This window comes from Furipterus horrens, unplaced genomic scaffold, assembly GCF_987537825.1.
Source record: "Furipterus horrens unplaced genomic scaffold, mFurHor1.1.pri manual_scaffold_3, whole genome shotgun sequence".
Taxonomy (NCBI): domain Eukaryota; kingdom Metazoa; phylum Chordata; class Mammalia; order Chiroptera; family Furipteridae; genus Furipterus; species Furipterus horrens.
Window position 1 is genome coordinate 109,384,658 of NW_028327173.1, and position 144,179 is coordinate 109,528,836.

A 144,179-nucleotide genomic window follows, 5' to 3' on the forward strand; every position below is an offset into this window, starting at 1 on the left:
CTATCTGCACCGCCGAGAATGGCTGTGCAGTCCGACTCGGGAGTGACACGGTATCTGTCTCCTCCCTTGTTGAATCGACATCTTGCGATGACGCTGGAGTGTCCTCTCCAGTGAAGCTGAAGCTACAGAGCCTGGGCAGGGCGATATGGAGGGTCTGCTGTTGCCCATGCAGCAGACCCCCCCTCTCTTCGCAGCTGAGGGATCCAAGGGAAAGACGGAGTCAATACAGCTTGGCTTCAGGTGCGCCGCAGGAGTTGCCGGTGTTGACTACAACGTCAAACCGCCTTAGGGACTCCGGCTCCGGATTTTCTGTCGGGGTTTACTCTCTTAGCCTTTCCCCTGAAGAGGTATGCCGCAAGGCAGTGGAGGTTTTTTGGAGTCAGAGTTTTCCTTCTCTGATGTGCCCTGACTGGAAGATCGAACCAGCGACACTTAGCTCGCAGGCCGACGCTCAATCCACTGAGCCAAACCAGCCAGGGCTTTCAATAAATAAAATATACTTCATAAAAACTATACTTTAAAAAAAAGTGTAGAATATGTTTAAGAACATAAGTAGTGTTTATAAAAGTTTGGAAAAGGTTAACAAGGGAGAGGGAAAGGTTAATAAGGGACTGGGAATGGTTTATAAGTGTGTGGGAAGGGTTTATAAAGCCTTAAAATATATATAAATACTAAAATAGATGTAAGGTTCCTACGCGGATTTTCACCTATCGCGGGGTGTGGGGGATGGGGTCTAGAACGTAATACTCACGAAGTGAGGGAATACTGTATATGAAATGATAAATGGTCTCTTTCAAGAAGAAGAAAAAAAGATAAAAAATATGAACAATAAAATGGTAATAAGTACATATCTATTAACAGTTTAATCTAGAAAACAAAATAAAAAAGCAAAACAGAAACAAACTCATAGAGAATATTTTGACAGTTGTCAGATGGGAGGGGGTTTGGGGAGATGGGTGAAAAAGGTGAAGGGGTTAAGAAGTACAAACTTGTAGTTACAGAATAGTCATAGGAATGTAAAGTACAGCATAGGGAACGTAGCCAATAATATTCAAATAACTATGTATGGCATGAGATGGGTATGAGATTTGTCAGGATGATCACTTAGCAAGTTATATAAATGTCTAATCATGGGGTTGTACACCTGAAATGAATATAATATTATATGTCAACTGTAATAGAAAAATAAAAAATAATTTTTAAAAAATGTGTCATACGGTATGGCCCAAATCACAAGAAGCCATGGGCTTATAAAAAGCTGTGCAGTGGGAGGACCTCTAAAGAATGCTTACCAAGAGGTGTAAGTAGTATGTGGCTCGGGGTGACAGAGTGCACTGGGAGGACACTGTGCAAAATGTTACAGCAGAGAAGGCAATTAAACCTGCATGATCCTTTGTCAACATTCTATTAGTATTACTTCTTTGTCCTGGGTTTGAGAAATTGTTTTGCCTATTTCCAAAATTACAGGAGATGTCATGAATTCACAAGGATTTTCGGAGATTCATTGCAATTCAATCTCTTCGGTAGTGGAGTTACCCCCGATTTCAGGGAAGCCATGGCTCACACATGGGGAGAGACAGCCTTGCTACCGGCAGCACAGGTGTGGCAAAAAGCGCATGGCTTAAAAATGTAGGTTAAGTGAAAGAAATGCTTAGTAGATATCAGGTCCACATACATGCCAAATGCCCTCTCCCTTTCCCTTCTCTTTATGATTTACTTGGTCTTCAAAATTAAGAAACAGACTAGTCAATGGGAGAGTGTGTTCTTCATTGGAAATGAATTCATTTCATTTTAAAAGGATTACAATGGATATTCAGGAACAGGGATGATGTCTAATCACAGGCACTGTTATTTCTTTTTGATTTATGATCCTCACAACTCCATGAGGTAGATGATATAACTTTTCTTTTATCTTCCACGGTGCCTGGTCTGTTACAAGACAAGCAATGATGCTCACTTAAGACTTCCCAGCTGACTGATTAGTAACGGCTTTAGAAAAATTACTGCTTTATAAAAACTAATAATTCCTGAAGTCTGTCAGTGTAAGGACAAGCTAGAAAGCAATCCAGGCATTCAGAGGAATTATTAAAATCACAAATTAAGTAATTTCTATGGACTCTATGGCAGGAAATATATTTTAATGAGGATATTGAAGCTACTATATGACAGCTATCCTGTTACCCAGTAATGGAGTATTAAGGCAGATTAAATTATTAATAAAATAGATGGCAACTTGGAAAGTTAACCTTTACACACTCTATTCCTTTCTCTTTTATATGCAGTCTCTAAGCTAATATTTAAAAAAAAAACACATTTGATCATATTAAGAAGTTTCCATTTATAATTTCCTTTGCTGCTCATTAGCTATGGAATCTTCTGCAAGTAACTCACATCTTTCTCATGATCCAGTATCTAAAGTGTGTGCGCATGGAAGAGCAGGGAGCCTCCGGAAAACTTACTGGATGACATCTATGTTAGTCCAACGCCCCAACCTCCCACTTACCTGACACCACCACTGGCTGCCCTAAATGAGCCAAACTGCACTTGACCCACAGACCCATGAACAGAGAATATTGTTCCCATGAGGCCACTGAGAATTTGGAAGTTATTAGATATGCAGCAATAGGTGGTCAATAAGTGATTCAAGAAGTTATTCACAAGTTACTAAACACATAATCTTATTTTTTTTAAGTAGATGAGGAGAATAAATGGAAAGAAATGACAGAGAAGGAAGATTTAAGAACTGCATAGCACAGCCTAGCACGAAGGGGAACAAGGTCGTGAAAAAAGGAGGACTTGGTGTGGTACCACCTTCAGTCTCTGCACCTTCTGCAGGGCTTCCGACAGCACTACGCTGGGACAGAGCATCTGGAGGCTCCCAGTCTCTGTGGTCCATAGGAGCCACTATTAGGAAGGCCCAGAAAAGAATTTTCCATTTTCAGTGGAAAACAAGTGGTGGTTACTAGTTATGATGACCACGTATTTTGGATTGGGATTTGCCACACCTGTCCTTCTAGTAAGACACCAATTGCTTAAGAAATAAGGATGTTTTAGTTAATCCATGAAACAAGTAATTAATGAATGGACTTCTCATCTTTCCATAGCAATGTTTTCCCTTTTATTCCTTTTTTCCTCCTTTCTGTACCCCTCCATCCAAAAAAATTACAAAATACAAAAACATGGCCTAGAAAAACCACGTCTTGCTGTCTTGTCCTCCACCTGTTCCCTGCCATCCGACAGGAAGTAAGAGCGGCCCCCGTGCAGGCCCAGATGGGCAGGTACTCACATTGGTGTTGCACAGCTTATACTGGCGATAGGCCCCAATGCAGGAAATGGCTGTGGACCGGGCTGGCTGGGAAAAGCTCTGGGCTACCCTGGGGGCCCCAATGCCATGGCTGCTACTCATCTCTGGGCTGTGGAAGAGACTTGAAGCTGCAGGGAAGCCTTGGTCATAGGTCAAAGGGAGCTGGTAGATGGAGGCCTCTGAGGCTTGCAGTCCAGAACGAGGTCCACTGTCACTCTGGTACAGAGGTCCATGGTGGGGGGCCTGGTGGGCTGGCGAGCTATAGCCATGGCTAGGACCAGATGCCCCCTGGGACCTGGACTGCCGGGACGAGGGCTTCTGCCTCCGAAGCCTCTGCGGCGAGTGTGCGGAGTCTGTCTGTAGAGGTAAGATGTACGGAGCCTTCCCATAGCCATACTTGCCAGGGCCGATGGGACCTCGGGTCCTGCTGCTGCAGAGAGATGCACAAGAGAGGAAATGAACAGTCATGGGCGTTGTCATGTTCACCCAGAAGTTCTGGTCCATGCTAGAGGGACTGGGCAGAAACAGAAACTTGGGAGAGAGCCTGTGGTGGGACAGGGAGGTACAGGGTGCATTCCCAGAGCAGGGACTGTCATGGGGGCTGAAACAAGGCTCTGCAGAGGCTGGAAGGTAGAATGAAGGAGGGAATCAGCTGCGGGCGATGTAAGCGGTGGTCAGTACGTGACTTATGCCAGGGAGTTTGGGTATTTTCTTAGGTTGTAAGGAGCCATTGAAGGTTTTATGAGAGGTATAAAGATATAATTATAATTTCAGTCATAGTAACTTCCTGTTGTTGTTTTTCTGATAACAGTTTGTGGGTTTTTTTCTCACTCAGATATGCCTGATATTTCAGACCCTGTTTCCATTACCATTCATGGCCAAATAGCCTTTTCAGGTAAGTAGAACTGAGCTAAGCAACCAAATTCTAATGCAGTCTTGGGTGTGACTTGTTCTGGGTCAAACTTAATCCCAGAAGAAATTAGAGGAGGGTCAGCAACTGGCTAAGCCATCACTCTCAAGACAACCCATGCTGGGCAGCGGGCCAGTGGTCATCTTCATGTCAGCATGGATTTTGTCAAGACTTGTTGCCTTGTGAGACTTTATGAAAATTGTATAAACAGTGGTGTTTTTGCAAGTGTTTGACAACCGGCATTCCAGGGGGGTAAAGTCGTAGCATTTTTTCATTTCCATAGTGTAAATACTCCCAAAATGGCCAATTTCAGGTTGTCATTGTGAAGACACAATCAGCTCGAGTGAGGAGAGAAAATCAGCTCCAGCACACAATGCATGTAAATTTTCCACACAACTGTTTGCATAACATAGGAATGGGAAAGAAATACAAAATGAGTCAAATGTGGTTCCCAAGACCTCAGCCTTACAACTGAAAGCAACTAGAAGGTCACCCAGGGCAGGATAAAGGCTCGGAGGCCCTGCAGAAATGGTGCTTTGGGAGTTCTGAGGCAAGTGGAAGCACTTCTGCCTGGAGGGATCTGAGAAGGTTTTGCCACCACTGGTCTGAGACTTGGGAAGCACAGGTTCTAATCTTCTGTGGAAGGACTTAAGTCATATAACTCTTATTTGCAAAATGACTAAACTGGATTAAATGACTGCGAAGGTCGTTCCAGCTCTAAAATTATATGCCTCCATGATAATTAATTCTACTTTTACGTAAAACTGGAAAGGTGCCCAAGGGTTTCTACAAGATGGCCCCATTAAAATAAGCACATTAAAATAGCAATCAAGGTGAAACATTAATTTCTGCCCTCATGAGGAAATTCTTTCTTCACTGTACATAACCACTGAATATAAAATTTAACAGACCACAACTAATTGTTAACATCTTTATCACTAATTGCACCTTCATTCTTAGCTGATATGGTTTTGAATTAAACTATGTTTCAGTGTTTATTTTGCCTTTAGGCACTTCTCAATTAATCTTGGCAACACTTGGGACTCTGTTAATGATGGGGAATACAGCGTGCTGCTTTAAGAGATGCATTTAAGAAGTTAGTCTTAAAAATATGTATAACTTGAATGTAACTTGCATTTTTCTTTCTTGTGCAGGCTGGGTAAAATGAATGACATCATGCAAAGGCGAAGGAAAGAATTTCTCTGTGTGTGTGTGTGTGTGTGTGTGTGTTTAAGATCTGAAAGCCTACCCAAAATTCTAGCCTCAAAATAAATACTAGGTGGAGACCCCCAGCTGAAGGTAACAGAAATGGTAATGAGGAGCAGAGCTTCTCAGCTTGAATGTGCCCAGGAATCACCGAGGGATCCTGTTAAGAGACAGGTTCTGACTCAGGAGGTCTGGGGTGGGGCCTGAGGTTCTGCATTTCCAACAAGCTCCCAGGTGATGCTGGGTGCACAGATCCACAGCTTTGAGAAACAAAGTCACAGGATAAAACTGAAATTCCAAACAAAAAAGGTGGAAATTCAACAGCCAAATTTATCATGTTTAATGAATATAGGTATAAATTAAAAACAAACAAAAACCTCTGAGTTTGTGACATCTATAAAAACTCTGTTGTCCTAGGCCATATGGCATGCTGTAGCTCACCCCATGAGGGCCACTGGACGGGGCCTGACTGGACCTCAACCCTGGGGGCAGAGGAAGTGAAGTACCTGCTGGTGGCTGAGGACTTGTATAAGCATCTTTTCAAAGGCTGCCCATCATTCCTGAGGAAGTAACTCGTACATGTGCAAATGTATATTTTTGTATTCACACTGCCTTCTGGCAGGCTCTGCCTAAGAGGGAGAATCATTCAAAACCCACAAACATCAACACCATTAGAAAGATGATCATTTGTAAACAACCAGCTAATTCTGAGAATCAGACTAAAGAGAATGAGCAGTCAATTAGGGTGTGATTATGAGAGATGTGATTTCTGAATATTTGACTTGGGTCACTTGGACAAGCAGCAGGTTTGTTCCCACTTAGCCAGGAAGACATGTGTTTTTCTTATAGCTGGTCAGAGCTAATCATCCTGACAGCTCAGAAGGCCTCTTCCCCATCAGGCCACTTGCAGAGTGGCCTACATGAATAAGGCAGATTCATGCAGAGTTGGGATAATAAGCACAGATGTGGCCGAGGGGAACTGTGTAGCTAGTTAACCCTCCTAGGGGTCCACGGGGTAGGTGCCTGGGGGGTCTGTTAAGCTGATTAGTTCTGCTTGGTCTCCCCATAACCCATCTCTAGAATTTTACTATGGCTTCCCTTCCTGTCAAAGCTCTAATTCCAGAAAGTGAAGCCTTAAGAAAGAAGCAGAAAAAACCCGGTTTGGAGATCAAAGATATGCATGCCAGTGTGGCATAGTGGTTAGTGACTTGGACTCTGAGGCCAGGGTTCCTGGGTTTATTTCCTGTCTCTGCTACTTACTAATAATTACTGAACCCTTGGAAAAGTTACTCAGTCTTCTGATGCCTTGGTTTCTTCAAACAGTGCCAAGACTAGGATGAGGCCAGTGGAGCATGTAGCATCAGCTTAGTTCTGGCTGAACCTGAGAGTGATGTCTTCTTAAGCATTTCCCCTAAGGGTCTCACGTTAGGCCCAGTCCTCAGTTTATAAATAAGTATGATAATAGCATCTTTCTTAGAGGCTGTTGTAAAGAGTAAACAACTTAGTAAGAGCAACAGATTAAAATAATGACTAGCATAGAACATGATGATACAAGTATTTGCTTTAAAAAAAGAAAAAGTTCTGGCTTGGCCATTTAATAGCTCTACAAACTTTGGAAAATAATGTACCTGCCGTTTTCTTACCTATAAAATGAGAGCATATCCACTAGGATGGCTATAATAAAAAGGACAGTATAAGAAAAGTGTTGAGAAGGATGTAGAGAAACTGGAACCCTCATGCATTCCTGGTGGGGATGTAAAATGGTGCAGTCGCTTTGGAAAACTATCTGAAATTTCCTCAAAAAATGAAATGTAGGGTCGGTCACCATAGGCCCCAGCAATTCCAATCCTGGGTCTATAGCGATAGAAATGAAAACATAAGTTCACACAAAATCTTAACCCAAGTGCCTATCAAGTGAGAATGGATAAACAAAATAATAGTATATTACTCAGCCACAAGAGGGATGAAGTATTGATATATACTATAACATAGGTGAGCCTTGAACACATCCTAAGTGAAAGGAGCCAGACACAAAAGGCATGTATTGTGTAATTCCATTTTATGAATTGTCCAGAGCAGGCAAATCCACAGAGACAGAAAGTAGACCAGTGGTTGCCAGGGGCGGTGGGGAGGGGAGAGTAAGGAGCGATGCTAAAGGGCACAGGACTTCTTTCTGGAGTGATGAAAATGTTCTGTAATTAGACAGTGACGATGGTTGTACAACCTTGAGAATATACTAAAAACCACTCAATTATACACTTCAAATGGTGGATTTTATGGTATGTTAATTTATCTCCATAAAGATGTTGTTTTTTAAATTAGAGCATGAATAATATCCATTTTATCTACTTACTACAATGTTGTAAAGAGCAAATTGAGGTTACTAACAGGAATGCATTTTTTTAAATCTAAAAGCAGTTTTTATCATGTTTTCCATCATTTGTTTCAGCAACCTTTAACAAACAAACCTTTATGGAGCAACTTCTATGAACATCTATTGAGCATTGCGCGTGATGCTTTTTCTGCGTGTTCGCACTTCCAGCCCTGACAACGTGAGGAAGCGCCGGGCCCCGGGCCCCACAATGTGGCTCACTGACAGAACGCCACAGTGAGGCTCGGACACCAGGCTCAGGTCTGGTTCTTCCAATGACCTATCACGGGTGTTGGGGAAATTGTTGTTTGTTGAGTGAATGGCTGCAAATATGCTATTTTGAGAAAGTTAACAAACACATAAAATATTTTCCTCACAACACACTGGCTGCCATCCAGGAGCTCATTATGTGTGATGTTGTGCAGCTTTGTGATGTTAAAGCTAATCAGTGTGATGATTGCACATCCAGTCTCCTAACTGCGCAGGAACCCGGGAGATGTGTCATCTACAACCATCACCCGTAACTACAGCACCCATATTTCTACTCCCTGTCCAAACCCCTCTCCTGCAAATCAACCACATAGACCCAATTAACCTCTAGACTAGAGTCTGCTTTTCACCTGTGATGTGCATGAAAATCACCTGGGGACCTTGTCAAAATACAGCTTTCGAATTCAGGAGGCCTAGTGAGCCTGAGTCCACATTTGTAACAAGCTCCCAGGTGATGCTGGTGCTGTGGTCCTGGGTCCACACCTTGACAGCATCACATAGATGTCCCCACAGACATCTTAAAGGCAACACATTCAAGCCCACATTTATCCTCTTTCCCCACCCAAACTGTTCTCCTTCTAATTCTTCCTATATTCTCCATCTCAGTCATTCTAACACTTAAGCAAGAATCGGAGTTACCTGGAGATCTTGTTTAAATTGTTCAAATGGTTGTTGAACACCACACGCAAAGTTTCATTCAGATCTAGAGTGGGGACTGAAAATGTGCATTTCTACTAAGTTCTCAGGGAGGAATTAAGGGGAAGAATGAAGAGGTCCGTGGTGCCCCGTGCATGCCTGTCAGAGCTAGAAAGCCACCAGACAAGGCTGTCGGTCAGCTGCCTGCAGCTAGGAGATGGCATTACACCTCTTTCCTTAGTTTCCAATACAGAGTAGGGGCGGCAGAGTGAGACCCTCTCTGGAAACCAGACTGTTTGTATTTCTTATTCTCTCCATGTTTATCCCTGCTTTGTTTTCCTGTAGAGCTCAGTCAGGTCTCCGTGAGAGGCCCAGCCTTCCTCAGCTGTGCTAACATGAACCACACATGGGCCACAGCAGCCCCTGAGCAGCAGCCCTGGAGCCGGGAAGCCGGCTGTGAGGAAGCCCAGCCACCTGAGCCTGTGGCCCGGGCGGGGCCCTGCATCAGCTGCCCCTGCTCACGCCGCTTTGGCTTGAGCTTCTGGGTTTTGCAGCATTACAAAGGTGGCATTCCCTGCACCCAGGTACCTGAGCTGAGTTGTTAGGTAAACAGATATCAGTTCTTCCACAGGGAAGATGGGAAGAAGGCTTGTGGGATGGAAAATTAGTTATTACTGGAGACAGCTGACAGAACCCAAGTGGATGGCACCCTTGCACTAGAGGCCGTTGAGAAAATTGAAGAACCTGCTGATTCTCACTACATCGAATGAATAATCTCCACCTGACTTGAAGGGATCCTTTATGCCACATTTGTACTTTGCACTGACATTATATATCAAAACTAAACTCTTACTCAGGCAATGCACAGAAGATAGGCCTGAAGGAATAAGAAGGTAAACATCATAGACTCCTAGTCAGAAATGCAGATACTGCCTCCAAAATGCCACATTCTCCCTCCCTCTCCCCTCTCATTGAGGAAACAAGGCATTTTCACTTGGCATTTTAAGTTTGGAGAGAGGGGAGGGAGATAACTCACCATTATCAAGTGAAATGCTTTTTCCAAAATCCATTAGTATGACCAAATACATTTTTAAAGAGGTTTTCATAGACATGTTAAAAGACGCTGAGCCGTAGGAGTCATAAGTAGGAATTAACGTCTCAAGTGCTTACAGAGGTACACAGAAACGTGGGCTCAAGGGTCCTCAGTGCAGCCCTGTTGAACAGGCGGGATGCCCAAAACGACCCTAGTAGGACAAAGTGTTCAGTAATCTCTCCTCCCCCACCCACACCCACCCTACAGTGCTTCTAGAATACCCTTGATTACAGCCAGAGAAGAGAAAATCAGAGATCAGCACAAGAAAAAGAAGAGGTCTCTTTTGAATTCGAAAAACTAATCTTTATTGGTCACGAGCCAAAGTTTGGGGCACAGAGATCAGAGGTACAGTTTGTAGTAGAGAGAATGAAGAAGGTGCTATGGCCTAGGAAGTATTTTCTCAAACTGAAGGAAATGAAGCATTCGCCAAGCAGGCGGATGAGGAAGGACTGAGGCAGTGAGCAGAGATCAGGCCAGAATGCTCTGGCCCGAGGTGGGAAGCAATGGACACTCCACATTTGTTTAGGAGCCTGAGACAGAAGGGGACCCACAAGCTTTGTGGGGAAGCCCACATCCCACCTGGCACCTGAGCAGAGCATGGGAGGGAAGTGTGAAGGTGGAGGGCCTCCTTAGTGGCAGGGGTGACCCAAAAGGGTCTTTGTGGAGAATGTGGCAGCAGGGGAGGGTAGCAGCAGTGAGGCAGAGCAGACACCTGATCCCTTCACCAACACAGCACAGAAACCCCTCACCGGGGGGATTCAGGTCATCCCAGGGAGAGGAAGGGGAGAATCCTGACTGAGCCAACTATAAACCTGAGTTGATGATGTTTAACATGATGTGTCTGAGCACTGAAATTTCCTGGAATTGGCAATTTTCCTGCAGCAGCAGAGAGGCTCAGGAACCACGCCTATTTGTAGAAAAATCAATTGCACTTTGCATATATATATGCACTGTGATTATAAATTATAAATCTGAAACAGCCTAAGCATTATTAAATAGGAGAATAATAAGTGAGCTAAATTATGGTAACTGCCAGAGTCACAGTAGAGTACTATGCATCTGTTTAAGAGAATGAGGCAGATTTGTATACTGATACAGAACGGTCTCCAAAATACAGTTAAGTGAAAAAGAATAAGACACTGAAGACTACATAGGAAAAAAGATATACAGTATATGAAAAGGCAAGTGTGTGTGTGTGTGTGTGTGTGTGTGTGCAGGATATACTCCTGAACTGATACAAATGAAATAGGCAATGATTCCCTCTGGGAAACAGACTCCAGGGGTTGAGCACAGGTAGATTCATTTGTCATTTTTTATCCTTTTGTGTCACCATAAATATATATATATATTACCTTCTCACAGGATTTCATTATACGGAAGTGATATAAAAAACCACTAACCTGTTTTCCACTGAATTTTTAAAAATGTAACTGTGGATGTGAAAGGATCATAAGAAGCAAATTCAGGAGTCTGCCATCAGAACTCTCTGAGGTTGAGTCTGCTGTCCACGCAACACCACTAAGAGAAACCAGATCAGTGCACTTAAACATACAGACATTGTGACTGGACATAAAAGACCTACTCAGAAACAGGCTATAAGCCCCAAAGCCTGAGGGGACAGAAATAGTTTGGGGACCAAATATTCTTCTGAAATATCACTGTCAATAACTGAAAAGTCATAACTCCCAGAAAGATTTTAGATCAACAAAGGCCATCAGCAGCCTCCTGCCCAGACAGTACCGTTGTTGGGTAAAAGGCCTGGCTCCTTCACAGTCTTCCAGTCCTTTGGGGCAAGGATTGCCAGTTCCTTATTCCTGTGTGCATAATCCTTGATTCTAGCAGTGGGTCTGACCCAGAGGCACTCTGTGCAGGTTTGTTGAAGTAACAAATATGAGAGACCATTGCTTAATTGTTCGGCATTTCTAACCAATGGGTCAGTGAAGGCTATCTCTCTGGATCTATTAGTAGAAATGAAAAGGCTCTGAGTTCCAATAAGCAAGAAGTCAGGACAGCCCCACATATCTGGGTAGGCAGCAACAGGAGCTGGTGAAATTAAAGGTCTGTAGCCATTGGCCACCTAGAGAGATCAAAGAACCTGAATTCCATGGGTGGAAGATGGCGGTGGGGGTGGGGCAGCAGCTGAAGGGTAGAAACCTATGTTCATGTAGGAGCCACAGGATCCCAGGTAAACTGGACCAAAAGTAATCTGCAGCCTGAAACTTGAAAGAGAGCCCCATGTTCCTCAAACCCTCCCTGTTCCATTATGATCACCTGCCAAGGGGAGAAAGGAGAGCATGTGCTAAGTTCAAAGAGGCTGTGAGCAAACAGTTTAGGTTGAGTGCATCTGTCTCCTGGGAAGTTCAGAATACTGAAACTGTTGCCAAGGCTCTTCCAGAAGATCAATCTTCTGGTGTCTACAGAAGATAAGAGGAAAACTCTGACCACTTAAGGAAACAAAAATTAAGATGACGGAAACAAAAGCCTTCCTGGTTGCCTACTGTGTGGTATACTGTCACATACATTAGCCATTTTGCCCAGATCTGCTGCTGATCCCCAGAAGGATTTAACGTCCGTATCTAAAGCCCCGTGTGAGAATAAGCTGACAGGTTTGCTCTGAGCCTTCAGGGAAGAAGGATGCCAAAGGCTTTTAAGTGGGGGAGGGAAGAGGAAGAGGGTGGGATACAGTCGGAAGTGATGAGTTTGTATTAAAAAGAGAAAGGAAAGAGGTCTTTTCATCAATGGATCCAGGAGCACTACCTGGAGTTAAGAGGCAGGTGACCTAGCACAAGAAGCAGAAAGGTGGTGTTGGAGCAACTCTGAATTTCAAAGACCCTTTTTGCACCAGGAAGCCAAGCCTCAAGAATACCTACGCTCAGTGACCTACCCACTGGCCTCCCAGGAGGTGAAGTCCAAAGGGCAGCACCCCCACATCCCTAAAATAAAACCGAGAAGCAGCCTTTAGAATAAACCCAGTCTGTCTGGAACAAGGACCTGGGAGATAGACTCTGACTCCAGCTATTGGTTCAGGCTGCATTTCCTTTGTGCTGGGCAGGGCATCCTGGAAGGTAAGGAGGGTAAGAGGTCACCTGGGACAGAGGGGGTAACATGGGATGGCAGAGAGAGTCTAGGCACTTCAGCCAACAGGCGGGATCGGCCACATGCTACCTGTGTAATCATGGGTAAGTCACTCCCCATCCCTCACTCATCCCCAGACAGTGAGAAGGGGGTAACAATGCCTACTTCGTCTGGCTGTCACGTGAATTAAATGAAATAATGCAGGTAAGGTGCCTCGCACAGGGCACTCCATAAATGGTTGTTACCATGAGGGTGGCACTGTCCCAAAGCTGAGAGACACAAAGCCTCCAACCTTGACACACGAAGGTCACTGCAGAGGCAGTCAGCCAAACGTGGGCTGAGTGGTAGCGAGCCAGCTTTTCATGAAAGAACAGTAAATGCTTTCATTTCTCCAACGTAACTGAGAGCAGCCCTCTTGGGAGTCCAACCTGTTGCTGGTATGAGTTGTAATCTGAACCTGAGCAGCCCTCCAGGGCTACAGGGGTTTAGGGAAACCAAATGAGATTACCCTCCGGGCACAGTGCCTGGCTGGGGCAGGTGCTAAGCAAATGTGAGCTCCTAACCTCTCTCTCCCACTGGGGATTCTCAAACAGTGTCCCCTGCCCCAGGGGCTGACCCTCAACAGGTTGAAGCAAGCTGAAGGACTACTTTCTGTAAGTTCTGCTGAATTCATTAATGCAACAGTAATAATAATTATAATGCAACTTACATTTCTTTTATGTGAAAGGCCCCTGGAGGAAGCAGTAGTATTTCTCTTATATTCTGGATGTCTCCCAACTCTGAATTTTACACCACCTTTTCTGTGCCCACTTACCATATATCACTTCATTTTTTTCCTTTGTCATAAATATGAAATATTTTAAGTATAATAATCATGTGTGAAAATGAGGCATACTCTTCTCCCTTGCATTAGAGGAAGTTATTTAGGTATAAGTCTGTCACCCTCAGTTAATTGAAGGAAAGAGGGATTTGTTCTAGAGTTTTACCCCATCCCTCAAAGTATTTAGCATCACGTTCTTAAATAAATTCAGTGTTCATATAGAAACAACTTACTGAACACCTGCCAAATATTTCAGCTATGTTATCCCATTTAACCATCACTGCAAAAAGCAAAGAGGGTCATTACTCCTATTTTATGCATAAGGAAACTGAGTCTAAAAGACATCAAACAACCTGTCTAAGCTAGCAAGCCTGTGTGGACGAGTATTATTGCAATATTAACAAATGTTACTGAATGAATGAACAGTAAGCTCTTAAGGAGCTTAAACAGCTGCAATACAGTCCAGTTTATAAATACCAAATGCCATTCATAAAGCATTACAGGGAAGGGCTGTTTGGAATGAGAATTTACTGGAAAACAAGGGGGGAAATTATTGTTTCCCTCCAACTCCAGAAAGCAATGCTTTTAGCACTAGTCTACAATGAACTGTGTTCCAATCACTGAGGAAAAGGGAACCTAAGTTAACTGCTGCTGACCCACATGGCCGCAGGGGACCAAGTGTTTCCGTATGGAAAAGATTCATGAGAGAATAAAGAAAATAATGTATACCTAGAAGTCACACCATAAAGTGGAAAAGGAAAGTTCTAGGGGCGAGACCCAATCTTGACCTCGGCCTGACCTATGGGACATTGGGGTGAGAATAAAGTTGGGGGCAGGAAGGGAAAATAACAGGGGTTAAAAGAAGAAACTTGAAGCCAGACTCTAGTTCAGATCCTAAACCTACCTCCTCTGGGGCCTGAGACTCATCACTTTCTCTCTCTAAGAGCAAAGCTCCTCTCATCACCTATGTTCACATCACCTTCTCCGTTGAGTCTGTGTATTAGCTCTTCCTCTGCTTGTCTCTTATAAGGATACTCATGATTCCATTTAGAGTGCACCTCTACAACTTAGAATAATCTCCATATCTCAAGATCCTAAATCATATCTGCATAGTCCCTTTTCAAAATGAATTGGTGTTTTTAGGCTCCAGGGATTAGACGCTGATATATCGGGGGTTAGGGCACATTATTCAACTACCTACATGGTGAACCCTCAGTAAACATCGGTTGTGATTGATCTTGTTACTGTTAATAGAGATTAACTAAAAGAACTGTATACACCCAGGAAAGGGTCTATGGATGGATAAGAAAGGAAGACTGTTAGTACTTTACATGGTCGCCAAACCCTCTCACGTACAGGTAAATCACCTGGGTCCACATTACAAGCTCAGAGTGGCAGTGGGAAGAGTGGGGATGCTGGGGTCAGGCAGGCCTGCGTTCAGGCCCCACCCTGCTCCTTATATATTCTACATATAGGAGCAGGATGCTGGGGACTTCCCTACTTCAGCTCAGTGTCAACTATAAAATGAAGCTGCTTGAGGCTCAAATAGTACAGATTTAAATAATGCGGCACAGGGTAGGTAATATAAAAATAATTGTTAGTAATACAAATGAGTCCGCAATGTGTGTGGGGGGGAGGATGAGTAAAGGAAATGACAGTCACTCGCACATACAGGAAACATCCCTGCTCCTACCCTTACTCAAAGGCACGTCAGCCTGCCACCAGGCATGCATCCAGGGAGAAGTCCTAGGGGTCGCAGATGCAAAGCTGAGATCCCCCTTCTGGGACACACATATTGTAGTCAGGCTTTTTCCATAGCCCGTCGTATCTTTCTTCTGGAACCCAGAGTTATGAATGACTTGGAGGGGGTTCAACATAGCATTCTTATGGCAAATGTGATCTTTGTTCTGATAACTAATGAAATACTTCTGACACTTAATGAAATGCCACAAGAAATGAACAAGGGCTCTTTGGAGCCTTGTCTGAGATCAGAGTAACTCAAGCTTAAAATCTGGCTCCAATCTTTCCTAACCTACAGGCAGAAATGTACATACCAGTGGGCCCACCTCCGCTACAAACTCTCCCACTGAACACGGCTAGGATTTCCGATTTAGAAACCAAAGCATATTAAAACCTCGTTTATCTGGTTAGCATCAACAGGTAACTTCTTGTCAAACAATTCAGGGACTAAGTGGAAATCCTGCTTCAAAAGGTAAAGAAATGAAACTTCCCTTGCAGGAAGAAAACAAAAAATACCAGAAACGTGAAGTATACATTTCAAACAAACGTACCTGTTTTCTCTGCTAACTGCCCAGGATCGCCAGGGAGGTTTACCAAGGAGAAACACAGACAAAGCCAAAGATTTCCCTTCTCTTTGCAATGCGGTTTCTGCTGCCACCCCTACTTCCCCACCCCCAACCCCGCCATGTAACAAGACTCCCTAGGTATCGACTGAGGGTCAGGAAACCGGCATGTGGCTTTGTGAAGTTTAATTAACAACAAGTTTTCCTATCCTGCATCATGGAACCCACTCAGCTCCAGGGGCCCCCAGGACAGAAATAATATATTGCTCCGGAGTTATTAATGATGAAATGCAAAGAGCCTCAAGAAAGTGGGCAGGAAAGGAGGAGCTAAAACAACAAATGATTTCTACCAGCAGCCGGGGACAGTTCCCCAGAGAGGCAGGAAAGGGTGACTAAAGCCTATGATCTAAGCTTGATCTGTCTGTCCTGTTTCAAAACTAACAGCCCTTTCAAACAAACACACACACACACGCACGCGCACACACACACACACACACATGCATGTGGACACGTGCACGCAGTGCAACACACTACCTACACATTCACACATATGCATGCACATGCACACATGCTACACACGTGCACATACTTTTTTGCATGCACACACACTCATACAAAAAGTTACAGAAAAAAACACAAGTCCCCAAAATCCAAAGATAATATAGTCGATGACAAAATAATCAGCTGTGTTGTTTTTGAACAATCTCTTATATTTTTTGAAATACTTTTACAGCTATTACCTCATTTGACCCTCTCAATGGGTCTCTGTGCTAGACAGAGGACTATGATTATGCACATTTTATAGGCTAGATTAAGTGATTTCCACAGGCCATCCAGTAGGCAAATGGTAGTGCTGAGGCAGGAAGTGGGGTCTAATGACTCCAAGCCCAGGGCTTTCTTTGAAGTAAGAAACATGAATGCTTCCAATAGAAAAGGGCCAAGGGCCAGGATGAGACCAAAAAGAGAAGGTCAGACATGTTGATGACACTTTTAAGAAAAACTCATGTTATGAGACAGAAGTCTGAGCAGAGGGATTTGAAGAGTAGTGCTGTCGATGCAACTGGAGAAGAGGATACCCGTCACATCCCAGAGCGTGTTTGGAAGCGCGTCTGAGGGCTGCATCTCCCAGCCACCTTCTTCCCTTTCCAATCCTCGGGATGGCACAATGGTGGGGGGAACATTTAAAACAGCAATTGGGCCTCAATAATGCATTGATAACTAGCAAGAGACCTAAAAAATATGTAATCTAAGGCCCAGAGAAATTAGGTGACCTGCCCAAGATGAAAACATTGGGGAAAGTTGGAAAATAGACCCTGGATTCTGGATTTGGGATACAGGGCTCTTAATCCCATGCAGCTGCCTCAGGTATCAATTATCTTTAAGCTCATTGCTGGCACTGGGCTTGGTTAATACCGATGGCCAACGATCACTGAAAGGCAGGGCCAGATGCACGGCTTTCTTCTTCGTTGGTGGGTAGTACTGCTCAATTTCCCACCGACAACTAGATATGATGCGGCAAAGTGGCCAGTGGTCGATCCTGCTAGCACAAAAATTGTGCTATTCCTTTAGTATTCTTTTTTTTTTTTATTATTGATTTGAGAAAGAGAGAGAGAGAGAGAGAGAGAGGGAGGGAGAGAAACACTGATTTGTTGTTCCACTTATTCATGCAGTCATTGGTTGCTTCTTGTATGTGCCCTGACTGGGGACTGAACCTGCAAACTTGGTGTATCAGGATGATGCTCTAACTAACTGTGCTACCGAGCCAGGGCAGTATTCTTAAGACTCCAAAATGCCAGGATTATGACAGTCATCTGGATAATGCTCCTGCCACCCAAGATGTCCACATCCTAATCCCTAGAACATGTGAATGTCACCTCATATAGTGAAGGTACTTTGCGACTGTGATTGAGTTGAGGACTTTGAGCTGGAAAGAGGATCCTGGGTTACCTGAGTGGGTGCAATGGGACCACAAGGGTCCTCATAAGAATGAAGTCAGCAGATGAAAGTTATCCAAGGAGGAAATGACAGAAGCAAGAGGGTGGGGTGATGGGAGGAAAGACCCAGGAGCTAAGGAACCTAGGCAGCCTCTGAAAGCTGACAAAGGGAAGGATACAAATTTTCCCCTGAAGCCCCCAGGAGGAAAGTAGCCCTGACGACATCTTGATTTTAGAGTTCTGGTTTCCAGACTGCAAGAGAATAAATTTGTGCTGTTTTAAGCCACTAAATTTATTCTGAGCTACACCATCAATGGGAAACTAACACACCTACTGCAAAACTAGAGGGCCCTTCTTCACTGCCTGGGCAGTGAAGGCTCGCTTCGTGAGATGTGGTACAGCCAAACATTCTGAAAATCACAAGGCACTAGGAGACATTTAGACTGACTACATACTGCATACACTGTCTAGTTTCAAAACGGCGAAGGGCTGGTTTCCCAGGTTTATGGGCACTTCCACCCAGAGAAATTCTAGTTTCCTCCCCTAAGGCTGCTCTGTAGTCCCACCCTGGACCCAGCCTCCCCCGGTCCAGCCCGGACACCCTGACAGACAGTCTGTGCCCAGCCCCACCACACCGCCTCTGACATCTGGACCATGAGTCTCACTCATGCCCCCAGGATGCTGCTCCTGCAGTTTGCTTTTGGGGAATGCTGTCCCCACTCCTGGGCTCTGCTAAAATCCTTCCTCCCCAAAGCTCAGCTCAGACATCACTTCCTCTGTGAAGCCTTCCTTGGCATCCCCTGTCCTCTCTCTCTCTCCCCTCCCCACTCCCAGAGCATCTGTCATAAGAGAGCCATGGTCAGTTGGTCTTGTATATGTCTGTTTGCTTGTCTTCTGCCCCCAGCCCACCAGCATGGGTCCCTTGAGGACAGGAGACCTTGCTTTTTGTGTCACCAAAGCACTGCCTTCCCCATTCATTACAAGTACTTCCCAACTCTTTCTAACCTGAGAAATGCAGACTCCTCTTTAAATGAAGTATGCTCCACCACAAAGAATTCTTGATTCCCCAAGAATTAGCTCCACCTCCATGCTCCCAGTGTCCCAGCACATGGAAAGCAGTCTGCCACGTTCACTGAATTGCTTAGGAGTCACCCCACTGTGCTGAGCACGTTGCAGGAATTATCCAATTCACAGCAGCCCAGCGAAGCAGATGTATTACTATCCCTGTTAGGGGAAGGTTGAGCAATGCCAGCAGAACACAGGACGAGAAAGTGGCTGAGCTGGGCAGAAAACCCAGACCTATCAACTCCAGGGCTGAACTCTTCACTATCATGCAACTTAGAGCCTCTCAGGATGTGTTCACTTCTGTCCCCATACTCCACCTCATCATCTGAGGGTCTGGCTAATAGACTGGACAAAAATAAAACCAAGATTTCAAAGAAAAACAGTAATTGAAAACTGAGCACAAACTGCTCTTGGGATGCGGGTCTGCATAGCCTCTATAAGAACATCCCTGTTGCAGGCAAATTTCCCTCCTAACTTGAAACCAGCTCTGCATCTCCAGGAGGTCCTGGGAAGCCCTCCCCCTGCAACCTTCCTGACGCCTGAGATTTATGACACACTCCACTTAATGGAAACAGTGACCGTGACTTTCACAGTTGTGATTTTTCACCTCCCAGGCTCCTACAGCTATCTCCAGGAGATGGACAGAAGTTCTAGATTTGGCAATGCTCATTGGTAGAGAGGAGGAATGCTCAGTAGCTTGAAGAGCTCTGAATGAAAGCCATCAAGCCTCCCACTCCCCAGGTTCCAGCCAGTTCATGTATGTGACGATCAGGAAAACTGACCATTGTAGGTGAGGGTAAGGAAGAAAGCCCAGTGGCAGGAATGCCTACCTGGTAGCGGCTCCCAGCAACCAGAGTGGTGAGAAAGTTCCCTGCAGGGCTCCTCCGTAGGAGTGGGCACTGCCCTCATAGCCTGACTTGTGGAACCTGAGTTAAACTAACCAGTAGACATTTACAACATCATTTTGTAAGGTTATGTACTTAGACTCTGGGTAGCAGGGACTCTCTCTGGATGCCGTTTTCGCCAGACACTTTGGAAACAGAAAGAAATCTGTTTGGCTTTGGTGTTATAAAAGAGAACGTTCTACATTAACAGCATTAACAGCAACTCCTTCCAGCTCCCTCCAGTTTGCAGGTGTCCATTCCAGAAGCAGAGGGAAAGGCTCTCCTACTTTGGACTATCTTCAGTGTCACAGAAGTGTGTGGCTGCATGACTGTACATGCTACCAGACTCACCTGACACCCCCTCCTCACCTGCCCTGCTGCCTTCAGCCATCACAGGGCATGGAGAGGGCAGAGAGTGCCCTTCTAGAGTCTGCTGGTCAAGTACTGGAAGCTGAACACTCCCGCTCCAGAGCCTCCCCAGGCAGCCAGAGCTCTGAATATATCCCAGGGAAAGGCCACCCCTTTCAGAGCAAGCCACACCCATAAAGGGCAAAGGGCAGGGTGCCCAGGCCCTGGGATGCAGCGTCTCCCTCCTGGACTACGCTTCAGTTCCTGGCTTGCCATCTTCCTGTGTGGCCCCACTCCTTCACTTGATCCTTCCTGCAGAACCAGAGTTCTAACTCTCTAACATACCAACGCCCAGGCTTTAAGTCCATAATGGGAGTTAGAGCTATAACTGATTGTTCTGTATCTACTATGGAACAGGTATTATTATTATTACTCTCATTTGAAAGATAAAGCCCCTGGGGCTCAGAGAAGTTTAGTAACTTTCCTAAGCTCAGGATCCTTGAGAGAGAGTTCCAATAAATACTCACATGATTTCAACGGCTTTTTAGAGTGCGATTTGTAGTGTGTGTGTTTTAATGAGATGAAAGTCTAATATGGAAGCAAATGGTCCCCAGAAGTTTCCAGATATATTCCAGCTAAATAAATTCTATGTATTCATCAAGGTTGGGTTCAAATTCTACCTGCTTTATACAGTCTTCCTAGATGGCTCCATCCCACCAGGAATTCCCATCCTCCTGAACTCTGGTCACACCTTTACTGTTTGCCGTCATGGGCTGTGTTTTATAGGGTTTTCCACTCATCCACCGCCACAGTATCAGGCCTCCAAGTACAGGGTCCGAGCCTTCCAATGTTTTTGAACCCTCTTGGTGCCTAGGACTAGATACAAAGATTTCCCTGATTCAGAGAGCTGCACACTGCAGGGAAAGATGCAGTTCTCATTAGGCCTTCACTGCCAAATCCCATCCCCTTCTCAAATTGTGCCCCAAACTGTCCAACCTCCAAGCAGCTTTTCTGACCACACCTGTTTGGGTGAGCAACCTCCCAGCCAAAATAACCATTTCAAGGAACCCATTTCAGTGGGGAAAAAAAGTTAGTGCCTGATTCTGGCAGACCTACTTAGAATTCTGGTTCTGTAGCTTCAGAATGGTGATCCTGAGCAATTAACTTCATTCCTCTGAGCCTCAGGTTTCTTGCCTGTAAAATGTGAATCTACGGATCCTTGTGTCACAGTATGAACCTATGAATCCACCGCAGGGGCCGAGGGACCCACATCATAGTGTAAACCTATGGGTCCGCCTCACAGGGCTGAAGGACCCGAGTCGCACTGTGAACCTATGGATCCGCCTCAGGGGCCGAGGGACCCGCATCACAGAGTGAACCTATGGATCTGCCTCACGGGACTAAGGGGCCCATGTGACAGTGCGAATCTATGTGTCCGCCTCCCAGACCTGAGGGACCTCCATCACAGTGTGAACCTATGTATCTGCCCCACGGGCCTAAGGGACCTGTGTTATAATGCATTTGATGTAGTGCCTGCAGAGAAAACATGCTCCCAAATGGTAGCCATATTTATTACAGTCACTATTTCATCTAAGTGCCCCATAAGGAAGGCATTTACATACATGCCTTGTCTGACCTTCCAGAGCAGTGGTTCTCAAACTGAAGTATGTCAAAATAATTACAGTTAAATTACCTAGGGCATACCATAGACCCACAACAGAGTCCCCATTAGGCAGGGGAGATTGTGAGGCCTAGACAGCTCTACTTTTAACAAGAATCCTCACCACTGCAAGTGACACTGACATATGCTCACTAAACCTGGAAAATGCTGCTAGACAATATTTGATTCCCAGATTCTTTTCCATGGAAATTTGAGGTTCCAAAGATACTTCCAGACCCATGGTTTCCAACCTTGTTTGGAATATACCCATGTCTGAGCACAATCTTTAGAGATTCAGATGTTGGTTTGGTATGTGACCAGGTGTCAAGATTTCTAAAAAATGGGCAAAGAATTCTAATGGTCAGCCAGGGTTAAAAACCACTGCCCCCTTTGGATCTAGATCCCAAGTTTTTAGAGTATGCCTCTGAGGCTTCAACCAGAGCAGCTCAGCTTTTTGCCTGTGTGACAAACTGAGCCTCCATCTAAGGCTGATATTGCACAAAGGATTCTTATGCTTTAAAAAAAAAGTTTGCAAACAGCTGTTCTAGCCTGTCAGTAAGAGCCTTTAGCCCCCCACCCCAACTTGATTTTTATACCTTTATGTCTGTCCCAGAGCATTACAACAGTGTAGATGCTTAATAAATATTTGTTGGAAGGTTGCATAGTTTTGTTTTATTTGTTATCTGGCTCCAATTAAGTTTTCTGTTGCCTAGCATAACAATTTAACAGTTTCTTAAACATCTAAGCTCTAACAGCCTTCGCTTCAAACCTCAAACCTGAAACAGAGAGTAAGGCAGACAGCCATCCAGAGAACATGCTGACATTTTTCTGGGGTCACATATACTATGCAAGCTCCTAATCACTAATAAATATAAGCAAATGTGATTTTCGTCAGCCAGGATGAGCGTGACATTCATCAGCAGCACAGGCCTCCCAGGCTAATATTTGGATTATTTCATCTGAAACTGTCAAATTACAAGAGTATGATAAAAACTTGTAGGAACTTCATAGTAAACAGTAACTGGCCCCTTGTCAATACGTTAGAAGAGAAAATTTTCCTGCTGCCAAAACACGTGGGCCAGAAAGCCTGCAGCCCAGGCCGGCAGCCAACTAGCGCCTGTTCTCTGGGCAGCTTTTCTAGGTTCACAACCACGGAGGCTGGAAGAGAAGTCCCTGAGTGCACTAGGAATCTGGGCATCAGTAGCACCTTCCAATCGCAGCTTTTTTGTGGCTTTATTTAGGATCGTAAGTAGTCATTTAACATCTAAAGGCCACGGATTCCTCATGTGTAACATCTACTTCATCAGATCGTGAGTCATGACTGTCTGGGTTCGAATCCTAAATCTTAACGTACTAGCTATGTAGCTTTGGGCAAGTTACCCTACTTCTCTGGGCTTCCATTTCCTCACCTCTAAAATAAGAATATTAGCATCTATCTGATAGGTTTGTCAGTGTAAAGTGATAGAAACAGCACCTGACATAGAATAGGCATTCAACAAACCTTAGCTATTATAAACCTGCAACTGTGAAACTGAGTTTTGAAAGCCAAGTTTTTGTCTTTCATTTTCTTTTAATAAAGTTTTTGTCAGTTTGGTGTCAAAACTCGCGGGGCAGCCAACCTGCCCTTAACAAACATAAGGCTATTTATGGTCTCTTTTATTCTTTGTGATATGAAAATTCATGTTTCACAGCATAAATAATAATATGTTTGATTATGGGATGCCGCCCCACCCCAGAAAAGGAATGATATTAATGTGTGAAATACGCCCTGAATTACTTTTCTAAAATCTGAACCATTCTGAATTCTCAAATGCACTGGCAGAAGCATTTCCTACAAGGGACTGGTAAGCTATGTTACCATGCGGCGTGGTCAGAATGAAAGGAGATAAACATATGTTAAGCCCTCCGCTTCAGTAGTGTGGACCCTCAGTCCCGACTGACGTTGCAGGGTACTCGGGTTTTTATGCAGGAAGAGAGAGAAGGAAGTACCCTCTCCCAGCTGATCTTCTCTTTACTCTCCCACTGACAGGCCATGCCAAGCCATGAAACTCTCAGCTCTTCTCTCGTCTATCAGCCCAAATATGGTTTATCCCTCAGAATTCAGCTAAAGCATTTTCTTTGTGAAATGGTTCCTTCTCCACACTCTTGCTGACCAGGTCAAGAGAAGTTGGCACGGAGTCTGGGTGGACGGCATCCCCTTTCCACCTCCAAGCACTGGGAGGAACAGCCTACAGAACTAGGCTGTGAAGGACTCTCACACAGCATCTAGCCACAGTGCTAAAGGGTGGCCATCCATGCTGATGTCTAAACTGCAATTGACAAGATGGGTTAGGTCACCCACCTGACAGTCTCATGCCCTGCCTGGGATGTGCATTAACTTGGCTTGACCACTAACTTATAAATTTCTTAAGCACGGAGACCATATCTTATACTTTTTGTTCTTTGTTGTTAATGCTTTTGTATAAATATTCTCTCAGGTTCTATCATGGGCCTAAGGGCATGTAATCTGTAAATACTGTTTGATTAATTCACTGACAAGCTCTTCTCAGCATCTGTATTCCTACCTTTTCCATGGGCCCTGCCTACTTTGGCATATTTACGTTGACCTAGCCAGGGATGCTTCTTAGGGCTATATATCTATTTTAATGCCTCTGTGCCATTTCTAGATTATATATATATATAAACTCTAAACAACATCTAGCTCCTTCATTAGACATAGCCTCAAAGCTGTGTGTTCACTCAAAATACTTTGTAGAAACTTTCTATAAAAGCTCACAGAATCCTGAAACCCACACAACCTGAGAGCAGGTAACACTTGAGATATTCAACCTGTCCAAGGATTTGAAACTCATATGAGGTTAAAAAGGCCCCTTAGATTAAAAGGCGCCTTGTCCTCAGCTCAAATCCACACAGGCTGGGGCCAGGGTTCCCCTGCCCCCCGCCCCCGCCCCCCCCCCACCAGGCAAGCAGCACTGGGAGGGAGGTCTCCCCACTCTTGGTCCCCCTCCTTCTTTCACCCTCCACAGGGCCTCCCCAAGGTTGATGCCTAAGGGCTTCTTAGAATTAGCTTCACTTTGAAGACTATTCAGAACCACAGAGTGGGGTGGGAGTGGCCTCAACGCTTTAGAAGGCTGCAAATAAATCAAAAGATGAAAGGAGATCCATGAAGCCAAGAATTCCTCCCCACCCAGCAGAAGCAATGCATTAACCAAGCAATCTGTGGTGCAGAGCAGCGTGCGCGCACGGGGCAGGGACAGAGACGGGGCAGGGACCGTGGCGGGCGGAGGGCGGGCAGGGTCCGGGGACGGCGTGTACCTTCTGTCTGCCGAGGGCTCTCGGACCCGCGCCTGCGGGTGCCGGCTGCCCCTCAGCACCGGGCCCTGGCGGCTGGCGTTGAGGCCGGCGGGCCCGCGCGACTCCTCGCGGCTCCGGTGCAGCGGCACCGACGTGCGCACGGCAGACACCACGTGCCCCGCGAAGGCGCGCGCCGGGGCTCCGGGCCGCGGGCCGCCGCGCGCGCGGTAGGATCCGGGCAGGCAGGGTCGCGTCTGCTCCATCACGCCCCCGCTGCAGCTGCGCGAACAGGCGGACCAGGGGCCCCAGGCGCCCCAGACGCCCGGGACCCCGCCGCCGCCGTCCTCCGGGCCTCCGTCGGCCGCTGCCATCCTCTGCGGGACCTGCGGAGACAGAGGCCGGTTAGGGGACCAGGAAACCCCTCCTGCTTCGCTCTCGAAGTCTGTGGATAACCTGAAAAGCTTGTCCATTAGGCACGAGTAGGCACAGAGCCTGTTTTAAAATTTGAAGAGTAAAATGAATATAATCCCGCCTGGATTATATTCGTCTTTATACCAGCGCACTCGTAAAGTATAATTTTAAATATCGTTTATGGAGGAAGGGACACATTGAGGCACAAGTGCTTAGGGCTCAGGAAAGTCATAATGCATGGTGCCACGGCCTTGGAGCGCTCGGCGTGGTGCCCTCACCTCTTAGTGAGGGTCTCCCCTCTCGCGGGAGACCCCCTTAGCCTCCGTCAGGCGGGAAAGGGATTTGGGGCAGGTCAAACCTGTGCATAGCAGAGAGCCCGGCACTACATACTTGTAGTCAGCATTATGACAATCTTTTATGCTTCCACGGTGAATCAGCGGAGGTGGAAATATAAGAAAGCTTTAGATTTCCATCCAGAGGGTGAGTCTACATTCTCGCTAGTTTACTTAACTTGCCAATTCACAGAGACCTACCACACCAGACCTGGCATGGTGCTAACGGTGAGTGCATAGTGTGCCTTCATTATGCAGACATGCTTGAGCACCAGCTTTATACCAGCACTGAGCTAGGCCCTGAAGACAAAGAGAAAAGCACCTCAGGTCCACACATACAGCCCGGACCCAGCAGCAGAGGAGCTCTAAGCAGTCAGTCCAAGATTGGAGGAGGCTCCTGAGGGACTAGCTGCCCTGGCAGGGTGACAGGGTACAGGTGGGGCATTGAGAAGACATCAGCTGTGGGGTCTCGGTAATTGTCATTATGCAGGTGCCCACTGAGTGCCAGGGAGACATGTAATCTCCAGTCCTCACAGCAGCCCTGGTTACAACCACTCTCACCTTTCAGAGGTGAGGTTCCCCAGCTGAGGGTGAGGTGTGTGACCTGCCCCAGTCATGTCACTTCAGCAAGGTTGGGACTTAAGTCTACCCAGCTCCCTGCTCTCTCTCCCGCAGATGGCTTCTGGGTCCTTCCTTTCCATGGAACAAGCAACACTGTGACTTTCCCTAGAAGGTCAGTTTTTCAGTGATCCTCAGGCTTCTACTGAAAATGCAAAAATACATCCAGATTACCTTAGCCTTTTTTTTCTTTTTTTTAGGTGTTGGTTTTGGCAGCATTGTTTGGCCCAAGAGCTCAAAGACCTTTCACATTTGTACTCTTCCTTTGTCCTCACACTCCCTACCCCTGAGCAATGAGAAAGTCCAGGGATTGTTTTCCCTTCTGTGTGGAACAAACCGAAAAGCTGAGTTCCTTCACACCACATGGGAATGAGAGATGGAGCTAACGTTACCAGAAGGTGGCTGTGAGGAAGCATGAGGAAACCCCAGTACTCGGGAAGTGCCACCACTGCCGAGGTCTTGCCCCCAGGCACTCAGTCAGCCTGAAGCCATGGGGCTTGCTCAGTTGGGGCCACTTCCCATCAATTACATTCCAGTACACAGAGTAGTTTTGGGGTTCCTAAAGGTTCAGGAAATAACCAAGGCAGGATGAGTGAGAGGGAACCCAGGGAGCAAGCAAGAGTCTAAGCGGAGAGTGAAGTCCAGTGCTGCGTGTCAGACAGCCAGGCCACAGGAGCCCCGCTCAGACATGGGGTCAGAGCACGGGCACCACAGGCAGTTCCGTGACAGGAGAGCCGCAGCTCCTCACCACGCACGTGCGAGCAATGTGAGCAGCAGATGGAGATGAGCACAGGAAAAATGAATACACTCAACTCATCGTTACTAAACTGGGGGCCCCAGAGAGAAGGCTTTTCGCCTGCTTATAAATACAAAGCAAACAAAAAACAAGCTTTTGTTCTTTCTTCTCTTCCCCTACATGTCCTGATTTATTAATAGCAAACTAATGGGGGATTCAGTGAGGTAGCTACAAAAACGCCTAATCAGGCCACAGTCTTGATATATAAAGGAATCCCTAAAGTGCGGGTAGTGGGTTGAATGGTGACCGTTCCCAAAAGATATATCCACACCCTAACCCAGAACTTGTGAATGCGACCTTATTTGGAAAAAGGTCATTATAGATATAATTAAGTTAAGGATCTTGAGATGAGATTATCCTTGATATTCCCCAGTGAGGCCTACATCCAGAGATAAGTATCCTTATAAGACACAGACACAGAGGAGGAGGCCGTGTGACCACCAACACAGAGACTGCAGTGAAGCAGCCTCAAGCAGGAAGGCCTGAGCCACCAGGAGCTGGAAGAAATGGGAGGGAACCACCCCCAGTAGGGAGCGCTTGCAGCCGTGGCGGCACCTGGATTTTGAACTTCTGGCCTCCAGAAGTGTGAGGGGATAAATTTTTGCCGTCTTGAGCCATCAAGTTTGTAGTAATTTGTTATGACAGCCCTAGGAGACCAATACAGTGTGTTAGTACTTCTAGGACAGGAGAGGAAAGTGGACAGACATTTGCAGAGCACCTTTTCCGTGTCCAGTACTGTGCAAACAGCTCATGTGCGCAGGGTTGGCCTCTGGCACAGACCCCTCAGCCCCTCTGGGACGTTGATGTGATTTTGTCTCTTTTACAGGGAACAACTGAGGTCCCACGAGCAGTAGGACTTGCCCAGGGTCTCAGGCTAATGAGGGGCACGGACAGGACTAAAATTGAGGTCTCCTAATTCCCCTAGTGTTGTTTTTCCCCTGCTGCATAGCTCCTCCCTGCCAACGCTGGTGGAGAACAGAAGGGTAAAATGAGTAGAAATAAATCCATTTTGATCTAGTATTGTAGATGAATAATTGGGATAAACCAATGAAGGCAGAGTATGTTTCTGACATATGTGGGGCTTTCAGTTAGCACCACATTAACATAGATAACTAAGGCATTATCTATACTATTTGGGTTAGATGTGCAGCTATACTAAAAATCCACTTCCAAGAACTAATCCCACCATTAGTTTATTTTCCTAAAGCCAGATTGGGCAGGGTTCCTATAGGGAGGGGGGTGACCACATTTCATCCTATTCTATTCATAAGAATTTTCTAATATATGGTTGAATTGTGGTGAGTGACTTGAAATTCTATCACAGTCTCCATAGTGTGAATCTAACCACATTCTCCAAAATTGTTTTTATAGTATGCAGCCAGAAACAAAGGGAAAGGGGGGGCAGAAAAACAGAAAGGAAGGAAGGAAGGAAGGGAGGTGGGGAAAAATGCAGAGGAAGGAAGAAAAATCCAAAAAAAATAAATAAATAAAGGGAGGAGGGCCTTGAATGTCAGCCTCTGAGTTGCACCAATCCCCCATCCTCCCTCCATTCCTCCCCGCCCTCTGAATGACCCTCCTCTCTCCCTCTTTCTGATAATCAAGGAGTTCTCTGTGAGTCAAGATGGGAAAACTTCCAAGTGTTCTGTGACATAATATTCCTAAAATTAGGACAAACTAACAGGACCTCTTTTAGCAAGTGACAAACAACAAAACCAACGAATAAATCATGGTAAGAGACAAAAAAAAAAAAACAATTGAAAATCAAAGCCTGTAACCTGCCAGCATGGTGCCCCTTCCCCAACACACACAGGCTTGTAAATACTGGAGCAGATACTGAGGCACTTCTAAAAAGCACTCAAAATGCTGATGTTTCTCATTTATAACGAAGTCAGCCAGCCAGTAAGAAAAAGACAAACAACTCAATGCAAATAGGGACCAAGGGTATGAACAGGTAATTTACAGTTGTTATGGACTGAATGTTTGTGTCCCCCCCAAAATTCATATATTTGAAGTCCCAATCCCCAATATAATGGTATTTGCAGATGGGGCCTTTGGAAAGTAATTAAGTTTAGATAATGTCATGTGGGTGGGACCTTCATGATGGATTAGTGTCCTTAGGAGAAGAAGGAAGGCTACAGCTCACTCTTTCTCTACCATGTGAGGACATAGTTAGAAGCCAGCCATCTGCAAGCCAGGAAAAGAGCCCTCACAAGGGAAACAAACCTCCCAGCACCTTAATCTCAGACTTCTTAACTTACAGAATGGTGAAGATAAATCACACAGTCTAGGGTATTTTGTTAGAGCAGTCCAAGCTGACTAATATAACAGGAAAACACATACAATATATGAAAACAGTTGAACACCATATATAATCAAATAAATGCAAAATAAAACAACAGAATTCCATTTTATAACCATTAGGTTAGTAAGGGTTATAAAGTCCACAATACTGCTATGGCAAGAACATTCACTGCTAATGGGTGTCTAAATTAGGACTACTTCTCTGGAGGGAACTTTGCAATATCTATCAAAATTTTAAGTGCACAGAACCTTTAGCCTGGCAGCTCTATTTCCAGTAGTTCACCCTAGAGAGATACTCAAAACTTGTGCATAAAGCTTTGTCAGTTGTATTTATAGACTCTTATAGTATCCTCTTTTGTAAGAACAAAACCCAAAAATCTGGAAACAAAATAGAAACTTGGGCAGTGAAATCTAATCTGTCCAAACAATGGGATACAATTTATGTGTTAGAGTAAGGTAGACATGCCTGTTAAAGTGGACAACTGTTTATAATATATTAATTAGTGACAAGAAAACAAGAAGTGGAGCAAGAAGTATATTGAGAATAAACCTATTTGCATATATCTCTCTTTATGCATTAGGTTGAAATATAAATAAACAATTGCTAATATTTGACCATTCTTATCTACAAAAATGCAATTTCATAATTCACTGCTTCAAAAGATTCACATGATTCAATCTAACATGAGCAGCTTCCAGCAATGAAAAGAGCCCAATTAGAAAATCTTTCACCATGAAACTGGGCAGCATGAATGAAAAACTAAAATGTTGCATGGCCTACACACCTACCTACTATACCACCTGCATATAACTGGCTGGTTGTCCCTGGGAGTCACAGAGTTAGTAAAATTCATCATAGCTCATAAGTACACAGGACTTATCCTTTGAGGATTTCCAGCACTATTTGGATTGACCTTTGGGTTGGTTAAGATTCTATACTGTTCACATGTGAACAGATGGTCACTAAAATCTGAGTGATTATTTTTGAAGGGAGTCATAAGCAGACTGCTGGGCCCCCAAAAATTTAGGGTAAAATTATCTAAATGATTAAAAAACAAAATAAACAAAAGAGATCTTGTGTTATGGAAGGCAATATGCTGCTCTACGGAAAGGAGTGGGCGATGGAGCAGCACAGCATGGCTTCAGCCTTCTATGACAGAGGTGAGAACTCCCACTGAAACAAGGGGAGGGACACGCTGGAGGGTTACAGAAAGGAACAGTGACCAGGACTAACAGAAACATTCTTTGTCTGCCTGAACGGCTTTCACACAAGCCTGACATCTGGCACAAGATTCACTTCCAGGCTTTTTCTTTCCACTTTGCAGGTGTGGTCACAGAGGTAGAGAGTGTCCTAGTGGATAAAGCATGGCCTTTGAAAACACATATAAGAGACAAAATAATGCACATCTGGCAGTGTTGTTGGGTAGATGAAATGAATTAACGAAATAAAGCATCACACACACTACTGGGCACGTAGCAGGAACACAGTAGACTTCCATTTCATCCCTTCACTGGGAGAACTTACATCACCAGTTGGAAGTTTTAAGTGTCTAAGCAGCAGGTCCAAGCCTCAAACCGAAATGGTACTCTCTCCGTTCCACTGGAGGTTTTAAGGAACAGGGGTACATGGATGCAGGGGTAAGGTAACAGAACAAAAAGAGAAGCTTTTTAATAGAATTAAAGTACACATACCATATCATGCCCCTTCCCCAGAGATTATGATAGGGCCTTCCTGGAGTGAGGCTAGGGTGGAGTTGAGGAACACAGGTATATTTTGTTTAAAATCCCCCAAACCTTCTATTATCCCCTTACTCATACAAAACAATGGCGTGATATATGGTGCCTCTCTAAATGGTACTATGGGCATAAGCCAGGGAGAAGGAGAAAAGAAGGCCTGCAGAGATGTAGGAGAATCAGGGCAGTCACATCCTTATTTAACTCAGCTTGGGCCATGCGAAAGAAAAGGCTGTGCCAGAACTAGAGGGGAAGTGAAATTCCCCAAAGGTCTGGAGTTGGATGCTGTAACTAATGACACTTTGGGATTGGTTGTGTGGAAGTTAATATTAGGTAGGGATGTTTGCGTAAATGTATATCGCTGGGAAGATGTGTGTGTGTAGGGCAGCCTGGCAATAATTCTCCTTTCCCTGAGTCCTTCAGGAATCACCCCTCCACACTGGATACAGTGCGGTGGGAATGTATTCAGGGGCCCTGCCAGCTAAAGACAAGGGAGGCAACGTGGGCCAGTGAGACACTCCCTCTCTGGAATGTGAATCTCCAGTAAAGTGACCAAGAGACCAGAAACACAGGTGGGTCCTCTGCCCTAGCAGCAGCTCCTCTGACCCAGCTGTTTACACTTTGGAAGCATCCCTCTTGCGCTCTGGTGTTGCCTCAATGCCCACCTGCCTCCTAGGCTTATTCCACTAAATTCCCCACTGCTTACATTAGTGTCTGTTGCTTGCAGTAAAGAACCCTAAATCATACCTAAATGATTGCAAATATCATAATAGATAAAGTGCAGTAACCAAGACAATGTGAAATAAGCCAGGTCTACTTTGGCTCAGGACTTGCAGGAGAAAAGGTAGTGATAGGGATGACCAAAGGCAGTCTAGCCTTGCTGGAAGCCTCAGGACTAAGGGAGTCCAGGGCTGGAGTATTCCTGTGTAGACAGTAATTGACCCTAGTCAGCATAACCAAAGAACCAAGGTCTCCCTGAAACATGATGGTCTGAGTGAATGAGAGGCTCACAGGGACAGACAGCAAGTGGTCTTAGAGAACAACAGAAGAAGCAACAAGCAGAGTGGCTGTGGCTATTCTTTTGCATCATAATCTTTTAAAGGGGGATAAACATAGTTGACCATAATAGAAGTACTGTCAAATAAATTAGGGCTTAATAACACAATGAAATATCATAATCATGAACAATGCAGAGTGATATGAGAATAGCCTTGAAATACAATATTAAGTGAAAGTCCCAGATACAAACTTGTAACTGTATCATGATTATAATAATGTAAAGATTCTGTAGGCTCATGAACAAAGCCTGGAAGGAGACGTGGAAAAATGAAAACACACGATCTGTTACTGAAGCTAGACAGAGGGTAAGTTTTCTTGTAATTTGAAGTTCAGTCATGGTTACAATATTGCTCGCTCAATAAATAAAAATAAATAGACTAAATGGAGAAAGATTTGGAACAGATTGTAGAGGGTGCGAAGCAGGGCGTACACCAAGAGTTGGTGGTTGTCCTTGTCACAGAAAGCCCGGGAATTTCTCATCGTCACCAATACAGCCATAACTAGGAACAGCTCTAAATGTTTTCAATGTATTTGGTTTCAGTCTTAATGTAAAATCATGTAAGATTTCACTGGTTTCTAATTTTCTTTGTACAAAATTAAACCCACCATCTGTTCTTCATAGAAAACGAGTCACATGCAAAGTCTGAAATTCTAAAGTCTCATTCTAGAAGAGACTGGAAAAGTAGGTTTGGGTTTAGCCACATAACCAAATCAACACCCTAAAGCAAACATTACAAAAATACACCTTGGAGTTCGAGCCCAGAGAGCCAAGTTTTGGACAGCTGAGAGCAAATGAAAGCAGGAGCACACTGCTGGCAGCTCACGAGGCCAGCTGTTACTGGGACCCTGTGCAAAAGCACGGGGAGGCGGTGCACCTTGATAGAGAAGCTCCAACATCAAAGCAAACCTAAATCTAGGACCACCATCATGGTTTTCTCCAAGACACAAATCCTACCTTACACCTCAAGCAACTCTCTTGATTCTGACATAACGCACTGGAAAGGTCCCAAATCTTACATCTCAGCAATGCCAGCAGCTGCAAAATCAATGTAAGACCCTCACAGATAAGGGAGACCAGAGCAAAACACTCTCAGCCTTGACCATTGCATCAGAATCCCCCATATAGTAACGTATGTATAAAGGAGTTCTATAAATGCATTTCAGGAACAGCTGAAAGGCTGCATTTGCACAAAACCATAACAAAGGAGGAGAGAGTGGAGGCCAAGGGAAAGAGAGATAAATATGAAAATCAAGTCATAGCTAAAGCAGGAACCACACAGAAGAAAAACCACTGACTTGCAGCCATCCAAAAGCTCAGCAGGTGGGAATTCGGTTGCCCTGCAAATTCCAGTTCTTTGTGCGCGGCCCTAAGGCTGTTTCTTAATTCCTGTGTCCTCCCAGTTGGTGAATCCTTATAGGAAATGATCTCAGATATATCAGACTGTACTGTATTCATTCGTATGTACGGTATTGAGTATAAACCCTGACCCAAACACTGGAGAAAAACATGACATACCCCCATCCTTCTATTCCTAGTCCTGCTGCTTCTCCACATGTGACCCACAGGGTACCTGCAACAAAATCAACCTCACATCTACTTCAGACGTGCAGATTATAGCTCCTACATCATACCTAGTGAATCAGAGACTCTGGGGTGGAGCCCAGAAATAAGCATTTTAAACAAGCTTCCCCAGTGATTTCAAAGCATCCTGTGATTTAAGAATCCCCAGCCACTGAATACCTCTAGGTGAGGCTCAAGGAGGAAAGCACTCAACTGATCTTACCCTCCAGGCTTTAGAGCTCCACCATACACTGCTACTTCCTTAACCCCAACATGCTCACACCACGTTATCTCAGCACCCTCAGATTCTCTGCTTTCTGACCTACTTTTACTTCTGCCATTCAAGTTGAGGCCAAATTGGAGTTTATCATATGAGAAGGGAAAACATTCACGGAATGATACCTGCCCAACGTGGGATCCATGCTAAGCAGACTCCATTTGTAATGTAGTTTGATAGCAGCAATGGGAACTGTGGAAAGTTAAAAGAAGAGGGAAGGGGAAACTCATGGGAAACCCTGGACTGGACCCTGTGTTTTGGTCCCAAGGCTGCTGTTCTTCACTCCATAACTTGGGGCAAGTCGGTCTGTGGCTCTAGACTTCAGTTTCCATATCAGTAACATGAGCAGGTTGGGCTTGATGAGGGCTGAGGTCCCTTCCAGTGCTAACAGGCTCTGATTTTTCCTGGAAAAGCACTTACATTCCTTGCCCCATATTGATTCTCTTCTAGAACCACAACAGAGAGAGGTAGGTAATCCCACAGGTTGTGCCTAGGGTTGCCCACTGCCAGCAGAGCAAGCTTTAAGCACAGAAGATCTTCCCTTAATGCCCAAATGTGTGGCCATGATATTAAGAGGCAGGGCCCAGCCAAAGTGATGGAATGAGGTAAATATTTGGATGTGATCTGCATAATCGGAAACACTCCCACTTCTGAAACTGACCTGACTCTTTCATCACCAGCCACATGGAAACTGTCCTCGACTATAACTAGAAAATAACACGGAGCATGTGCCTGGGTACCAAGTCTGCCAGTGTTGCTGCACAGTTACTCAGGAAACAGAAGCAGATGTCTCTGTGCGAGGCCTGGGTGTGTTCTTTTGTGCAGTGGCTAGCCCATTTGGCCTCGTGCTCTCAACAGCAATTGCCTATCTGCAACCCAGGCCAATGAGGACAGTCAGAATAATGAGTGATTCACGTAACAGAGACTGCCAGCTTCTGGATCCAGAGGTTAACTTGGGGAACAGCAACCTTCCAACAGAGAATCCTGCCTGGTCACCTGGCCATCTGCATCTAGTAGTCTTCAGGAAGCAGTTGAAACCAGCAGGCTCCTGAATAACAGGCAATTCAAGAACCTGTCTCCGGAACACGTTAGCATCCATCGTGGAGCAGAGCACACAGTAGGTGTTCTACAAATGCTTTGCTGAGTGAATGAGGCTGCACATGGAATGAGATGAGACGCTGCCTAGATTCCTTGCCTCAGTCTTTTCCTTGCCCTCTCAGAACTCCTTGTGCTATTTTCTTGAAATCTACTTCTACAGTGTTACTCTCTTGCTTACCAATGTCTCTTGAGTTCTCAATCTCCAACAGATAAGACCCAACCATTCTTTTCCATGGCATTCTAAGCCTTTTAAACTATGGCCTCACCCTTCCTTTCCAGCTCTACCTCTACCTCTACCACTTCTCCCCCCACCACCCCAAGGCTCACACGGCGCATGATAATGTAGACCATGCCCGTTCTCCTCTCCTACCTTCACCATGCTGCACTCTCAGCTCTAGTGCTCTCTCCCTGCTCCCCTTCTTCTCTGCCTATGAACTTATACTCCGCTCCAGAGACCTTTCCCATTCCAGTCAGATGCTCTCTCCTGAGCTGCAGCACCACTGCGCACATCCCTCTCTGCAGCACCTATCACCTGGCAGTATAGTCATGGATGTCCACAACGATGTCCACAACCAGCTCCCCAACAACACTGAGCTCTCCAAGGCAGGGATTATGTCTTATTTTTCTTCGTGTTCCATCTAATCTCACTAACAGCACTTCATACGAGTCTGTCATCTGGCAGGCCCTCAGGAAGTATTTGAAGGATCGGAATGAGCATGCAGATGAATGAATGATGAATGTACCAACTGCTTGGTTTCCTCCCCATTCATTTCCTGAAATGCCCAAAGCCTCCTCTCTCTATAGGAGCACACGTCATGGCTACTCAGCCACTGAGCTGGTGATCTCTGATGCCGCTACTGTTTTCCCTGCCCTAAGTGCCTGAAGGACAAGAGACTGACAATCCAAACGACACTTCTCTTGCCTCTTCAAAGTAAGCTACTTGGTATTTCATGCCCTATCTCCTGCTTGTTGCAGCTTTCTCTCTCTTTGACTCCCGGATGCCATACTGTCCTGGTTTCCTCCTAAACTTCTAGCTGTTTTCTCCTCTTCTGTCTATTTAGTTCTTCCACCTGATGGTTGCTCTTTTATCTGCTCCTCAGATATTAGGACCCCATTCTGGGCCTTCCAATCTTACCCAAACCCTTTTGATAGGGTAATACAGTAGCATCAGCAATGGCCTTCATGTTGGTGTCTCCCTTATTCACAGGTAGCCCCAACTCTCTCCCAAGCACCAGATTTACATTCCTGATAGCCAGCTAGACATATCTGCCAGGATGACCTGTGGTTAGGATATAGCACCTAACCAGGACCCGAATAACTACCTGTTCCATCTTCTGGACTCTCTTTTTTCTGGTTCACCCAGAAGTGGTTCCAACTGCCCTGCCCTCAACTCTCCAACTTGACACAAAATTAGGCCAGTTTTACCTCAGAAATAGCTCTGCACTCTGTCCCTTTTTCTCCATCCTCACGGCCCATGGTTAGATCAAGGCCTTACTCCCATTTGCTCTTACCTGGTCTCTATCCATCCAAACCCCCTTTCTCCACTTCCAGAATTACATTGTTAAAAATCCAAGCCCTATGTTTATTGAGCTCCCCTTTGCCTCCAGGGCTAAATCCAGTCCCCTAGCCTAGCTCACTAGGCCCTTCACTCTGTGGCCTCTACCTACCCCTCCAGCCTCCCCTGTCAGCACTTCCCTGTTCTTAACTTCTCACTCAACCACGTGAAGCCTTACACCACTCTGTGCCTTGGACAACCCATCACTGACCTTGAAATATCTCCCTTACCCCAACTTACTTTGCCTGGTAAATTCCTGCTCATCCTTCAGGATCTACTGTGTAGACAACCCAACTCCCCAGGCAAGGATAGTTGCTGTGTCCTTTAGGCAGCACACTTCACTATATTCCACTGCAATTTCTGTTCTTATTTGTCCCATAGCCCAAAATGTGAGACAACTAGGTATAAATTTCTTATGCTAATTTAAGAATGGAATACGTACAAAACTGAAAACAAAAAATTCAAGTTAATAATTTAATTTCATGTGATGAATGGTTAATGGAATGAAATAGACATGTTGGCTGTGACTGTAGGAGGTAAGTAAGTCTCTGAAGTTCCACTTATTGAATATATTCTTTTGCACTTGAGCACAATGGACCATCATTTTATTTTATCTTTTTTTATTTTAAAAATAATTTATTAATTTATTTATGTTTGTTTATTTATTTATTTTTAGAAAGAGGGGAAAGGAGAAAGAGAGGGAGAGAAACATCACTGTGTGGTTGCCTCTCACTTGTGCCCCTAACTGGGGACCTGACATGCAACCTAGGCATGTGCCCTAACTGGGAATCGAACCAGCGACACTTGGCTCGCAGGCTGATGCTCAATCCACTGGGCCACAGCAGCCAGAAATGGACCATCATTTTAGTTACTATTTTTCTTTTTCAAAAATGAACTTGTTTCAAACCACCAATCCATTATGCTGGAGGGCCAGTCTATAAAGCTGAAAAGTTTTAAATGCTGCTTAATGAAAAAAAATTTACTACTATTTACCACTGTACTTCCTGATGATGAACTAGTATGAGCTGGGCCCCAGAAGATAGGAGCTGGCAGTGCAGCTGAGAGTGGATGTGGTCTTCCCTCCACAGCACAGGGTCTTGGGAGCCACTTCCCTGCACAGCGCTTCCATATTTCCAACCATACATGTATTCAAAAAATTTTAAATTTTTTCTCTCTAGAATAGAGATATTTAGTTAATAAACTAACTCAGATTATCAAAAATAGACTTATGTTAATATTTTCAGGTTATTGAAATGAAAATTCTAAACTAAAAAAACCTAATTTAAGTTGCAGACCACCAAGAATATACCCAAGATTCCAGGGACCTATAGGTCCTCAGCTTACAAAGCATAACTTAAAAAAAAAAAAAAATTAAAGATGAGGCTCAGAGCCAGAATTTGTCCCCAGGCTGGGCTGATTCCAAAGCTCAGACTCTTTTTTTCTAACCCGATCGTTCTTACTTCTCATGACTACTGAATACCAAAGGGCTTCATAGATAGAGTCCTATACAATTGTCAGTTTAGGGGTTGGTTTTTATTATTAATATATGTAAAAGAAAATACTTTAGAAAAAGGAACTGGCATTTTTTTAAGGAAATGCCCTGTTTGCATAATACAATGTCTCTTTAAGGAGATAATAATTATATCAGTTCTTCCCAAATACGTAAAGGTTACAATTCAAACCTGATATTATTTGATTGAGGAGGTGAAGATATTACAGAGTAGGGCAAAACTGAGTTCACAATTGTGAGTACATGAAACACAGAGTTTATTCTTGCATTATTATTTATTTATTCATTATTGTAGTATCTATTATTATTAACGTACTTCTGCCCACCCCTGTATTTACATGCTCTGTGGAAGTAGGTCATGGAAATAGGTAAGTAGAAAAACCTAAGCCCTGGCCGGATAGCTCAGTTGGTTAGAGCATCGGCCTGATATGCCAAGGTCGTGGGCTCCATCTCTAGTCAGGACACATGCAAGAAGCAACCAAAGAATGCATGAATAAGTGGGACAACAAATCGATATTTCTCTGTCTCTGTCTCTCTCTCTCTAAAAATCAATTAATAAATAAATAAATAAATAAAAAAGAAAACCTCGGCGTCTCCAACAGAGGAAAATGTGTTGAGGAGCCCAGGTACCAGTGCATTTAGAAAAGTCCTCTGCTCACTCAGAAGTACCTTTAAGCAGCTGTCCCTGGGTTATGTGCAATAATCTGGGCTGCAAACACATTCTTCATTTCCAAAGTTCACTTAAATTCCCTCGTTGCCATTTTGAGATACCTCCAATCATATCTGACAACTTATAAAATCTATCTCCCCATGTTTAAATAGCATTTATTTGATTCTTGAAGGAGGAGAGACAATTAATGTGTACTAAGCCCCTACCATGTGCCAGGCATTTTACTAACATACCTAATTTAAGATTCACAGTTGGCTCTCCCTTACTGATCAGACCTTTATTTAAATGTCACCTCCTCAAAGAGTGTTCCCTGACCACACCATCTGCAGCAGAGGATGCACATGGGCACATGTGTACACACGCACATACACGCATACACACTGTCACTGTCACTTTGCCCTGCTTGTTCCATTTTCCTCATAGCAGTTATTACCATCTGAAATGTTTATGTGAGAGGATCCTGTGCTTCTTATTCATCTCTAGTCCCAGATCCTATAACAGAGCCTGGCACGTAGTAGGTGCTTTATGGTTGTCAAGTGAACAAACCCTACCAGATAGGAAATGTCTTGCTGCTATAACTGAGAAGTTGATATAAACTTCCAAAGGTTAGGCTGCTAGGAATTCCCAATTCAAACTCATATGTCCCTGCTCCAGGAGCAAAAATGCCTACCACCCAGGCTTCTCTTACTGAAGTTATTGGAAGCATACCAAGAGACACTAGACACCCCAGAGAAAGTATGTGGCATCTTCCCAAACTATCAAGTTCCTCAAGGGTTAAAAAAAAAAGTATGTGTGTATGAATTTTGTCCTAAAGTTAAGTAAGTTAAAATATTGTTTAAAAAGTAAAACAATCAGTTATGTTTTGGGACAAAATGTCACATTTCCATGAATGTTTAAAAAAAATAGTAGACCTCAATTAAATGCTGAGTGAGTCTTCAGTAGGTCACTTAGGCTACTCCAAAGGCTGGATGTGTACTCGAGTGTGAGCACGTGTGTGCATGTGTGCACGTGTTCACACTCTTCTGCTGGTAGGGTGTTTGGGAAGTCCTGAACTGCACTAACCACCACCCAGAAGTGCTGGGGTTGAAATGATTTAGAGAGCAAATTATCTGAGGATGACCACCGAAACAATGATCTTTAAGGTCACAAAGGGTGTTTCCACAGAGGGAAAAGTCAACAGACCTCAGCTAAAGGGGTTTGGGTGAGAGACAAAAGCATAGACACCATTACAAATCAAGTCTGTTTCTAAGGGTGGTTGCAAACTCTCCTTCCCAGAGTAGTTCAAAACAGAATAGATTTATCATTCTGGGGTGGCATAGGTGTGGTCTTGCCTAAAAGAGAAAATCTCTGGAAATTATTTCCATCTCAAGATCTCTACAGTCTAGACCACCAGAGGCAGCCAATTTGGGAGCTCCCCCCACTGTTTCTGGAATGATGTTTTTAAAAAGGCCCCTCTTAACAGTCTCTGGCTTAATCTGAAACTTCTGCCCCAGACATTCTTGGAAAAGATTGCCCAGCCCAGAGTCTTGCTAGGTCAGGGAACAGAGCACTCCGCAGTGCCCATCTCATGGAGATGAGCTCTTTCCGCCTGTCAGGTGAACAGGAACACCCACCTGTCTGTGTGAACACGGGTCCCGTGTATGGCCGAGAAAGGGCCCCTTTCTGCAGCACTCCTAGGCTTCCCCAAACGTTTAACGTCTCCCTGGCTCTGAACCAAGAATCCCTCTCAGAGCCAACAGCTTACAGCCCATTAAAAACCCTGTGCAAATGCAAACACTCTTTCCATTAGACAAGGAAGAAACAAGAACCATGTCTTGGGACCAAGCTAGCAGTTGTTGAAACTAGACTAGGGGCTGAAGTCCCTGAAGAGGAAATATCACTGTATTAAAAACCACAACTATTTCCAGTGCTCACAGTCAATTACATGGGAGACCAGAGGTGCCGCTGGAAGTGCAGGGAGGGAAAGCAGACTCTGCCACATTCAGGCTGGACTGCTTTGGGGAAACTAGAGGCACCTCCGGATTTTCAAGCTGCTTGAGGCCTGAGACCTGGTGTGTTTAATAGTGAGAAGACTACATTAGGACATGCATAAAGTCATTAATCCACATGCCAAGTCTGTGAGATCAGCATCATCCTCATTTTATCCATAGGAGAGTCACTCATTGGTTAGACTCCAGATGCTGACTGGATCACACTTATTGGTGAGCAAAGGTACCATTTTGAAAGCCTCTATCTTTCTTGCCAGTGTTTCTTCTCCATAGAGCCCTCTGTCTCTTTCTTACAACCACTTGAGAGTGTTGGCCACTGCCCTGAGCTTAAAGAAGTCAGAGGCTCCATTTAGACCTCAAATCCAAGCTATATAATACACTTGAGCTTCATCAGAACTCTGCATTGAGAGTCATTAGGCATTGGGCCAGATGAAGTGTTTTCTGGCACTTTATTCACAACGTAAATCTTTATACTGTGAACCGGATATAACGGAAATGATTTAAAATGAGCACAACCACCATCACCTGGATATTAGCCATATGCGATTCCCATGAGAAGGCGGCCAGGGGCATGAGAAAGCCACCACACCCACAGCACGGCAATGCACCAACGTGGCCTGTCATTCTTCCGTTGCTGGTAACTGAGAACCGAGCTGTGATGAGGTTTGATTTTGGGTTCCCTGCCCCCGATAGCTTATATCAATTTTCTGCTTTATTGATTATAACAATGGATTATGATGATGATGACCTATACATTTCAGCAAAACATACTTTGTAGCCATTAAAACACTTTATTAATTAAATTCTTAAAGCAAAAATTGTTTTGTTATTAAAGGTATGAAACTATTGAACACACCTTTTCCTTCCTACCACCAATGACTTTCATCACTTGACGTTTAGCACAGAGCTCTCGGGATTATATGTAGGCATTATATCGAGACCGACTACGCTTCGTCTCCCATCTGTTACTGTCTTGGGGTCTCTCTCCCTTGGGACTCTCAATGGCAGAATTCAAGCATTCAGGGTCTCTGGCCATAATGCTGTTCACTGACATGACAAGCTCGCAGGACACAGTGCTGACATCATGTGTGAGGTGCTCTAAGTCACACAGTCAGTGAGAGGCAGAGTTGGGACCTCTGCCTAGGATTTCTCATGCTTTCTCCACAACTCCTACCATCCCCTATCCACCCCCCACCCCATACCAGTCAACTTGGAGTTCAAGGTCAGAGAGGCTGCAGAGTAGTCTGTCTGGGACAACAGGAACTCAGCAAGCAACAGACAGAAGTGAGGAGTGATGGGGTTTCTGGCTGGAAGAACAACCTCAGGAATGAAGAAGAAGCATGCTGGACCCAGAAACAGGGAGGGAGTGCTGGGAAATGCCCGCAGGCATCCCCAACAGGAGTTGCCTCTGAAACTCCTATTGAAGAAGAAGGTTTCAGAGGCCTCCAAAATACTTCCTACTGCTGCTGCTGCTTCTTCTAGAATAATGGCTCAACCAGTGGCAGTTTTGCCCACCAGGGGACATTTGATAATGCCAGCAGACATTTTTGCTCATCACAGCTGAGGGGATGGGGGATGCTACCGGTACCTAGTGGGCAGAGGGCCAGGTATACTGCTAACACATGCAATGCATGAGACACCCTTTCCCCACACACAGTAATCTGGCCCCAAATGTCAACAGTGCTGAGGATGAAAAACCCTGCTCTAGAGTAAGCGAGGGATACTCTCGACACTTCTCAGCCTTTTCTCTGCACAGCCTCATTTCTGGCATGTGCAGAGCAAAGGAATCCAGTCTCTAGTCCCCAGAGGAAGAAATGGGGGACAAAATTAGAGGGAGCAAAAGTCCAAAAATGGTCCAAAGGGACGGGGAATGTGGGAGTGTATATGTAGAGACCCCAAGCTGTACCCTGGCCCTGCTTCTAATGCGTGACGGCACCCAAGAAAAGAGGCCGAGTAGGCCAGTTTGGCTTTTGGCATATGGCTGGTGGATGTAATATGAGCTATTTTTAAACAAGGTTATTAATAATATGACACATCAGGGGATTTCCAATTGATTAAACCTGATACTACTGAGGCTAAACTGGGAAGATATCTAGACTGGAATTGGTCAATTGGGATGGAAAGGAAAGTTGCTCAGATTCATTAAGTGGCTGAGGTAGGGCCCTTGCAATCCTTGGTAGATCAAAGGCATCTGGGTCACTCATATCAGTGGATGGTTGGGTGCCCCCACATGCGTGACTGAAAGAGTTAACTACAGCTGACACAACTCAGTTGCTCTCCTTGGGTGTCGGGGACAGCTGGCTGGGGAGAGGAAGTAGACCATGCAAGGTCAACAAGCTTCTTATCCTGAATTCGAGCATCCTTCTGGGCTCTGCTGCACCTGTGACACAGAGACACCAGTGACTTATATTCTTCCAAACAAGGGAGCAAAGTGAAGCAAGTGTCTAGCTGAGGGGAAGACAGAGTGAGAGAAGAGATGGGTGAGCCCCAAATGCCCTCCCAGCCTAACATGCAAAAATCTCAGTGTCCAGCTCTGGCCAAGTGGCCCAGTTGGTTATTGCATCATCCTGTGCACAAAAGGTTGTAGGTTCAAACCCCAGTCAGGACACATGCCTAGGTTACAGTTCTGATCCCCAGTTGGGATGCATATGGGAAGCAACCAATTGATGTTTCTCTCTCTCTAAAAATCAATAAACATGTCCTTAGATGATGATTAAAAAAGAAAAAAGACTCTCAGTGTCCTGGATAGAAGTCAGGGGAGACTGATCTCAGAGAAATGGGACAGAGCTGCCCACTGGGAGGAGCCAGGTGAAGGAGGTGGCATTTGGGCAGCACAGCCTCCCCTGCCAGCCTTGGGCCACACCTTGTTGGCCTTTCCTGTTCCTGCTTTGATCTCTTTCCCCCATCACATCCTCTAGCTTCTAAGTCACACAAGGTTTCCTACAAAAGACCATATCTTTGTGGCATCAACCCCCCATTTCTGTACCAGTCTCCCAAGAGTGCCAAACACACATAGGGCCATACCTCCAACCACCTCCCCACCCCCAGTAAAGCTGTGTAGGGGCCAGATAGGCAGCAGATATGTAACAAGACACACACACGCACACACACACATCCGTAGAAATACACAGAGTCCTGCAGCCATTGGCCCACCTGGGGACAAGGGGCCAGTCCACGCAGTGCACGGTGCATCGCTGTGCTGTCTTAACCTTTAGAGCTGTCTGGGGACCCTTTCATCTGCCATGGAGCACACTGCATGCTTTCCCATGGTGTGGCCGGTGAGAACACCACCAACCAGCAGAAGGGGGCTCTGGTCTCTGTCTTAACTTGGGGAAGAAAAATGAAAGAGAGCTCTGTTAGAACATCTGGGCCAAAAAACACATTAAAGGATGGAAATTCTAGGAATAGGAGATTCTTTAGGACTGAAGAGCCACATGGGTCAGCAGCAGTTAGGCGTGATAGACTGGACAGCCCAAACCCCTGAGAAAGGATGCCATTCCCAAGGAAAGGCAGGCTTCCCCGAGCCTGGCAGAAGACACCCCCACCCTGAAACTGTCCTTCATTCTTTTATTTGTCTTTATGAATTCTAAGCATCATTGAATGCACCACCGAGCTCCAAGTACTGTGTGCATGTTGTTTATGCATAACTTCTGATTCCTGAAATAGCGCAGAGAACACAGCCTGCCTGGGAGCAGGCATGAGTATGCCCATTCTATGGACAAGGAAACAGAAGCTCGGAGAATAATGATCTTGAGCTAAGTGGACAAACCACATTTCAATTCAGGTTCATATCTCTATAAGGCTTCCTCAGCCTTTCAAGAGCAGAGACTGTCTTTCTCTATCCCCTGCACCAAGTGCAAGGGCAGGCAAATGGGAGCTACCTAGCGAATATGTGGTGAGTTGAACGGAGCCCCCCTGAGTTCATGCCGGAGCACTGATCTAGCCTTTTCCATTGTGCACGCAGTCAGAGAACTCCCTCGGAACCAAGTCCCCCGTTGGTTTCTGCCCTGAGCACCATGTTCCTTCTTCTCTGACAGCTACTTCTGCTGCCATCCCTCAGCCTGCTTCCTCCAGGATCTCCTCCTGGCATAGGTGCCTTCTCGTGGCTGTGCTCCTGCTCTTCCACACTCACAGTTTGTCCAGCATGTGCATCAGAGGACATGACTGACGACGGCTACCTGGCATTTCTGAAACTCATCTCAATGCCTTCTCACCTCACCCCCTGAAGATCACCTCCTCCTTGTGGCACTTTGGGTCTGGTGGTCAGACCGCCTCTCTCCCAATATCCAAGGCTACAAAACAGAGTAGGATTTTTCCCTCTGAGTCACCTTAGCTCTTCAAACAGGGTCAGTTTTCAAGTGTTCTTGATTCTTCCAATCATCTCTCCCATCTGATCCTTCCTTTCAATTTGATTATAATGCCCCTAAATTGAATCCCAAATTCATAATAAAAGTCCCCACCTGCTCCAGCCTGGGCTTTAAAAAAAGGCAGGGCTGAGCTCAAATGCTAGTTCTGCCATTCCCAAGCTCTGTGACTCTGGGTGGACTGTTCAAAACAGATAAGCCTTAGTTCCCTCGTGGGTTAGTGTATTCACTTTGTAGGCTTGTTGAGGAAGATAGAAATCTTATATGTGCAATATCTAGCACCTGGAGGATGCTCAATAATTGAGAGATATTATTAATTATTATTACCACCAGCTGGTCTCCTTGCCACCACACCCTCCCCACCCCATCCACCCTGCACCCACTCCAGTTGGCAAGATAAATGTCCTCCCTACATACCTCCACCTATCGGACAGTTCCCAAACCACTCAGGATCCCAGCAGAGAGGTTGTCCTTCACTGAACTCAATGCTCAGCTATATTTTGGTGTAGAAAACTCTATGTGTTTGTAAAGACCTAGAGATTTTAACATTTCTTAGCATCTCCCATGGACTGAGTGCTGCTAGGTAGCACATTCACAAATCCTGCCTTTCCACCTTTTACAATAGGTGAACACAACACTATGTACATAAAAGCAGTCAATAGATATTTGCTGATGGAAGAAAACAGTCCTCAATGGGAACGTGGAGGGCACATCCCACATCACGGAGGACACAGCCCCAGCCCTGTCCTGGGTCCCTGTGTGCCAGGCTCTGTCAGTCTCCTCCCTGCTCCTCTGGTAGCCCCCGTCTCTCCCCACAGGATTCCAGATGTAGCAGCCACAAAGGGATAACTATCTGTGGTTCTCATGACTCTACAGTGAAGGCACAGATGTGGGTCCTCTAATCACAGAGTGCAAGTGTGAGTGCCTGAAGTAGATGCCACTGAAGACCAGGAACTGCTGGTGTCCAGAAGGAAGAGGTGTGCATGTATGTTGAAGCACTTAAAGGACACCAAAAAGCAGGTGCAGCCCTGGACTGTTAGGATCCAAATGTCCTATGAGGGCCTTCCCAAACAGCACCTACATTCAGGGTCAAGCCTTGGTTTCAGTGAGAAAATGAGGGACAACCAGGGACCAGGCCCAGTAGGGCAACAGGCCACCAGGATGGGGTGACAGGGAAACTACCCTTATACTCCCACAGGTGCCAGAATTTAGCCCACAGGGGCTAAATTCATCTCCCAGGCCCAGGACGTGGAAGCGGAAGACTAATTTTAGACCTTTTCACATTGCCCTTAGCACTGAGGCCTGTGTGGGCTGTGTTCTCGGTGGCAAGTTGCTGCAAATGCTGGTGGCCGGTTGGGGCTAAGCCAGAGGAGGTGACTTCTACTCAGTGACGACAGAGGCAAGCTGAGCTTGTGGGAAAGGAATGTGGGTATCGCTTTTTTTTAATCCTCAGCCAAGGATATGTACACTGATTTTAGAGACAGAGGAAGGCGAGGGGAGGAGAGAGAGAAAGGCTGGCTGCCTCCCATATATGCCCTGGCCAGGGATCAAACCCGCAACCTAGGTATGTGCCCTGACCGGGGATTGAACCTGCAAACTTTTGGTGTAGAGGACAACAAACTGGTCACCTGGCCAGAACTGGGTATCATTTTTTATCATCTATGAAAGGGAGGAAAGAAACAGGACATAGACTTCATGTTTCCTTCATCTGTCCTTCATGTGTACCTTCAGAGTACATCAGCATTCTTAACAAGCCCAGCAGTCCTTCCTTTAGGTAACTGTGATTTGTGGCAATTGCCTAGAACCAGCATTTAGGAGGTGGAAGGATCTAGAAATCCTAGCACTTATGGATCATGGAATTGTACCTAGATGTTTGTTTCACTATATTGTATCTCCATGTTATATGTTATGATAATATGGTTGATCTCTGTTCAAGTGCTTGTTCCTATGAGTCACATAGTCTGTATGAAGCATGACAGAGGCTACTAATCCCATCCCCAACTTGTGCCAGTTGGTGACAGGGTCCTGTCTGACTGAGGACACCAAGTCTACCTCAGAAGATACGGAGCAGGGAGCCATAGGAGGGTTGTGCTAATACTCAGATCCCAGCACGGGCCCAGCTCCTGATCAAAAACAGGAACAGCAGTGTGTCCCCCAGGAGTCCCGCCCATCCCACTAGAAGTCATTTGTATTCCTGTGCAGTCAGCGGTTTGCCGTCAGTGGTCTGCAGCCAGGTTTAGCTGGGGAGGTCCCACTGCTCATTTCTCTACTAAACTTCCCTGGTGTACAGCCAAATCTCAATTTTATTCAAACTTTAGAAACAGAAATGTATGAAGAAAAATGATTCCCATGAAGGATGGAAAACCAATCAAACAAGCAACTCCGGCTGTGCAGAGCACTGGTGGGGGATGGGGCACCTGGGCAGAATGGCTCCTGAATGGTGAGAGGGCATCTCATGGTGTTACCCACATCATCCTGCACATGGATGCCTATGATGGACAACAGTACGAAATCAAAATAATCGGCAATCATCTGAGGGGCTACTGCACACAAGGCAGCATGCTGAGAACTGTAGGAAACTGAACCAAGCCTATGACATAGTTCCTATCCTCGAGGGTTCATAACACATCCAAGAGAACAACACTGAAACACCTGAAAAGCGGGTTCAAGGACATTATAAAATAAAGGCTTTGGGGATCCAGAAGGTGTGGAGAGGTTAAGAAACTAAGCTTGAGGAGTGACATTGCCTTGGGGTACTTGATGTCACCAAAGATATGAGCAAAAATGTAGAAGTGGGAAAGAGGGACACGAGCGGGGGACCCAGCAGTAAATCAGCTCATTCTAACTCTTACACTGAAGAACAGAACAAGGTACAACTGCACAGGTGGGCTAGGGAGATCTAGAAAAAGCTTGCATGCCGATCCAAGGAGATTGGTGTTTATTCTAGGTGCTCCAGGCTGGCACAGAGGGGCAGCAACTGAATGTAGTGGTTATAAGTGAGGGCTCAGAGGCCCAAAGTGAGCTTGAATTCATCCCACCACTTGTCAGAGGTTTGGAGCCTTGAACTCCAAATGTCTCTTTATGGGTAAAAGAGGGACAATAATAGTGTCTACAATTCATAAGGTTTTGTCAGGTTGAAATGGGATACTAGACATACCATGTACCCGGCACAGAGCAAGCACTCAGTAGACATCTGCCGCCAGCCCCAGGAGCGTGAGCAATCAGAAGCAGGCTGAGAGCGCACGCACATGGGAGGAGAGTGAGCCTGGAAAGTGAGTGGCTCCTGGAAGATTATCAAAATAGCCGACCAATAAAGCAGCAGAGGCGAAGGCAAGAATGGCCATAGCGAGAGGCAGTAGGAGGGAGACTGGGACCAGATATGGGTATTGACTAGATAAGGGAGCTTAATGCCACTGAGATACACACTGCTCCCCCCGCCACCCCCCCCCCCCAGGAAATTAGAAGAGATGGTGGGGCTTGGAATAAAAGTAGGGAGTCTGGAGACAGGGCCAAGAGGAAACTCTGTTTACAAATGCTGCTGGGAGACCTGGCATCGGAACCCAGGTCAGGCTAGCACGCGATCTGGGGAAGGAACCCAACGGGAAGACAGAGTGCAGAGAAGAGTGAGGGGACAAGGATGACAGCTCCCGTTTCAGGAGCGAGTGAAGGCAAAGGGGGCAGTAAAGGAAAAAGAGAAGGAAATGAGAGGAGGCAGGAATATTAGAATACCAGGAAAGGAGAGGGTAGCTGACAGACAGACGATTCAGGGAGAGCAGAAAGAATGAGCAGCACCCTTTAGGAGGGCACTGGTGACGTCAGGAAGGGCACCTGGACTGGAGCAGTAGGGCAACCATCAAGGAGGGAAGGAGTCGCCCACAGTGATGAGGGTAGAGCCTGGATTTGGGGAGCCTGTGGTGCCAAGAGCAGGGGAGTCTCTCACGACAATGCTTCTTCTCTGTAGGACCCTATGCATCCCCAGATTCACAAAAGGTCAAATGGCACAGCTCCGGGAACACAGCTTCCTCCTGGCTATTCTGGGACAGTGGCTGTCACCTGCTTCAGCCTCTTTCAGGGAGCCTCAGAACAACCATGTGTGTCAGTGGGCTAGGCAGCAAGCAAAAGCATGGCATGGGACCAGGTGCAGGGAGAGGAGGGCACTCTGCAAGGGGGAGCCTGCAGACGACATCAGGGGTTCGCAAGGCATCTGGGTAACTGGGCACCTGCACAGCACTGATGCCTCTGGCTATGGCTCCCAGCCTGACTGCCCCTGGGAATCACTGTGATGCTCACAAAGCTACCAGCATCAGGACCCGCGCCTAGACACACTGATGCAATGGCTCTGGGAGGGGCCGTAGCAGCGATAGGCTTATTTGCTTGTTTGTTTGTTTCTTTGTTTTTATGAACTTCCTAGGTGATTCCAACATGCAGCCAAAGTCAAGAACCACTCCCAAGGGATTCCCTCTAATAGGCTCAAGTTCCACAAACAAACAGACTTTTTGAATTATTGATTTGGGAAGTGCCAGTTAGACTGTCTAGCTCAGCAAACAAAAATAGACTCAGCTTGTGAGCCAATCCCATCAGACTGAGATTGACAGTTGCAGAGAGATGAGAGGGGTACTGAGCTCATGTCCAGACTCGGTCCAGAAGACCACAGTGATCCTCTTAGGGGGGGAGGAAGGGGAATGTTTCGTTATGTTGGCATCCTGGTTCTGGCTTCTCTAATCCTATTACAGCCTGCACAAAGAGACTCACACATTTTAAGTGCCAGTCAGAGGCCGTGATCCCCAAGTGCAGCCGTCTCTGGCCTGCATGACCATGTGCAACAGCTAAGGCAGCAGTTCCCAGGTATGCTGCCCACACCAGCACAGTCAGCACCACCTGAAATGCAAATCCTCAGGCCCCACCCAATATCTGAATCAGAAACTTTGGGGGTGGGGCCTGGCATCTGTGTTTTAACATGCCTTCCAATAGATGCTAACGCACCCTATTCTCTCTCTCTCTCTCTCACCAGGGTCCACTAAAATAGAATCTCTGGGGGTGAGCCCAGGAACCTGTATTTTTTTAGGCTCCTCAAATGGTGCTGCTGATACACATTGGGGCTAGGGTACAACTAACTGCATACTGCTTTCTGCCTGATGTTTAATTTCCTCACCAGCATCCCTGGAAAATCATCAGACTAGTCACAGAGACCTGCGTCTCCTGGCAACGCGTCCAACAACACACAGCTGGTCACCCTGAGCAGCTCTCACCCGTCCTGAAGCGCTTTTTCTTCATCTGTAAAACAGACATGCTCTGATCTCATAGGACTGCTTACTCTTGTGACAGTGAAATGAGCATCTAGCTCAGGGTTTGGCCATATTTGGGCACTCAAAAAGTGATATTAGTTGGGGAAAAAAAGGACCAAAGAAAAGAGAAAGCAGACACAAGACAAAAAGAATAGCTTGGCAGCTCATGTGGAGCCTTAGTTCTGACTACAGTCAAGTCAAGCAAAGTTACTAATGAGATGATTACCCACCCAGAACACATATAAATGCCCCATGCCGAACCGTCCACTGATGCCCCCTCCCCGCTGCCCCCATCCTCATGCACAGCCTGCTCCTGTAAATGCATGCTTTTGGTTATTTTCTGTCAAAAATCATGCTAAAGTAATTTTAACTGATGTTAAAACAGCAAGCTCATGTCAGCTCTTGGCTGGAGGCTTCTGCTTAAAGGAAACCAAAGACACCAGAATATCCATTTGCCTCACCCTGTCATGTTTGGAAGTTTTAATTTCCCTAGTTTATGGAGTGGGCTGTGGGAGACAGGCAGGAAGGATGGTGTGATGATGCAGAGCACAGTCCAGGGGCAGCCAGAGCAGTTCAAATCCCATATCTACAACTTGTCTTTGGGTGACCAGTCCTAAACCAGGACCAGTTCCATCTTCCTGCTCACCTTGTATTTGCACACCAGGACCCAAAGCTTCCTCCAGCCTCCAGGGTAAAGCGTGAGTTCCCTACCTCCCCTTCAAGCCCTCCAGACCTGCCTCTTCGAAGCATCTCTCCAGTCATTTTCCCCTCTCCTCAGGAGAAACCTCCATCTGTGTGGCCTCTTGAGACCCTGAACACATATTTCCTCATGTTGCCCCACTCCCCCACATCCATCCAGGCCTCCTACACACTTTATAAGTAGTTCTCGCCCTTTGAGACCCAGGCCCCATAGTCTTCTTGTCAACCTCAGCCCAGGGCTCCCTCCCTTCCTCCTGTGACCATCTGCACCCCTCAGCCCCCCGGCTCCACCTTTTTCTGAAGTTACTTCCATTCATGTTTCCCACTCCAGCTAACTTATGAGCTCTTGACAGGCACAAGCAGAATGGCCATGTAATTCATCATTAACAATTCTGAGAGTGAAAGGATGTGCTATTGATAATTACATCATGATAACAGGCATAATAAATAAGGATGGCCCCAAGTGAAGCCGGATGTCTGGTGAACTTAAAATTAGTCTCATCTTATGTCTCTTTATATCCTTCTCAGCACCTGGGCCTTATAAACATGAGTTGATAAAGTGAAATGTTAGGAACTAAACTGGCTCTTGATGGAGGCTTGCAAGATTAATCTGGCCATGCTGTGTCCAGGAGACGCAAGCTAGAATAATAATAGCTCACAGTTATGAATAGAAATGAGTAAGTGACATGCGGCTTTTATTTCATTCTGTATAGAAATGCAAATGCAGCCCAAGGGCTGATGTAAGGTTGAAACAAGACTTGCATGAGAAATGCAGTTTGCATAGTTTAATACAATTTAATATCTGCTCATGGCCAGCTAAGCATCTGTCTCTAATTCCACAGCCTTGGTCCTTTCAAAGTCACTGCCTCTGGAAGTAAGTTTTTCAGAGAGAAGGAGCCTGTGTCCAATGCCTGGAAAGCAACGGCATTTGGCCACTAAGTTCCTCTCTATCACCACCAAGCAGCCTTTCCTATTTTGTTTTTAGCTCCAGGGGAAGGACAATGGACAAGTCAATCAGTGTAGATTACCCTGTACAGCAGGGAAGAAACCTGACAGCCAAGCCCTTCACCAAGTCCACAGGAATGACGGTGCAGGGTGATCGGTGCATGGAGAAGATTGCCTCATTGCTTTTGCTGTTTTCCAGAAAGTCTTCAGAGGAGGAGAGAGGGTGTGCAGGAAGGCAGGGCCTTCCCTTTAGCAGATATTTTAATGCGATCGTCACCCTTCCCCAACTCAATGTCAGGGATCAGCCCTTGCAAAGGAGACGCCATCAGACAAGGCACTATTCGGGGCTCCAGGCTTTTCTGTCCTGCTGCACACTCAGCCTGCCTTCCCCCGATGAAAAGACTGCTTTCCACTAGGGATGGCCCATGTATGGAAAAAATTCCACCTCTGGTTTGCTCTCATCTATACCCAACCGCTGCGAACTAAAATTGCATGGAGAAGAGGCTAAGATGGTTTCCCTAGTAATCTGCCAATGCTACATATAAGGGCTTAGATCAATGGTGACTAGTTAAAGCTTGAGATGTGGGATTATTTCTTTATTCCTTATCTTTCACTGAGCAGTGTAAAGGCTTTCATTTTCATTATAATTAACCATGCAAAATGCCTTGCACTAACTGGTATCCCCAGTGTACAGAGTATGATGCACAGGGCTCTGCAGTAGGTTCTGGGAATATGGACTTGAGCATCCTAGGACAAAATGTCACTGAGGTTAAGTGATTTGCCCAAGGTGACTTGATGTCCAGCTTGGAAGACTAACAACCTGCCAGCCCTGGGACTTTCCCAGGGAGGCACAACTATTATTTGCCTTAAGCCTAATCTCAAAGTCTAGCTTAGCAAACACCACTTCAAGGTTGAGTATTTCACCCAATCACCTAAGAGTATTTCATAATTAAGGGCCTATCACTTGTGGGTGGAAGAGAGCTAGAGTGGGTTGTCAAGAAGCACAGGCTGTGAGTCATGTAGTTGAACTCATTTAATAACGAGCAGAACCTATGTAGCCCCAGCTCCCAATGCCCCCATGATACACAGAAGGCATTTCATCCACTTGCATCTGTGTCTTTGCACTTGCTGTTTCCTCATTCCAGAATCTGCTCCTGAATTATTCTTTCTTGGCTTTTAAGACTCAGCTTGGGAAACTGTTCTTCGAATCTCAACTGCCTCATCTGTAAAATGGGGATGATCATAACTTTTACCTCACACGGTTGTTGTGAGGATTTAAAAATAGATAATGTATAGAAAGAACAGTGCCAAACATGCAGAAAGTGCTCAATAAATGTCAGTTGTCACTACTGGCATTTCTCTGACTGCAATGCAATTGTTCATCCACCATTGGGCTCCAAGCACCTCCAGGGAGGGGTTAGTATGTCCCCATTACATCCCCACTGCCCATATGGTGCCTGCACACAGCAAGTACTCAATAAACCTCCTGCATTGTTTGAATCGGTGGTTAATTCCAGAGTGAACTCTAAGCCCTCCTCCTATGGGTCTGGGCATCTATGTGCCACGCCTTCCCTGTGAAAGGCAGAGGAGAAAAATAAAAAAAGAGAATAGGATATTCTCCATGCTACTCAAGAACCTTCTCATGATTAATTTGCACTTTGACATTTTATGACCTTAATTTTCTCTCAGTGTGTTCTATAAACTGTGAGGGGGGGACTTCCGGTCCAGATGGAGGTGTAGGTAAACACACTTCACCTCCTCACACAACTACAGAAAAAATTACAATGAAACCTCAAAACAAATGTCACCCAGAAATATCAGAAAACCCAGCTGTATGGAAATCTGACAACCAAGGATTTAAAGAAGTCACATTCATTTAGACAGGTAGGAGGGATGGAGATGCAGAGAGGGGCAAAGAGGCAGGTAGACATGATATGGTATGGAAAGGGAGCAGAACAGGCGGTCCCACATTCACATGTGGTGAATAAAAATCGAGAGGGACACCTTGGGAGGGAGGGATTCCAGCCCCAGGCCAGACTGAACAGCCTAGGGTTCCAGCTCCAGGAGGATAAATCCCCATAACTTCTAGCTGTAAAAACCAGAGGGGGCTGGGGCAGCAGAAGAAACTACCAGATTTTCAGGAGACTCTTCTTAAAGGGCCTGCATGGACTTAGGACTTATGCAGAACCACCCTCTCTGGGACTCAGCATCAAGACAACAGCTGGAAGGGCTTTAGTTGCATACAGGGAGAAAGTGAAGTGACTGGAAAGAGGGTGAGTGCCAACCAAACCTCCAGAAGCCACGCATCAGCACTGTCTCCTCTCTGAGCCCTGTGGGGCAGAGCCTTAGGTAATCACTAGGGTGGGGCAACACAGAGCCACAAAGTGGTGAAATGGGTTGTCCCACCCTGGTGGTTACCTAAGGCTCTGCCCTACACAACTTACAGGTGCCTTTTCTACAATAGGCCACGCTACTAGGGAGTCAAAGCAGCTCTACCTAATATACAGAAACAAACACAGGGAGGCTGCGAAAACAAAGAGACAAAGAAATATGGCCCAAATGAAAGAACAGAACAAAGTTCCAGAAAAAGAACTAAACAAAACAAAGCCCTGGCTGCTGTGGCTCAGTGGATTGAGCGTCGGCCTGCGAGCCAAGTGTCGCTGGTTCGATTTCTAGTCAGGGCACATCACTAGGTTGCATGTCAGGTCCCCAGATGGGGGCATGAGTGAGAGGCAACCACACAGTGATGTTTCTCTCCCTCTCTTTCTCATTTCCCCTCTAAAAATAAAATAAATAAACAAACAAACAAACAACAACAAAGAACTAAACAAAACAGAGATAACCAACCTATCATATGCAGAGTTCAAAAAACTGGTTATCACAATGCTCAAAAAACTAACTGAGTACAGCAATGGCACAAAGAAGACCCAGGCAGAAATGAAGGTTACATTAAATGAAATAAAGAAAAATCTACAGAGAACCAACAGTGGAGGGGATGAAGCCAAGATTCAGATCAACGATTTGGAACGTAAGGAAGAAAAACGCATTCAACCAGAACAGCAAGAAGAAAAAGAATTTTTAAAAAACGAGGATAAGCTAAGGAACCTCTCAGACATCTCCAAATATATCAATATTAGAAAAATAGGGATGCCAGAAGAAGAGGAAGAGCAAGAAATTGAAAACTTAGTTGAAAAAATAATAAAAGAAAATTTCCCTAATTTGGTGAAGGAAATAGACATACAAGTCCAGGAAGTACAGAGAATCCCAAACAAGAGGGATCCAAAGAGGATCACACCAAGAAACACCATAATTAAAATGCCAAAGACCAAAGATAAAGAGAGAATCTTAAAAGTAGCAAGAGAAAAGAAGAGAGTTATCTACAAAGGAGTTCCCATAAGACTATCAATTGATTTCTCAAAAGAACTTTCCAGGCAAGAAGGGACTGGCAAGACGTATTCAGAATGATGAAAAGCAAGGACCTACAACCAAGATTACTCTATCCAGCCAAGCTATCATTTAGAATAGAAGGGCAGATAAGGTGCCTCCCAGACAAGGTAAAGCTAGAGGAGTTCACCATCACCAAGCCATTATTACATGAAATGTTAAAGGAACTTACTTAAGAAGAAGAAGATCAAAACTAGGAACATTAAAATGGCAACAAATTCACAACTATCAACAACTGAATCTAAAATACAAAAACAAACTAAACAAACAACTAGAACAGGAACAGAATAATAGGTGTGGGGATCATTTGGAGGATTATCATCTGGGAGGGGGAAAGTAGAGAATTAGGGAAAAGGTACAGATATTAAGAAGCATAATTGGTAGGTACAAAATAGACAAGGGGATGTTAAAAATAGTATAGGAAATGGAGTAGCCAAAGAACTTATATACACAATCCATGGACATGAACTAAGGGGGGGTGGGGTAATTGCTGGAGAGAAGGGGGGTATTGGTTGGAGGGGGGCAAAAGGGGGAAAATTGGGACAACTGTAATAACCATCAATAAGATATATTTAAATAAACAAATAAATAAAAACTGTAAGAAAAATGACCTCCAAGCTAAGGGTTTTAATACAAAGTGGAAAACTGAAGCAGATCCATGTAGACTTGGCAAAAGGAAAATGAGGGAGGCCAAAGAGAAATCAGGTAACATGGATTTACGGTCCAAATCATAACCTGTTGACATAAAGTATTAATGGAACAGAGGAGAAAAGACACCATAGCTTCCAATGGCCAACATACTTTGAAAAATATTCGACACAATAAAATTGTAGGAAAGGCCCTTTAAGTGAGTATAACTCTTGTTCCACACTTAGTGCTTTATATTTGGCTCATACTGAGTCCTGTGTCTGGGACGGAACTGAAGGCATAAGAGTGATCACTTTTTGCTGATAGGATTAATAGTTTTAAAGAGGTTATTTTAGGGAAATTAGGACACCTGGTGCCAGCAATGTAAATTCTGTGGCCTAAGGGCTTAGCTCCAAATTCTTAATCCAATTGACAAGGTTAGTTCACACCACAGTGAGCCTTGTCAGTAGCAGCAGCTCTCAGGCACCGCTGGTAGTCAGGGAAGAAAACAGTACGGCTCTCAGCACTGGGAGAACAAAGAAACAGAGGTGGGGGGCAGGGCGGGTCTCAGCTGTGACATTATTACCATGAAAACAAAACAAAACAAAACCATTCCTATCGTGTTTCAGGTCAGCCTGAGGCTCCTGAGTATGTGACCAGGATGAGATCCAGGAGCCTAAATCTAGTTAGGGCTCAGAGAGGAGACATTCTAAGGAGTGGGTTGTTGCTTTCGAGAGAGCAGAGGGAGACGCTGCTTGCACTAACATGGGCAAGCACCACGGGGATTAAGAACCTTGGGATCCGTTGCCCAGGGTGAATCCACGCTTCTGCCATTTGATAGCTGTGGTCTTAATGTCTCTAAGCTAAAGGTTCCTCATCTAGGAAAGTGAAATAACAATATCTGCCTTCAAGGGTAAATGTGAACAATTACAGGCCAGTCCCAATCGAGTGCTTAGAGCCTGGTATAGGGTAGCATTCTCTCCATGTTAACCATCAGTGCTCACTCAGTAAGGGAAGAGGGGAAAACGTGGATCAAGAGCCCAGCCATACGATGCCCCACTGTGTGATCCTGCGAACCCTGCTTATTCTCCATAGTGATAAGCAGTAAATGCCTTAAACTATAAAGGGGTGGGGACTTGTGTCCAAGGGCAGCCCTGAAGAGAAGTTCTAAAAAGACTATCTTCCTCTCTAAGAGGAGCCCTCCCTACTGAGAAGGCCTCAGTACTAACAGCAGAAATGTCCCTATGTTTCCAAACATGTGGTTAAGAGGCACATGTAACACCTAACCTGGATCTTCAAAAACAAGTTCCGGGAGAAGATAGCGTGGAACCAGAGCCCTCCCTAGTAAGCAGGGAGTCACAGCGCTGCCTCTGCAGGAGGACGGCTTACCAGTTTAACTAGATGGGTCTCAGTAGGGGCACTTTTATCCCCCCAGGAGACATTTGGCAATGTCTGGAGACAGTTTTGGTTGTTACAACTGGAGGAGCATCTTACTCGCATCTAGTGGGTGAGAGACCAGGGATGCTGCTAAACTTCCAGAAGTTCACGAGACAATCCCACAACAAGTAATTTTCTGGCCCCAAATACTAGTAATGCCGAGGCTGAGAAACTCTGCTCTGAATAAATCAGGCCTGAGTAGAGATTGTGCCGAAGAGGTTAGGCGGGAAGCACCTTGAGAAGAAGCATGTTTGAGCACGCAGCATATAAGCACAAGGCTGGCATTTGTCATAACAATAACAGCAAACAATGAGAACAACACTTACACGGTATTTACCATGGGGCAGACAACATCCTAAACTCTTTACCTATAACTCATGTCATCCTTCAAACAACCCATGTGATAAGTACTATTATTATTTCCATTTTATAGATGACAAAACTGAGAGGCACAGGATCTTGCCCAAGGTCCAGAATTAGTAAGCAGCAGAATCAGGATATCAACTAGGCAATCTGGCTTCAGAATCCAAATTCATATAGTCGGCACTTGACGAATGTTAATGAATTAATGGAAAAAATGAACTTGGTCATAAGTAAAAACATGCATCAAATGTGCAAGAAGCAACAGAAAGAGAATAAAATTAGTAACCAAAGGACAGTGACCTCTCCTCTAGTTCTCTAAACTAACCAAGGAGAGGGCACCTGTGGTGGGGAAGGAAGCCAACTGGTATGTGAAGATTCCACTTGCCACATTCCTCCATCACTGGGAACCAGGTACCATCACCACGTGGAGGGCAGGGTGGGCCACTGACACACACATAAGCACAGTGGCCTCAAGACTGTGCCCTGTGATTCATTTTCTTTTCCAAAGGCCAAGATTTGTGGTGTAAGTGATAAGTTATTCTGTCTGTCACAACTTTGTTTTAACTGTAATCTGGCCTGGAAACATAGTGGGGAATTTAGAAGTTATTTAAGAAGCACCTTTTTATGGTTTGGGTTTTGTGTGTATAAGTGTGGGAGGGAATGGAAAGTTCAAGGAAAAATTAAAGTACAAAAATACTCATTTTTCTTATAACCTATTATAATCCCAAAGTCACTTTATTAGGGTCAAAACACATACACAAAAAATCCATTCTGTATAACTTGGCTTGTTTGTAGTAAGATCACATTTGAGATAGAGTAGAGTAGGGGTAGAGTAGTGTTTGTTTAGACAATAATAACAAATTTATAATGTATTTATTTTAAAATACTGGAACTACAAACTTCCAAAGGAAGATATTTATAAACTTGGATTGGATGTGTTTCTGTGAAGCAGGAAAAACACTTAAAACAAAAGAAATATTCACAATATAAAAGAAATTTTTTTTTTTTTTTTTTTTTTTTTTGCCCCTGAACTTAGTAGCAATTAAATACCAAAAAGAGTTCTTTAAAGAGATCAGGGCAGAAGGTGTCATAGGGAAGGAACAATGAAAACTCAAAGGCTATCATTTTTGCCATTAACAATGTGGGGTGGGTGCCTCAGTTCCCCAGATGACATTCTCCCCAGTGTCTGCTTCCTCTGATGGTCCCTCAGCATCTTCATAAACTTCTAAAAATAGAATAAGGGACCCAAGTTTTTCTGGGTCTTTCATATTTCTCTTCTTGATTTGGAGCTTTCTACAAGGTAACAGCTCCTTTCACAATTTAGGCGTGGAGGGATCTGACACAGGCAAAGGTTAACAAAAAAGTTGGTGGCATAGCCACCATGCAGGGGAGGGGACAGTTATGACTTCCTCCCAGTCTTCCTGGAATTAGGCATAGCTGTTGACACCAGGATGGATGAGACCAAGGCTCCTTCTCCACAGGAGAGACCTGGTAGATAGTACAAGGCTGGAGGGGGAGGGGGAGGGTGAAATGAGCCAAGGCTGGAAAGGCAGAAGTCCCTGAAGACTGGGCAGGCAGACCCTGTTTGTGGCTGAAGTCTGTAAGCATTGGCCAGCGTGAAAACTGGGTTCCAGGCAGAGTTGTTGATTCTACGTTCCACTCTGTGCCACCTGCACGCAGGTAACAAGCATACTCAGAAAAAATAAGGGATCTAAGGGAAACGCTGGCCCTAGTCCAACAGGAGGCTGAGTGGCCAGGACTGCTGCAGTGAGCCCAAACTAAAAAGCCTGAAGATGTGCTCTTTCTGCTACATTGCAACAGGCTTTCCAAACACAAAATCCTAAGCTTGTTGCTCCGTTTGTAACAGAAGCAGATTTGATTTTTCTGCCATTGAATCTGAATCCAAGAGATTTGGCACACCATGAATTAATGAACATTGACATTCTTCCCAGTCCTTAATAAAGCCTTTTTACTTTAATTTCTTCATTTCTCATGCGTAAAAATACTCTTAATTTTTCAGAAGCATGCCATTAGAAACAGAAGGCCTGACAAATACCAGCTGGAAAAGACACAGTGCCTGCTTCAAAGTTAGCTTCCAATTCTGAAAGGGTTCTGCGGCTGGACACGGGCTACCGAGAGTCCACTGTGTGCCATTCTCTGAAGAGCATCTTTGTTCCCTGGTAACCCCCAAAGGACAACCCCACATCTCAGTGCTGCATCTGTGCACTGTACTGGCTCCTTCCTCCTCCTCCTCTCTTTACTGAGGTACAGCACACATAATGTGAATCAAGGACACTTGCTGTAAATGTGTAACTTCTTATACCTTAAAGACCTAATAAATAACCCCTAGGTCAAGATGAAGAACGTGCCCAACATCCTAAAAGGTCTCCTCATGCCCCTTGGTAGCCAGTACCTACCCCCCCACCCCACACACAGAGGTATCCATTATTCTGATTTCATTTTCACCACAAATCAGCTTTGCCTGTTTTTGAACTAAATATAAAGAGAATCATACTTCATATTGTAGGTACTTCTGGGTCTGGCTTCCTATGGTCAATAAGAAAAAATTCATTCAATGAATGAATTAACATGAAATTCATTCAGTGTTGCTTATATTAGTAGTATATTTTTAATAGCTGTATTTGGCTCAGTGGATTGAGCGTCGGCCTGCGAGCTAAGTGTCGCTGGTTCGATCTTCCAGTCAGGGCACATCAGAGAAGGAAAACTCTGACTCCAAAAAACCTCCGCTGCTTTGCGGCATACCTCTTCAGGGGAAAGGCTAAGGGAGTAAACCCCGACAGAAAATCCGGAGCCGGAGTCCCTAAGGCGGTTTGACGTTGTAGTCAACACCGCCAACTCCTGCGGCGCACCTGAAGCCAAGCTGTATTGACTCCGTCTTTCCCTTGGGCCCTTCAGCTGCGAAGAGAGGGGGGGTCTGCTGCATGGGCAACAGCAGACCCTCCATATCACCCTGCCCAGGCTCTGTAGCTTCAGCTTCACTGGAGAGGACACTCCAGCGTCATCGCAAGATGTCAGTTTGACACGGGAGGAGACAGATACAGTGTCACTCCCGAGTCGGACTGCACAGCCATTCTCGGCGGTGCAGATAGACTCTTAAGAAGCTACACCATCGTCTCTCGAGACGGATGGCTGCCGATACGATTGAGATATAACTGACATACAATAAATTGTACATAGTTGAACAGTAAGATTTTTATTCACCCATGAAAATATCATCATCATCAAGATAATATAGATATCCGTCACCCCATAAGTTTCTTTGTCCCCCTTGGTAATTCCCCTTCCTCCCTTCCCCCTTATTCTCCACAAACACTGATATTCATTTTGTCATAGGTTAATTTCTATTTCCTATTAGTTTACAGAAACGGAATTATATAGTATGTCCACTTTTTGTACTTATTCTTTCACTCGGCATAATTATTTTGAGATTCACCCATGTTATAGCATGTATCAACAGTTCCCTTTTTAAATTTCTTATTACTGAGTAGTATTTCTTTGTGCAGATAAACCATGGTTTATCCCTTTACCTGCTGATGAACATTTGGGTTGTTTCTGGTTTATGGAAAAAGCTGCTATGAACATTCATGTACAAGTCTATGTATGGATATATATTTCCTTTTCTCTTGTGTAAATACAGGATTACATGATAAGTATATGGGTAACTTTTAAAAAAACTTCCAAACTGTTTTCCAAAGTAGTTTACCATTTTTATATTCCCACCAGCAGGGAATGAGGTAACCAATTTCTCCACAAGCTCATCAGCCCTCACTCAGTATGACCAGTATTTTTAACTTTAGCCAGTCTAGTAGATATGTAGTCATATCTCATTGTGCTTTTAATTTGTATTTCCCTAATGACTAATGATGTTGAGTAACTTTTCATAAGCATACTTGCCAACCATGTATCTTTCTTGGTAAAGTGTAATTTCAGATATTTTGTTTAGTTTGCATTGGGCTGTTTTTTCCTTATTATTGAATTTTGAGAATTGCTTATAGTATATTCTGGATACACATCCTTTATCAAATATATGCTTTGCAAATGTTTTCTCTCAGTCTGACTTGTCTTTTCATTCTCTTTAAAGTATTCTAGAACAGTAGGTGTTATTAGTTTTGATAAAGTTCAATGGGTGAACTTTTTCTTTTACAGATTGTGACTTGGTGCTATATCTAAGAAAGACTTTGACTTTTGCAAAGCCCCAAATATTTTCTCCTTTGTTTTCTTCTAGAAGGTTTAAAGATATAAGTTTTACATATGATCAATTTTAGTTAATTTTTGTATGTTCTACAAGGTATGGATTGAAGTTCATGCTTTTGCATGTGGATATCCAATTGTTCCAGCTTTACTTGTTGAAAAGCTTATGCTTTCTCCATTGAATTGCCTGTGCACCTTTGTCAAAAATTAGCTGTTCATATATTTGCAGCTCTATTTTTGTACTCTACTCTGGTCCACTATTTATGCATCTACCTTTATACCAATAGCATGCTACCTTGATTACTGTAGCTTTATGATAATATAAATATTAAATGGTCGAACTCTTGCAATTTTGTTCTTCTTTTTGAATGTTGTTTTGGCTATTCTAGGTCCTCTGCATTTTCATAAGGGTTTTTTAATCACTTTGTCAATTTTTGCAAAACAGTCTGCTGAAACCTTTATTGGAATTGTCTTAATCTACAGATCAGTTTGGGGAGAATGGTATCTTAACAATATTGAGTTTCTTGATTCATAAACATGGTATATTACTCAATTTATTTATTTTAAGCCTTTAATTAACAATGTTTTGTGTTATACATATGTATACCTTTCACCTCTTTTGTTAGATTTATTTCCTATGTATTTCATATTTTTCATGCATATTATGAATTATATTCTTCATAATATTTTTATTTTCCATTGACATTATATAGAAATATAATTGATTATTTGCATATTGATCTTATGTCCAATAACTCAGCTAAACTCACTTATTCAAGTAGCCTTTTCTAGATTTCATCAGATTATCCACAATTTTGCTGTCTGCAAGTAAAGACAGTTTTACTTCTTCCTTTCCAATGTGGAATTTGTTTTCATTCCCTGATTGTGCTTTTTAGAACTCCCAGTACAATGCAGAATAATAAGTGGTAAGTGAAGATAGCTTTGTCTTTTTCCTGGTCTTAGAAGGTAAACATTGAGTCTTTCACCATAAAGTATGATGAGCTATAGGTTTTGGGTATATGTCCTTTATCAGAGTAAAGCAAGTTTCTTTTTATTCCTACTTCACTGAGATGTTATATCAGGAATGAATGTCAGATTTTGTCCAAACTTTTCTGTATTTAATGAGATAATCATATGGTTTTTCTCTTTTACTTTGTTAATATTTATAATGAAATACACTAATTCTATTTTTGCATATACTTTAATTTTTTTAATGTTTTATTGATTATGCTGTTACAGTTGTCCCAATTTCTTTTCCCTCTGCTCCCCTCCACCCAGTGAACCCCCTCCCTACAGTTGTCCCCCCTTTTTAGTCCACATCCATTGGTTGTGCATGTAGTTCTCCTCAACATCTTCCTGTCTACTCCATTCCCTCCTACTATGCTTCTTAATTCCTGCATCATCTCCCTCCCTTTTCCTCCTCTCCACTGACCTCCCCCCAATATGTTGCCCATACCCATAATTCTTTTCCCACTCTCGTTGCCTACTTAGTTTGCCTTTGTTTCAATTCCCTAGCTTCTGTTGTTGGTTGTTGTGATAGTTTTCATTTTAATGTTCATAGTTTTGATCCTCCTTCTTCTAAACAAGTCCCTTTAACATTTCATATAACAGTGGTTTGGATCTAATGAACTCCTTCAGTTTTACTTTGTCCTGGAAACACTTTCTCTGCCCTTCAATTCTGAATGACAGCTTCACTGGATAGAGTATTCGTGGTTGTAGGTTTTTGATTTTCATTACTTTGGATATTTCTTGCCATTCCCTTCTTGCCTGCAGAGTCTCCTTTGAGAAATCAGCTGATAGTCTAATTAAGACCCCTTTGTACATAATCCTTTTCTTCTCTCTTGCTGCTTTTAAGATTCTCTCTTTATCTTTAATTTTTGACATTTTGATTATAATGTGTCTTGGAGTGGTTCTCCCTGGGTCCAGTTTTTCTGGAACTCTCTGTGCTTCCTAGACCTCTAAGTCTATTTCCTTCCCCAAGTTTGGGAAGTTCTGCTTCATTATTTTTTCACATAATTTTTCAATTCCTAGTTCTTCTTCACCTTCTGGCAACCCTATAATTCTAATGTTTGTTCGCTTATGGCTGTCCCAGAGGTTTCTGAGCCTCTCCTCACTTTTTGTTTCCTCTTTCTGCACTGGTTGACTGTTTGTTCCTTCCCTATGCTCCAATTTGTTGATTTGATCTCTGGTTTTCGTTTCCTCACCACTTGGTCTCATATGCGTTTTTGTTCATTTCAGCATGACTAGCCTTCATTCCTTCCCCATCTTGTTCAATATCTTTTGTTAATTCTGTAAGCTGCCTTATGACTATAGCTCTGAACTGAGCCTCAGAAAGATTTTCTATTTGTTCATCAGTTAATTCCCATATTTGCTTTTTGGTTAGCTGCATGATTGGTATTTCTATCATTATTCCTGCCATCCTGACCGTTTCCGTTTATCTTTCCTTCTTAGACGGGGCAGTCACACCTCCTACGCTATCGGGTGCAGAGCCCTGAGCACTTGTCACAACCCAGCGACCCTTCTCACCACACTGTGGCGCTTTGTGTGGGGGCAGGGGTCCAGGATGGATTCCTGCTGTTCACTCTCCGCTGAGAGACCGGGAGCCTCCTCCTCCATCCCCACGCCCTCTGGGCCTCACAGTCCGAGGCAATGGGGGTCTGCCTTCCCCAGCGTTAGAATCACGAGCTGACGGGTCTCGACTGCAGCCGGAACAGCTCCCCTGGTGTTTCTTGCAGTCCCGCCGCTGTTGCCGCTGCTGTGGCTGCCGCAGCTGACAGCACAGCTTGATATCTCTGCCCCGGTTTTGCCCCTCCTACCCATCCGGATGAGCACCACTTGTCTATAACTTCATACATTGGACTTCCATGTAGTTTTATTTCCTGGAACTTCTGGTTATTTCTGGTTTTGCGGTAGTTGTAGTCCTTCTTAGTTGTGGAGTGAAACAGAGCATGTCAGTCTAAGCATCCATCTTGGCCGAAAGTCTCTACACTGATTCTTTTTAAATGTTAAACCAAACTTGTATTCCTGGAATAAAGCCCTCTTATTCATGGTGTATTATAACTTCCTATAATATTAAATTTAATTTGCTAAAATTTTATGTAGGACTTTGGTATCTATGTTTATGATGGGTGATTGCCTGTAGTTTTCTTACCTTGTGATATCTCTATTTGTCTTCGTCATGTAATGCTGGCCTCACAGAATGAACTGGGAAGTTTGTTACCTCTTCAATTGTTTGAAAGAGTGTGTTAAATTAGTATTATTTCTTCCTCAAATGTTTGTAAGAATTCACCAGGGAAGTCATCAGGATCTATAGTTTTCTTTGCAGGAAGGCTTTTAACTACAAATAAATTTTATTTCTTTAATAAATATAGAAATATTCAGGTTATTTCTTCTTGAGTGAGCTCTGATAGCTTGCATCTTTCAAATAATTTGTCTTTTCATCTAAGTGGTTGAATTTATAGGAAGAAAGATATTCCTAATACTTCCTTATTATCCTGTTAATATCTGCAGAATTTGGAGTGCTGTCACCACTCCTTCTCATGCTAATGGTAATTTGGGTCTTAATTTTTTTTTTTTTTTTATATCCTGATCACTCTGGTTCAAGATTTATCCATTTTATTAATCTTCTCAAAAAACCAGCTTCTAGTTTAAATGGTTTTCTCTATAGTTTTTGTTTCTATTTTTATAGATATTTGTTTTGATCTTTCTTATATCCTTTCTTCCTTTTTAAATAAAAATGTTTATTTATTTTTAGAGAGAGGAGAAGGGAGGAAGAAAGAGAGGGAGAGAAACATCAATGTGAGGGAGCAACACTGATCAGTTGCCTCTCTCTCTCGTATGTGCCCAGACTAGACACCAAACCCACAACCCTGGCATGTGCCCTGACCAAGAATCAAACCAGTGACCTTTCACTTTGTGGGACAATGCCCAACCAACTAAGCCATGCTGATCAAGGCCTTATTTCCTTTCTACTTACTTTGGGTCTAATTGCTCTTCTTTTTCTAGTTGCTTATGGTGGAAGCTGACATTGCTGATTTGATAACACTTTTTTTTTCTTTATAGGTATTTAGCTATATAAATTTCCCACTAAGTGGAGTTTTAGCAACATCTTACAATTTCTAATATTTTGTGTTTTCATTTTCAGTCAGGTCAAAATACTTCCTAATTTCCCTTTCATTTCTTCTTTAACCCATGGGTTATTTAGAGGTGTGTTATTTTATTTCCAAATATTTAGAAATTTTCCAGTTATATTTCTGTTATTGATTTCTAATTTAATCCCATGCAACCAGAGACCAAATTATCTATGACTTGAATCTTGTTCTACTGATACTTGTTTTATGATCCAAAATATGATCTGTCTTGGTGTTCTTCATGAACCTGAAAAAATGCATACCTGATTTTGTTTGAGCGAATGTTCTACATACCATGTCAATTCTTGCTGATTTTTCTGTCTATATTCACTGTCATTATTAGAAAAGGGGTATTGAAATCTGACTATAATTGTGCATTTGTCTGTTTTTCTTTGCAGTTATAAGTTTTGCTTCAGTCATTTGAAACAAATGTTTAGGATTATGTCCTCTCGATAAATTGACTCCTTTATCGTTATGAAATAACCTTCTTTATCCTTGATAATATTCTTTGTTTTGAAATATACTTTAACTGATAGTAATAGTCTCTCTAGCTTTTTTTTTTGTGACTAGCATTACTATGCTAAAGCTAATATGCCATCATTTAACTTTAAACATATCTGCGTCTTTAAGTGTATTTCTTATAGATGGCATAGAGTTGTATGTCTTGTTATTTTTGTTTTTTGTTTTTTGTTTTAAATTCTCACCTGAAGATATGTTTACTGATCTAAGAGGGAGGAAGTGAGGAAGGGAGAGAGAAGAAAGGAGAGAGAGAGAGAGAGAGAGAGAGAGAGAGAGAGAGAGAGAGAGAGAGAGAGAGAGAGAGAAATATCAATGTGAGAGAGAAGCATCCATTGGCTGCCTCCCATACATGCCCAACTGGGGATCAAATCCACAACCTATTGGTGTATGGGGTGACACTCCAACCAACTAAACGACCCAGCCCGGGCTGTATGTCTTGTTTTTCATCCACTCTGTGAAACTCTGCCTTTTAGTTTAGGTCGGCAGCCGTCCGTCTCGAGAGACGATGGTGTAGCTTCTTAAGAGTCTATCTGCACCGCCGAGAATGGCTGTGCAGTCCAACTCGGGAGTGACACGGTATCTGTCTCCTCCCGTGTTGAATCAACATCTTGCGATGACGCTGGAGTGTCCTCTCCAGTGAAGCTGAAGCTACAGAGCCTGGGCAGGGTGATATGGAGGATCTGCTGTTGCCCATGCAGCAGACCCCCCCTCTCTTCGCAGCTGAAGGGCCCAAGGGAAAGACGGAGTCAATACAGCTTGGTTTCAGGTGCGCCGCAGGAGTTGCCGGTGTTGACTACAACGTCAAACCGCCTTAGGGACTCCGGCTCCGGATTTTCTGTCGGGGTTTACTCCCTTAGCCTTTCCCCTGAAGAGGTATGCCGCAAGGCAGCGGAGGTTTTTTGGAGTCAGAGTTTTCCTTCTCTGATGTGCCCTGACTGGAAGATCGAACCAGCGACACTTAGCTCGCAGGCCGACGCTCAATCCACTGAGCCAAACCAGCCAGGGTCATTTAGTTTAGGTATTTTGTTATTAATATAATTATATTTAAGTCTACCATTTTGCTATTCGTTTTCTAGTTGTACTATCTGTTATTAAATCTCTTTTCCTAAATTTCTGTCTTCTTTTAAATTATTTAAATATTGTTTTGATTTTACTTTCTCCTGTTTTAGCTTGTTAGCTAAAATTGTGGGGAGCAGGCATTAGGGGGTGGGGGATTGAGTAAAAAGGAAAAAGGACTCATGGGCATGGACAACAGTGTGGCGATTGCTGGGGGGAGGGAGGATTAAGAAAGATAAATGGTAATAGAAAAAATACAATAAATATTTTTTAAATTATTTTGTGTTACTTTAATGGTTGTTTTAGGGTTTAGAGTATACATCTCATTATAGTCTTACTTAACTAATATGCCATTTTACATATATTATAAAAACCACAAAAGAGTACCATTTATCTTCTTCTGGCATTTATACTATTGTTGTCATACAGTTTACTTATATACATATGTTATAAACCCCACAACACATTAGTATTACATTTATTTAAAGAGTAAATATTTAAAAGAGATTCAAATAATTTTTTAAACCTTACACATTTACTCATGTAGTTATTATTTCTGGTGTATTTCATTCCTTTGTATAGATCCATGTTTTCATCTGTTATCATTTCCTTCTCCCTAAGGAACTTCCTTTAACTGTTCTTTTTTAAAAATTAATTAATTTATTTTTAAGTATATTTTATTATGTTGTTACAGTAGTCCCAATTTCTTTTCCCTTTGCTTCCCTTTGCCCAGTACTCCACTTCCCTCTAGCAATACCACCCACTTTAGTTTATGTCCACGGGTTGTACATATAAGTTCTTTGGCTTTACCCTTTCCTATATTATTCTTAACATCCCCCTGTCTATTTTTTACCTACCAATTATGCTTCTTAGTCCCTGCACCATTTCCCCATTTATGCCCCTTACCCCTCCCAGTTGATAACCCTCCAAATGACCCCTGTATCTATGATTCTGTTCTTATTCTGGTTTGCTTAGTTAGATTTTGTTATTTTTTAGATTTAGTTGTTGACAGTTGTGAGTTTGTTGTCATTTTAATGTCCATAATTTTGATCTTCTTTTTCTTAAATAAGTCCCTTTGATATTTCATGTAATAATGGCTTGGTGACAATGAACTCCTTTAGCTTTACCTTGTCTGGGAAGCAATTTACTGCCCTTCCATTCTAAATGATAGCTTTGCTGGATAGAGTAATCTTGGTTGTAGGTCCTTGCTTTTCATCACTTGAAAACGTCTTGCCAGCCCTTTATTGCCTGCAAAGTTTCTTTTGAGAAATCAGCTGATAGTCTTATAGGCACCCCTTTGTAGGTAACTGCTTTTTTCTTGCTGCTTTTAAGATTCTCTCTTTATCTTGAACCTTTGGCATTTTAATTATGATGTGTCTTGGTGTGGTCCTCCTTGTGCCTAGCTTGTTTGGAACTCTCTGTGTTTTCTGGACTTGTATGTCTATTTCCTTTGTCAAATTTGGGACATTTCCCTTCATTATTTTTTCACATAATTTTTCTGTTTTTTGCTCTTTCTCTTCTCCTTCTGGCATCCCTATGATTCGGATGTTGGCACATGTAAAATTGTCCCAGAAGTTCCTAAGCCTCTCCTCAATTTTTTCAATTCTTGTTTTCTCACTCTGTACTGGTTGACTGTTTTTTCTTCCTTATGTTCCAAATCATTGATTTGAACCCGTTTCCTTCCCTTCACCATTGGTTTCGGGTGGATTTTCCTTCATTTCATTTAGCACAGCTTTCACTTCTTCCTTTCTGTGTTCTATGACTTGAATCCTGTTCTACTGATACTCATTTTATGGCCCCAAATATAATCTATTTTGATAAGTGTTCCTCATGCACCTGAAAAAATGCATATCTGATTTTGTTTGAGGCCATACTTCTGTCTCCTTTGTTTGCCTCTGTATCTTAGGTAGAGCTGTCACACCTGTTACATTGTAAGGGGTGGAGCCTTAGGTATTCGTCAGTACAGGGCAACCTGTTTCACCACGTTGTGGTGCTGTATGTCAGGGAGGGGTCTGAGAGGGAAAAATGCCATTTGCTCATACTCGCCTCTTTTCCAGGCACTTCTCCCACTTCCCATATGGGACAGGCATCCCTCTAGCTGTTGTTCTGGCTGTCGTTCCCAGAGTGGGTGAGTCTGTGGATGTTTTAGGACTGTGGGGGCCCTTTAAACAAGTGGACTCTGCTGAGAGACCAGCAGTTTCTTCCTCTGTCCTAACCCTCACTGGTTTGCACAGTCAGAAGCAATGAGGCTTTATTTTCCCCAGCACTAGAACCGTGAGCTGCAAGGTCTGGTCTGGTGGTGGGAGCGCTCCCCAGGTGTTCCTCCTGACTTTTTTAAACGTGTGACTATGCTTTCCACTGGTCTGCTGCTGCCACTGCTGCTGCCACCACCACACTGTGTCCTCTCCACCCTGGCTCCACCTCTCCTACCTGTCTGGATGAGTATTTCTTCTTTATATCTTTGTTTGTTGGACTTCCATTCAGTCAATTATCTGGAACTTCTGGTTGTCTCTAGTTTTGAGATAGTTATATTCTTTCTTAGTTGTGGAGAGAGATGCAGCATGTCTGTCTAGGCCTCCATCTTGGCCAGAAGTCGGCAGTGAATCTCTTACGGTACACATATAGTACAGCATTTGAAAATCTAAAAATGCCCTTATTTTATCTTTATTTTTAAAAGGTATTTTTCTGGGCATAAAATTCTAGGTTGAAAATTTCATTCTTTTATACTTTAAATATATTACGTCACTTGCATGAGTAATAGGAGGCAAGAAATATGCCCTAATCCTTATCTTTGTTTCTGTGTATGCAATAGGCCTTTGTTTTCCCTAGGTTTTTAATTTTTTTTCTTCTTGGCATTATTTTTGAGCAATTTGATTATGATATGACTTGGTGCCATTTTCTAGTGCTTGGAGTTCATTGATATTCTCAGGTTCATAGTTTTCATCAAATTTGTAACAGTTTCTAGCAATATTTTAAAAATACTTTTTATGTGACCCCCCCGCCCCACTTCTTTGCCTTTGGTGTGCAATTACACATATATAACGCACCTGAAGTTGCCCCAGAGATCAATGATGCTCCTTTTCATCCTTAAAAACATTTGTTTTCATTCTGTGTCCCATTTTAGGAAGTTTCTAATGTTAAATCTTTAAGTCCACTTACCTTTTCTTCTGCACTGTCTAATCTGCTATTAATTAGACCCAGTGTATTTTTCATTTCAAACCTCATCATTTTCATCTTGAGAAGTTTGAGGAGGGTGTTTTTTATATCTTCCATGCCTCTCCTTAACTTTTTGAATATATGGAATACAGTTTTAATAACTTTTAATATCCTTATTTTCAAATTCTAAATCTGTGTCAGTTCTGAGTTGGTTTTGACTGATTATTATCCCCATTATGAGGAATGATGCTAATATTTTTCTGCTTCTGTGCATGCCTGGTAATTTTTAACTAAATAGCAGACATCCTGAATTTTACCTTTTTGGGTGTGTAATATTTTTATATTCCTGTATTCATGAGCTTTATGCTTGGATAGTTAAGTTATTTGGTAGCAGTTTGGTCCTTTACATTAGTACCTTTATGATTTGTTAGTTATGTTCAAAGCAATACACAGTTTAGGGTCAATTTTTCCCGCAGTAGTAAGGCAAGAGTTTCCTGAGTATTCTCTCCAATGACCGTGGATTATCAGTTTCTTTTTTTTTTTGGATTATCAGTTTCAAACCCTGGCTGCTGGAAAGAGTCACTGTTCCTGGTGTTGCATGAGCAGCAGGCGCTGTTCTCTTTAGTGCTTTTGTAGGATTCTTTCCTGGCCTCACATTGTTTCCTCACGTGTGTGCTGATCAGTAATGAACTATATACCTGCAGATCTATATATCACCTCTCTGTGTAGTACTTTTCCCTTTAGTATTCTATTCTGCAGACTCACCACCTTGGTCTTACTGAACTTTCCAGTACATCTCCAGGATTCCAATGGATTCTGACTGGATTCCCATTTCCTCCTTCCAGTCCAAGCATAGAAAAGTCTCTAAAGGCAGTTAGCTGGAGAAATTTTAGGGTTCAACTCATTTGTTTCCCATCTCTGAGGGATCATGGTATTTTATTGACTGATAACAAGGTTTTGGAAAACATTTTTCATACATGTTGTCTGGTTTTGTTTTAATTTGGTTATTTCAGGTGAATTGGTAAGGGGAAAACGGTAAAGGGAAATCTGGTCCCTGTTGCTTTATATTGCCCAGTTTGCTCTTTTTTTAGTTTGGAAGAGAAACTAAACACCTGTTGTTCCAGCTTGATTAGAAACAAAAGTCTATTTCTTTTTCCATTGTTGTTTAGTGTTATCTTGCTTGGATACACTACATTTATCCATTCTCTTGTTGATAGACTTTGGATTATTTCCAGTTTGAGTTATTGTAAATGAAACTGCTATGAATGTTCTTATGCATGTGTTTTGATGAATAGATGCACCTATTTCTCTTGGGTAAATACCTAGGAGAAGAGAAAGGTCATCAAATAGGCATATATTTAGCTTTAAGATATGCTGCTGGTTTTTCATATGAGTTCATTGTTTTAACCCCTCACTATCAATATATGAAAGTTCTAGTTGCTCCACATCCTCATAAGCACTTGATATTGTCAGTGTTTTTCATTTCAAGCCATTGTGGTGATGTCTCATTTTAATTTTTGTTTCCCTAAGGCCTAACAATTTTGATTGGACACCTTCCATATGGTTACTGGCCATCAGAATATCATCTTACATGAAGTGTCTGTTCTAGTCTTCTGCCCATTTTAAAATTGGATTGCTTTATTTTTTCTTAATGATTAGCAGGGGCATTTTTATATATTCTGAACATAAATCTTTTGTCAAATATTCTACTGTGAATATCTTCACCTTGTCCATGGAGTATCTTTTCACTCTTAAGGTATATTTTGATAAACAAAAGCCCTCAATTTTAATGTAGTCCAGTTCTTCTATGGTTAGTTCTCTTGGTGTGCTGTCTAAGAAATCCTTGCCTACCCTAAATCCTAAGGACATTTTCATGTTTTCTTCTAAAAGCATTACTGTTTTCCTTCTTCTTCTTGAATACAGCAGTGATAATATGAGAAATTTTCTGTAGCCTCAAACTTTTTTTGCTCTTCAACTGTATGACATTGTCAAGAGGTGATCTGGAGCCATTGGCTGTGCATCCTACCACAGTAATAATAGGCTCTAAGCCCGTTGCGAGGTCCCTGATGTTCACATTGTGACTTGCTAATCAGTTAGCAAAACTAATATTTTGCTTCACCCTTACTTCATTTTGTAGTGTCTCTGTTCTTTTTGTTTGAAAGTTTCTATAATAACAGGTTAAAGAGCACCTCTCTTTGTCTGGTGGCCCTAGGGGTAAGTTTTTATTTCCTTCTTCTAGTTTTTCATTGCTCTCTAAATTCCCTATAATAATCATGTATATTTTTAATAGCAAAAAAGTAAACTTAAGAAAACACACTGGGAAGTTGTGATGAAATAAAATATAATGTTTCACAATTCTTTACCATATGGGTGATGTTGACCATACACATTATGAATTGTAAAGCAACGTGCTCAGTGATGTCTGTTGGGCAGACACTAGGACAGTCTCATTACTTAAAAGCTTTCTGCCATCGACATATTTTCCCTTGTTAATAACTTATGGTTTTTAGTAAAGTCTTGCTCAGGTTTTTTTTACTGTTCTTGGTCTTATCTTATCTGCAAATGAAGCCACATGAGTTTTAAAAATATAATCACTTGCCAAGTGCTGTTAAGAAATTACTAAGAGCAGAAGGTAAGCAATCCTCAGTGATACTGTGCATGTTTCAGGAGCAAGAGGAAGACTTCCACACTCTCCACCATGGTCATCTTCTCCTGCATTATTATGGGGCAGTTTTTACAGACATATCTCCAGTTACCCAAGTGGCATTTAGAAATGCAAAGTTTACTTGACAGCACTTACAAGTTGTCTTTTCCTCAGAATAATTTACAGTGTAGAAATGCTTCTGTATCCTAAGGTTGGACATGCTATTATGAGGAAAAAAACAAGATGGCTTTTAGTGGCTAGTTTTCCATATACATACTAAATTACAGTTTGCACAAATTAGTAATGCTGTCCCTTAAGAATTTAATAAACGGTTTCCTAATTCTTTTTGCTGCTTTCTGTTTTGCCACAAGACAATGGGTCAGCAGGAATTCAATTATGACTTACCCAAATAATAAAAACAATTTGATAACAATCATAATTCTTATGCTTTAACAAAAAATACACTGTTTTTCTCAAATCTTTTGTGTTCCTTAATGTGCCAGGAGGAGATAATTTTCAACTTCAAATTCCAAAGCATGTACACTTGCAATTAACTCCTCTCTAACATGACTTTAAAACAGTGGTTGTCAAACTGTGGGCCATGGGCCAAATCTGGCTCACCACCTATTTTTGCAAATAAAGTTTTATTGGAACACACTCAAGCACATTCATTTATGTATTATCTATTGGCTGCCTTTTTGCTACAAAAGCAGAGTTAAGTAGTTGTGACAGAGACTTCATAGTTCAGAGAGCCAACAATCTTCACAACCAACCTCCAGATTTTTAAAGAAAAAATATCTGACCCCTGTTTTCATAAGTATCTCCTTATTTCTTTTGTTGCAGAAATAAATGGAGCCAGTACTCCTTCTTCTGCGCTACGAGGAAGTTTTTTTTCTTCTTCTAGTTTTTCATCATTTACTAAATTCCCTGTAATAAACATGCATAATTTTTGCAACAATTTGGAGGATATAACCAAGCAAGTTGATAGCCACAACTCCATAAACTTCTGGTAAAAGATCAAGAAGAAACCCACCACCAAGAAGGTACTGAATCCTTTATTCTCTGAGGTGAAGAACAATAATGATCCTGGCAGCCAAAATGCATATATTTAATTATATTTGAGAACTGTCCTAAAATGTATATTCTCCAAGAAAAAGAATCTGTGAATAATTTTGAAAAAAAAATTAAATCTTAAGTTCTTACTAATATTTTGATAAGGAGGTATCATATTCCAAGATACAATACTTTTTGCTCAATTTTAAATTCAACATCCTAAAGTAATGTATAAACCATTTTTCTTTATTTCTCAGAAGAAATACTTTAAGCTTGATGAAAGCAATATATATATATATATATACATATATATATATATATACACACATACACATACATAAAATTAAGGCTAACTTGAAAAATTAAGAGAAATAGCAAAGTAAATTGATCACTTATAAAATATTTTCAGCTATGATAATCTACTTGAGCAACAACAGCAAAAAAAGAACACTGGTGGATTGATTCAACTATGAAGATTAATAATGGTGATAATTCCAAATAGTAATAAATAATACAACTTAATAATGAAAACAGAAGAGAGTCCAGCTGCTGTAACAAAACTACCATAGACTGGGTGACTTATGAACCCTGTAAATTTATTTTCACCATTCTGGAGGCTGGGATGTTTGAGATTAAGGGACCTGTGGAGTTGGTGTCTGGTAAATCAGATGTGGATAAAACTCAAGTCTGATTCATCCTGAGGCAAACTGCTCTCCAGCTGCAAACTGTGGACCAAATATGTTATGTGCTTCCTAACTGCAGTGGTGGTCAGGCACAGGACTGACATTCCCCATTCAATGAGAGAAAGAGGAAAGAAGAAAGGAAAAACAGATGCTGAGAAAATCTAAAACCCAATGGGGCAAGTTCCATTAGACTTTAATACTCAAGAATAATCCTCCTGGGCCTGATGCTCTGCCGTCCAGGCCCACGGCGACAGTGGTCCTGCTGCCAGCTTTGCTGGACAGGGGTTGGGGCCCAAAGGCTCCAGGCTGCCCTGCCCACATCTTTGGGAAGCCCTAACCCCACTGTGGCTCTCTGGGGTTGGGGTCCTAGGACCACAGCTATGCTGGGAGGCCTTGTTTTTTGAAATCCAGGTGGAGGCGGCCATGCTCCCAGGGCTCCGCTGGGCACACTCTCTCCTCATCCAGCCGCTGAGCAGCACCTGGGATACTGAGTTGCTCAGCGCCAGGGCTCAGGGAGAGGAGACCACCAAGTGGGTGGTGCAGAGGTGAGGCAGGTCAGGAAGACACCAGCCGCCCCTCCTTTGCACTCTTCGCTGTCTTGGACAATAGCTCCCGGCTTCTGTCAAGGTGGCTGACTAATCTTATCAAATGGTCTCTTGGCAACACCATCCTCTTTCCTGAACCGGCTTTCTCATTCTTTTCAATGTGACTAACCTGAGAATTTTACAAATCATTAAGTTCTGTGTTCTGCTTACTTTCCAATTAACAATTCCATCCTGAAGTCATTTCTCTCTTCTCACATTTTACTACATGCAGTCAAGAGAAACCAGGCCACTGCTTAGGCATTGCTTCAGCAAATCTCTAATTTCATCACTTGCAAGTTCTACCTTCCACACAACATGAGAACATGAACACAGTTCAGCCGAGCTCTTTGCCACTTTATGACAAGGCTGGCCTTTCCTCAAGTTTCCAATAACATGTTGCTCACTTCCATCTGAGACCTCATCAGAATGACACCTACCATTCATATTTCTACCCACACTCTGTTCAGGGTTACTCTGGTCTTCTCTGAGAAGACTGAGGCTTTCTCTACAGTGCTTTTCTGTTCTTTCTCAGCTCTCATCAGAATTGCATTTGAAAGAACATCCACAGCATGCCACCTCAAAACTCTTCCAGCCTCTCTCATTACCCAGTTCTGTAAAAAGTATCATAGACAGGGTGCTTTATAAATAACACAACGTATTCCTCACAGTTCCTGAGGCCAGAAGCCTCCTGGGCTGCAGACTTCTCATCCTGTCCCTCAGGGCAGAGCAGCAAGTTTGCTCAGGATTCCGATAAGGGCACTCATTCCACTCACTCCATGACATAATCTCCGCCCAAAGGCCATGGGGTGGGGGTGAGGAGTGTGAATCTCCAACATGATGTTGAGACCTTGGCCAGGTTTTCCACTCATTCAGTCACTCAACAAGTATCTTACTGAGCACCTGCGATATTCCAGGAGCTAGAAATATGACAGTAAACGAAACAGGCCAGATCCCACTTTCATGGAGCAGACATCTGAGCGGGGCACACAATCGATTCAATACAATACAACACAGGTTTATATCTGGCCTAGATAAATAAATCCAGAACATAGTCCACAGATCCAAAAGAAATTGGACTGATCAGACAGGAACATCAAGAACTTCTTCCGAGAAAGTCTAGCCAGACCTGTGCACACATTCTCTCTTCCTCAGCTCCCTTCTCTCCTGGACTTCCCCTTGAAAACTTTTTCTCAGGAAGGGTCCACATAGCGTAGTCACACTGAGATACACACAGCTGACCTGTTATTCCTCCTGGAAGTGCCTGCATTTGTTCCATGTAGACACGATGCATCCCTAGGTAGCACAACAGGGCTTTAGGGACCTTCTCGGTGGTGGTATGCATCTGCTTCTAAGGAAGCATTCATCATGCACCTGCTCCACTGCAGGTCAGCACTAGGCTTGTTGAGGCAACAGTGAATAGTTTTATGATGAAGCACACAGAGCTGCAAGGGAAGTGTGCTTGAAACTGTCCGTCTGTCCCTCCGGATGCTCTGTCCACCCTTTTTCACCCAGCTGTGGCCCAGGAGGCTGGCCTTCGAGGACTGTGCCAGCAGCTTTTTGTCTTCTGTCTTTGACTGGGTTCAGCCAAAGGGAGTCCCCGCAGAAGATGGAGGGAGGAGGAAAGAGAGGGCCAGGTCCTGACTTCCCTGCTCCCTTTCTGCCTGGCCGTGGGTCAGCAGGGGCTGTGTCCTCTATCAAAGAGCATGGCACCCCATAAGGGGCCTCTTCTAAAGCCACTGCCACTGCCATAGCCACAGCTACAGCATTCTCTCTAACCATCCACACCCCTCGCCCCTACAGGTCCCCCTAGGGGTAAAGGCTCCATGCCGGTGCTCCACCATTCCCTGGCACGTGGCCTTCTCGCTGACCTCTCCTGAACCTCCCCATTCTAAGGGGCACGGGCTACACAGCCAGCACTGCCTCTGACCAGAGACTGACTCTGGGCACTAGCTTCATTTCAAGTTCCAAGGACTTCGGAGGGTTCAGAGGACGTTCTATAGATGATGCTTCCTCTCAGTCTGCAGTGACTCGCCTCCAAACAGAACAAAACTCAGGGCAGCGACTGGAGTGAGCCCAGCACCCTGTGCAGAGGAGGAAAGCCTCTGAGTGGCCGTGGCTTACCTTTCTGTGCTCAGTGGACAGATGTGGGCAGACGAGCTGGAATCCAAGCAGCAGCAGGAAACCCAGGACACTGAGAAGGAAAAACAGCAACAGGCAGGACCATGAGTATGTCCCAGGCAGAGGCACGAGCAGCAGGCAGCACCTCCAGCTCATTGGAAGGGGTACACCAGTCCAACCGGGGGCTGGGGTGGGACCCAGTGAGAGGCAAAGAGCTGCCCCGGGGGAGGGGAGGCAGCAGAGCTGTGGGCAGTGCCTTGGCAGGGCAAAGACCTGCCCAGCGGGTTTTCCAGGGCAGAACAGCTAACCTCTTTGAGCTCGTCTCCTTCCCTGCAGGACAGGGAGAGCAACAGAAGCAGGTTCCGCAGCGTGGGGAGGACCAGACAACGCGCTCTAATATGGAGTAAGCGCTTATGTGTGCTTGGTCCTCGCAGAGCTGGTAAGGTCAAGGGCTGTGGAGCCTGGCTGAGGAACCTCCTCTTCCACCCCCAGGCTCTCCTCAGCACTTCCCCTGCCAGGGCTGGGCCCTTTGTGTCACACATGTTCTCCTCGGGTGGGATTAGCTGTGTTAAGCCCCACTGTCACCAGCCCTGATTAGGGCTTGTCATCAAAGAAAGGGAAGGTGCAGTAATGGAAGCCAGCTGGCCCCGAGGCAGCAGGGTGTGCTGGGAGAGCGTGAAGCTTTGGAGTCAAACACATCCAGTCCAGAATCCCAACTCCACCCTTCCCATCTGGGGACCCTGGGTAAGCTAATGTCTCCGCACCTCCACGTACTCATCTTCTGTCAGGATCACTGCCGATGACAGAGGTGAGAACACCAGCACAGTCAGTCAGAGGAGACAAGTATTGTCAAGGAAGTTAAATGCCCAAAGTCCCTTGATTTCAAAATCAATGACACTGTTTTAAGAATCCCTGCAAAAGGCCTCTGGCCCTCCTTAACAGTCTTGAATCCTTTCTAGGGTTTAACCCTGAGGGCAGATGTTAAGCAACCAGTGATCCTCAACCTTGTTGAAACCTCCAACATAACAGACATTAAAATAAAAATTGCTGCCTTGTCCAAGGAAAACTCTCTGTGTGGAGGTGGAGATGAGGGAGAAAACCTGTCTGAACCTGGGGTTAGGGCTTGTGGAAGTAGAAAAGGCTCCTGCCATCTCTAAAAGTCTTAAATTCTCTGCTAACCCCCATTTGTAAGTAAATGAGCCCTGCCCTAACAGACCACACAGAGGACGAGGACAGACTGCTTAGAGACTGTGCTGGGACAAGGAGCAGGGCGAGGGGACATGTAGCCCGGTGTTCATTGCATCCTTTCTGCTTTTGCCTTCGAGCTGCAGCTGAGGCCCTGAAGCACAGGACCAACGTGTTCCACATGCACAATTCCAAAGAGAGGGGCTGCGTGTCTGTGTGGACTGAAAAAGGCAGAGCCCCCCAGCAATGGGGCAGGGGCATCTAAGAGTGAGCATGGCCACAGTGCTGGAAAGCACAGCCTTTTCTAGTTACAGCCTTACTGAATCCAGTAACACGTGCATCAGGACTCAGGAGCTTACTTTCCTGGGTGGCATGGCCTTGGGCAAGTCTGCCAGTTTCCTCATCTGTAAAATGGGAGTCACATCGCCTGCCCTGCTGACCTCAAATGAGTCAGTGTGCAAGGAAGCACGTATGTTCTGCGCCCGCAGATGTGAATCATCTGTAACACCTCCTGACACTGTTCACTCATTAACAAAAAAACCAGCTCCGTGTGCTTTTGTTATAAACGCAAGCGGCAGCTCCATAAATGTGTTAGACCTCAGCCCTCAAAGTCCTTGGCAGACACCTAAGCCACATAACTGTGATGCCACCAGGAGCAATTCTGCATAACTGCTCATCCCGGGCTGCACTTTCAAAACTTTCAGGGGTGCTTGGGGCAGGAGAGGGAGTGAACTGGAGGAAGGAAGAGTTGAAGCTTTTCTCTGTCTCAGAGGCACTGCCTTCCCAGTTGTCTGGTCACCTCTACTCCCAGAAAATCCTACAGCCTGTTCCCTCACCTCCTTCAGGTGTCTGCCCAATGCTGTCCCTTCTCCGTAAATCCTTCAGGTGTCTGCCCAATGCTGTCCCTTCCCCATAAGACTTCCCAGGCCATATACAAAGCAGCACTGTCTGTCTCAGCCCAGATTACATTTTTCTCCATAGCACTGACTGTCTTACAGACTATTTCTTCATTCATTTAAAGTGAGCCATCCACCCACTAGAATATAAGCTCCATGAGATCGGAGAGTTTGTTTTGTCTCTACTTTATCCCCCAGCACCCAGCAGAGTTTCTGCTATACAGTAAGAACTCAGTTCATTGAATTAATAGTGAATGATGTGACATCATCTTGACAACCATTGAAATGTCAAAATAAGTGGAAATAGTGTGAATTACCACATTCAAAACTGTCCAAATAACTTGGGAAGCTTTTAAAGTTCTTTCATGAAGGATTTATAAAAATCAGTTGTGCTTTTCAATTTCTATGTGATGCCCCCCAAAATCATTTTCATAGGATTGACACAAAGTATGGCAGCAAAACGCTTGTTGCAAAAGTGCAACACGAGTTGTATTTAGATGTTCAAATGCTTCTTTTCTTTATCTACCTGGGCCCTTGTGAGGCCAAAATGCATAGGGGCACCCCATAAAATTCATTCTGGAATAAAATCTTAGTTATTAAATGGGCTCTGCTCTGAATGGAATAGAATAAATTCCCCCAGAGGGGAAATTATTCTTTGGCTGCAATAACATCAGCTAGTGCAATATATAACCCCAGGGGCCAGAGGAAACTCTGCCAAGGGCTGAAAGTTTCCCACCCCTGCTCAGTAGACTGTTTTGGGCACCCCACCCTGCTCACACATGCCTGTCTAATTGGTCATCCATAGCAGTGCCCACACCTCCTCACAGCACCAATGACCTAGCCCAAACCCTTGTTCCCCCTGACCCAATTCAAAATCAACGTTCAGGGACTGCGAGAGCATGTGTACGTCTGTGTGTGTGCAGCTCGTGTGCTATTTCACTTTGATAGTTTGCTTTGGCAAACTGCTCCCAGCTTGCAACGTTTTGACAGATTGAAGGCTACCAGGGCCTTTGGCAAACAAATCACAGTCCCCTCCAAGCGGCGGGGAAAGCCACATTCCTACCAAGACTTTCCGATTCACCTTGCAGGAGAAACAACCCACCATTTCACACCAATCAGAAAAAGAAAAAAAAAGTTACACCATTTCCCCAGCGCTGTTCTAGAATTTAAACACACCATCATTTCATTTCCTCATGTAGGAAATAATGCTCACTGAAATTTGGTACAAGATCTACATCATGGAACTAGGGCTCTGGGCTTCTGTGTTTGTCTCGCCCCACCCCCACCCCAACCACCCTCAACTGTGGTGAGGTACTGTGTACCTCTGTGAGCTCAGCACCACTTGAGCATATCAAGTAACAAAACAAGGAAACAGAAAAAAAAAAAAAAACTTAACTTCTTTTCTTCTTTAGTTAATACAACCCAAGAGATATTTTGGGAGCAACCTGATCACCAATAAAATCATACCGGCCTTAGCAAAGGAGAGCTAAAATCTTAGCATTGAAGTGAAATCCGTACCTACTGCACTCCGGAGATCAAAAATGTTGCTAGGCATGCATTTTACACGTTCAGCTCAATCCCTGCCTTCCTCAGACAGCAGTTAAGAGTAAAGAAAGCAAGAAAGGGGGGTGGGTTACAAATGACATTAGTCAATGAAGACTTGATACCATCGATGTCAATTCTTAGAAGTATTACTTCATTTAATCCACAACTATTCCATCAGACCCTTTTATTACACCAATGTTGTAGGTGAGTAAATTGAGGCACAGAGAGGCTAAGTCACTTACTGAAGGGCACACACTCCTACTAAGTAGAAAAGCCTAATCCCCATGCCAGCAGTCAGACCCTTGGCCTGGACCCTTAACCACTGTGCTCTGGGGCCTCGTTAGGAAACAACACACCTTTAAACCAAGCATTTGCATTTGAGCACATCAATTTTCTTCCCCAATCTTATGAGACTGTGGCTTCACACATTTTGTTTTACTCTCTGTCCCTGCTTGAAAAAATAATCAGAAAATAAGTGGATGCAATAAAACCTCGTTTATCCAACCTCACCAGAGAACATTAGAAGTCTTAAAATAATTGAAGCTAACCATTTAAACCTCAACCTTAAAAAAACCATTCTACATATTCCCTCTGCTTTCTTATACAAAATAGACTGAGCCTCAGTAGCCTTTCTTAGATGGCGCACGGTCACCAGTGTGCATATCTGTGCAGCATAAGGAGGCAGGCGGCCTCAGAGCAGAGCAGGCTGAGAGCCCAGAGCCTGGGGCTTTCTGAATCCCGCTGGCCCTTTGCTGTCACCTCCCTGCTCTCAGGCATTGCCTCCTGTACTGTGGATGAGCCTGTGTCCCCTTAATTGGCTCCCATCAGGAAAGCCTTGGCCTTGGAAACCTTTAGACAACAAAGCTGCGGCCAAACAAAGACCATACAGGCTCCGGGGAAAGGCCTGCCTGGCTTTTGTGGAGTAAATGTTTCCACTTTAGACCATGGACTTCAGGACACCTATTCTAATTGCATATTGATTTTTATTGCTTATTTCCAGGTTCCCCACTCTTGTAGCCTTCTGTGTTTTCTGCACTGGGGCCTCTGGACAAATGAAGTGTTCTGTCACCACACTGCTTCTTAAGACACAACATCTTCAGTCAATTCCCCTGCTCTTGAGAAAAGGGTTTCTGATAGATCTTTGCAGCTAGCAGAACAATGAACTCAGTCCACACTCAGGGCTCATAAAGAGCAAGTGAATCAAAGAATGGAAGGATGGAATAAAGAGAGAGAGAAAGAAGGAGATGGAGGAAGGAGGTTTTGGCCACTAAAGAAATGCAAAGTACTGCTGTGACTGACACTTTTCATCAACGAAGTGTTTTCTAAGCGCACCCAGAATTCTGTTGTAAAAATAGAAGAAGTAGGAAAAGGAAAACAATCAATCCTAAAAGGAAGATTTCTATAAATTGGAGTCATTGGTTCTGATGCCAGGAGGTCAATGTTAGCTCTCAGCCCAATGATCACACCTTGACACCATTGAACGCTTTCAGTACAGAATGTTCTAGCAAATCCCAGAGTCAAGTACTGAGTGATGAGGATATGGTCCAGGTGCAGGGTTGTGCCAGGCATGGAGAAAAATCAATGCTGTCTGAAAGCCTGCCATCATTTTATAGGAAGGGGTTTGCCAGGGCAGTTCTCCAAAAAGCAATTTTATTTCCTCCCCACCTCTTTGCCTACCATTCAGATGGCTCCTACCGGGCTTCCCACAAGACATTCCAGCTGGTCCTCCCTGCTATACTTGTGCTCTTCTGCTCCCACCAGATGACTTGTGTTCATAGAGAGTCAACCATGGTCCCAAACCTGCTTATGCCAGTTGCTTCGTAATTACATAAAATATTCAAACAATACACAGACCCAGGAAACAGGGCACAAAAATAAAGAGCAATTGTTAGTTGTTTCTACAAAATGAGGCTGAATGCTTTGGAAATATGTAATAGAGGAAAGTAGCCAAGATAAAAACCTGTTGGCACATTCGGTGTGGATGAGACAACTGTAAATGATTAGGGGCAAAAATAATGAAACTCTAGACTCATTCTGTACTCAGATTGCTTTGCAAATGTCTTTCAATTCTCACTCCACTTTAAAGAAACCCAAATGGAAACCTTAGATAATACTATGGGCGTCGTTTGTGCAAGAAAGACAATCAGGGGTTCACGCTCAAAGAAGTCCTTGGCCTCACAGCAGAAAAGGCAAGTGAGTGTACATGTGTTTTAAGTGAAAAATAAACTGTCAAAGGTGTGTGTCATTTGTACGATTTTCTGCTTTAACCTATTTGGTAATTAACTAGTGATCATGATCAGGAAAGAAAAATGTTCTCTTTTACTTCTTGTACATAAAAGATAATTATTAGTTTATTCATTCAATATTCAACAAGTATTTGTTAAGCATCAACCGGGTAGTGGCTTAGATGTGGGCTACACAAACCGTGTCCCTGCCTAGTAACACCACGAGGCTGGACACATGTGACCCTCTTCCTCTCCCCTCTCCCCTGCTCCTCCTTCTCTTCCTCGTCGTCTTCCGCCTCTCTCCCTCTCCTCCTTCATCCCATTTCTTGGTGACTGGCACAGGGACATTGACCCCACAGTCCTACCCAATTGTCACATGCTTCTTTACCCCTGAGGGGAATCTCAGTTTTCACTGTTCAGTCATACCTCAAATATCATTGCTTTGGGCATTCTCTCTTTCTCACACATACAAACACATTTTCTTCACCCACTTCTTTCTTCCTTTCTGTATTCAGGATCGTTTTCAGTTGCCCGAAGAACAGCCAGCCCCTTTCTCTCTCTCATTTCCTCAATCCCTTTTGGTTGTATTTCTAAGCGAAATAGCTGATGGGCATTACTGTAATATTACTCACTGAAATGTATATCAAGAAAAAGAAAAGCCTCTAAGTTTCAGAAGACTAAAACCAGACACTTGACCTAGGGCCATCAATCTGTAAAATACTTAAAATGATCCAGAACTCTCCATAAAATCTATAAAAATCACCATCTATCCTTGTAATCTCTCTAATTACATCTGCATTTCTTCAAAAACTACCATTCAAAATAAGAATCACTGAATCAACTTTATTTCTTGCCAACTTAACCAACTCTTTGGTATTTTCAATAGTTTTGTTTTCTTCTCCATTTTTATTTCTAACACAAACTATAGTAATTACACTGAAGCACTGTACAAAGTAAAGGAAGAGGCCTGAACTAGAACACGGGCCCCAAAGAGACCATGTCGGCTGCCCCCCGATACACAGCCATCATTGCTTGTTCTAGTGCTTCTAGGGGGAAATGGTGTTACCTTCCACTCGGTCACTGAACAAACACATAAAGATGTAACTGTGCATACGAAAAAAAAAAAAAAAAAAAAAAAAAGGTGCAAAATTTGGGCCAAGTCTTTAGAAATATAAACACTCCAATCACTTAGTACCTCTTCCTCTCTAACTTGAAACAGGTGACCAGGTGACAAACATTCTTTAATCTAGCCTTGACTGACCCTTTGGTTCAAGAAGACTTTATTTACCGCGCATTTTGCATGGTATCCAGAGCTTGCCCAGGGTTCTACAATAGCCCCTAACCAGTTTCACTAAGGGTTAAAACCTTACGTCTCTTCTGCTACTGTGTTTACTGGCATTCTTTTTTATTACAGACTCTGAGTGGGGCGGAGATATTCTTGCTACATTACCACTCAGGGCTGCTCTGTCTCTTTCAATGAGGAAGCAGCTGGCTTTCTGCTTTTTCTTGTGGCTTGGCAAAAAATGAGCAGGGATTTTTAAACTAAATCTCTGCATATCAGAATTGTGAATCCCCTTAAATGTTTTTTTCCTCTCAGGGATTTTCTTGGCAGCTGACTTCTAATTTTGATCTGTTTTCCCTATAGGTAGAGAAACCCTTCAGCTTCTCCAGTGGATCTGGATGCATTTTGGTTGCCTTGATAAATATTAAAAAGCCCTTAATAGGTGTGTTTGTCATCTACCAATTTTGTCAAAGACTCTTACTCTTAGGGAAACCAGAGCCCCTTTCCCCTGAACATTTTGAAAAGCATTTAAAGAAAAGACACTCGAGGTTTGGCTTGTTTGTTTTTTTGTTTGTTTTTTGTTTTTGGTTTTTTAGGTTACATGGCTCTAGAAACAGAATGCAAAATAGCTTGAGTCCCTGGCTTAGGAAGGAGAGCTGATGGAAATCTCGGCTGAGCTGTCCCAAAGAGTCCCCGTCCTCATGACTCACATATTCTTCCCCAGCCCCCACAGCAGGACGCTGGGAAGGCTGTGCTGCTAAGCAGCCCTCCCCAAATGGCGGAGGCCATTCAAGACCTCTGGAGTTCGGCCATAAGGGTAGCAAGGTGACATCTAGAGTGCACCCTCATTTCTAGTCTGTGGGCAATTTCTCTGAAATAATGCACAGCCCGGAGGTGAGCCCACCAGGGCCCCCCTGAAGATGCCTAAGAGCATCTGCCTGACAAACGCTCGAGCCCTGACTGATGTGGCACCATCATAATAACACATTATAGACCATTTTACTTTTTATTGTTAAGTTCTCGGCATGTGGGCTAACATGTAATTATTTGGCAGCGGAGAGGCGGGACTACAAAATATCCTTAGTGATTCAACTTTGAAACAGAAGGTTCTTCCTTCCCTTCTTTCTAGATTCTGAATCAATTAATTTAAAGATTTTCCTGCGATTGCAAGATGAATTTCAGCAAAAAATTGTTACTCATTGCAATTACTTACCTGTACAGATCAAGATTTTCTTAATACTAGCAGCTAAAACAAGTGTAAAATCAACCAGATGCTAAGGCTGATGTACCAGATCAGTCATAAATCCTGATTTCAAATTTTGGTGTTTATCCAAGCAGTCTTCATTGTGACGTAGATATCACAAAGTTGGACTTGTAAAATAAATTTATCTTACTATAATACTGCCATTGGCTATTTTATATAATGAGATTTTACAGAGGATTTTGACTGAGGTTTTTTTTAAAGGGTCTCTTAGCTTAAAGTTTGAAAATAGCCTCAAAGACAGGGATGGCAGTTCCTGGGCGCAGAGCCCTCGTTCTGACTGCTCTAAGGGACTGTGGCACACAGGAGGTAAGGGCTCCGAGCCCTGGTGCCTGTTCTACAGATGACAGCTACTAGTGCTGTTCTGCTTCCTCGCATGGTGGATAGCAGGATCAAATAAAAAATACAGGGGAAAGTCATAGATGTTTTGAGCAGAAGGGACTAGAGATGTTACCTTTTAAATAATCCAGATCAGTTAAGTCAAAATCTGTGGAGATGCAGACAAGAGGACAATATCTTTCAAGCTCTTTGGGTAATTCTATTATACAACCATGTTATATATCCACTGATCCAGTACCACCTTCATTTTTTTTGAAAAATCTGAGGCTTAAAAATTTTTTTAATTAAAAAAAAAAAATAGCAGGACACAGCTTAGAACCCAAACTACTTGGATCTTAGTTCAAGCACCTCTCACCACAGCACACAGCTCCGTACGTAGGCCTTGCCTGCCCTTCCAGATAGCACACGTATCACAAATAAGTGTATAGTATATCAAAAACACCAGTGAGATGCAGACCCTCAAGGCTAGTTGCTATAACAAACTATCGAGTAAAACTCAAATATTGGATTTCTTATTCTCTTTTTAAAAGGTTCTCCACTTACCTGAGAGACCCCATGAAATGGGAAACCATGATGCTGGGGTGCAGGAAAAAATCAAGGGCTCCTGGGAGATGGTGCCAATTTTCTACAGGTAGGAGTGGTGTTCAAACTCCTATAGAAGGAACAACAATGCTATTTTTAGCATGGTGCTTAGGAAGACTGTACAGGCTATGATTCTACAGCCTAAATAGGCCAATGAAACCAGAAGTGAGCAAATGGAAGACATGAGAACAAAAATTCCACTGACCAGTTATAGTTACCAGATTTTCCAATTGAAGTCGGATTATGTATGAACATGAGGTACCAAATTTACAGGACACTCAGCATAGTGACTGACCTATAGATGTTCAATGAATACCTACCAATAATTATTTCTGTGGACTCTAAGAAAGGCTCCTGGTGGCTAATAAGGGTTTAAATTTAAAAAACAACAACAATAAAAACAAAGACAGAGCCTAGCAGCCATTCCTCCACAGGAGCCTCTCACACAAACTGCACTTCAGGGAGAAAGAAGGCTGCACCGAACTGCCCGCCTCTGCACTGAACTACCTGCCTGCACTGTTCCTGCCATCTGAGCCAGCCCTTATAAAGGAGTTCCCAGAATCCTATTTCAACCAATACTACTGAGGCTTTCCTCATCCAGTCGGAGCTGTGCAGCTCCAACCAACACAGCAGTGTCAATCATACTGCCAGGATTTGCAGTCCTTATTTACATGAGGATAGACCAATCAGAAACCAGCGGTGGGGACTTTTGTCTATATAAGCGAGCTACCCCTGGCTCTGGGAGTGCACGTTGTCTTTTCACCAAAGACTAATTACTCTTGTTTCTCTGCCTGAGCTGAAACACCAAAGATGTCTCCCTGGAAGAGAGCAGAGCAGATCAGCAAAGACCATAGCCGACTGGTTCAGAACACAGCAGAACAAAGCATACTGGCATCGAGCAGAGCAGATCAGCAGGGAGCAAAGCAGACCAGGGAGGGGCAGAGCAGAGCTGTCTAGCCAGCGTGTCTGGCCTCAGGTTGCCTCACAGTTGTGATGTTTTGCACTGAATAGTTTCCTTCTTTGCACCCCAAATTGGGGGTTACTGTTGGCATTGAATTGGTGCCAATAACCATTGGTTGACACTTCAGACTCTGAGCTCATAGACAAGCCGGCATCAGGCAAACTTTCATTGGAAATGTAGCCCCATCTATTGAAGGCTTAACTACAGGAAACTCCTTTTGCCTCTGTGTCTTGGTTTCCCCAATGTATAGCTGCTCTTCTTAGAAGTGTTTGGCTCCTCAACGTAGCTATTTCCTTTGAGAGGTGCACAGCAAGGGTGAGGTCGCGGGAACCAGAGTTAATCTCAGAAGTGGGTAAAAATACTAACAATACAAAGAAATGATATACTGACACATGCAACAACATAGATGAACCTTGAAATATTATCCTAAGTGAAAGAAGCCAGCCACAAAGGTCACACATTGTGTGATTCCCTTTTTGAGAACTGTTCAGCATAAGCAAGTCCACAGAGTCAGGAAAGTACATTAGTGGTTTCCATGGTCTGCGGTGGGGTGTGGTGGGGCTCATGGGAGGTAACTTTCCTCCTGGGGTGACAAAAAATGTTCTAATATTAGATTGTGATGATGGTTGCACAGCCCTGTGAATACACTAGAAGTCATTGAATTGTATACTTTTAAATTGATGAAGTATGGTATGTGAATTATATTTCAATAAAACTTTTAAAATACTGCCTAAAGAACTACTGCAAGAGTAGTGACAGTTGAATAAGTGAACATGAACCCAGGACCTGGTACAGAGAGACACTCAGTAAAAAGTAGCTCTGATGATACTCATGAAAGAAAAGGTGAAACAACACTTAAAATGTTATCACAGTAAAAATGGGAAGATAACACCCCATCACCTATGAATATTACTTTATTCAGGAGCCCTCACTAAACAGAATTTCTAAATGTTGTCAAGTGAGCCAATCGTTTCGAAGTTTATGAACAGCCTCAGGTTTGGTTGAAATGTGATGGAACTTTGGAAGCAAACCCATGGCCCGGCCTCCTCTCCTCCAGCACTTCCTTTCAGAGAAAGACAAATAAATGAAGCAAGGTTTCTAGGTGTGCCAAGGGGTCCTCTCTAATAAAGCCAGTTTTCCAAAACCATTGGTTTCCAAGTTCTTCCCAGGACTTCACATTTCTGTCTCAACAGAAGGGGAGAATGGCAAGACAAGTTATAAGGATTTAAGAAAAGACAGTCATGAGATCCAGAAAATTCCATTTACAGGAGAAAATAATCAAGATTTTAAAAGTTACCACCAGCCCTTGCTGAAGGTTATTAAGAAAGTAAAGCCTCTTACCTATAATCGGTCCTAATTAGCCATCAGCAACTCATGAAATTACTCATGGTACTGAAGACCCTTAAATTCTTGGGTCTCAGCCAGAAGTTGAGATCCACCAGGAAGAAAGCCAACAAGTGCAAATTGGAACAGTTAAAACTCCTCTAAATCTGAGGTCTGGTCTTACTCTTGGTAGGTAGGTGGGAAGATGGGATATTACTTGGTAATCAGATAAAATCTTTGCCATGCTCCTGATGATCATCAACTAATCAATAATTATTTACTCAGTATGTGGAGTACCCAGGTCCTCTTTGAGGGATTCAAGAGGAGGATGAGTCAATGCAGGATCTCACTTTACAGTCTAGCTTAGGTGGGTAAGATTTAGGGACATGGAATTGTCTGGGAAAATGATGGTGTTATCCAGAACAGCATATGGTAAATGTTGTTACATGGAGACCCTGAGTACTAATCGAGCTAGTTCTAGACAAGGAGAATCACTACAGAGGGCTGGTGGGGCATCAGCAAGGATAATGGGACTTAAAGTCAGCCCTTAGTCTATGCGAGTTACACGTGAACAGCCAAGAGCACTTGTACAACATGAAAGACCTGGGTCTCAGACCAGCACCCTCATTTATCACCAGGTGACCTAACCCTAACCCTAACCCTAACCCTTTGTCTTTCAATGTTCTCATCTGTAAAATGGGGATAACGTTTGTTACTACCTCACAGGGTTGTTGTATTAATAATTATTTATCGAGACTGCATTACCCAGGTGTTAGACACATACACACGTGCACACGCACGTGCACACTCATGGTGCCTGCCCTCAAGGATCTTACAGATAGATGCTAGAGGGCTATATACTTTAAACAAACTGAAACATAAATAAGTATAAAAATAAAATTGTGATAACAGCCATGGAAAAAAGTCCAAGATGCCTCAGAAAGTATGCTGGACAGTGGTCAGAGAAGGTCCCTCTGAGGAAATGACCTTTGTGCTGGGCCAGACAGGTGAAGGGAATAGAGACCACTCAGCGAGAGCAAATCTCGAGTGTAAATTCAAGTGAGGAACTTGGAGGAAGAAGGAACTCAGGTGGTGGGAATCTGGCCATCCAAGGAGAACGTGGGAAGAGCTGACCCCGTGTTTACCAGACTATGGTAAATGAACTGCTGAGGGGGCCAGGGAAAGAGAGGTCTCAAAGATGACCCACTCCAGATTTCTGGTGGGTGGAGGCAGCGAAGGGGGGTGCTAACAGAGTTTTTTGGTTTTGACAGGAAAGCAAGGGCCCTACTGAGGGAAGAGCGTGTGCTGTAAAGAAATGTTTTCCAAATCAGACAAGAAGTCAACTGGAAAAGCATCCTACATTACCAAAACAATATGAAAATAGACTTACAACCGCTGCTGATAACCATGAACTTTGCCCTCTATGTGTATTTTGCCTTCAGATCTTTGCTGATAATAGAATGAAGCCATCATGATTAGCATGTCATTTTGAAATATGGTCTCTTTCATCTTGAGATCTACCTTTTAAAATTTATATATTCACAATGTGTTTTATATGCTCACATAATACATTGGTAGGTTAAAAAATAACCAAACATACATTGGAGTTGTACACTCAAACATTCTTCACTGATGGGGGGTGTGCAATAAAAAAATGGGGAGGCCGCTGCTCTAGAATGTTTTTTGCCCAGCTTTTTGTCATATCTGATGAGTCAGCTTTTTCTCATCACATGGCTGTCCTGGAAGAGTCTGCACCAGCTCTGCCATTTCCTCAGTGTTCACCGCACCTCTGTGATTAGCAGCGTGTTAAATCAGCTCTGCTTTTCAAACTGCGGGTCACTACCCATTAGTCCATCATGAAATCAATTTCGTGGGTCATGACCTGCACTTTTTAAAGTAAAATAGAAAAGGTCTAAAAAGAAGAGAGAACAACAGGTTTATCACACATAGGTCCTTCTCACTGTGGCGCAGTCGGGAAGGTTTAAAGCCCCCGCTCTGGAGCCCAGAGGCAGAGAAGGATCGTATGGCGGGGGCAATAAAATCGTGAAGATAGACGAAGCCATGTTAACCACGCCCCTGAAAAGTGGCACTGGGAGAATTTTTGATAAGATGGGCAAGAAAGAGCCATTGTAGATTCTGGAGCAGGGAGGGACCTGATGCAGTGCGGTTTCCCAAAAATCCGCTCGGCAGCAGTGTGCGGAGCACAGTGCGCGGCTGAGTAAACATGAAATCTATGGCGCCGAGTCTGCCTTCTGAGGCTTGCCCCTGCTGATTTATAACCTTTCTTGACAGTGAACAAAACATCTAACAATCTAGTTTCTGTTACAACATATGCTCCCTGGGGTATGGGGGCCCCACCTCTCTCCTTTCCACAAAGATCTACAGGAAGGCTGACAAGTCACCGGATTTGGTTCAGGCCAAAGTCACAATCTCCACACATCGGGTGCCAGTAGCAGAAAGCTTCACGGCTCACGATGGTGGGGACAGAGAGAGGGGCCACAGCAGCTCTAACCCACGGCAAAAAATGGTTCCCCAACCCCAGAAGGCGCCACTGTGCCCCAGGCAATGGCGCTGCTCTGTTGCTCCCACCCGCAGCCCACCTCTGCCCGAGTGTCCTTCCTGCCCTCTCTCCTCATTCCTGATCAGAACTCCTGGAGGACCTCCTGATTTTAGGCCATACTCCAGAAGAGAAGGATCTTCTCAGCCTCCCATGTCTGGGTTCAGAAACAACCTCTTCACAGCCACATCCCAACTTCAGGGCAAGTTCCACCTCCCTCCGTCCCACCATCAGTCTTCTCCTGGATGTAAAGCAACCACCCAGACTAACAAAAGCCTAGCTCCTGGCCCACTGTTTGCAGCGCCCCCTACCTGGCGTTCCAGCTGTCTGTGAACAAAGGACCACACGGCTGCTCCCAACATCAGCGTGTGTCTCACCCACCTTTGTGCTCCCTTAGCAGAAAAGTGGAAGCAGAGTCAGTTATCAACTTTTACTAAACATCAGATATGGGACATAAGTCATGTTAGTTGATCCTCACAGCAAAACTGAGGCCACACAGTGGGCCGAGGGCAGGGCTAGGACCGAACACAGACCACCAACACTGGAGTGGGTCTTCTCTTCATTCTGTTAGACTCACTGCCTCCCACCTAGCAGAGGACCATGCATAGCTAGACACTCAGTAAATAAATAAATGGTTGGATGAATGAATGAGTAAGCAGATGCTATCCTGGGGGCCTGGGTATATACCTCACAGATTTGCTGGGAGACAAAACATTTCAGGAATGACTATTTATTGTATCATGAACATCACCTAGAGCAAAGTAGAGCCAAGATGAACAATTTAATAACCTATTATTTTGGTAATAACAAGCAAACTGAGGATGCTAGCAAACATCTATTGAGTGATTACTGTGTACCAAATGGAGTCTAAGTGCTTCACACATATTAACTCATTTTATTTCACACCCCTCAAGGAGGTACTTACTGGGGGGGGAATGGAGGCACGAAGAAGTTAACTAACTTTGCCAAAGTCACCCAACTAGTAGCTGGGAGAGTCAGGATTCAAACCCAGGCAGTCAGAGTCCAGAATTTATGCACATAACCATCATTTGACCCTGTGTTCTACCCCATACAAGCAGGGCTGGCTTAAATGATCAAAACACAGGTTGCTGATGCAGGTCTTTTCCCAGGTGCCATCTTCAGGACTAGTTTGGAGAAAAAGGAACACTGTAGCCTGGATGCATGAAGTCCTGCAGTCCCAGCACAGCAGAGTGGCCCTGGGGCCCCTGCAAGGTGGCACCAGTCCTCCTGACATCTTTGCGTATTTGCATGTGGGGCAGTCAGGTACCAGCTAATGAGAGCTCAATGCCTCCTGGCTGAGGCTTCATGTGCAATTCTTAATGTGACAAGTGGGGTTGGGGGAATCCCTGCCCTTGAGAAGCTTACACATATATTGAGGCAGATCAATAAATTTTTTTAAGTACACAAATGAATATATTTTTGGCAATGATAAGTTACCTCAGACTGTGTGCCCAATGACTAGCACAGGCAAAAAGGAGCCCCCACATTCCAGGGCAGAAAATAGCGCAGCAAACTTTAAGGCGAGAACACCTTTATTCTTGTTACCTCCTGGGCGCTGCACTACAGACCTTCCGTACCATCTCATTTAATCTCATAACAATTCTACCACGTAGATAAGTCATGCTGCCCCAGGTTACAGAGGAAAAAACTGAGGCACAGGAAGGTTACTGGACTTTCCCATGGCCCACAGCTTATAACTGTATGTGCTGGAGGGGCTTCAAAGCCAGGCAGTGTGACTCTAGAGCCCACCCTCTGAACCCTGCCCTGGTTGTCTCATGCACCAGGCAGGCTTGAGGGATCAGAAGAATGTGAGTTGGCATCTCAGGCACAGGGAAGTGGCAGCTGGTAGAGGGATGAGGTATGGGGAAAACTGAAGGCTTCTGGAACCTTCAAAAGAAAACGAGGGAGTCGTGCATTTTGTGAATAAATAAACTCTCTATTGGAGAGAAAGCAGTGTGAATGAATGACAGAGGGTAGAGGACCAAGGAGCCACCAATGCCCAGTGAGACAAAGAGGAGGTGGAGAGGAGCAAGCTGGGAAGCGGGAAGCGGGGGGAGACTGTCCCGCACTGGCCTGAGGGGGTGGTCAGTGGAGGAGGTATATTCTCGTTGTCTCCCACACCCCTCAACTGGGAAAATGCAGGGGGTCTTGGAGAAAGGACTTTGGCTGGAAAAGGGAGAAGGCTGCCAAGAAGAGCAGGTAGAAAGCAAGAAGCAGAAAAACTGGTGTTCTTATTTCTTGAAGGTGCACCCCACTTAAAATGAAACAATTATCCAGAGCAGAAAGAACAGAGGGAGGGACACCTTTTAAACAGTTACCATGAACAATATGGTGGGCAATATGCCAGCCTACAATGGACGTACAGAAGCTTAAAAGTTTAAAACAGGGTCTAGAAGCTTAAAAGAAAAAGGAACATCTTCTCTTTTAACAGATACCAATCATGCTGGATGGGGAGCTTCTCAAGGCCAGGGCTATGTTTTTTCATCTTTACTCACCTGTGCCTGGTACAGATGGTCAAGCAATGAAAGTCTGATGAATTAACGGGTGAATAGATGAATGGAACAATGAAGAAAGGATAAATAGCATGTGCCTCTAACACACTTTTACTTCTTACAAAGCAGGGTCCATGTCTGGTTACTCTCTCCCTGCTACTGCAGATGCTCACTGAATGTCTGAAGCCTGCCCTAGGACCAGGAGGAAGGCGGGCTAACCCCTCTCAGATGCACGCAGCCTCCAGGGAGGGCCCAAACCTCCCAAGCTCTCTGGTGGCTGTCACTACTACCTACCTCAGCTCTTTCAGGAAATCCTGCCCCAGGCAGCAGGGCACTGGGAAAGTTGACCTTGGAGCCTCAGGCTGGTCACATTTCCAGCCCTTTCCTACTGGGCCTTGGGCCAGGTCAGCCAGAGGAATGTTCTCCTGATACTCTCTCGGCTCTGGGTCTTTGCTGAACCCCCATGAAAAGCCCATCCCTGTTTCCCCATCATATTCAACCCCAGCCATAGAATTCATTTCTTTCCCATGGAACCTTCATACCACAAACTTGTTGGTTTGCCCATAGCAACATGAACACCTACAGAATCTGAATTAGAAGAAAATGTTGAAAAGATCTATTAAAACTTCCCAGATACTTTCAAGTTCACACATTCCAGTGGGTTTTGTTACTTATTAAAGAAAACACGTAACCTCCTTTCTTACCTGGAGAAATTAGGTAATCAGCAAAGATTAGTTCAGGACTTCAATACAAATTGCATCATTTTCATGGTCATTAACATTGATGGAATTTATATTTGCTTTCAGTCCTAAGAAATGTTTCCCAGGTAACTAAGGAAACCTTCAAGGGCAGAAGTATAAGGCAGGCGAGATATTTAAAATAAATGAGCCAGTTGTTCCTGCTTCTGCACAGTTGCTTTTTCCATTTCAAGTGACACGATACTGCAGATCAGAGGGAGAAATGCACTGGAGTAAGAGCACTTTCTCTGCCCCAAATAGTACTTACTCATTGATTTACACATATAATAAACCTGGTTAAATTCCTTTGCTTCTGTGTAAGTCTCACATGGAGAACTCCAATTTAGTAATTGTGTATCATTATGATTTATGCTTGTCCTTCTTCCCCATAATGTGGGATTACAAAAGAGTAAAGATTCTCCTCAAAGACTTATTTCTTATATTCCTTCTGCCTAGAGTAGCATCTGGGGCGCACCGTCAGTCTGGTGACAGACAGAACCGACTGACATTCAGTCTCACTTGAAGGGTCTTCTCTTCAAGGGATGAGTATGTTGTGTTTCCAAGGTGCTGGTACCTAGCCCAGGATCCGAACAGCCACTCTACTTATCTGTGGTAACTGCTAATTGTTTCTTAAATTAACACCATCGAAGTCATCCTCTGCCCCACTTCTAAAGCACACAAATAAACAGCCATAATGGGAGGCAGGCCACTCTACCTAGGAATCAAAGCCTTCCCCCCGACTCAGCTCAACCTGTCCCCAGCATCCTCTGCCAGAAGCAGTTAGTAATCCCTGAGTTATATTTATCAAAGGAAATAAGATCAGACAACCCTAGCATGGGAACCACAGATTTTCTGATGTGCCACCAAGGCCTCTCCAAGATGATGATCCATCTCATTCCAAAAACCTATTGTATTCTACAACTACCTGGTACAAGGCAGATAGCCAGAGCACGGAAGGCAGCTTTGGCTCAGGCTAAGCTACCCTCCCTCCTGCTCTACCTTCTCTTTCTTCTGATACAAGGCCCAGGTCCTGCCACCTACAAATGGCTTCTTGCCACTCTGATGCACCCCCACACACAAAAACACACATGAATGTTGGGAAAGGAGGATGTTCCAAGTACACTTATACTAAAAGAATAAACTCATAGAAAGTACCACATTCATCCATAAAATAGGTCTAGGTGAGACTTCAGAACTGGGGGAACATAGCTAATGTGACATTCTTTTAGAAAAAAAAAATCTGTCTATAAAATTATACATGTTTACTGAGGAAAATTTGAAAACTATGGAGAAACAAAAATGAAAGATATAATTACTCATAATCTCACAATCCAAATTAACTACTGTGAAACTTTTTGGTGTTCTTCCTTCTGGTATTTATTCTATGCAGAATGCTTAACATATTATCTGCATGTTTTACATATATTTCCACATAAACAAAATCACACATACAGTTTTGCATTTCACTTTAAAGCATAAACTTCTCACTAGTAATCTTCAGAAACATTTTTAAACACTGTATAACAACTCATCCTGTGGAAGCCAGATAATGTGGCTAGTAAGTTCCCTAATTGTTGAAATCTGTGATAAACATCTTTGTATAAAATTCTTTTTCTCCTTCTCTGCTTACTTCCTTGGGATAAATTTCAAAATATAGAATCACTAAGCCAAAAGGTATGGCTATTTAAGGTCCTTCATACATATGGCCTGTTTTCAGAGAGTAAATCCACCTAAAATCCCACAGGTAGCAGACGGAATAGACATATTTGCCAATAGTGTTAGCATTACATATATAATCTTTCCTAAACCAGTAATTAGTTAGGGTAGGCTAACTACTGTAACAAACCATCGCAAAATTTCTATGGTTTAACACAACAAGAAGTGTTTTGCTCAATTCACTGTCTAATGTGTGTTGCTGGCAGGGCCATTATGCTCCATACAACCATGCAGAAATCCAGGAACCCGTCTCTTCATCTAGCAGCTCCTGCACTGTTTTGGGCCTCAGAATCCCTGGCTATGTTTTTTCCATCCAGTTAACAAACAAGAAAAAAGAGAAAATGTGACAGATTGAACCAGCAGCTTCATAAATGGAGCTGACATTGCTGCCACTGGTGCTTCATTGTCCAGCTCAGTCAGATAACCACACTGACCACCAGAGAGCAGAAAATGAGGTCTGCCTGTATTCCCAGGAGGAATCCTTTGGGTGAACACCTCCTGGTACAGGATGGGCATTCAATGTGTTTGTTGCAATAGGCAAAAAGAAGAGGAACTCATTTTAATATATATTCTTTTGATTATTAGTGAAGTGGAACAGATTTTCATTTTTATTAGCCAAGTGTACTGTCTCTTTTTACAACCTCTTTACCAATATTTCTGCAGTGCTAATAATGTTTTGAATTGATTTTTAAGAGCTCTTTCTAATATTAAGGATGTTAACCCTTATTTTGTCTAAGACCCTTTTTAAGTTTGATTTTTGTCTTTTAACTTTGTTTATAATTTTTATGTAAATACGTTTTTATTTTATGTCTTTGAATCTATCCGTTATTTCCTTTGTGACTCTTCAGACTAACCCCTTATCACAGAATCACAAAGCACTAAAAACTGGGAGGTTCTAGCCCAACTCCCCAATTTCATTATTTTGTATTCATGATTTACAGATGAATAAACTGATACTTGATGAAATAAAATGACTAGTGCAAGGTTTTTAAGCTAATTAAAGGCAAAGCCAGGACTGGGGATTTAAAAAATTTATTAAGTTAAATGTACAACACATGACAGGCTAGGCTAAACACTTTTCAGACATTATTTTGATTGATTCTTGAGACAACTCTATGAGGTAGGTGCTATTGACTTCCCCATTTTACAGAAAAGGAAACAGGGGCTGCAAGCAGTGAAGCAATATGCCCGAGGTCATAGAGCTAGTAAGTGGCAACCACATGACCTGAACCCAAGCCCACCCAGCCCCTGGAGCCTGGCTCGTCGTAGCACTACAATGAATGTCTCTCAGTCCCCCTGACACACTGCATCAGATATATAATGCCAGGACAGCTGCAGCCTGGGCCCCAGCCAGGGCAGATGCTGTGCATGAGGTTATACTCAGCCTGTTCACTCCTGGACAGCTTTGGCCTTGAGTCCAGGATATTTTCTCAGTGCTCTCATGCATTTGCCCATCCAGAATGCAGCCCAGCTCAGTGTGCTGCAGCCACCATAAGTCAGCCTGGCACATACTCTGTCCTTGGTGCTTCTGAACATCAGGGGAAAGGATTTGCCTTTTCCTACTCAGCTCTGCATTGACATTTGAGTTATGTCATTGTTTTCTTAAGTGATAGAAATCTAGTCAATGATTTGTAGCAATCACTGCTGTGCAATGTATGCCAAAAGGCTCCATATATCCTTACAGAAGTAAGCAGAAACCTAGCAAATTAGTCCTCGTTCCCTGACAAAATTCTGTGATGGGCTAGTAATAGGTAAAACTGAAATCAGGTGCCATAATTAAAAATCATAATAATGTGAAACAGACAGCTATCTCATAAAATAGGAAACATTTTCAAGGAAACAAAAGAGAGGCAAGTCATTGGGGTCAAAGGTCACCCAGAGGCCAAGGGAAACAATAAAAGGCAACTGGGTTTAGCAAGAATAAAACTGTTACCATATCCTTTTTCTTCTACTCCATTGTCAATGGCCATGCAAATCTGTTCTCTTCCTGTCTCTTCTGTCTATCTTGTTGGTCTCCCAGGACTAGAAAAATATCAACAATAACCCAGCCCTCACTAATGAGCTGTGTAGGATGGGTAAGGACTCTTATACTGAGACCTCTTTGATCATTATTTCATGCTGAGGTTTCAGAAACCAGCCTCTCAAGGTCTGTCCTCTTATTCGGGCTGCTTTTTTGTATTTCTAGTTTCGTCCTGCTGATGGCCCACCTAAGATGAATAATAAAGGCACCAGGTTATCAGCTCCACACCACACTCTCCACTTGCTGAGGTTTCCTACTTTGGTGGTGGCATCGCCAAACTAACAGTGAAAAAAGCTCAAAGCTCACCTGGGCTTCTGTGATTCCCCCTCCCATATGCCCTAGATCCAGTCTTTTGCCAACAACTCAACTCTTCATTTGTATTGTCTCTCAGATTTACAAACGATCTCTCCCTCCACTTCCACGAGCCTCATCCAAATCATCATTCAGATCATTACAGTTAGTGTTTCTCTAATTTGTCAAAAATCAGAGGGGCATATTTCTGGGTTCTCTGTTCTGTTCCACTGATCTATGTACCAATCCCTCTGCCAATACCACACAGTCTTGATTATTGTACTTACGTAAGTCTTGAAACCTGGTAGACTGATTCCTTCTATTATGTTCTTTTTCAAAATTATCTGCGCAAGTTTGACTATAATGTATCTTGGTATGGATTTCTCTTTGGAATTCACTAAGCATTGTGAATCTGTAGGTTTGTGTCTTAGCCTAATCCTAGGATGTTTTCAACAATTAACTCATTGAGTACTTTTTTTCAGTCCCACTCTCTTTCTTTTCTTCTAGGCTTTCAAACACACATTACATTTTTTGTTAAGGCCTACAGGTCATTGAGGACCCATTCTTTTTTCTTCCTCCAGCCTATTTTCTCTATTGTTCAGACTGGGTAATTTTTATTGCTATACATTCAAAGTCATTACTTCTTTCCTTTGTCATTTCCATTCTCCTGTTTAGACCATCCAGTGAGATTTTATTTCAGTTACTATTTTATTCAGTTCTAAAATTTTCTTTTGGTTCTTCTTTATATCTTCAATTTCTTTGCTGAGTCTCTTTCTATTTTTTTCTCGCTTCTTTCAAGCATTACTATTGCTTATTGAAGCATTGTTACGATGGCTGCTTCAAAACTTTTGTCAGATAGTTCTCACATGTCTGTCTTCTCAGCGTGGCATCTACTTATAGTCATTCTTCATTCAGTTTGAGATCTTCCTGATTCTTGGTAAGATGAGTGATTTTCAGTTAAAACTTGGACATTTCAGGTATAATGTTACGAGACCCTAGGTTTTCCTTAAACCTGACACTGCTCCAGCAGGGGAAGGTGGGCACCACCTCATTATGGTCAGGTAGGGCTGGAAGTCCAGGTTCCCCACTTGGCCTCCACTGATACCCAAGGGGAGAAGGGGAACCCTTCATTATTGTTGAGCAGGGGTGGGAGTTCCAGCTACCCGACAGGTCTCCATGGATACTTCCCTGGCTGGGAGGGATAGTAGTATGTGTGGGGGGGGGGGCTGTTGGGGGACGGAGAGAGTGAAACATGGCCTTGTTAGTTTGTCAAGAGTCCTGACTCTGCACTAGGCTTCCTCTGACCACCTCAGTGGGGAGAAGCAGGGATATCTCAGTACTGCTGAGCAGGAGTGAAAGTCCAGGCTCCCCACACATCTCACCTGAGAAAAAGGTGCTCAGAAATGGTCTAGGCTACCACCATTCATTTAGGAAAGAAGAATTAGTGAGTCCAGAGATGAAGCATGGATTGCTGGAGGTCAAATGGCAAGTTAGTGGTGACGTCAGAACTCAATGCCCATGCCCTTGGCTCCAAGACCACTTATCTATAAACCAAGGCTTCTAAAGCACAGGACAAGCCAGCCCCCAACTCAATATAAAAGTCTAACGAGCCAAAGGATAGTGGCTCCCTCCCTCCACATCCTGCCAGACCCCAAGGCCAGAAAGCATACCTGTTTAGGTTCCATCATCCCCTAAACAACACAAACACACATCTACTCAAGAGACCTTCTAATCCAACACACACAGAAAAACCATACTTGTGAGCCACGAAGGACAGCATCACAGTCACCTTCGGGGCTGGAGGTCTTCCATCTGGAGAGGATCTTGGCTTTCCTACTGTTGGAATCCCTGACACAAACATACATCCAGGAGCTGCAGAACTCAGGGCAGCTGGCAGGCTAAGCTCCTGCCTGGAGAGCTGGTCTGCACCCCGCTGGAGGCGCCCTCCTTAGTCTTAGGGACTCTTGTCTGGCCCTGTCTGGAGGTCTCAGGGCAGCATTGCTTATTCTCCCGCAAGGGAAAGCTGGTGATTCAGGAGAGGAAACTACTTTCTAACAGCCTTTGTTTTTGTTTCCATTTAAAAAGGTTACTGACTTTACTGCATGTGGGAAGAACCAAAAGTAACCATTTCAAAGAGAATCAGCATGTTTTGGAGCTAACCAAACATACAGAATTTCTGGGTGGGGAGTAAAAGAAAGAAAGAAAGAAAACAAAATGTTCATCCCACATTTACCATGTGCCAGACACAAGCCTTGGTGTTCCTTCCATGTGCTCCCTGGGCAATTACAATAAAAGTTCCAGGCAGAATCAAGTTCCAAACCCTCATCATAGGCCATCAGTCTGTTGACAGTCAGGCAGAGTTGTTGTATTCTAGGAGAGTTTGAAATAATAAACAGTTTTATGGTATACAACTTGAATCATGAAATTTAATAAACTCATTTGATGCCCACATTTCTAAATAATATGATTTAAATTGTTACAGTCATTAGAATAACTTCTTAAAAAATTACAAATTGTGTTGAAATAATTGCCTATACTGGTCGTATACTGATTGTCTATCATACAGGCTGATAATAGAACTTATGAATTAAGCTATACTTTAACGAGCCCTGGAACTTCTATGAGTGATTTTGTTCACCATTGGGATATTGTAACATTCACTCTTCTTACAACTTAAAACAATTTTCAGATATTATAGTCATCTAGACCAGGCGTCAGCAACCTCTGGCCAGTAGGCCAAACCTGTCCCAACTGCCTGTTTTTGTCAAATGGTTGAACAAAAATCAGAAGAAGGAAACTATTTTATGATGTGAAAATTATATGAAATTCAAATTGCAGTGTCCATAAATAAAATTTTACTGGAATACAGCCCAGCTCATTCATTTATGTATTGTCTATGGCTGCTTTTGTGCTCAAAAGGCAGAGCTGATTAGTCACAACGAAGACCATACAGCACACAAAACTGAAATACTAACTCTCTGGCCCTTTACAAAAAAAGTCTGCTGACCCCTGATCTAGACAGTCTGTCTAATGATGATGCCAGACTAAAAACACACTGAGCCGATAATGACAGCACCAACAACAACCCTACCAAGGAGGCCAAGTAACTGTCATGAGATACCAAGTGGGCCATTTATGAGAGAACTCACTGTGCAATGTTAGAGATAACACCTACTAGGTGAAAAGCAACATTAAGGCAAAACTCTGATACATCCTGAGAGTGTACCAAGCACATATGCATGCTCTTTACATTTATTCCATGGGGGAAAACAAATAGTCTGAATAATGAGACATCTGAATCCTGTGAGGTCCTCAAGAATGCAGCCCTCCCATAAAACATAACAGGCCTTCTACTTCCTTTCTCCCCACCCCCATCCCCCATATTGTTCCCTTTATAAAGGTTGCGGGGAGGGATCAAGTGTCTCTGAATTCCCACCCATCTCAGTCTGATGCCCTTCTTCTGGGCCCCTAGCCTCTCTACTACATCATGTTGATCACACTGATGATCCTGTCCGCCTGTCCCCAGGCAGAAACCCTATCTTCATCTTTAAGCTGGATGGACCTTGCAGTTCTCTCTAAGGCATATAGTAGGCGCTTTGTTTCATCACAGGAACGAACACTGTACATATGCTGTCTGCTCTAACTCCCACAGCACATACCATGATTATTAGTTCACACACGAACAAGGAAACCGAAGCTCCAGGAGCTTGCTGTTTAAGCCACACAGGCTGAATAAGTGGCAAAGTCACGACTGGGATTCATGCCGTTCACAAAGCAGGGCACCTGATGCCTAGGAGGGCTCAGAAGTACTGGATGCAAGAGAACGAGTGCATGGCAACACCCACACAGAACCTCAGGAGCATATTAGCATGAGCTCAGAAAGTTACCAAGGGCTTAGTGAAAGAAGCCAGTCACAGAAGAGCATGTACTGTATGAGTCCACGTACATGTGAACACCGTATGGTCACTGACGTAGTTTCACTGTATGGAACAGAGAAAGTCCCCACCTCACAGCATCTCTTACATCTCTTGCTAGGAGAGGTGCTGAGTTCCCCAATGTGAGCGTGAGGAAAGAACAGTGCCTACTAAGGAATGGAAAGGAGAGGCAGAGAACAAGCACCCATTCTCTTTCTCGGTACTCTCACAGGCTCCTGGTGCATCTTTGCTGACAAGATTCTGAGCAGCATGAATGTTAACGGAAAGGCTCCTGTTTTTGACCTGGTACATTACATGGCTGGGAACTGAGTTTTCAAAACAGAATGTGAGATTTCAAAAGAAGAAAGGAAGGAAGGAAGGAATAAAGGAGGGAAGGAAGGCAGAAAAGAAAGGAAGAAAGAAAAAGAAATGACAGCATACTGAACATTCATTTTGGTAGTACTAATTTTTTGATTAGGAAAAAGCTAGAAAACTTAGATTGCTAACAGAGAGTGGGTAATGATGGTGGAGAAAAATGACAGAAATGGTCATTAGGCTTAAACATTTGAAACTTGCCCTGGCTGGGTGGCTCAATTGGCTGGAACATCGTCCCATACACCAAAAGGTTGAGGGTTCATACCCTAGTCCGGGCACACAACTAGTTTGCAGATTCGATCCCCAGTTGGGGTGCATGTGGGAGGCAGCCGATCAATGTTTCTTTTTCACATCGGTCTCTCTTTCTCTCTTTCTCTTTCTTCCTTTCTTTCTAAAATAAATAAAAACAGATTCGGGTAAGGATTTTTAAAAACTGGGAACCCTGACTAGGTCAAGAGTGGGACATGTTTACACATAATCATGTATGAAAAAGACAAATATACACATGCTTAAATTAAAATATAGGCAAGTATCAAGGAGAAAACAATAATGTAAGCTGTTAGTGTACTACACAGATATGTGAAGTGAGGGAGGAAGGGGAGAAGGAGGAAGTAGAGTAGGAAGGGGAGGGGGAAGGGGAAAAAGGAGGGAGGGCGGGCTGCGTTGCTAACATTAAATGTACAGCATAACATAAAAAATAACAGAGTTGTGGAATTATAAATTATACAGTCTTTCTGCAAATCTATTTGACTCTATGTATTAAATGCCTTATGAATATTTTTATCTTTTGTCCAGAAACAATACGATGCATTAACAGAAGTATAAAAAACACACAAAAGATAACTATATTTATAAATATATAAACCATGTTGAAAAACTGAAGACAAATGTATCCAAAAATAGGGGACTGTTTAAGCAACATTAATATTTTTAAAATATTCTGCAGCCATTAATAAAATCATGCTTTGGAAGAATAGCGACTATTAAGTACATAGAAAATGTAACCCTATGTAACAATGCATCTAACAATAAATGTAACAATACAGTGAAAAAATTAGTGAACAAAACAATATGTTCGACATGATACCAGTTTTATAAAACAGTGTGTTATGTGGCCCAGGTCAAGTAGCTTACTTGGTTAGAGCATCATCCTAATATGCCAAAGTTGTGGGTTTGATCCCCCATCAAGGCACATATAAGAATAACTAATGAATGCATAATGAAGGTGAAACAACAAATTAGTGCCCCCCTCTCTCTCTCTCTCTCATCAATAAATTTTTAAAATTAAGAAAAAAAGTATATATATATATATATATTTTTTTTTTTTTTTTTAGATAGGTAGATAGTAGGAAGATGCACATTAAAATAATGGCCATCATTGGTTGGGGAATGATGATTTTAATTTTCTTCTTTGTGATTTTCTGTATTTTGTAAGTTTTCTACAATAAATATACCTCACCTTTGTAATCAGAAAAAAATTAAGTATTATATGTAGAAACCTAAAAGGCCAATGAGCAGTGCTGTCTCAGCACATGGCACTGAACACCACGCTGCAGCCACAGAAGCAGGCGGTATAGGCGCAAGGTCTGCACAGCACCTCCCCGCCAGGGTCCATGGCACCCACACCACCTCTCCAGGATGGATCCTCATAGGCTTTGCCAATGGCACGAGCCAAGAGCAGCCCAACAAGGTGTCCTGAGGGAAGAGGCTGAGCCTCTCTGCTACTGCAGACCTAGGAGCCCAGCCAGCCCCTACCCACCCCTACCTTCACACTGGGAAAGGAGCTCTCACTGCACCTGCCCCCATTTTTAGTTCTTTCACGTCTGCCCACAGTAAAAACTGGGCATCATTTTGCACTGCATCTGATCTGAGACTATAACTTCATCCCTTCTCTAAACAAAATAGTCAGCCTTACTTTTTATTTTAAAAGTGGGTGACACCACAATAGAAAGGAATGGAGTGCTAATATATACTGCAACATCAACAAAGCATGAGAACGTTATTCTTAGTGAAGGAAGCCAGTCACCAAAGACCACATATTGTGTGATTTCATTTACATGAAATGTCCAGAATCCATAGAAACAGAAAGTGGTTTCCAGGAACTGGGACAGGGAGGAGTGGGGAGTGACTTCTAATGGGCTTGGAGTTTCTTTTTGAGATGATGAACATATTCTAGAATTAGATAATGTTTATTCACAACTTTGTGAATAAACTAAAATCCACTAAATTATACACTTTAAAATGATGAATTTTAGACTTTTCAGTGGATTACAATTAGACTGAGGCACTGACCCCAGAGCACATGTTTTGGAATCAGATGAACTGGAATTCAAACAAAACTCTGACATCTACTTGCTGTGTGAATCTGTGCAAGTTCCTTAACCTCTCTGATCCTCAGGTTCCTAGGTTGTAGAACAGGAGTAGTAATGACCAGCTCACATGGATTATTGAGAGGATTAAATAAGTTAATGCAGTATCTGACATGGAACTCTCTAATATAGCAGTTCCTTCTGCCTGAGCCAGCCAAAAGATCTTTTGGACTTCAAGCAGAATGAAATCCTGGGCCTCAACTAAAACCTCACTAAAGTCAATCAGGGCCTGGGCACCTGTCTGTTCTGGAAAATACACTCAATGGAGCAAGAGGCTAGAATGTCAGTGCATAGCCTCTGATGAGACTTCAGAACTTGAAGACATGGCTCCACTTCCAAGTCTCACCTATAGCCACCAATAAAACCCCTCATCTCCAAGGTCTCCAAGGGCCTCCCGGCTGCCTCCACTCAACATCCATAAGTGTTACTATTAATAGCTTCAATCAAGGATGAGGCAAAGGGACTCAGAGAAAGCAGAAAAGGAAACAGAGCTTTAATTTGTATCCATTTTTTAACTTTTTAAAAGTTCGCTTTATCAAATGATACATTTTGTTTAAAAAAAGTTTACACAGTTGAAGAGAAAGCACAGGTCAGCAGTATCTTTATAATACTAAAAAACGAAATCAAAGACTTTGTTTTTAAACAATCCGCTCTCCCTGGCCCTAAAACATTATTGTGAGCCTTATTATAGGAAGGACTGTCTCTACAGCTCAAGTTTTGCTCTCAAAGCAGCTACCCTCTCTCCCTCAGCCTCCTCCCTCATCTGTCATGTCACGTCACAGCAAGGCTGGCATCGGGGAGAGCCGGTGAGGCTGTGCCACAAGAGCCCAGGCCGTCGTCACTGCCCAGCCCCACAGGTCTGGCGGCCAGGCGTGGAGGCGGGGCAAGGGAGCAGGCAGAGTAATAAAAGGGCAGCTGGAGGCCAGGGAGCCAGCAGCAAAGGGAGGGGCGAGAGGACCAGAATTCAAGGCATGTGAGGGTCAGGGGTCAAACAAGCAAGATCAATCAGATTAGCTGTCAATTCACCCTAAGGAAGTCTTAGAGGGGGGAAGAGAAGCTGCTTAGATACTTTGGAGATCTGCTCTCAGATCTTAGGGAGGATAAGTGAGAAAAAAATGCTAGCTAACATTCACACGACTGCTTTAAGCATTTTACGTTGTCATGAATCGCACCCATGACCCCCATTTTACAGGCCGGAAAGCTACAGCACATGAAGTTAAGGAAGCTGTTCAGGGACACACAGCACAGTGCAGTCAAGACCTAAAGTCAGGCTGTCCCAGTATCCCGGTGCTGCTGCTGCTGCTGCCCACCGGGGGAGGAGGGGGTCGCTGCGGGAGGTGGTGCCCGGCAGTGCAAGACTCAATACTCCTGTCTTCTTGAAAATGACAAGCAACCTGAGGCTCTGTGCTTCAGTAGGGAAAGTCTGTTCAGAGGACAGATCTGTAACTTGCTGATATGATCCAAGCAATCTCCCACTAGTCTGTGTACCCATTTTCACCAGACATTCATCTCTTTCTTGACTGAGCTTGCAAGAAAAATGGTTAAGCCCAAAACACGGTTTGTGGCCCTACCCCAGCCCCAGTAGTCCTATGGCTGCATCCTTTTACTGGATGCCTGCAGCTAATCCTGTTGCCATTTCCCTGCTGGTACTCTGAGGACCACGGCCTAAAGGGTTAACATCTCATATCCTCCCTTCTTTCAAGCCTAATCCTCATCCTGAGCTGGGTGCATTCCAAGCCCACCTGGAGCAGGTCAAGACGAGCCTGGCCCATGGCTGGCCCTTCATTTCCCCTGGCAGGAGATTAGATGGGGCGCCCATTAATCACTCATTACTTGGGTCCTCACTGCTGGCCAGCCCTCAGGAAGCCAGCCAGCTGGCTGAGCGGGTGGGACAGGCCCCGCCCCTGTCCAGCCCAGCCCAGGTCACGGGCCGCCCAGTGCCACCCTTCTGGGACCAGACACCACAGTGCAAGCCTGTCCCTGTGTTCTCTCTCTGGACCACACCCAAGAGAGGGGTTAAGGGACAACACTGCCAGGGAACCACTGAGTGATCAGCTTCAGCAAGGCACCTCGGAGAGGCCAATGTGCATGCACAGTGTGTTTAGTTAAAAGATTAGGTAAAGAGGACATCGGTAGAAAGAGACCACTATGCCAGGATGACTAACCATTAATAAAGAAAACTGCTGAAGGAAAAAAAAAAAATAAGGAAAGAAAGAAAGAAAGAAAGAAAGAAAGAGAGAGAGAGAGAGAGAGAGAGGAGAGAGAGAGAGAGAGAGAGAGAGAGAGAGAGAGAGAGAGAGAGAGAGAGAGAGAGAGAGAGAGAAAGAGAGAAAGAAAGAAAGAAAGAAAGAAAGAAAGAAAGAAAGAAAGAAAGAAAGGAAGGAAGGAAGGAAGGAAGGAAGGAAGGAAGGAAGGAAGGAAGGAAGGAAGGAAGGAAGAAAACTGCTGTCTACTTGCTTCTTAGATTCTTTCTGGAGTGGGGAGAGGATACTGAATGGAGAATTCATGATTGTTATTACTGCACAGCTGGGGGTGTTCATTTGCTGGGTTTCAATATGAGGTTGCAAAAGTCAGCCCTTGAGACACAAATCCCCTGGAACTGAGAGGGCCTAAGATGATATATTTTTCTATAGCACATATATTGAGCACTGATCAGGTGCAAAATAGATAAGATAGATGGGACAAAAACTGACACTGAGCACCTACTGTGTGCCAGGCCTCTGCCCAATGCTGTGCATGCCTCCATACTGGCCCCTACACTACCCTCCAGGCTTTGCCCATCCCTTTATTACAGATGGGGAAGCCGAGGTTAGGGGTTGGAAAGGGGAAGGATAAAGACATCTAAATGAAGAAATCTGTCAATGACCAGACCCCATCTTGGTGCAACTCACGATGCCTGGAGAGAGTCACTGGCAAGGCATGGTCAGCCCTATTTGGGGAGTCCCAGCCTATTTCTTACCCCAGGAAACTTGGGACTCCCAAACAACCCACCCTGATCCTTCTTCCTCAGCACTTGCTCCAGCCCAGAAAGAAATTCACAGTGAGCATGATGGAGGCGGACTTTCATGCATGCTCCCATCAGCAGGTGGGGAGTGTGCTTTCAGGACTGAAGACCCCTTTCACCAAAAGAGGGTGCACCACCTGGCTGGGCATCATGCTCCACGGCTCACCCCTTAGAGTCAAAGGCCTCTGTTAAAAGGGAACCTGCTACCTGGGATAAAGTGGTTTATGAACTGACTACCTGTTACTAGCACCTCAAACCTGAGCCTGCAGAAGAATCACCTGAGACAGTCTTTAAAATGTCAACCCCTAGGCCCACCTCTACCCCGGAATCTTTTTTAAAAATTTCCACCAGATCCTAACTCTGATTCAGATGTTCTGAAGACAATTCTTTCAGGAAAGAATGATACACTGGAAAGAGCCCCAGACTAGAGAACTGGGTTCTAAGATTTAGGTTCAAGACTTGAGTTGTTGACCTCAGGCAAGTAACCCGGAATCTTCTTCCTTATAAAATACAGATAATAATGTCTCCATCACAGGTTCCTGGGAGGATTAAAATACCAAGCACAGCATACACCAGTGCTCACTAAATATAATCTGAATAAGTTCATCAGGCCAGCGAGGCTCCAGAAACCAGAGAAGTCAATGATGGTGCACTGGGAAAGGAAAGAGGGCAAAACAGGCCCAGGAGATGTGGGGAGTCCCAGGATCAGGGCACAGGTCCTGCCAAGGAGGAGAGAAGAGGGGGACCCTAAAAGAGAACAGAGTCAGTAGAGCAGCCTAAAGCCAGGGCCTCCCACTGAACAGCCCCTCCCACCATTCTCAGCGTCAACCTGTGTCATGTGTTAGCTTCTGATAAAACATTTCTAGCCCATTATTTTCACAGAAGAGACAGTCATTAAATGCACATGAAACCTATCCACACATACATAAATAAATATCACAATTCTGGGCATGCACACACAAAAAATAAAAAGGAGGATATGCAGAGAAAAGTGGAGAAAGATGGGGAAAGTGGGACCCCGTCAAGGCATGTTTTGGAGTTTGCTGACCCCAGTAATGAACCAGCACTGTGCTACCATCCGGGGGACACCCACAGAGAAGAGGCCAAGGGGTGGCTTGGAGGAACTTCAGGTTGTCTGAGAAGAGGTAGCTCACTCACACAGACACGTTCAGGCTGAAGAGAGTCAGTGTAGAGAATGCAGGAGAACACAGAAGGTGGGTCTAGGGAGGAGAGAGAGGGGAGTGTGCAAGGAGGCTGGGATACACTCCCTGGTGAGACCTGGATTAGCAGAGAGGACATCTGAATTTCTGAGCCACGATAAAGAGGTTGGGTAAACCTAGTGAAGGGTTTCAGGCAGGAAAGGATTGGGGTGCCCTTGAATCAAAAAAGCAGACTGGAATTAAGAGAACTTTAAATGCCCAGATGAAGAATGACCTTGGTTCAACCCTGTCCAGAACAGCACTTTCATATCTCTAGGGCTTTGCTCAAGCTCTTCCCCCTAGCTGGTGCCCCTCCCTTCTTCCAGCCTTTCCCCCCTCTTTGGACTCCTCCTTATGCTTCAAAGCCTAACTCTAACTTCCCTAGCTCCTCCCATGCAGAAAAAATGTGTCCCTCATCTGTGCCTCCTTGATGTTTTGCACACAACCCCCCCCCAATATTCTGCATTGTTTTGTGGTTATTTCTTTATGTCTCCTTCTCTCCCAGGTGGCCATTAATCATCTGTTAGCCTGTCAACAAATTGAGGGCAAGGATATTGTCTTGTTCTTCCTTGAAGCTCCAACATATAGTAACAGTCCCTGGCACACAGAAGATACTTGAAAATATCTGCTGGAGGCAAATTAAATAAAAATGAATCTGGGTTAGGGGGGGCAGCATTGTGATTTCTTGAGAGGAATGATGTGGTGAAATCAGAATTTTAGGAATATTAATCTGTCAGCATGAAAGAAGATGGATTAAAATGAAAAAAGAGACTTGTGGCCAGGAGTCAAGAGAGGAGATTATCACTGTAATTTGGACATAAGGTGGAGGCAGAGAGAATGGAGACAGAAAAATAACTTTTTGATATATCACAAAAGAATGTAGAAGGGACGTGGTAATGAATGAGCAATAAATGTGGGGGATGGGGTGAGGGGAGTCGGGAGCATTCGAACATTAAGATTCTTGGACAACTGGGAGAAAGGTGGTGCCATGGAGAGAAATGTGGGGGACTGAGGAGAGGGGTGGTACCTGGCCTCTCCCTCAGATAATTGGTTGCAATCACAACAAGTATTTCTAGACAAAACAAAAGCCACAACACCTCCAAATCAGAATTTCCAACCCTGATCTTACTCCCCAGCTCTGGGTTTTATTTAATTTAATTTATTCTTTTCCAGACGGCCAGATAGAAACACTTTTACATGGCAGGAGAGACCCAGATAAAGATAAGGCCCGCCTGACGCCCTGCTCAGTGCTGGGCACAGACAAGCCCACGTGAGCTGAACCCAGCAGCCCTCCCCACAAAAGTCCAGCCAGATGCACTGCCTATTCAGTAAGGACTCCAATATTCTGATCACCCACTCTCACTTCCCAGGCTGGGGATCTCTGGGGAAACCCCTGCTCCAGCTCTGCAAAGGTTTATAGGAAAGTCCCAGGACTCCCATTTGCTTCCTCACATTAATTCCTGGGAGAGGATTTTGTTTGCTAAAGGAATTCAACTATGGTGCCAACAAAAATTTATAGGAATTGTGAAGTACTGTATCTAAATCACGTTCTTAAAATGTTTGTGTTTTTATATATTGAAACTCAGTACGATCTTATGAAACCCAAGCACTTTATCACCTTTATCAATGAAGTAGAAGTCTTGCAGGTTATGCAGGCTTTAAGAGCTGTGCAACCTTTGAAATATCTTTAGACTATGCTGTGCCTGGGTTCCTTCGGCTGTGAATCGACAGTTGAACAAGGTAATTCCTTAGAACTCTCTTGGGTCTCTGTTTCTCTTACTCTAAATTCCAACAGGCATCCCAGGATGGCTCAGCTACCCAGGTCGAAGACTTCAGCTTCACTTACTGCCTGCAGAAGGGAGACTCGCTGCGTGGTGGAGTCACAAAAGAGACAGGAAGAGACCCAAGTATGCACCATTAACAGGCAATAAGTACTGGAGGCTGGGTGGCACCGGGCTGGGTGTGGACCACGTAGGAAACACCAATCCATACATTGCAGATGCTATTTGGGCCTGAGAACGCCCTGGAGCCCCTTCCCAAGTTACAGCTGATGTTATTTCAAGGAAAAATATATTAATTCCCAGGTCCCTGAAGCCCCAAAGTGAGCTAGCTCTGGAAAAGCTAATTCTAAGAGCGCGCCAAGGGACTGCAGGTACTTGAGCTGCACTTGGGGAAGTGTCCAGAGTTGGTGGAAACAACTCATCCACTCCAACTCCCACAGCCGCTGGGTTGCCACGGCTTAGTTGAGACCCACGCGGCTCTGAGGCTTTTCAGGAAACGGCGTAGCCGAGGCCCGCAGCTCGCCGCGAGTCGGCCGAGACTGGACCAAGTAGCTCTCCGGCCGAGGAGGGGTGGGGGCACGCGGGCTGGGTGTGCACTCGCCGGCCCCTGCCGAGACCCAAAGCGCGCGGGCGCCGACTCCAGGACCGCCGAAGTTGACTGTCCCTAGAGTTTCAGAGTTGGAGGGCGGAGGGGTGAGTGCTGGCTCCGGAGGGACAGAACAAGTCCTCCAGGAAGGGAAGAGAGGGAAGGAGGAGCAGCCGTTAGAGCGGACCAGGCACCGCTGGCTTCCAGAGCCCCATGCGGGCGCAGCCCCGAGCGCCCCGGACACACCCACTGAGTCCCAGCGCCCCGCGCCCGCCCGCGCTGCGGTTCAGAGGGGGCCCGAGAGGCGGCAGCGGCAGAGTCGGGTCGGGGCAGCGCGGACTTAGCGCAAGGGGGCGCGGGGCACGCGGCGCGGGCGGCTCTGCTCACCTGGCGGTCCACGTCCTGGAGAGGCCGGCGGCCGCCTCGCCTCACCTCGCCCCGCGTGGCTCCCGGCGCCGGGCAGCCCGAGCCCGCCTCATGGACAGCCGTCGCCGCCCCGCGCCCACCCTGTACGGACTCCCGCTGCGCCCGGGTTCCGCGTCAGGCTGCGCGGGCGGCCAGCGGCTCGGGCGCGCGCGGAAAGCTCTGGCTTGGAGTTTTGCGATCCGGATAGCCGGGACCCGCGTTCCCTGCGTCCCCCTCCCTCCCGCGCTCGCGGCCTCCTGCTGTCAACTGGAGCCGCTGCTGCTGCCGCCTGCCGGCCGCCTCGGAAAACACCAGCCTCCCAATCCTCCTCCGCGACTGCTGAGAGGACTCTTCCAAAGATGAAAGAGGCAGATCCCTGGGTACCATCCTGCACTTGGATGGACAGTCTAGGCAGAGGCAAGAGGGTGGCGTGAGTGGAAGGGAGCGTGGTCGGGGTTGGCCATGCCTGGTGAGACCAGGAGGTAAGCTAGGGCCACATGGTGGAAGGTCTTGAATTCCAAGTGACTCTTATCCTGAAGTTTATGGGATTTATCGAAGGACTGAAGCACAGGAGGGACATGGGCATCCTCGGGTTTTGGAACAGGAAGCCAGCAAGAAAAAAATGTTCTGTAAACCCAGAGCAGAGAATGCGGTGACTGGAAGAGCCCTTGTCTAAAGGGCACAGAAAGTCACAATCCTCTCGTACTCACACACAAGAGAAGCGTCACTGGGGTCCTGAAGGCAGGAGAAAAGGACAAGAGCCCTCCAAATTCTACCTGCGGCTAGGCAGCATGGGGGAGAGAGAACGCACTCCCTAGCAGGAGCGGTCCAGCTTTGCTTCTTGTTTTATTAAGAGTAATACTGTGTGGTAAGAAAAAACATGCCACAAAATCATCATCATCATCATCATCAAACTTTGATGGGTATATCCAAGCCCATATTTTTATTAATTGGGAAAGATTGGCCCAAAAACGGCATGACCAAAATTACACAGCTAGTTAATGGCAGGAAAAATACTGGAGCTCAGTTTCTTGACTCCTTATACAGTGCTGTATTCCTTACATCCAAAGAGAGTTGTTCGGAGCTACTGAAGTTGGAAACAGAGTGAGGAGAGAAAATGTCTTTTTGTAGCCAAGAAGGGGGTGGGAGTGACCTGAAACATTGTAAGAGGCTATCTAGATACAGGTAGTATCTCCCTAAATAGGAGTCACCCTGTTTGTTTACCACTGCCTCCCAAGTCTGCCAGTAGGAGTTGTTTTAAAAGTGGAGATGCAGGTGCAGGGTGGGACAATGAAGGTGGTGGCAGAAGGCAAGTTGCCTGTCCCAGGGCCAGGCAGAACCAGGGATGGGCACCATGGGGGAAGGGGTGGAGGAAAAGAGCAACAGGACAGAGGACTCCAGGGAAGAAAACATGAAAAAGATAAAGTGGCAAAACAAGGGGTCAGACCAAAGAAAGAGAACCAACTTTGAGGGCCAATTACTGGCCCAGAGCCTGGGTAGAGCCAGTTCTAACTGATTCACGGGTTCAAATGAGATGAAACAATCCCACACTTGATTAAATAGATTCTCATGGTAGGCACCTGGTTTGAATGGGATTACGTTAATTCTGAGTGTCACACATCCCATGGGTCCAAGTAAAGTGGATCTAAGAGTTCTAGTCAATTCTGGCCAATTTAAGCCATTTGACATGGTAGAAAAGTAAAATAACATTGGAATGTACTTAATGCCATTGAATTATACACACACAAAAATTAGTAAAAATGGTAAATTTTATCTAATACATATTTTACCACAAATTTAAAAGGAAAGCAAAACTTATAAAACATGTTCAAATTGGATTGATTTATGAATTCGTTTAAAAGATATGTACTGAATACTGAAAAAGGCTTGGTGTTAGGAAGTAAAGATGAAATTAAAAAAAAATTTTTTAAGTCCAAAAAAGCTCAGAATAAGATGAGGAAGTTGTCATATAGTCAGAAGTCATACTAGTAGGTGGTAGGTGTAATTGCAGGATATGTAGAAGTATCTGAGGACTCACAGGAGGGGAGCAGAAATCTGAGATGTTCCCCCTAAACTGAGTTTTAGAGGGTGAGTGGGGTTCATCAGTAGGGGCTTGGTATGAACAGGGCTCAGGAGCAAAAGATACAGGCTTTTAAAAAAACTAATTTTAGATTTACAGACAAGTAGCAAAATTAGTACAAAGAATTCCCTTATAGATCCCATCCTTACATTTTCTTTTAATGTTAACATCATACATAACCAACGTATAATTATTTATTGACTGAACTTGATCCATCTGACCTAGGCTGGCTCTTCAGAACTATTTTTGATCCCCTTCAAACTGTTTTGATTATATCTTTGGTTATATATCACAGAATGTTCTTTATTTGAAGTCAAGACTATACTGGAAAATCTGTTAATATTTTAAACAGAAAAATACTACATATCGGCACCAGTGAATATTAGTTGTTAAAAAGAAGTTTTTAATCTTTCAGTCCTGATGTGTTTTTCCTTTAACCCCAGTGTGTATGTATGCATGAATCAGATTGGCAGGATCTGGTCCCATAAATGAGACAAGCTACTAATCCTCACCTGTAGAGAGGACAAAGAAGAGTAGGTGTCCAGATCACAGAGGCCACCACCCCAAGGTGTCTCTCTAGCATGTCAGTGTCTTCTATGCACAACATCTTGGTGGGTGGGTTATTAGTTACCTCTTCATACCTGCGCAGTATTTCATACTGTTGTTGGAGACTCTCTGTTTGAAAGCCTCTTTCCATTTGAACTGAAAACTTTTTCCCTGTGACTGCTACCCAGATGACAGACAAAAAGCATAACCCTTTGTCATGTGTCAGCTCTGTATATGTAGGACAGCCCTAGTTTACACTTGTTTTCCCAGTCTAATTATTAATTTATGATTAATAGTGCCCCCTTCACTCTGTTGTGCCAGTGGTGATGATGAATGATCTGGTCATCCTACAGAAGACTTCCTCCACCCACCTCACTAAGGCTGCCCCTTCCCTAGGGCCAAAGCCTCAGCATTCAGCCAGTACTCCTGGGAGGGGGTGCAGCTGGAGCACAGGGTCAGCACTAGCAAGGGTTCCCACATGTTGGAGGACTGATGGCATGCTGCTGAGAGGAACTTCCTGGGATTTCAGAGCAGAGTGTGAACAGACAGCAGGAAAGCAACATGGGACAGCGGGACGTCTGTGGGGACTTAGGAGTAACACAGCTTTGGCACTTCACTAATCAGCACTGACCAGGAAGCTTTTCACCAGCAGAATGTTTCTGGGTACTTGAGTCCCCAAAATTACACTTTGGAAAATACTGCTCTGCATTCTAGACAAACACTGGTGTTTTCATCCTAATGGCATTTCAGGGGGCTGTGCCCTGCAGGGAAGGAAACCCCTATATTATCCCTACTTTGTTATGTTTGGGATGTGGAAGGGAAACAGACATATATTCCAACCCCTAATTTCAGACTCCCATGAGGTACCAGGATCCATCACAATGCTTACAAAATTGTGCCTTTCGTCTTCTTGGTTGTAAACCCTTGCAGGCTGTAAAATCAAGGCAAGCTTGTGCCCAGTGAATAATAAGGAAATAAGGGAAGCAAGCAAACAAACAAAACACAACACAACCATTTTGAGCTGATAAATTTGTCATTGTTTTAAGCAGTTTCTGGGCACCTGGGATGAATGTTAAGAAGCCAGTTGGCTCCTTAACTCAGTTCTTTCTCTTCCTTCTCCACAGCATGTGGAATGTTGACCTAAAGACTGTTCTGAGAATGTGTTCTCCCATTCAGTGGGTTGTCATTTTATTTTGTTGATGGTTTCTTTTGCTGTACAAAACCTTTTTAGTTTAATGTAGCCTGCCCAGTTGTTTGTCTTTTGTTTCCCTTGCCTGAGGAGACATATCAGATAAAACAGTGCCACAAACAATGACCGAGATTCTACTGCTTATGTTTTCTTCTAGGACATTTACAATACATCTGATAAGGGGTTAATATCCAAAATTTATAAAGAACTTATAAACATCAACATCAAATAAACAAACAATCCAATTTAAAAAATAGGCAAAGAACCTGAACAGACATTTCTCTGAAGAGGACATACGGATGGCCAATAGACATATAAAAAAATGCTCAATGTCACTAATTATCAGAGAAATGCAAATTAAAACCACAATGAGATATCACTTCACACCAGTTAGAATGGCCATCATCAATAATTCAGCAAACAAGAGCTGATGAAAAGGGAACCGTTGTGTGCTGTTGGTGGGAATGCAGACTGGTGCAGCCACTGTGGAAAGCAGTATGGAGATAAACTAAAAAAATTAAAAATGGATCTGCCTTATAACCTGCAATTTCACTTCTGGGAATTTATACAAAGAAACCAGAAACACTAATTTGAAAGAACATAAGCACCTGTATGCTCATTGAAGTGTTATTTACAATCGCCAAGATATGGAAGCAGCCCAAGTGTCCATCAGTAGGTGAGTGAATAAAACAACTATGGGATATTTACACAATGGAATACTACTCAGCCATAAAAAAGAAGAAAATTTCACTCTTTGCAACACCATGGATGGACCTGGAGAACACTATGCTAGGTGAAATAAGCCAGTCAGAGAAAGACAAATACCATATGATTTCATTCATATGTAGAATCTAATGAACAAACTAAACTAACAAACAAAATAGAGACAGATTCATAGATGGAGAACAGGGTGACAGCTCTTGGGGGGTGGCCGTTAGAGGGTGGAGGGATTGGGCAAAAAGGAAAAAGAACTCATGGACATGGACAACAGTGTGGTGATTTCAGAGGGGAGGGGAGTATAAGGGGGATAAATGGTAATGGAAAAAATACAATAAATTTTTTAAAATAAATAAATAGAAAGACAGTTCGTTGTGCCTGTCTAGGGCTGGCTCCCTACTGGACCTGTAATCCAGGACCAGGCAGAGAATGAACATCTGCAGCCACCACTCTAGAAGCAACATGTTTCTGGATGGAAGGCCAAGGTTTCCCAGGAAGTGTCAGGGTCCCCAGGCTCCGTTCCAGGTTATCCATTCTTGTTAGGGCTTCACTCTTATTCTCTTTCTTGACCTGCATTTGGTCAGCGGAGATAGAAAATTTTGTATTACCTGGTATGAGCCAACTTTTGAAATCCCAGATATTCAGATTATTTCTCTTTTACCTCTTTGTAAGTGATAATAATACAGCTAAGAGGCATCACCCAGACTGAAGCCACTTCTCTCCAGGAGTAGCAATGCTAAGCAAGAGAGAATGTGGGCATTGTGGCCTTCAGATTCATGGCTCCCTTTCGCCTGGCAGTGATTAAGTAGGTGAAGACAATGGACGTCTTTGGAATAAGTCCACTTCCAAGTACCTGATCCTTTCAAGCATGATTGATTATTCATTTATCTTTATTGAAGCTGAATATGAACGATTGAAAGGAGGATGAGAAATGTTAACCAGAGTCAAAGGGGAGAGGGTAGGGGAGACCGTTTTAGACAGAAGGACGCACACTTGCAAAGGCCCCAAGGGAAGCCTGATCCACTCCTGTGGCATAAAGAGGGGCTGGGTGGCCAGCACTCAGAATCCCAGACAGAGAAAAGAGGGAAGTCCTTGGGGAAGGTGGGGCAGAGGGAGACAGCAGGGGAGTGTTACAGTCTGACTGTGTGGAGCCTTCCTGCCATGGTTGATAATCCTTTGATAACCACAAAGGCATAGGCATGTCCCATCAGAACAGATACAAGCCATAAGCTAAAGCAGGATCCTGGAGCTCCCTGCCCACCACTATCCTAGCTACTAGATTTGGGGGAGGTCTGGTGGTCCCAGAGAAGAAGGGTGGGACAGCTTGGGGTAGTGGCTTTTAATCAACCAATATGGAAAAATATCATTTTGTAAATGATTAGAAAACTGTTCTGTGCATATCTGTTAAAAGCCAGTGATGCTTGTTGTCATTTTTATGAGCTGGGTTATTTTCAAATGAGCAAAAGCAACCTCTGAGGGGGTTTAAGTGGGATCTGACATGATCAGTTCTGTGTTTATCCAAAGGGAAAGGAGAAACTCCGCTTTGTCGTTAAGAAAAAAAAAGGGTAATGCAAAAACATCACAATTCTTTTGTAATAAAAAAAAAAAAAATGCAAAATAAAACAAATCCATCATTCTAAAAGAATGCCCTGTGTTTGCCTTCCCTGCTTCCTGGAAGACATTCCTAATAAGGTCTTGTCCTTCACCGTTCCTCACACGGCCCTCATGAGGGGTGCTGCAAGTCTCCAAGGCAGCCAGGGTGAGAGGTCTTGGGCTGGAAGCCGGGCCTTCTTTTGAGGCTAATCAGCTTACATTGTGTCTGAAATTGCTATCTCCTTGGCCTCACTGGCAATTTTCCCTCTTCGGTAAACTAGCTTTCATGTTGAATAATTTAATTTTATAAAGTCTTAGAGATACGGCATATCCAGTGAACACTGGCTAGATATGGTTTATATATAAACACAGGTCATGAAGTCAGTCTCCAAGTTCATTGTTTTTTTTCTTGCCTGCTCACCTTTGCCTTGCCTCTGTTTTCAGTATATAGAGGACCTACTATGTGCCAATTGTAACAGCTTGCTAAACTTCGCTGCCAAGATTTGTGTGGGCCCTACATCCCTTTTTTTTTTTTTTTTTCTCTTTGCTGTTTCCTTCTCCCACTCTCTGCATGAGGGTGGAGAGGTAGTTTAGTGGAGAAAAGAAGGCAGCAAGTGCCCCAACCACCTTGCACAGCAGCACCCCCAGCTGTGTCTCCTGGTCTATAAAATGTAAAGAACATATTTACACCAAGTTTTAAAGCCCCTTCCAGCTCTCTGGTCTGTGATTCTCTCAGAAACTCACAACAGGAAAATTATGTGGCTCATTCTGGATCAATCTGGGAAAAGATGACATACACAGAGAAATATGTGACTTCTTTTTTAAAAAAATTTCAAGCTGCACTTGAAATGGCCACTTTCATACCCTGTAATGTAGAGGATTACCACACAACTACAGTGCCGCATCATGGCTTCAGGAGAAAACACCCCATGGCACATCTGGAGTCATTAAGACTCACGGAAATGGCTGCTGTGTTCATTTATTGGGGTAGGACGAGGGAAGGCCTGCCTGAGTGGGCGAGCCCTGGAATGGCTCCTATCATCCTCTAGACTTAAGTGTCAGTCCAAAAGCTGCAAGATCAATGTTCATGGCCAGCTTTTTCTTAAGTTCATTTTTCCCTCTTCTAAATCATGCAGTTCTAGAAGTGGAAGAGAGCATTTCTGCTTCCACAGATTAAGGAAAGGGAAGCGAGTAGCAAGCCACATTGAATACGTATATGGTTTGTCGAGCATAAGAGTCCATTGAACAAGTGCCAGGCAGTGCCGTTCCCATGACCCCATGGGGCCAGGCCATGGGGTCCCTCCGCATTGCCCACTCCTAAGTCCATGGATGGAGAAACTGGGGAAACAGCCATTGAAACCACTAAACACACCTCGAGTTTCAAATCTCTTACACATTAAAGCTGAGGACTTGAGGCCCTATTCAAAGCATATTTCACCTAGTCATGTTATGCTTTTCCTTCTTTGGAGTTAAAACTAAAGCCACCCTAAACCCTGATCCATTGGACTCTGAAGTGTGCCAGGAGGGGATCCCCCTGCAGAGGAAAGGGACATCACAGAGAGAGAACCGGCCACCTACAGAAGTCGGCCCCAACGGCAGGGGCACATCGCCTGCATGTGGAGGAAGGCAGCCCACCGCCAAATGCAGAAAACCCCAGAGCAAAGGCCGGTGCGCCCCACCCCCGAGCCTAAGGGGCTCAGAAAACTGGAGAACGGCTCTGGGCCTTCTTTGTTGACTCTGTAGCCAGGACTCGTTGTCTGAAAGTAACTGGTTGTATGAAAAGGAACAAGTGGGAGCCAGGTAAGCACCCGGAGCCAAGAACCCCAGGCAAGTTATCATGGGCGTGTCCAGAGGCTCAGTCTTGCAGTCTCGGCACAAGTTTCTACCACTAACCATTCCTCTTTCCAGAACTCTTCTTTGCATCCCAGGTTTGTTCAGGAAGAGTTTTGAGGCCTGAGAAGCATTTCTTCTAAAGCATTGGGGGACTACCACCTCCAGGGCCCACAGCCTGAGCTGTGAAGTGATGGCCTCACCTTTATGTCTCCACGGCGAAGGGGCGCACCTGCTCTTGCACCCATCAGAGTACAAGATGAGTGAAAGCAGATGACTTTAGACAAGGTAGAGCTAGCTACCCCTGCATCCACTGGTGTGATATCCTTTAGGGCAGGTTCCCAGGAGTAGGAGAGTGGATGGAAGGGTGCAGAGTGGAGTAGACAGGAAACTAGGTGTGATTCAGAAAAACAGTAACAGATGGTGTTAATCTGGCTTTAGCTGTGTGACCTTGAGCAATCTCTTAACCTCTCGGAGCACCTCAGTTTCCTCATCTGCAGAATCGAACTAAACACTCATGCTGACTTCTTTCAAGTGAGAGATGGGTGGGACGGCTCTCATGCCCTCTGTCCTCCCTCTCAGATCTCAAAATCTCAGACAAGCTGGGCTGTGTACTTGGCCGGTCTCTTTTGTCTGATCAGCTATAGTGCCATTCCCCATTGTCACATGGACATTCCAAAGGATGACTGAAGGGTATGGGATCAAGCAGAGAACAAACACAAGCAAGAACAAGCATGTAGATTAAGATACACATTTCTCCTGACCTGATCCCATGAGCGGAAAATACCACACAGTGGGAAAGAGACCAAATCACCCTGACATGCAATTAAATATTGTGATTTAGGTGGGGAAGGAAGGCAAAGGCCTGGTTTGTTTTTATTTCCTTTTTATCTCTTTTTTTTCTTCTTTTTACCTTTCCTTTTCATTTCTCTCTCCTTTCTTTTTTATGAAACACACAGATTGTTGCAAGGAGAGAAAAGAAATTCATTTTCACAACATTAACTTTAATTAGGAGTCAAATCTTTACTTGTCAGCATCTGAAATTTCCTTGAAGCTGCTAAGAAACACCTTCTGTATAATGGCTTCATGAGAGGAGCCGTCTGAGCCATGGAAGACGCATAGCTTTTACAGTTAAATGTGCACCTAGATCTATGCTCTGCTGACTTATTGACTGTATGACTTTGGAAAAGTGACTTAATAGAGTCTGAGTTTTTCAACTCTAGAGTGAAGATAACAACTTGAGGATATGGTTTGGGTGGTCATTACTGAGGGTCACCATTTCCTCTTTAGGGGGAAGAGAGGATTTAGTTTCCCTGTCCTTGTGAAGTTAAATGTGGCCACTTGACTTGCCTTGGCCAATGGAAGGTGACTTCTCCTTTTAAAAATTAAAAAAAAAAAAAAAAAAATAGAGAACAAGCCCTGATCGATGTGGTTCAGTTGATTGGGTGTCATCCCACAAAGCAAAAGGTTGTCGGTTTGATTCCTGGTCAGGGCACATGCCTGGATTGCATGTTCGGTCCCCGGCTGGGACATGCACAAGAGACAACTCATCTATGTTTTTCTCTCACATTGATGTTTCTCTACCCCCCCTTCCTCCCTCCCTTCCCCTTTCTCTAAAAATAAATAAGTAAAATCTTAAAAAAGCAAACAAAAACCTGAAAAGCCGATAGATGTTTTAAGAGTCTACAACTCATCATGTTACATTCCCATCGGTGCTGTGATTATGGAAGCTACTGCCAAGACATAGCCACAGTCAGCCTGGCGTCAGAGGTCTGTGATGAGCAAAGCACCCACCACTCCTCGTTAGGGATATAGCATCTTTTGTTGTGTTAAGACACTGCAGCAAAACCTGTGCATGCCATGACTGGTGCAGTGCGGTTACGATAAAATGTGATGGTGTTTATAAATACAATTTGGCAACGGCAAGTGCTTGAAACACTGTGTTATTTCACTACACAGAGGTAACGGTCCTGACTAATAGCCCAAGTTAAAGGGTAAATTCTTGCACAAGCCAGACAGGTCACCAAAGGCAGCAATGTCACTCCACACTGTGTGTCTCCACCAGGGGCCAGAATTAGGAAAATCCTGCAAAATCTCCCCCAGTAGATCTGCCATGGTGACCTAAATGCCACCTCTGCCTTTGAAAAAGCTTCTGTTAAAGGGCCAGTGGGGAATGCAATGGGGAAATCCACCAGGCTCTGAGGTGGAGCGATGGTCAGGAGGGGCAGAGCCCAGCCACGACAGGGGTCTGAACAGCAGCATCTAGGACTGGGCCTGCTTTATGCTGGGGAGTCCTGGGCAGTGAAAAGTTCAAGCGCACCTTGATGTCTGGTCCCTGTCTCTCCTCTCTAGCCATGCTATGTACTCTACTCTCCCAGAGTAATTATCTTCCTCACACCTCCACAATAACTTCTTTGGGAGTCATTCTTTATACCACCCAAACCCTCAACTCCAGGCTCCCGTTTCCTGGAAATTTTGGCAGTTTCTTCAAGTCAGTGTGTCATGGATAGAACATATCACCTCACATCCCACCACCTAAACCCCTGGGTCCTATACTTTGCTCCATATGTGATGCAGGGTAAACTTCTTCCTAATCACTCAAGCTCAAAATCGCACCATTTTTATGGCCTTCTTGAAACACTCTTTTTTTCTATTAATGTGAAAGGGGAAGATGCAAACAAGAAAAACAACTTAAAGTATTATTCAGGCCAGGTGAAATTGTGGTTCAATCTTAGTGTGAATTTGTTGCTTTGAAAATTTGTCTTGGGGGAAGTGTCTCTAATTGTGGATTCTGCAGCTAGGATGTGGACTGCCTAATTCTTTCAGGGCATAATAAAGGGTTATTGTTGGTCAGTGAAACTTAATCATGCAACTTTTTTTGAAATAAATGCCATAAACATAAACTAAGACACCATTATCCACATAGCAGATGACTAATGATTTTAAAAACAAAATGATACGTGGATTTCAGAAGAGAGGACGTAAGAAAGGCCACACTAAGTGCAACTATAAATCCTGGACAGATGGATGGAGAAGCTCTCTGATGGCTCTGAAAATGCAATGTAGCGGACAGGTTAGGGAAGGAGACCAGAATGCAATGTTCCACTAACCCAACAGCGGGCTTGTCATTTTTTCCCCTTCAGTGCTACCCAGCCTAGACTCAAAGGCATCCAGAAACTCAGAAGTGTGCACCAGGGGCAGACAAAGCTCCAGTAAAAGTCCTCCTTCTATGGCCCAAGAAACAAGAATGGGAACTCCTAAGAGTCAGAGACAGTGGGGGAAATCCTTGAGCTTTTGTTTGTTGTTTTCCTTCTTTCCAGCCCCGCCCACAGATACTGCTGTGGCAGCAGAGGTGGGGGTGGGGGGGGAGCGGGGGGGGGGGGGCAGTGACAATGACAGGCACCTGCCGCTCTGAGGGAGGGAACCAGGGACTGTTCTGCTGGACCAGGGGATCTGGTTTAAACTGGCCCAAGCTAGTTTTCATCAGCAGGAGCAAAAGTGTTGAAATTAGGGCTGATTTGATCCAGTTTGAACCAAGCTGCTTTGACAAATGTCACTTTAAACTGGCTTAATTTAGTTAGAATCTGTTTGCTATGCCAGGAGCCATTTTCACCAGCTTTTCCTAATGTGAAGCAGTATCACCTGACCGAACCTAATTTCCTTTTTGGTTGTGATTCCATTCCTGCTGGTCTGACCCAGTAAGGACAAGTTAGAACCAGGCTTATCTGGCCTCAATCAGCATGCATTGCTCTGAACCCGATTTGTCCCAAGTTGGAATGTTTTATACTCCTTGAACTGCATATATACAATCTGATCCAGGAAGGACAGATTTGACCTGGTTAGAACCAGTTAAAAACTGATCTTAACTGATGTGGAATCAGTTTGCTACTTTGAGAACCAGTTGGTTTCTGTTAGAAACCTGACATTAGAAATGGCTTAGCTAGTCTGTGCCTGCTGTGACCACACTGACCCAGATGAAGTCAAAACTCTTCATTCTGGTCTGAAACACTCAAAAAATTTTTTAAGAAGGAGGGGTGTGTGATAGAAGTCCAGGTACATGGGTTAGGGAGTAAAAGGGGTGAAGAAGAAAACAGAAGGTATTACATCTACACTCTTCTAGATATAGGTCAATATGGAGACTCAGGGTCAAGAAATGATTTTTTAAAATATGGATCAAGGTCCCTGAGAAGTAGGAGGGCACAGAATAAAGTGATGGGGTCAGAAACCAAGGAGGGACAAAGTTATATTGTAATTAAATTGGGGGGAGAGGAAAATTATGTGGATGTAGTAATGGTTAGTTTTAATATCATATGAAGAAAGTTTTTTATTTTTATTTTTTATATTTATTTTTATAATAACATTGTGACTTCGGTTAAACAATTTATGTATTCTTTTGATAATTCTATCAATTTTCCCATAGGTACAATTTTCTCTCTGAGGCCTTTGGAGAGCACACACACATCTGTGTCCCATCCTCACCGTACCATCACTGTTCCCATGGCAGGGCATGAACACAGGAGAAGGGCTGAAGGCCTTTGCCAGTCATCAGAAGACATGTTGCAGGAGTTCACAGTGACCTCCTTGAAGGCCCTACCAAAAGGACTCATGTCCTGAGCTGTAGCAAGTGATCTCATCTTCACTACTTCCTGCTGTCGTGTAACAAGTGTCAGGACTCCGGCAAAGACAATCATCACCAACATCTTCAATAGAGGTGACCCTAGTGTTAAGATGACCAATGGCCTTGTGTGCCCAAGACAATCCTGGATTATGTCAGAGGTCCCAATGTCATAATTAATAGTGGCTCCTTTTCTCCCAAAGCTGTTAAAGTTTTGGCATCAAATTGTATGATCAAGCTGTCTCCTCCCATCTGTCTCTCTGACCCTCTCTCTTTTCTCTTCCATAGAGATCGCATTTATTCTCATAGCTTAAAATTCCTTCTCTTTGGCAATAACTCAGAATTTTTATCTTCATCTTTTCTCCCTGAGTTCCAGTCCATAATTTCCACTGGGATAGTAAAATAATCACCCACTTAATGTTGGTAGAAATGACACAGAATGACAGGTATTGCTTCAGCCTCAGGTCCACTATCCACGCCTGCTACCCAGAAACATGTCACCTGAGGATTTATTGAGCCCAACCCCCATAGTAAAGAAGGGTGGGAAATGTGTTCACATATTAGAAAATAAAAGAGTATCTGCACATATTGCCAGCATGCCTCTGGAAAGCACCCAGGAAACATTCCAGAAACTCTATTTCCAGGTGTGTGTTTCTCTAAGGAAACACTATGCTGCTGGGAAGGAACACCCTGCCAGGTGCCACTGGCTGTAGGTGTTGCAGTGGCAGATGGGCCTTATCATGAAATAGCAAAGGAAGGAGTCATGGGGAAAGCACCACATGAAGGGGCAGAGTGCACACCCCACCCCTGAGCAAGCCATGGCCAGGTAGCTGATGCGTTTCCAGAACATGTCCTTGCTGCAGACCCACAGCAAGGACATGTTCGACATGAAATGGGCTCCATTCTGGGGTCAGGGGGCCCACTTACACTTCTGCTTGACCCTGAGCTCCCAGCACAGGCTGCTTCACACCAACCTTAGCCCGTGAGAAAGCAGGGTGCCTGCCTTCTTTGGGAGCTGGAGAAGCAGCTTGAAAACAGGAGCAGAGGTCAACAGGCTGACAAGCCAGCTCCGGAGATGTGCGGCTTGTTCAGAGTCAAGATTTGGGCTGATTCATGAAGCTCGTCTGTGAAGAGAAGGCGGCAAACTCCAGCGCAGAATTTCTGAATCGTGTGCCCATATTCACCCAGGAGAAGTGTGTGCTCGACGTTCATCTATTTTTTGGTTATGAAATATGGCCCATTTTCCATTGACAAAATAATTTTAAGGTTATTCATTAGAATAATAAAAGAAAAGAGAACTTACATAGTTAAACACCCAGTAAGCACTAGCCTCTCTGCTGGGAGCGCTATAGGCAGGAGGTTATTTGATCCTTATACAAACCTCCAAGGAGGAGCCACAGCCAACTTGGAGTCTTTATAATCAGCCACCTAATTCATCAGCATGAGCCTTGGTTTTCACACAGGTAAATTGGGCAGACCTTACCCAACCAGTGTCTACTGCAGATCGACAGCACTCAATGAAATCACAGCAGACAGAAGCTGCTGAAGTACATACAGCTCATTGAAATGTAATTTAACCTAAGCTTGGAGGGAGCAAGGGTGGCACTCTGACATGACTCCTGGATATTGTTCTGTTCAACAAACAGTGTAGTTTGGAAGATGGAGTCTATCTTGGGCGGGGATTCCCCAAAGGCAGGCCTTGAGATGAGGATTCCAATAACTGTAAGTTACTTGGGAGGTGGTCTCAGGAAACATGTGAGGGAGTGAGGAGGTGACACAGGGGAGAAAGGAAAGCAGATAGAGTGTGTTAGTCAGCACGTTAGCACGGTGGGCACCTGGGATCACTCCTGCTGGGGACCCTCTGGGGACTACGGAACACACCTCAGAATTGCTCACCAACTGCTGCCCCTCACTGGTGAAGGACCACTCTAACAGCATCGACCCTCCTCGCAACACAGGCATGTCCCTTGTGGAGGACAAAGCCAACTCCTGGGCTGGAAATTGCCTCAGGCAAAGAGATCCAGGGAAACGTTCCTTGGTGGGGAATTGTCTGCAGACAAACTCCAAGTCAGACCCAGATGATATGGTTGGGGGACCAAAAGTGTCTCCTAAAGAGAGCCCCAGCCTCCTGCTCAGGAAATGGGTAAAGAAGGGCACTGAGAAAGGAGTGACAGCAGGGAAACTTGTGGAGTGTGCACTGCATCAAAGCCTAGACTTGAAAGTTTAGGAGTTGGTTTCCCGGAGTAGAGTGCTCCTGTCCCATTCCACGTGTAATCCCCCCCGCCCCGCCCCCTGCATTCCCCACATTTGAAATATGAATCCATCTATGGGGCTAGACAGGAGAACTGGAGGCTGAAAGTGTCCTCACAACTCTCCCCTAAGCAATGCTGGCTCTCTGCAGCCCTGCTAGACAATGAAAGGCGCATTCATCAAGGTCACATGGCGGAGTTCTAAAGCAGGGGCTTGTGGATGACTCCACTGGGATAGCACTCGTCGGGGAGTAGAGTCTGGTGGTTAGGAGCAGGAGCTGTGGTGTGAAACCCAGCTGGCTGCACAGCCCAGTTTCATCCTTTGCTAGTTGTGTAATTGCGGACCAGTTTCATCTTTTTATGCTGAAGTTTCCTCATCTGTGAAATTGGGGAAAATAACAGTAAACTTCTCACAGGATTGCTGGGAAAGTTAAATGAGACATCGCATGTTAAACCTTTATCACAGCATCTGGCACAAAGTAAATACTCAATAAATTCTAGTTATTATTATTTCTCACTCATTCAACAATTATTTATTGAGTATCTTCCATGGGGCAGGCCCTTTTTCAGGCACCAGCAATATATCAGTGAACAAGACAGACTCAGTCTTGCCATGAAATTTAGATTCTATTGCTTTAGAGACAGACCTAAAACAAGTCAACCTATTAATCATCATTATAATTATAGGTAATAATGAGTGCTTGAGATTTAAACCATGTGAAGAAGGAAGGACAAAAAAGACGCTGGGGCAGCAATCTAGACAGAGGGTCTAAGAAATATGAAAACCATGAAGTGAGCATAAAGTTAGTGCATTGAGAAACAACAAGAAGGTTAGTATAGTCAGAATAAGGAGGGCAAGAGAGAGAAGGTGAGAGAGGCAGCCGTGGTTAGGAATTTGGATTTCATTTTAAGTGTTTAACAGGAATTGACATGATTTGATTTACATTTTAAGAATATCCACTTGGGTGGCCATAGAGAGAATAGAGTGGGGGAAGGGCGCCAAGCAAGGAAGCAGAGAGATGAGTTTTGAGACTACAGGAGTAGGTTCGGAAGGAGATGGGGGTGGCTGAGACAGGTGACATCAGAAAAGATGTTGAGAAGTGGGTGAATCTGAGATGTATTTTGAAGCTGGAACCAACCAAACTTACTGATCTTTTAGATGTGGTATAGGGTAGAAAGAAAGGAGAAAACCAAGTTACAACTCCTAGGCTTGGAGCCTGAGCAGCTGGGTAAATGGTGCCCTTGACCAAGAGAGGGGTGGACTGATGACACAGGTATGACAGGGGGTCTGGCAGGAAGTTCAGAGTTCTACTTCAGATGAGCAAACTTTGATTGTCTAGCAGGTGTCCAAGTGGACATGGTAAGAAAGTGGTTGGCTTAGGGTCCAGATCTAGCCAGGAGATATGTTTGGGAATCATTATAGTATGGAGAGTATTAAAATCAATAGATTGGGTAACATCACCTAGGGAGAGAGGGGTGACAGAGGACAAGTTTGACGACTGAGCCTTAGAACACTCTGACATTAAGAGGGAAGAAAGAGGAGAGGAAGCCAGAAAAGGGCATGAAGGAGTGACCAGTGAGTAGGAGGATAGCCAGGAGAATGGGCTACCCCAAAATTCAAGCATGTTTCCAGAAGAAGAAAGTGACCTACTGCGTCAAATGCTATGAAAGGTCAACTAATATGAAATTAAGAACTGACCAGTAGATTTAATAAGATAGAGTTGTTGGTGACTTTGAGAATTCTGTTTTCAGTATTATCGTGGAGACTAATGCCTGGCTGGTGTGTGTCAAAAAAAGAATAGGAAGAGGGAGATTAGATAGTAGTGACAGCTGTTTTGAAGAGTTTTGCTATAAAGAGAGCAAAATAAATAATAGGTGAAGGAAGAATTGAAGACTGAGGAGAGATTTGTTTTTTAATATAATAAGGAGTGTTACAACATATTGGTATGCCAATGGGATGAACCACTAAAAATGAAAAAATTGGTCCTGGCTGGTGTGGTTCAATGGATTGAACACTGGTTTATGAACTGAAAGGTTTCTGGTTCTATTTCCAGTCAGAGCACATGCCTAGGTTGCCGGCTAGGTCCCCAGTTGAGGGCGTATGAGAGGCAACCAACTGGTGTTTCTCTCCCTCTCTTTCTCCTTGCCTCCTCCTCTCTCTAAAAATAAATAAATAAAATTTTTTAAAAATTAATGATACAAGAGTAAGATGTAAAGTCCTTGAATGAGAAGACCCTGTGCACAGGTGACAGGTTATTCTGGACAGAGGCAATTGGAAGAATGCAGAGAACAGAAATATAGCTGCATGAATATTCCTGGATATCTAGGGAAAGTACTTTTTTTCTCTAGAAATTTTCCAAAAATTCAACTTCAGTACCTATTAAATGGCTCAGCTTGGTCTGAAGGTTCTACTCTGCCAGCCAACTACTGGGGTTCACAGACAATCCCAAGGAAGTAGAGAACATGAGGTCAGAGACCACATTCTTTCTATCCTTGTAGGCCTTGAATAAATGTTAATTGACTTGAATTATGAAAAACTAAAATTCATTTACAGATGGTGCAGGAAGCCTTCATATTCTGGGGAGTGAATGTAGCCTCCACAGTCTTCTAAGCAACTATGTCTGCAGATAGAAACATGATGGGACTCTCCACCATTGAGAGCTGGGATTTATCCATTGACTTGGCCTCTCTTCAATAATATGGCATCTTCTGAGTCCCACTCACTGGTTTTACTGGGCTAGAAGGCAAGCTCCTGAAGGAAGGGGTCATGTCTTAGTCAATATACTATAGCTTCCCCCAACTAACCCAGGCGCTTAGCCCATGTGTGTCAGGGCAAATGATGGAGCCTCTGCTCACAGTCATTAGGGATGGAGAACAGATCCTGTAGATAGAAAAGGAGACCCTCTTCACATCATGTTCCCTTAAAGCAGTGGTTCTCAACCTTCCTAATGCCACGACCCTTCAATACAGTTCCTCATGTTGTGGTGACCCCAACCATAAAATTATTTTTGTTGCTACTTCATAACTGTAATTTTGCTACTGTTATGAATTGTAATGTAAATATCTGATATACAGGATGTATTTTCATTGTTACAAATTGAACATAATTAAAGCATAATGATTAATCACAAAAACAATATGTAACTATATATGTGTTTTTCGATGGTCTTAGGAGACCTTTGTGAAAGAGTCGTTCCACTCCCAAAGGGGTCGCAACCCACAGGTTGAGAACCGCTGCCTTAGAGGCTTCTGACTGAAACACAGAGCCTAGACTCCAAATACCTCTGATAAAGACTCTTGAAGTTAATCAAGAGGAAAAGCTTGCATATAGGAAGGTCTGGAGTTCTAGTATATTCCCCTTGTCACCTAGCAGTTCTTGCAATGCTAATGGTCAGATATTCCTATTTTCCTTGGGGTTTCCTGGCTCCTCAGGAGCTGCCTTAACAGAGGCAGATTAAGGTTGGTTGAGGCCCCGGGCGCAGAAGAAAATATTGGGCCCCTTAAAAAAAGAGAGAGACAGGGAAAATAAAAATACATGTTAACCATATTTTATGAAGTGTAGTAATGAAACCAAACTTGATGTCATTAGAAAAAAGTGTAAAGTTGGGGTTTTGCGGGGCCCTTCAGAAGTTGGGGCCCAGGGTACGTGCCCGGTGTGCCCATTGTTAAATCCACCTTTGTGCCTTATCCACACACTCTTCTCTTTTATTCTCCCACTGCTCTTTGGGGCCTAAACACTGTTCCCTCGTTCCCCTTATCTCCACACCTAGGGGTCCCACTTCTCTTTGGCCCTGTGTGGAGGCTGTCAGACCCATGACCTCTTTTCTTCTAAGTGTATGCTGATGAGGACTAGGAAATTTACAAAACCAGCCCTCAACAGTCTTTAAAGATATGAGATAGCAAACCTTACAAACTTCCAAAAGTGGCCTCTTAGCATGACTCCTGAGTACTTCCCTAGTCCCGGCTCTCAGATACCCACGATGTTTGCCAGATGTCTGCAGAGGGGCTGAGGCTGGAGAAACAGACCCATCCTTCCAGGAAAGCCTCCACATCTGAGTGGCTGTCTGGGAACTGGGTACATGGCAATTTGCTTTCAAAGACCCTGACCAGCACATACAAGCTGAAAACTTGCTTTTCTTTATTGAATGGTCCAGAAAGGTATCAGGCTTCAAAGCAGTTCTGCACACAAAGTGGTAATTATAGCTGGGGGAAGGGAACAAAAGTGAGGAGTCCCCCACATGTGGGTCAAGTTGCTCTTTGAGAGCCAAACCTACACATCAGGTTATAGGCAGACATGCTACCTTACAGAAGGTGAGGCCCACAGGCCAGAACAAGACTCTGCATGAGTTCATTGATCTATTAGCATATCTAAAGAAAGAATGTGTGGAACCAAGCAGAACTAGGTCAGCTTGGAATCTAGAAAAACCTCAATCAGAAAGGCCCACTTGGGAAGAGCCCAGCTACCCTGAGTTGTACCTACAGCCAGTTCATCACAGTCACCGTCCTACTGGTTTAAGAAGTGAACTGAAAACACCTGTGGCTTTCCCAGCATCAACCATCGGCAGACCCAAACACTCCTTGTCTCTGGTCTGTCTCTGCGCCTCATGGGTAAGTGGAGACTGAGAACGGTGTGCACGAAGTGGAGAAGATCTGGTACAAGGAGCAGTTACTCCGTGAGATGGGGCATGGGACAGGAAGGGTAGGAGCCATCAAGAAGAGGGTCAGCAAAACTATTCAGACCAGAATCAACACCCTCCTTTAACCTCACCCGGTTAAAGAATTTTTTTAATTCAGAGGAAGCTGGTTAACTTTAGAACCCTGTCCTGTAGTATGCACAGTTTAATGTTGTGTCAGGGGTCCCCAAGCCCCCCTCTGGGGTCAGTGAGTTGCTAGAGGGACTCACAGGACTCAGTATATGATTATTCTCATGGCTACGATTTATTACAGTGAACGATACGGAGCCAAATCAACAGAGAAAAGGTGTATGGGGAGAAGTCTGGAGGAAATGAATCGCAAGCTTCTAAAAGTCCTCTCCCGATGGAGTCACACAGGACAACCTTAACTCCTCCAGCAACAAGTTGTAACAATACATATGAAATGCTGTTGTATCAGGGAAGCTAATTAGAAATTCAGTGTCTACGGTTTTTACTGGGGGCTGGTCATAGAAGGTCCTATTGTACCAAAATCCCAGAAGAAAACCAGGTGTTCAGCATCAGTAATACCATACATGCAATATAGGCACAGTGGGCTACTCCTATCATTTGGGAAAAGCTTTGCATCAGGGTGGGGAACTGTTTACTGGCCAAGTTCCCAAATATCAGCCAAGGGCCAACCTTGCTAGGAGGCAGTCTCAGGCCTGTTAACTCCTGCGCAGGTATAGATAATGACTTTTGTTATCCATATAGTAACAATATAAAGTTCTCATTCAAAAGTACCTATAGGCTCAAATGTCATCAACCAATCCTTTGCTATCTTCTTTGAGTTCTGAGATAAAGCACCCCTCCAGGTATTGATGTGGGTATATTTTCTGCCAGGAAGACTCCATGAGCCACTGCCGTCAGGATTCTAGTGCTCTAGGTTGGCAAAAGAGCACAGAGGGTGTGCTTCGCCCGCCTCCCGTCGCCTCCCACCGCCATGCACTGTGGCCCCTTACCGAACTGGGTTCCAAGAGACACGTCACTTGGAGTGCTAAATATTCTTCACAGGCTGTCTCTTTCTTGCCCTTCCCCAAGCCAAAACTTATTAGCATGGAGGTCCCAAGTCCTGCTCACCCTGGAGGCTGCAGCACAGTGAAGCTCAGAGAGGGGCCAGTCCTCCTGAGCCATAGAAAAGGCACCTTCCCACACTCAGTCTCTACCCCCATTTTCCACACTTAGAACATTATTTACTTATTTTTACCTTTCTGAAGTAAGCTGTTACCCTGGCTCAGGCTAGGTCACAATGAAATTTTCATCAGACAGTTTCTCAAATATCCTGTTATATATGAACCAACCACCCTGCACCTATGCAATGGTAATGACTCAGCTTTTCTTAGACCCATGGAAATCCTAATCCCCAGCCTGGTTTCACACAGTGATGACTTTGTCCAGGTTACTTTTCTTTTTTCAAAGAACAGAGTTTAGGGAAGTGGTGAGGGGAGATTAACCCTTCTGAGCCTACCTAGTTCAATTAGTGTGTTCACAGAAGTCAGATCTGAGTGCCCCTCCATGTCCAGAACATTAGCACAGTAGGAATCCCTTTTCTGTTCCCCTCCTTCCCTCCACTCCAAATTTAGAATCTGGGCTGTATGTGTGTGTTTGGGGTGGGGGGCTGTTTTAGGACAAATGACATTATGCAGACCCATAGAAACAGATGTTCAGACTTTCTGTGCTCCATGAACTCCGTTTTGTGCCACCTACTGAAATGGAAACTCGCCAGGCCATCCGGAAGGATTTCTAAGATGAGTGGGTGGGACTGCACTGCTTTCCTTTCATTCAAACAGGAAGGGCCTGGGCTGGAACATGTTAGTGAGGACGCCCAGAAATGGGCATGGAAAGCGGGTGCTGAAACCCAAAGTAGGTAAGAATTCAGTCCACTGAGCACATTTGTAAGCGAGATGCTGAAATAATTTTTCCGCTCCACATCCCCCCTCCCCTACCTCCAGAAAGGCACAGGATATTTTAAGCAGGAAAAATAAATGCCCCATTAAAATGAACATAAAAATACCATACAGGGGACATGGCACCCTCCCACCAGTTTCCAAGAGTTCCCTGGAATGACCATTAAATTAAACAGGCTTCAAAGCCAGTGTTAGAGGAGTGGATAGGCAGAGGTCAGCACTGGTCTGAAAAGAGCTGGGAAAGAGAACAGAAAAAAGAAACTGGCCCAAAGAACCCTATACATAATTGAGGGGAGTATGGGACTGGGCGGAAATCCACAAAGCACACTGTATGCCTCTTCTGTGATCCCAGTGAAGATGCGGGCCCAGCTCACCATGAAGTGTGTGACAAGTTCATCAGCTGAACTCTCTGAATCATTGGTAGATAAATGCCAAGCCTCACATGCTCTTTCTTGTCTCTGAGCCATTATCAAAGCTGTCCCCTGAGCCTAGGATGCCCTTTGCTCCTTTCCCCTCCTGCTCTTCACTCATCAAATAGCACCATACTCTGCAGGACCCTTAAGACAAGCCCTCCTTTGAAAATCTCACTTTGCCTCCTCCCCAAGGAGGCTTAGCTGCCCGTGTACTATGCTCCCACCATATCATCTGCTCACCCCGCCATGGCATGGACTGTGCTGAGGGACATTGGCCGGTCTATCCATCCACTCTGAGCCCTGGTGGTTGGAGACCATGTCCTATTCATTTACATGAAGAGTATCTGAGACAATACTCAGTTAATGATAAGGTGCTTAGTAAATGCTTTCTGAGTGAATGAGCAAATGAGGCAGTGAAGAAATGGATGGCTCAATAACTGAATGAAGAAATGCAACACTCCACTTACCCAAGTGGAGGTGTGTGAGGGCATGACGAGACTGGAAAACCACACATCTTAGAAACAGAACCAAGATGGCATCCACCCCCTGGCCTTCTGTCCCAGGTCCTCTCCCTGTTCACACTTGTTCTCCCTGAGCTGCCTCACCCTCCCCGGAGGCTCCCCTTCCTGGGTGTCATTGACTCCCAAAGCTGTGGTCCTGAATTCAGTGCCAAGCTTAAGAGAAGCTTTTCTTGTCTGTGGCTTTTCCATTTGAATCTTAACTGCCACCACTTTCTCCATGAGTGAGCTCTTGTATCTCTGGGTTTGGGGAGGACTTGCTCCCCAGGAACAGGCAACTCTTGCGTAGGCTGCACTCCGAGCCTCCACTAATGGAAAGGCAGTTCCTGCTATAATGCTTAGGTTCTGAAAGGATTTTAGCAGGTTTGGTTAAGGTAAATGCATCCGCATTCCCATGGAAATGTGGTATTTCACAGTGACAGAGGACAGAAGAGCAAAATTAAAGTTATTTGTCTTGAAATGTAGTAGAAAAATGTAAAAAACCCTGGCCTGGATGTGTAGGGCAGGAGCGGGGAACTTCTGGCCTCCAGCTCTTGGCTCAGCTTTCTCCCAACCTTTGGCAAATACAACAAATTGTAGTTATAGTAATGAAGAAAGATACTTATCAGTCAGATGGCACTGTCTGAAGTCATCCTGAGCCAACTGGAAGACACATGGGTGGTGATGCATTTTACAAGCAGGTTCTCATTAGCCTACCTCATTTCAGAATTCATCTTGGCTTTCAACTTTTCAAATCAACTCTTTCTCCAGAAACTGTGAAGTTTTAGAGGAAGTCGTTTGTTTTCCACTATTGTTTTATATTGTTGACTGAAGTCATAAAGTCACTAGACCTGAGAGTTGGAAAGACCCTTAGAGATTATCTAGTCTAACCCACTCCTTTTATGGGTGAGGAAACTCAGAGGTAATTTTAACTTTGAATTTTATGAGGTCTATTTGTGTTGACAACAAGATTGATTGCTCTGCTTCCGACATAGCAGATTTGCAAGGGGAAATATAAAAAAGAAGGTCGCGTTCTTTCTGATGGGAGGGAGGGAGTGTACAGGAACGGATTCACTGCAAAACTCTCCATGCCGCACCGTCCCCGGTGTAACACAGTATCTTCATCTGGTGCAAAGCAGCCACAGTAGGAATGGCTGTTGGAAGTCGCTGCTCCTCTCAGAGAGAAAAGCACAGAAAGGTCAGAGGTCACTGCCCATCCCTGAAGGTGACGCAGACTGACAGAAAGGACTAAAAATGTATTCAGTCAGTAGCACCCACTGTTCCCAAAAGGGGTTTCTCTCAGGGGTCCTGGCTGTTTGGACCTCTTGAAATGAATAAATTTGCACACATTTTAGCTGTCCAATCCCTAACATTGAACAGGGTCTGAACCTGGCCAAGCAAAGGCTGAAACCAAGGGAGTTTTCCTGCTAGTGAAGCATGGCTTGGTTAGGAGCTGTGGTGTATGATGCTGGGGCCTGAAGCTTGGAATCGTTCTGCAAAACACACAAAGTTCAGATCAAGAAAACCCCAATCAAAGCCTGGTTACAGAGCCAAAGGAAAAGATCAGGAATGGAAAACTGGTTTCCTGTCAGCTCTGACGAGTAGACAGCGACGGCCTGAAGAGCTGTACTGAGAAGGGTCAGAGGCAGAGCCGGGAGCAAAGCACCACTGTGGACCACAGTGCCTGCCTTCTGTCCAGGATGGGGATGGGTGGCAAGCAGACTGTGTCTTTCTCTTTTTATATTTGATTATATTTTATACAAAACTTACATGTATACAGTTTTAAACGTCAAACGTTGCTTCCAAGGTTCGCGTGTAAAATAGCAGTGCTCTCCCCACAGTCCTGACAACAGGCTGCCTCTCCTCACTGAAGAAACTATGTTAACAAAAAACATGGGTTAGGGAGTGCTATGGAAATATTAAAGTATGAAGATTATTATGTGAAAAAATTATGGCTAACTTGAGAGTGAAAGCAAGAAGCTAGGGGCCCAGATGGAGTACATACAAAATAAAACAAAAACATACTTTTGAGCCATCCAGGATGACAAAGGGGTGGGTGGCTTCATTAGCTTGCTGGCTCTGTTGGGGGAGGGTTTAGAGAAGGGACAATGGCCTTTCCTTGCTTTGATGGCAGGCACTTCAGTTTCTCCCTGTATGCCACTGGTGCCTTTCAAGCTGCTACCCTGGTGCTGGAGCTCAGAGGGAGGGAGTCTGAATATTTCTGTATGTGGGTGCTTTAAAAGGAACTGCTTGGGGCTCCAGCAGTTTCTTCCACCAACTCAACTCCTGATGGTTTTTGCAGCCAGAAGTTGTAGGGACTTATCTCCCTGGCACTGGAACCCTGGGCTGGGGGGCCTGGTGTGGGGCTGGGACTCCTCACTCCTGAGTTATTCCTCCTGAATTTTTATCCACCATACATGGGTGAGAGACCAGCCTGTCCCACATCTGTGCCCCTCCTACCCATCTCAATGGATGTGGTTTCTTAATTTTGTAGTTGTCAGACTTCCATTCAACTCGATTTCTAATGGTTCTGAGCAATGGTTGTTCTATATTTTAGTTGTAATTTTGATGTGGTTGTGCGAAGAGGTGAGCCATGTCTGTGTATGCTGCCATCTTGACTGAAGTTTTTTATCTACGTATATAAAAGGGTTTCACTCTATGTCTAAGTATTAACCAAAGGCTGAGCTACTTTCTATGTTGTGTCTCCTCTTGAGCTTTGCCCCACAACTTCCAGCTCTCGTAGACTCCCAGAACTTCACTCTCTGCTCCTCACCTCAGAGGGACCACTGTGTTCTACTTGAGAACTCCCTGCTCACTCTGCTGTCCCAAATGTGCTTCCAGCAGAAAGCTGCAGTGATTGTAGGACTCATCTCATCGGTTCCCTTTTTGGTGGACTCACAGTCCTGATATTCTTATTATCCAATGTCTTTAAACAGTTGTTCCACATACTCTATTCAGTTTTTCTCATCGTTTAAGGCAGGAGGGTAAATCTGGTTCAATGATATATTTTTAATATTCTGTCGGATGCATTTAACTAATATTTATGGAGGATTTTTGCATTCATTTCTATAACTGAACGTGATTCTGTATATATAAAGAGGCACATTTTACTAATAAACATAAATACATGTATATGTAAACACAGAGCTGTGATTGAGCAAGACACAGCAGCGTACCTCCTGGTGGCACCTTCTGACTGATAGGTGTCCACCTGACCAGCCAGTGTCCAAGCTCTGCTACTATGCTGTTACTTAAATACAACCTGTAGAACAAAATCTATTTCATCTAAAATTTCAAATATATTGGACTATAACTGTTCACAATATCTTATTATTTTTAAAATATTCTTATGTATCTGCAGTTATTTCTTTTTTTGTCATCTTGCATTTTCTTTATTTGAGCTCTTCTTTTTCTTCAGCATTCTTTTCAGAAGACTATCTTGCTTATCTTTTCAAACAAGAAGCTTTCAATTTTGCTGATCTTCATTATTGTTTGTTAATATCATTACAGATTCTATAGCAGTATTATTGTTTTTCTTGTTCGTTACTTTGATTTCTGTCATTAATATATCTTTCTTTCTGATCCCTCTAGTTCTATTCTGATTTTCTTCTTCTTGAATTAAACACTTAGCTTATTAGTTTTCAGCCTTACTTGATTCCTGATAAATTGATTTAAATTTATATATTTTCCTCCAAATGCGGCTTTATTTTGCCTTAAAATACTTTCAGTTTATTCAGTTTTCTATAATAACCTTTATGTGTTCACTTTAACTCTGAAGGTTATGTCATTGATTGCTACTTCATATCTCGGCTGAAGGGTTTTTTAAAATTATTATCAAGAACTGTGAAGAGCCTTGGATTTTACCCTACTTGTAAGTTAATGAGGTATTCAGTAACAGTGTCAAGAATGCTGGCAGAAGACATGATACTCCTGATCAAAGACAAAGAACTTCATTACGTCCTTTCCTCATTGGATCTCCTTGCCTTCCACGTCCCTCAAGAGTAGGGCATATGTGGGTCTAGGAGGATATGATTAAATCACAGTTAAAGGTTCCTGAGGTTAGAATTTCAACATTTTATAAGGGTGTGTAAGCCACCCCCCACCCCCAACCTTTGCCTCAAAGAGAGACATCATCTTCATTTCCACTGGACAGCAAATAAACCTGCCCTCCCCAAAGGAGGAAGATACTATCTTTATTTTCCAAAGCTGTTTGCTATATAAATGTCTTTGAAAAGATAGTCCAGAGAAATGCTGACTTAGAGAAACACAAGAGACCCATAGAGAATTGCCACCCAACAATTATTATTTTGTTAGTTATTTCTAACATAATTGCATTGGTGTCAGAGAACAGAGCCTGCGTGATCCAGATCTTTAGGACACTTATGGAGAAGGCTGGGGAAGTGCTCCAGGAATGAGAGCACCACATATCCAGAACCTGCAAACCAACTCCCTTTCCAGTTCCTTCACCAGGTATTACCTCCATTCAGAGAACCTCCCTTAAATTCTTGGAAAGAAGCAGGTTATCTCCAAAAGGACAAACACTTTTTAGGTTGCAATCCACTGTCATTGAAGGTGTGGAGAGAAAGGGAACAGGGAAGCAAAGGCCGTAGGGCGGGTAGTCATCATGGTTTCTCACCAGATTCTCAACCTGGGAGGGTTTCAAAGCAGCCTGATATTCTCCCCACTCCCCAGCTCTCCCATTTCCTCACATGTACACCTGGCACCTGGTCTGCTCTTGCTCATTTCCATTCTACAGAAGTGATGGAGCTGGAAACAATCTTGCCAAATAAATATGGAGGACAGGTAAGAGCAAAATTTTCCCTCCGTAACTGTACCAATGACCCACTTTGTCTCCATCTCAGATTGCCACAAGCTTCTCCATTCATTCACAACTGTCCTTGATTTCCTTTTGGCCTTCTCAAAGTTTTTGTGCTAGTTCCACAGACTCTGCCTTCTCTCCTCCTCTCCCAATTTCTCAACCCTGGCTGCATGTTAGTTGGACCTGAGTATAGTTAAAAATAATAGTGCCCAAAGCCCTGGCTGCTGTGGCTCAGTGGATTGAGCATCGGCCTGTGAGCCAAGTGTCGCTGGTTCAATTCCCAGTCAGGTCTCCAGTTGTGGGCATGAGTGAGAGGCAACCACACAGTGATATCTCTCTCCCTCTCTTTCTCCTTTCCCCTCTCTCTAAAAATAAATACACTAAACTAACTAACTAACTAAATAATAATAATAATAATAATAATAATAATAATAATAATAATAATGCTGCCCAGATTCTACTTCTGGAGATTCTGATATAATTGGTACAAGGAGAGTTCCTGATTATCAGTAGTTTTTATGGCTCCCTGGGTAATTCTAATGTGCAACAAAGGTTTTCAATCACTGTTTCTAATTTCCTTTGAGATAATTTTGGAAAAAGGACCTCACAGCCCAGGTTTCTTAATCTTCTGGTCAGAAACTGGAACTTTGTATTTTGTTTAATGCTTAAATCATTGAACTTATATAACTAATAAATAAATTTTTTTCTAAAACAAATTGTCTTGAAATTTTAAGTTCACTATAATTTGATTAAATTCTTTTCAATCACTTGAAATGTAATTATGCATTTACTATGGCTGATTATTTTTGAGCACTTCAAATATCATACAACTTTCACAAATGCAAACTAAAAAGTTTATTATTATACTTGAATGTATTCTACAGCCTCAGAACAAAGGACTTATTCATTTCTCTGATAATTTATGTGTTTGTTTTATACCTTCCTAGGGGATATTAGTATACTATTTTAATATTTTCCTAAGGTTTCAGTAATATATTTTTATTTCTTCCCATGGGTGGAGTAATATTACTAGACCCTAAAGAAAAAGCATACGTGCTCAGCCGCGCCCTGGCTGTAGGGTGCGGATTACTGGCTGATCCCTTCTGGGTCTGGGGGCAGGACTCATCATCAGGCTGCATTAACTTCTGATGTTACTGCAACATGACTTTTAAGGTCACGCCTTCACTCGCGTTTAATTTTTTTACAACCTGGTGTCTTTCAGGAAATGATGTAGCATTTTTAAAGTCTTAGTTTGCCAGAATTACAAAACCCATTGTCCTATCACTATGATATATTGACTTGGTCTGTTACTGTTTTTAAATAATTATGTATTCCTTGTTGATGTTTTATTAAAATGAGTAGGGACATCTAGTTGTTTCATTTCCTATGAGAAGAGGCATTAGGTATCAGTAATATATGCTTCCTTTTTGGAAGATTTGACTAATTTATCTTTTTGGGAAACCCTGTTTAACTTTTCTCCTTAGTAATTTTGTGTGATCGCTGATCCTGATTAAAATGTTGACCTTCTTTCCACCTAAATTATCATGTGCTAATCCTGGCACCAACTAAATCAGTCCTCCCTCTTCTTGCTGGGTCCTGTTTCTTCTTACGTTATTAGTTTACACAGTTCTATAATTTTATTTTTCCTCAGAAACAAATATGCATATATATATATTTATACATTTTTATAAAAAATAGTAAGTTAGTGGGAGAGACGAAATATCCACATGTAAACAATAGTCACTTGTTAAAGTTCATTAACAAGAAAGAAACCCATAACTTAACTGGTTATCCATTTTTTTGTATTACAATTTTATTTTGTATTCATTATATTAACTTTTTTCAGTTAAGAATAATTATGAATTCATGGTCATTCATAGGCTCAGCTTACTTCAAGTAACCATAATAACAATAATATTTTGTGCTTAAATTATCACAACTTGGTCAATGAAAACCCTTAAATTGGGCCCTATGGCCTTTTGATATTGCCTCTAACACTTTTTTAAAATATAAAATTCTTGCTTTCTGGTGACAACAGGATATTCCAGGCTCATTCTGATCTCCCTAACCATTCCCTAACTTAAGGAGCTACCTAGCCTCCGGGACTCTTGGTTTCTTTTACTTGACAATCATATTGGAATAGTGGACACAGAGGTGTGCATATGAAATATGCGCAAAAATTCCACTACTGCTGTACATTTGTACTGGAAATTGTGACTTTAAAAAATGCTCCATGGTTTCCAATGATTTTTCAAATTTAAAGATGTCATATTGCTGTACCCTACTTTTATTACATTATAGTAAGTAGTGTCAGCCACTGCTAAAATTTTCTCTTCAATAACAACAGGCCAGTTTAATAAACATATGTATTCTCAAAGGTCCAAGAACTGTCCCTAATTTGAGGAATTCATAGTCTGGTGGGAGATAAGCTGGATGTAACATGTGTCTCTATTCCCCTTGCCACAGGACCTTAGATGTTGCTTGTTAGAATATCTCACTTCCTTTGGCATTGAGTATTCCTGAGAATAACTTCATAGAGATTGAAATCAACACAGAAATTTTAAAAAATAGTCATAGAAGTCTTGGAAGACTGAGGTACAAAGATAGTGACTAGAGACACTGAGGATAAAAAGAAACAAAGATACCAAGAAGTTAATAGAATGAGAGGAAGGGAAATGTATTTGATTGTTTGTTGTGATGAGAAGTATGAGAGAAAAACAGCACTGGATGGAGCAGAGAAGCTAGGAAGAGGATTAAAAAGTATTTGGGACAAAAAAAAATAAAAGGAGGAAAATAGAGGGAGAGAAGACAGATGTGGAGAAAATGGCTGATGTTGAGAGAGGCATTAGAAGTAGGGAGAGATGTATAGACAGTAAATATTAGAAAACTGGACAAGAGGAGAGAAAAGAGTAGAGAGAGAACTCATACAGTTCTCCAAGGCCATCAATACCAGCCATAGATTCAATGGCTGAAGAAACCCAGAAGGTATTCGAATGATTTTAGGTGAACACAAATTAAGAACTAAGGTCTGGTCCTGACCAGTGTGGCTCAGTTGGTTGGGCATCATCCTGCAAAGCAAAAGGTCACTGGTTCAATTCCAAGTCAGGGCACAGGCCTGGGATGGAGGTTCAGTACTGGTCAGAGTGCATATGGGAGGCAACCAATCAATGGCACATTGATGTTTCTATCCCTCTGTTCCTCCCTCCTTTCCCCTTCCTCTAAAAATAAATAAATAAAATAAAATAAAAATCTTTTTTTATCTTTTAAGTATACTTCTTTGATTATGCTATTACAGTTGTCCCAATTTTTTCCCTTTGTTCCCCTCCGCCCAGTACCCCCTTCCCTCCAGCAATCTCTCCCCTCACTTAGTTCATGTCCATGCATTGTGCATATAAGTTCATTGGCTTCTCCACTTCCTCTACTATTCTCAACATCCCCCTGTCTATTTGTACCTACCAATTATGCTTTTTAATCTCTGTACCATTTCCCCTTTTCTCCCCCTTCCCCCTCCCAGCTGATAACCTTCCATATGCTCTCTGTATCTATGAAACTGTTCCTGTTCTGG

At 43.9% G+C, this 144,179-nt stretch overlaps 1 long non-coding RNA gene across 1 annotated transcript; it reads right to left on the reverse strand.

Annotated features, from left to right (window-relative positions):
• Positions 1-25,431: 25,431 nt before the first annotated feature.
• On the reverse strand, positions 25,432-113,543 carry LOC150015732 (uncharacterized). Its single transcript, XR_016509759.1, has 4 exons — positions 113,451-113,543; positions 87,679-87,787; positions 78,406-78,475; positions 25,432-25,556 (listed from the first exon to the last, which is right to left on the reverse strand). It is a non-coding gene; the product is annotated as an uncharacterized LOC150015732 (long non-coding RNA).
• Between the last annotated feature and the right edge of the window lie 30,636 nt (positions 113,544-144,179).